The following is a 144179-nucleotide window of genomic DNA, read 5'->3' as shown; positions in this document are numbered from 1 at the left end:
CTTGAGGATTATAGGGTATTCCTGTAGTATGTGCGATGCCGAATGTAGAGCATAAGTTTTTAAAAGCTCTAGAGGTATAGGCAGGCCCATTGTCAGTTTTAAGTGCCCTTGGTATTCCTAGGTAGGAAAAGCATTGGAATAGATGTTGACTTACATCTTTAAAGGCTTCTCCTGTACGTGCAGAAGCAAGGATAACATGAGAAAAGGTATCAATACAAACATGCACATAGCAAAGTTTGCCAAAAGATGGGACATGAGTAATATCCATCTGCCATAAGTCACAGGGTCTAAGTCCTCTTGGATTAACTCCAGTAGCAGGGCTAGGAAAATGAGTAGGACAATGGCCGCAGTCACGCACAATACTTCGAGCAGCTTCTCTAGATATGCGATAATATAGACGGAGAGCAGAAGCATTTTGATGGTGAATGGCATGAGACCGCCGGGCTTCTTCTAGAGCTGTACAAACTACTGGGCGAGTTAGTAAATCCGCCTGATAATTTCCTTCACTTAAGGGTCCTGGTAGGCAGGAATGAGCTCTAATATGTCCAATATAGAAAGCCTTTTCTCGTTTGTGAATGCAAGTTTGTAGCTGAGTTAACAAAGAGAAAATGGCTGTTCTTCCTTGTGGGAGAGAGGCGGTCTCAATATGAGGAAATAATTTAACTATATATTGAGAGTCAGTGTACAAGTTAAAGGGAACCTGTTGCAATTGTTCAAAAGCATAAATGACTGCCAAAAGCTCTGTTCTCTGAGCTGACGTCTCTAGAGTTTGTTGAACATGGGTTATTGAGTCAATGATTGTTACTGCCCTACCATTAGAGGAACCATCTGTGAATACTAAGGAGGCAGGAGGTGATAATGGTTCTTTTGAACATTTAATAGGAAATATAAATGGATGTAGGGAGAGAAATTGCAATATAGGTGATCTTGGCAAATGATGTAAAATTTGTCCTGGGAAGTTACCTATAGCTATTTGCCACTCTTCTTCAAATTGTAATAGTGTGTCTAATTGTTCTCTTTTATAAGGTATTATTATCTCAGTAACTTCTCTTCCAAAGAGTTCGATACTGCGTCGTCTACCTTTGATAATGAGAGTGGCCACTAGGGAGGGATAGGGTGGTACAATCTTCCTAGGAGTGACAGGTAAATGTATCCATTCTAATGGTCCTTCCTGCCACAAGCATCCTGTAGGAGTATATTTAGTGGCTAGAATAATTAAGGCCCAAGATTTGGAATAATCTAGATACTGTAGTTGCTGTTTATTGATGGCCTGTTCTATTTTTGCTATAGCCTTTTCTCCTTCTACAGTTAATTGTCGGGGAGACTTAGGGTTAGAATCTCCCTTTAAAATGTCAAATAGAGGTTTCAAGTCAAGAGTGGTTATTTTTAGATATGGCCTGACCCAGTTGATATCACCTAATAGTTTCTGATAATCATTCAATGTGTTTAAATGATCTTTTCTTAATTGTAGAGGCTGATGGGTGATAGTAGAGGTATGTAATATTCTGCCTAAGTATGAAAAAGAAGGTTCAGTCTGAATCTTTTCTGGGGCTATTTTTAGACCATGTTCTTCTAAAGCAAGGATGGTCTGAGTAAGAATTTCCTGTAAAGTAGCCCGATCTTTATGAGCTAGTAAAATATCATCCATATAATGAATAAGATATAGATCTGAAAATTTCTTTCTAATAACTTGCAATGCCTGATCTACAAACTTTTGACATAATGTAGGACTATTTTTCATCCCTTGTGGGAGAACCTTCCATTGGTATCTCTGATAAGGCTGTTTAAAGTTTTCTGATGGTATGCTGAATGCGAATCTTTGACAATCAGCTGGGTGAAGAGGTATAGTGAAAAAACAATCCTGTAAGTCAATAACAACAACACAATACTCCTGTGGAATTGCCACAGGGGAGGGCAATCCAGGTTGTAAGGAACCCATATCTTCCATGGTGGCATTTATGGCTCTTAGATCTTGCAAAAGTCTCCACTTGCCTGATTTCTTTCTTATTACAAATATGGGTGTGTTCCAGGGACTATTTGATGGCTCTATATGTCCCTCTGCTAATTGCTGATCAATTAATTGTCGGGCTGCTGATATTTTCTCAGATGTTAAGGGCCATTGCTCAACCCATACTGGTTGTGACGATTTCCAGACTATGGGATCAGCAGTCCTAAGGGCAATGGCCCCAATTACAGATCCTGTCGAGGAGTGTGAGGTATTACTTTCCTTTCCTAATCCCTTTCCTGGATTAAATCTCGTGTCTAGCATCTGTGATGTTACTCTATCACTGGGGCTATATAATACAACTCCCATTTGAGACAAGATATCTCTTCCCCATAATGTAAAGGGGATAGTCGTAATTACATAGGGACAGAATGTCCCTGAATGTTGATCTTCATCAGCCCAAGTTAGAATCTGAGAACTCTTTTTTACATTAGATGCCTTGCCTAGTCCTACTAGGGAAGTGGAGGTGGTGTGCGTGAGCCATGAAGAGGGCCAATCCTTCTCTGCTATGCAGGAAACATCTGCTCCTGTATCCAATAGACCTTCAATTGGTTTTCCCTGAATTTGTAAAATTTTTGTAGGTCTAGTAGCATGGATTTCTTGTATCCAAAATGCTGCATCACTAGATCCAAAGCCTCCAGCCCCTCTAGCTTCCTGGGTAACAGCTGTCCCTATTTTATGTATTGGTAACAGGAGTAATTGGGCAATTCTCTGGTTGGGCTGAATCTGTATAGTTGTGGTGGGTGGGGAAAGTAAAATCTGTATTTCTCCTGTGTAGTCTGCATCAACAACTCCTGGGATGACTAAGATCCCCTGTAAGGAGGTGGAGCTCCGCCCTAATATTAAACCTACAGTTCCCTCAGGCAGCGGCCCAGACACTCCTGTAGGAATGGCTACTACTGGTGAGTCTGGGGTTAGTATTGCATGGGTGGTTGAGTGGAGGTCCAATCCTGCACTGCCTGGGGTTGCCCTGAAGAGGTCACTGACTGATTGAAATTTGCAAAGGGGTTGAAGGTTGATGCCCCTATTATTGCAGGGGCCTGGGGCTGGCCCCTTCTCAAGTTTCCCAATTGAGGTGATGGGATATAACCTCCTTGGGAGCTATTTGTAGAGTTTAAAGGCCGACCATTTTTATGGTATTTTGATCTACATTCCTTTGCCCAATGGAATCCTTTCTGACATCGGGGACAAATGGTTTTTGGAGGATTAATATTATTCCCTAACGTATTTCCAGGCTGTCGAGGAGCTTGCCATCTGGCCTGAGTATTATTATTATTTTTATTTGGGCATTCTCTGCTAAAGTGCCCAGATAAGCCACAAGAGTAGCAGTTCATATTTCTTTTATTACCTATATTATTGCTGGCTTGTCCTATAGCCTGTACATATTGAGGGTATGTCTCCCCTTTGAGAGCTGCAGCTATAGCTACACCCTGTATAAATGCTGGACTTACATCAGCACACTGTTTTATAAAATCATTTATAGTTCCTGTTCTGCGAATCGGCCTTAATAAAGCCTGACAGGTATTATTAGCATTTTCAAAAGCCAGTTGTTTGATTAGGATATCGGCTGCCTCTTTGTTATTGATTACTCTCTTGACTGCCTGCATGAGGCGAGAAAGGAAATCCTGATATGGTTCCTCGACCTTCTGTTTAACCTCTGTAAGGGTGGTTGTTTTTCCTGCTGTACACGGTAGGGATTTCCAGGCACTTACTGCACAACTGGTTACTTTGGTAAGTGCCTCTGTGGGCATATTCATTTGCTCCTCAGCCGTGTTAAAATCACCTTCTCCTAATATCATGTCTAGGGTTATTCCTTTTCTGGTTTTTCCGCTAGTGGCTACAGCTTTCTTAGCAAGATCATCATATTCAGTTTTCCATAATAAGTAATCGCCTCCTGAGAGACAGGATTTACAAACCTGTGACCAATCATAAGGAGTCATCCATTTACTGGCTAGGGTTTCTACCAAGGTTTGTGTGTAAGGAGCTAGAGGTCCATATTCAGAGCAGGCCAATTTTAATTCTTTAAGTACTTTGTAAGGTATAGGCTCCAAGGTGGGGTTTCTATTCCCACCAGACTCATTCTCATATGTAACTGGGAAGCAGAGTGAGAATTCAAGATCTCCATTAGCTTCAGCTTCTCTTATCGCCCTTTGAAATTTAGACATGGAGCTCCTAGGAGCCACAGGACCTGGTTTAGGCTTCCTTTCTAATTTGGGGAGCCTGTTTTGAATGGGAGGGCCACTCTCCTCTCTACTGACTGGAAAGGACCAATGGTCATGTTTATGATATTTATTCTCCTCCCGATCAGTAGGCATAGCTAAATTGCTTTTAGATTGAGCTGAAGACAATGATGATGTATCCTCTCTGGGTGGAGCCGAGGGACTATTTAAATTTTGAGAAAGTTCAACCGTTTTTGCCTCTGGTGCCAAGGTGTCACAGATTGATTCCCAGAGGGAAAAGAAACATGGCAGGACCTCGTCAGATTCATGGTGTTTCTTTAATTGCTTTCCTACTTCAACCCAAGTTTTTAAATTAACAGTTCCATCCTCTGGAAGCCATTGACATACTTCTTCTATAAAACTTTCTGTCTCACTGGGAGTAACCTTAACTCCAATTCTGCTAGTAAGCATATGCGTTAAAAGATTAATACAAAGTCTTTTTTCTTTAGACTCAGTATGACCCATCCTGTCAATCTAAGTTTTGTACTAACTACCCGCTTACCCTACTTATCCTCTATAGGGGGGGTCTGAAGCACCCTACGGTGCAGTCCTATCCGTCCCAAGTATGGGGGGACTTACCTAAGGGAACCCTGTTCGGGCGCCAGATGCCGGGGTCCAGCCCCAGCAGGTCCAGGGGTCCCCAAAGGTGTGGACGGAGTCGGCGAAGAAGGAATGACACGGAGACAGCGTTCAGTTGATCAGCAGCCTAGCCAGGATCTCCAGCCAAGTTCTGGTCTTGATCTCCAGAGAGGCTCTGCTGTTTATTGTCTTGTTACATCCGTATTTATACCAGTTGATTTTAATCCTGTCAATTTCTATTACAAAGGTTAGGGCGTTTCTTATCTCCATTCCAGGGAGTAAAGATTATGTAGCTTAAGCATGATTGTTTGTAGTGATTAACTACCCGCCTGGCACTTAGTTAAGGAGTTTCATCCCCTCCCTGACTTCAGGGAAAAATTCCTACCTGGGGAAACAACCTTTCTCGGAGAGGTGACCTTGGTTAAAACACACAGCGCTAAGGGGAGCAAACATATTAAGAACAGTATGCTATATACGCCAGGTCCCTTGAAACATATGCTGTGCAGATGTTTCTTTCCTGCAGCGACTGTGTCAGGCAGCAAGGATGGACCGGCTTCCGGCAGACAACTCCAAGGGCTTCTACTCTCCAGCCTTAAAACAAAAACAAACAAAAAAACAACAACCTTGATCGACAGGACAGAAAGCCAATTTAGAGATTCTGCCAGTTGCTAATTTCATCTTTTCTAACTATCCCCTCAAGATCCTGGGGCGCAGGAAGAACTCACCAGGCACATTGTGAGATGGATATAGAACAAAACATGGCCTTGTACCAAAACACCATTTTCCACTGATCTCACAGTCTCACTGGTAGACCACAGTGGCATTTGAAGAGCCAAGACCAATAATTCACTCAATGGCTGGGCATTTCCCTCCTCCAATGCACAATTGCCATGGTGAGTATCTACAGGTCCTTTAGAAAAGACAAAGAAGGAGATTTAGAGATTGTTTTGTTGTTTTATCCTCAGCTCTTTCTTCAAGGTTATGTCCTAGCCCTTCACTCAGGGAGCTCCAGATCTGTGAATCATCTTAGGCTTGAGAATTAGGTAAAAGACCTTGACCCTCTCTCATGATCATTCTAGCCAGCCTGCTGTTTGTGAGGTACAGAGTATTTTGAGCTGCACAATTTAAGGAATGCTTTAGTGGACTACCTATCCATTTTAGTTCCAGGGACATTGCGACCAATCAGTTTCCAACAAAGCTCCCTGAGGTTGAACCATTCGGATATGCCATCTGACCATTTGCCCATGGCAGAAACCATGTCAACCTTGCCCCTGGCAGATAAGTGCTGCTCTTTGGCCTTCCTCACCCCCCCAAAAAAGGTGAGAGAAGCAGGATAGAGCAGGGAGAGAAAGCTAAGCAAGGGGGTCTTGGCTGGGCACTAGTTTGAGCCCGGTCCCCAGGGATTGCTGAAGCATCAATTGAACCATAGAGTTGGCACCACCTTGAGGCAAAGGAACCTACCTTAGATTCCTTGTCAGTCAGACTTTGGCTCTGGCTGCCTAGGAGAGCAATGGAGGAGGTGTAATCTCCCAGGAACGTGGCTTCTGTTTGGTGGAAAGGGATTCTATGGAGAAGGCAGTAGCCAGCACTCAGCACTTCTGGGTGATAGTTGTTCCAGCCTCATGAAGGGGAGCTTGGTATCGCACCAACAGTATCTGCCATGCAAACATTTGCTTACTGAGGTGTTCCTCAATGCTGTGTTGAAGGAGGTATCTTCTGGACCCTTTAAGGGAACGTATGGACAAATGCACCAGTAGCACATGATAAAGTTACTCCAGTATTTCTTCCTATATCCCTAAGTCTTTGGAACCCTTCTATACATCAAGGAATTTCTGACATCTCACCTTGCTTACTGTAGACCTAGACCCTACACTAAATTCAGGGAAGGGAGGATTGTTCAAAGACTCAGACCAACAAAGAGTTCAAGGAGCCAAAGAAGTTCAGTATGGCCAGCTTGAGAGAGTGAGGGAGAAATAGCCAAAGACAAACAGAGCAGTAAGTGGAGGTCAGGCAACTTAGGGGCTGCGGCATAATAAAGGAGTTGGGCTTTACACAGCAGCAGTGGGGGCCATTCAAGGGTTCTCCTGATCATGAGAACAGCATGATCACATGACTTCTTCAGAAAATTTCACTCTGTGTGTTGACACTGGGAGTAGATTGAAGGAGAGCAAGACTAATCAAGGGGCGACCAGTGTGGAGGGTGTTTTGGCCATCCATGCAACAGATGGTGGGATACTGGTCTTAGGAGCTAACAAAAGCCATGGAGAGAAGGGATTAGGCCCAAGAGGTTGTTGGGATGGGTCTTGACTGATTAGTGGATATAAATTTAATTACCGAGTCATGACTAGAATTGTTTTAATGAAATAGAATGAAATGAAAAGCACGCAGAGGACTTTGCATTTAGGAAGGGTAAGTATTGTTTGGGTGTTTTGGTGTATGTGCATGTACATGCTTTGTGGTATGCTGAGCTGCCATGTAAAATGTATGTCCTGTGGTCAGAAGGGTCTGGAGCCAACAGTGTAGGAGTGAGACCCAAATTGATGACTGACAGGATGTGGGGACGAAGGGAGGGGCAGTAGCTGGGAGTGACCTGCAGTTTTTAGGCCACCCCAACTGGGGATCGAAGTCACTGAGGTAGAAATGGATGAGAAGATGGGATAATGGTGTTTTGTTTTTTAACCAGTTTATGTGGACTAGTACAGGTTAGACGCGGTGGGGAGGGAGGGTCCTTGGGATGCACAGTGCTCCCCCCAAAGGCGTCTTGACAGGAGCGAGGCGGCTCCTCTGCAGCACATCCTGCCTTTGGAAAAGCTATCAGCAGCTCCTGGCTCCTCTGAGCAAGGCCTCCGATGGAGAACTTGACCCTGGTCCCGGGCTGACCAGCCCACACGCCCACTAACGGTCCTGCAAGGGAGGAGTCGGTGTCAGATAGGGGCCTCATAACTCACCCTGCTGCTGGGTGATGGATGGCTCTGCGCCGCTTGGCATTGATCCGGCCCCAGCCCAAGAGTAAAACAAGGGCGGCCGCACCATTTACACCGCAGCTGACACGCGTGTCTGCGAGGAGCTGCCAAGACTCCCCCCAGCCCCCTCCCGCCCCCAGGACAGTGCCGGTAAGGCGGCATCTGCGTGGCAGCACACGGCTCAATTCCTCCTTCTCGCGCCCCTTTGTAAATTGCCTTTGTCAGCTTCTCCTAGCGGAAGCTACTCTCTTCATCAATCAGAACCAATGGGCTGTTGGAATGAAAAATTCCTCTTCCCAGCAGATGAAGAAAAGGGTTTCAGGCCTGGGTGCTCCCTCTTTGCTCTGGGCAGCCACCGACAGGCTCCCACACTGAGCGCTGGGCTGTCAGTCTTCACCCCAACCCCCCAAACACACACACACACACACACACACACACACACACACTCACACACTCACACACTCACACACTCACACCCCAGTTCTTCCTGGGGCCGGCTGGGGCCAAGCATTCATCTCCCACCTGATAGTTTTGGTGCCTGAGCGGAATTCAGACTTGGTGCTTTGACTGTAGAGGATAGAACTACCCAATTTCTAGTCCTAATGAAGACAATATTCTTAGCACTTCATGTATCCATGAAATCATTCATTTGTTCAATGAAACACAGGCTGAAATCCTGCTTTCTGGAGGCCGATGCTAAGCCAGGCTCACATAGGTTGCCTTGGAGAGGATATGCGCACAGTTAGGCCAGGTGCCTGGACTCCGCTCCGCTCTGCTGCTCCTGGCCAAGAGAGTCACTTAGTCCCTGATTTCTTCTGTCAGACAAGGACTGTATGGGCCCCTACCTCACAGGAGTGACTGAGGAATAAGTGAACCTATGGATATCATGCGCTTAGAACAGTGCCTGGAACATAAGTGCTATGTAAGTGACACCTATTATTTATTATTATCATCATTAACAACCACAGCATCATTATGTCCATTGACACTTGATTAACCCTGTGGGAGACGAAGATTAAGCATTATTATGCCCATTTTATAGATGGAGGAACTGAGCCTCAAAGGCTTAAAGATGATAAGTGACTAACTCACAGAACTGAGGTCAGCAAGCATCTCCCGACTCCAAGCCTAATGCTCTCTCCACCTCAGGTCCATGTGTCTGTAGAGTTAAGGCTCCTTTACCTGTATGATTAAAAGTAGAAGAAAGCACCCAGAGCTTACCACCCACAATATAATTTGGCCAGCCTCCTCTATGGACCATCTCCTCCTTGCAGGCAAAATAAAGCACCCCCCACCCCAAATGAAAACTGCCCCCTGGGGAGGGGGGGGGGCGAAGGAAAGGTCACTGCCCTGAGGGCCACCACTCAGACATTCCTGTTGGCCACCTGTGAACAAAGGTGCCCTGGAAGAGCTGAGTGAGAGGTTTCTTCATACAAGAAGGTTTCTCTTTCCGCACATTTGTCTCCAGCAGAGATCATTTCAGAGCAGAACTGGAGCCACAAGTCCAACACTGCAGCTTCCACATGAAACTGTGTTGAATTGTATTGTCTGACATCCGAGAATCAGAGACATTTTGCCTGAGACAGAAATTCTGCTGCTTCCCCGTGACCAGGTTTTCACAAACAACCACAGGAGCCCCTGATTTCACTCTCTCCGTGGCTCCTCCCTGGGCTATTTTTGGCCCCTTCCTGAGGAACTGAAGCAAAATTACATTTTAAAACCAACCATTAATTTATGGACGCTGGTAAGGTTTGTTAACCAAGCCAGACTTTTCCCCTTCACGACCAATGCAGATCTGGCGTGTCCTGCTAACAGACAGCCAGTTCCCTGCTTTCTGACCACATCCTTTAAAAATCCAGCTTGTTTCATTAATCGGGCAACAACTCAATGACACTCAGTTTCTTGAGGAACAGATTTAATCTGGCCTGCATTTGATCAAAATCCCTCACCAAACCAGGGCCAGATGCATTTTATCACTTGCACAGTGCAGTCAGCTTTATCACAGCTCGGCATATGACAGGGCCTAGGGTGGGGGGAATGGAAGCTACATGTCCATTCACCAGTCCTTGGACATTTCCAGACGTGTCCTAGAAACACTGAATTTCTGGTCCTCACCTCCTTGTGGTGAATTTCTAGAAGTGGAATTCCTGAGCCAAAGGGGGAGTTTCATTCTTTTTTTTAAGGCTAGGTAATTGATTTTTAGAGAGAGAGGAAGGGGGAGAGAGATAGAAACATTGATAAGAGAGAAACATCCATCTGCTGCCTCCAGCATGCCCCCTACCAGGGGTTGAGCCTGCAACCCGGGCATGTGCCCTGACCAGAATGGAACTGGTGACCTCCTGGTGCATGGGACAACACCCAACCAACTGTCCGGGGCTTCTTCTTTTTCTTGTTTTTAACGGGGAAGTTTCTAAACACATCTGATGATTTGCTGGTTGGAGAACCAAAAAACAAACAAACAAAAAACCATCAGAATATAAATATAACCAAAATACACCTATGGGAAAATACAATATTTCCTTTATAAATTGATTTAACAAAAGGTAAATTTTCTGAGGCTCACAGTGTAATACAGTAATAATCTTATAGAAACCTTAAAACAATTTTCTATGTCCTCAAGCACATAAGTTGTTAAAATTTACTTAACAAATCTCTCATATTGTGAAAAAAATTTAATTAAAATGGAACTGTAGACTGCAATTCACTCATACAGAGTAATCACCTACCCTGTCCTTGGGGATTAAATAATAATGCTAAAGGCTTTCTAATTACCAAGGGGGGAACTATCTCCTATCTATGTCATTAGTTTTCACCTCAGCCTTGCAAAAGGAGAAAATGCAATTAATTCATTTGCAATAACAAGTCTGAAATTGTAAGTAGAAGACCAAAATATCCAATATTTTATACTGTGTAAGTGATAGATGATGTAAATATAAATTACGTATAAATGGATTACATTAAGTTTGCAACAGAAGAACAATGAACGTGTCCAATGTAATGGAAATAAGAAACAAGGTAATTCAACGTAAGATGTCCCAGAAACTATGGCGAACGTCGCTGTCAGAATTTCTGCCTCAACTCCACATAGACCATCCAGGCAGCTGTGCAAAGAGCGCTCAAACCCAAAGCCCGTGCCCACACACTCCGGAGAGGAGCGTAAAGCCTGTCGTTTGGAAGTCATGTTCTCTAATCTTGTTTAAATGATTTTAGCGTTGGATTCAGATGAAAGACCTTAGCTTCCCCATCTGAAATAACAGCAATACTAGTAGTACTAGTAATAATAGAAACACACCCTTAATAAAGGGTTATTTACCCCCCAAATTAGGTGACAATTTCCTCTCTGTAAAAGTCACTACTACACGATAAAGTGGAAACCAGAGAATAAAAGTAACAGATAACAGGAATACATGGAAACAGGAACCTGTGAAATGTAAAGATTTTACCTTTCTAATCCGGTCATATTGCTCTAGGAAAACTATTCCTAAACAACGGAGATTGGTACTTGAAACACCACAGAACAGGGACAGAAGAAGCTGGTGACCTTCAGATACCAGAAACGTGCCCTATGTTAGCTGGGTTGAGCAGGACCAGCTTGTCATTTCACAGGACACCGCAGAGTACATTCTGGGATGGAACTGTCTTGAACAGAACTGCTCTAGGAGTTCCCAAGACACCCTCCCTTTCCTTCCTCCCTAGGCCTCCCACCATTGCCTTTCCTTGGCTTTCGTCTTCCCTAGGACTGAGGACTTGATGTGGATTTAGACTGTGACAGCCTCAACTTTCCATAACATTTGCAGTTTTGATTATTACAGGACTGACCTTATACTTTCTAAATAAAGACGGTGCTGAAATTTAGAATAATGGAGGATTTTTATGACACAACAGTGACCCATGAACTCATGTGGTGCCCAGCTTTTCCTCCAGGAAGGATGTGGCCCTACTAAATAAATTTAAACAGAAACCAAAAAATGGTGTTGTTTTACCTTTCTGTACAATGAGAAACTTGTATGAGGGCCATTCCCATGAGTTGTGACATTTCCATAAAGTTTAGCTCCCGCAGTGCCCTGGAATCGGATGGCGCCTTCTCCAGAGGACAGAGCACTGTTTCATCTGCTTGAGGGTTTGCAGTCTCAGGTGCTCTAGCTGCAAACTCAGGTATCTGTCTCTTTGAAGTCACTCATCATCCTGTCAGAGCCGGCATTGATTGTCCATATGAAAAGAGAAAAATACAAGCAAACAACTTTTTAAAAATGTATCCCTCTATTTCCAACACATCATTAGTCTTCGCAGTTTCTTTAGTTGTCATAATGCTCACCCATTGCTACGGTTTAACCTCTCAATTAAAAATCTTTGTGGTCCTCAACTCCGAAGTCAGCACTTCTCTCCTCTGCAGGAACTGGCCCCTCCGTGGTCCTAACAGACACTGCCCTTACTCTGCTCCATGAGGAGATAAGGAAGATGTTTTCTTATCAGCACACACACAACACACACACCCACAGTCAGAGGGAGATTTTTATGGATTTGTACTCAGCCATAAAAGACTATAAAGGAAAAATGCTACTTCCCAAAGCTGTCACCCCAAGTCAGATCTCCCCTGGCCCTCTCTAGGATGTTTGGGTCTCATCTCCCTCAAAATGTGTTTCCTTTTCTCTCTGCCTCCCTTTCTTCTTCCTCTTTCAGAAGTGGAACTCTGTTGTAAGGTCTTTTCCTTCCCTCTGTGGCAAGGACACTTTTGCCCTCCCCTGTACCAGTGCACCTCTTTCACTGGCGGAAGTTTCCCAGGATCACTTGCTGAGAAGGAAGCTCTCTCCTTCCCAATCCATGGGGAGAGATCGTTGTCGAATGTGCAAACACAGAGAGCGGGCAGAGCGACCAACGATCTCGGAGCACCCGCGTGCACCATTGTAAAAATCCTGGCGCCCTCGCCTTCATGAAAGGCGGAAAGAAAGAGAAAGCAAAACATACCCCAAATCCCACAGAAAGCAAAATAGGTTTCCATTCACTCAAACGGCAAAAGAAAGCAATTGTGTAGGGTTATGTATTTGGAAAAGCCACCTACAAATCTAACCAGCAAAACTGAATTGAGGTTTAAGTGGATAAGATGCAGCATCTCACTGAAGAGTTACAACCGCGAGAACGTGTATTCATTAGGAGATCACAGTGACAGTCCCTGCCTGCTGGGGAGAGAGCACAAAGGGGAGGGTGAGAAATGCATTGCCCAGGGCCACAGGCTATGTGTTTACTCCCAATCATCCTCTGAGAAGTCCACAAAAATTTCCCAAATTGCCTTCTTTTTGAGAAAATTGCGTTGCTGTTTACGTGGGCTACTTTCTCCTCTTGACATGTCCCTGTTGGCGATCACTGTCGCAGACGGGGACACTTTCCCCCCTCAATCCGAGTCCAGGTCAGAGCAGGAGGGAGGTAAGTGACACATCCATTCAGGACGGAAATTTCTGGCAGAGGACGGGGGCTGCTGGCAACCCGAGAGGACCTGGGACCCTAAGAAGTGACCTTCTACTCTCGGCCAGAGCACCCCATTTTCATTTGTTTTCAGTTTTCCCAGGTTTTTTCAGTCCATGACAGGAATGACCTTGAGTAGCTGGAAATCACTGCAAAGAAAACTAAACAAGCTGATCCTCACTTTGTTCACAGCCACCCTGGAATCACCTTGTACAAGACGTAAGCACGCTGTTGTGAGGACACAGGGGCTCCGGGGAAAGGGCCTGGCACCGCGGGCACCGCCGTGGGCAGTGCTGGCATCAGGACCAGGCTGCATGTCCTCTGTGCCCTCCGGGGCCAGCGCAGTCTGACCCGCAGAGGTTTCCTGGACACTCCACGGCCTCAGGAATCTCGTGGGCAGTTGGCACACCCATCACGCCCCTGGCCAGGTGGGAAAGGTCTGGAAAGGGGAGCGGAGGGGTTTTTGAGGACCCCAGGCAGTGCTCCATGATAGTCTTGAAAGTCGCCTTCCCTTCTCTTCTCTCTGATTCCCAGCGGAGGAAGGACCCGGCCCAGCAGCTGTCCTCGCACAGGCCGGGACCTGCGGCTGGCAGGCTGGCTACCATTCCTACCCTCCTCACGCCTCTTACTAAGGCAAGTGTACTGAGGTATAATTTACACACAGTGAAATCCACTCCTTTTTGGCAAGCAGACTGGCAAATGTGTGCAGATGGATCATCACCACGTACGCAGGTGGTAGGACATTTCCATCGCCCCCGCCGTGACCTCCAGCCAGTGGTCAACGCGACCCACACTCCAGCGCCGGCAAACCGAGTGGCTCTGGTCCTGTAATTTTGCCTTTTTCAGAGTGTCCCATAAATAGAATCACACAAGGTGCAGCTGTTAGTGTTTGACTTCTTTCACTTAGCAGAACACTTTCAAGAGCTGTCCTGTCAGTACAGCGCTGAAAGCTGTCTGGAGGCTAAGATGCCACTATTTTGTTTCACTGTGTGTCTCTTTCCATGTTTCATCCTCTAAAGCAGTCGCCATGCTCCTCCCGTCAATCTGAGCTTCTCATCCCCCCGTGATGCGCCTCTCCCTCATCGGAATCCCGCTGGCACAATGGGACGGATTCAGATCTCATTTTCTCTGTGAGGCCCACGCTGACCTCCCTCCATTCCCCAGCCCATCCCGTAGGCACCTGCTCACGCTCTGTGCTCTCGCTGTCCCCTGCAGTCCTTAGAGGGCCCACTGCTACCTCCGATAGTTAGCGGACTCGTGATATCTTTCACCTCTTGGGAACCTTGCAAAGTATTTTTTAAAGAAATATTTTGTCCCCCCTGTTCAATGGCAAACTCCTTAAAAGAAGGAGGTAGATGCTATTTTATTCATTACTGGAGGCCTGATGCACAAAATTCATGCAAGAGTTGGCCTTCCTTCCCCCGGCTGCCGGCATAGGCTTCCCTCTGGCACCCGGGACCCGGGCTTCCCTTTCAGCCAGGCTTCATCTAAAAGGTTGTCCAGAAGGATGTCCAGAAGGACATCCAGTCTAATTAGCATATTATACTTTTATTATTATAGATTATAACCCCCATAAAGCACCCTGCATAGAGTAAGTGCTTAATAATTAATTTCTATTTCTCCTATCTAATCAAATTCTGCATGTTTAAAGATTCTTTTTCCTTTGTGCTGTGGCATTCAGAGCTCACCTGCAGCTGTGTGTGTGTGTGTGTGTGTGTGTGTGTGGTGGAGGTGGGGGTGTGGTGGGGGTGGGGGTGGGATGGGGGATAAAAAGAAAAGGAGGAGGAGGAAGAGGAAGATCCTTAGCCTTTCCCAAGTGAGGCAGTTCCCTTGGGGTCTCCTATGGTCTAAATGTTTATGTCCTCCCTATATCCACATGTTGAAATCCTAATGCCCAGTGTCTTAGGATATGGTAGTAAGAGGTGTGTAAGTCATGAATGGGCTTAGCACTTTGTAAGAGGCCACAGAGCTCCCCAGCCCATTCTGCCCTGTGGAGACACAGCAAGCAGCTGGTGTCCGCAGCCTGGAAGAGAGCCTCACCAGGACCCCGCCATGCTGGCGCCATGATTTAGGACTCCCAGCCTCCAGAACTGTGAGAAATAAGTGTGTATAAGCCACCCCGCCTCTGGTAATCTGATTACAGCAGCCTGAATGGACTACGACAGGGTCATTGCTCTCCACTTGGGGACCTGGTTCCCAATCATCTGGGGGTCCATGATGCAGACACAGTCTTTGTCTGTACCCCCAGCATGACCTCTGCACACCAAGCTGCCTGCCGCCAATACCTGCACCTCGGCCGCGCGCTTGCTGCCCCTTGTTGCAGGAGCCTGTGCACCATGAAGCCGCCAGTGCCTGCAAGTTACTGCTCACAGAGGCAGCCCTCAGCCAACGAAAGAGGGGGTGCTGGTGGGTCAAAAATCCAGCTTCCTTGCCACCCCTTCTAAGGTGGGATGACTGTGGTGTCCTACACTGTCCCCTGTGGCCCAGAGGATCGCACCCAGTTCCCTGCAGTGGGACAGGCCTGCTGCACCTTTTCTCGCTTTCTTCCTCTCTGTTTCACTTCCCCACTCCCCACCGGGGCTTCCTAGGGTCAGCCTCCAAGTTACCTACTTGCATTTATACCCTTGTCTCTGGGTCAACTTTTGGAAGAACCTAAATCAAGACAATTTGTTTTGTATTTTTTTGGACACCTTTCCCCATCTGTCTAAAACACCAGTCAAATCCTTCTTAGAGGAAAGCCCTGGCCAAGGCCACGGGAGGAGGAGGGCTGATTTCGGTGGACAGGTATCAAGCTTTTCTGAGCGGTCCAATCAGAGCACTCTGGCTGCCTCTCACCCGGGAGCTTCCAGTAGGTTCTAGGTTCCATTGCTCATAAATTCAGAGCCACATATCGTAGCCTAAGGTAATCCCCCGGGTCTGTGCTGCACACTGTGCAAGCCAGGCAGCCTCCAAGTCTCCGACGCGAGGGGCTGTGGACAGACCACATTTTGATAAAATCATCAACGACCTTCACCAAATCGTAAACCAAAGCAATTATTTACACACACAAGATTCACCCACGTACTTTCCTAACCTGAACAGTCAGAACTATTTTATCTAACTGACGGTCGGGATGCTTTCAGAAAATTAGAAAAGAGTCTCACAGTAAGGGTCAGTCTAGTAGCAGGTCAGACCTACTCTGCAGTATCCACTTTATGAGCCCCGTCCACTTTTCATAAACATAACAAAATGTTCTTCTTCACTGGCCTATGGCATGCGAGAATCCATAAATCAGCATGACCCAGTTTTGACATTATCTGCAGGTATAAAAACATGGTGTTCTGGGAAGAATTATGAATGCTTCACTGAGCTTTAGCAGGAGAGCCTTCTCTTGAAAAATGGAAATCAATGTCGAGTGTAACATGCAGCACTCTGAGCAATAAGGCAGAGTCTATGCACGTGGCAGGGCCTCGCCTGAAACCACAGGCTGGAGTGCATTCAACCCGGCCACCGCTATTACTAACAACAGCTGCAGCAGGTTCCCGAAGAAGAGACCGGGAAGGCTGGGTCCACAGTGCAGTGAGAACCACGGACAACATACCGTGGCGTTGGTGTCAACACTTGTACTCGCCTCCTGTTATGTTAATGTCTAATGTGTTGTCACAAAGGAATTATTGAGACACTTGGTCCACTTACGGACCTGCACCTCCCCTGGTTAGTCTGGGAGACTCTTTGAATGCTGTCGAGCTCTGCTGGTGTTCATGTGGGTGTTCATGGATGCTCTTATTATCTTCTTCATTATCAGACTTGACTCTTTTGCAGAAATTTCAGCTTTGGTGTATGCAGTTCAATGTTCACTTCAGTATAGAAGCTGTACTTCATTGATAAGAGTATCCTACTGTCCATCACTGTGCCTGACAACTTGTGGCCATCGGTTACTCACAACCTGGACTGGCACTCTCTACTGCACCATGGGCCACACGGGCTGCGTGCACGCCCAGGCAGCGACCAGCACGGTCACCAGGGCAGGGTTATTGTGTATGCTTGTGTTTGGGTGGGAGGTGAGGAGCATCCAAAGCTCAGAAAATTTTTAAATTGTACTAGAATATGAATTCCAGGACTAAACATGGTCCCAATTTGGATAGGTCAGAGTGATTCTTTCCTACCTGCATTGTTCTCTTTGAAAATGAATCCATTAATATTGAGACTGCTAAACAGCAATGCTGACCTGTATATCCTTTCGGCTATCTTTGTCCATCAGAGCTCAGCCCCTCTTGCAATTACACAGAGCTCTGAGTTTGGGTCTAACTAATTTATGTCTCTGTAAATGTCGTGCATGGAGATGACGTTTGTTTTTTAAAACAATTAAAGGCAGAGCAGATGCAATAGATCTTTAGAGGGGGGAAAAATTCCCAGGATAATGAAAATCAATTGGATAATGTTAATGTGGAAATGGCTTTCAGAAATGGTTAGAGTGGTTTATCATAACATTAATCACAGGCCTCGGAGGACATTAAGAAAATGTTACACATGTATTGGAGTACAGGGAGTCTTTTCTCGATCATACAGCTTCAGATGCTGATGACCCGTCATTTGTCTTGTATTTGTTTAATGGCCCCAGCGCTCAGGATCCTACTTAATGGTGATGCTTAAGCTCCACAAATGTGCCGGGGCAGCCAGAGCCATTCCCCTGCACTTGTCTTCTGGGTCCCAGCAACAGGTCAAAGGCCACCCAGAATCATTCACCAGCTCAGATTAAAATCCCAGCCCGTTCAGGTCCCTGTGCTGTTGATCGTTCCTGCCTCCCCTGTACCATCTACCTGTTCCTCACAACTGACTCCTTTCCATTAACATTTAAACTTGATTGAGGCTCTTCTGTCTTAAAATTTCAAAGCCTCAAAGCTATCATTTAGAACTGAAGATCAGATAAAGAGCTTCCCAGTTAAGCAAAAGCTAAACGTGTTCATCACCACCAAACCAGTATTACATGAAATGTTGAAGGGTATTCTTTAATAAGAGAAAAAATAAGAAAAAAAGATAAAAATATGAATAAAATGGCAATAAATACATATCTATCAACAATTGAATCTAAAAATCAAAATAAATGGACAAGCAGAGCAGAAACAGACTCCTAGATACAGAGAACATTTTGACTATTGCCAGATGGGAGTGGGGTTGAGGGGTGAGTAAAAAAGGTTAAGGGACTTAGAAGTACAAATTAGTAGCTATAGTGTAGTCACGGGGGTATAAAATACAGCATAGGGAATATAGTCAATAATCCTATATAGTGAAAGCCCAGCGACCATAACCACAGAACGACCACTTGACCAGTCACTATGAGGTGCGCTGACCACCTCTCAGTCCCTTTCCCCAGCCAGCAGTTTCCCATTACCCGATGGTGAATGGGGACCCAGGGGTGGGTGGTGATGTGGGTGGCGCCAGGCCAAGGCCTCCGCCCCGCCGGTTGCCCCACACACGGAAGTTGACCTGTGGCAGGGGTGGAGCAGGAATGGACAACCTCTCGGTCTTTCTCCCCAGCCGGCAGGCTCCGATCGCCCAATGGTGAATGGAGAACAGGGGTGGGTGGTGGCGGGGTTGGGGGGGCGAGACTGGCAAGCAGGCAGAATGGCCAACCTCTTGGCCCCTGCCCCTGGCCTGCAGGCTCCGATCGCCTGATGGCAAACTGGGGACCTGGGTGGGTGGCAGCTGGGGGTGGGGCCAGCTGCCGGCAGCCTGGGAAGAGGGCCCTGATCGCAGGCTAGGCCTAGGGACCGTACCTGCACATGAATTCCGTGTGTTGTGCCCCTAGTATCTAACAACTGTGTATGGTGTCAGGTGGGTATGAGAGTTTTGGGGATGATCACTTACGTTTTATAATGTCTAATCACTGGGTGTACACCTGAAACAACTATAACATTGTATGTCAACTGTAATAAAAAATTAAAAAATGAATTAAAAAATTCCAAAGCCTCCCACCATGCCTTTCCACAGTCGGATGTCTTTCACTTGCTGGCTTTAATTCCTTACCTTTCATTCATCCCTCCACCAGATGCGGCCTGACCTGCCACTCCACGAGCACTGCTCTTGTCCAGTTCGCAGACGCCTCCTTGTCATGGAATCTGATGGACATCTTTCCATCCGATCTCCCTTGGCCCTCAGCACTTTGGTGCTGTCGACCTCCCGGGACTCCACTCGGATGGAGCAGAGGCCGGCAGGTGGAGGAGCAGCTCCTGGTGATGTTGAGGGGGATTCCCAGAGGTGGGATTTGCAAAGGACAAGGGTCCTAGGAGGACGTAAGGACTCAGTCACGGGACACACATCGCCCCTGCAATCTGCCCACACTTGCAAGAAATATGAGCTGGCACCCTGTTGCAACAAGGAGAAACCAAGACGACTTTTTTCTTCTTTCTCTTCCTCCTTAAAATTCACCCATTCAAGTAAGGATAAGATGATAGTTTCCAGGCAACATGCAAAAATAAGGGCAGCATTCTTTGGATTTCTGGTAAGTTTATCAAGCAGATTATGCGTTAACTGATGGCACTAGACGGATTAGCTACCATCTGTGTTTTCCCCTGCTTTTATCCCCAGTCATATGTGCTTCCTCCACATCCCCCCACTGCAGCATGAGCTTCCATAAATAACCATACTTCTTGATTTATAGGCTCCACCTTCATCCTTGCCAAAGTATGTCTCCACCCCAACACCGTAGCGGTGACTTCCATCCACGTGGCTTTCTGTGGTGCCCACAGCGGCGCGCACCCATTTGTGTTCTTTATGGTTTGCTTCTTTCACTTCCTAGACAGAGCTTCGGCATAGAGATATGTGAAGCCATAGATGCTTTCCTTTGGGATCTCCTTCTCATTTCCTCCTCATTCTCAAATTCCCCAAACTGGGAAGAGGAGCTTTGCTAAGCGGAGGACTGAGACCGTCCCGAAGCGGCCCCTTGGCGCCTGGCTGTGCGGGCGCTGTGAGGCGTGAGGGAACAACACATGCGGCTGCCCTCAAGGTGCTCGCCATCCAGGGAGAAGGCAGGCGTGTACCTGACCACACAGCTGCCGTTCACAGGCTGATACAAAGCCTTTCATCAGAGAGTGGGAGGGAGGGGGTGTTAGGGTTGGAAGGATCGGGAAAGCGTTTACAGAGGAGGTGACGGTGAGGCTGAAACAGGAGAACTGGTGGATGTTAGAGGGGACTACATGGGAAAGACATGGAGATGTCAGGAGGCAAGCATACAGTGTATTTTCTTTCCAATCAAATACATAGCACGCTTCAGGAGCAGTATGACAGCGAAGACAGTCATGTTCCAATTGGGGAGCACCCCAAAGTCCGGTCAGGCATGACCTTGATTCTGGCCGCAATGACAAGCCACTGGGTGTTTCTAGTAAGTGTTTCCCTGGGTCCGTTTAGATGCTGAGAACTGGAAACTGAGAGGAACCCATTTGGAAGGAGCTGCGCAGTCATCATTATTCCCAGGCGCAGTCACGATCGACACTGGTCATCAGGAGGCAAATGAACTATCACAGACGCCCAGGAGGTGCTCCCACTGCTCCAGGCTCCGGGTCCCCACGTGCAGGCCTCTCCAGAGCGCCCTGAGCAGGGACCGCAGGCCGAGATGAAGGTGTGCGTCAGGCCCAGGAGAAACGGCAGCCATGTATCTCAGATTTATGCTTCCCGAATAGATTTCGTGCTGCAAATCATTCCTGTCAGCTTGCCAATTTCTTTTTCTGGTTTTACATTAAGTGAAAAAACATTTTAAATACAACCTTTAAAAGGAAACATAATAGACATACCGAGTGAAAAATAAGCGGACGGGAGCTGTAAATCATATTTCTAAAAGCCGTAAGATGAAATAATCACATCCATTTGAGAACCGCGGTCACCAAGGCATCACCTCATGTCTGGTTAGAGAGTCCTCTACATGAATAAATAGAGATGCTGGCAATTTTGTTGCTCTCCGTGTATGTCATCCTGGGCCTGGCTTCTGCAGAGGTTACAGGGCACGAGGAGAAAAATTGCTTTAAAAATAATCCTCTGTCATTTTTCAATTTCTAATCAAAACTGGTTACTTGGCTCAGAAAGTACTGGACGAGAGATAAATCATTTTTAAGAAAATTGAACTGTCGTTAATTTTTTTTACTTATGTGGTAGACATTTTAAAATAACATGCACTTTACAAATGAAAGTGTACCAGGAGCATTTGTTCTACAGGATCAGATAGGAAAACATGTTTAAAGGAAGGTGCCAACCTGTTACCCTGCCTTGTGTGACATGTCATGCTCCTACATGCCTGGGCATACGTCATACATTAATAACAGGCTGTGCGACAGATGCCCCCATTTCTGCTGCTTTTTGAAGCTGTAACATATTGTATTTAGTTATTCCACAATTATCTAGTCTTGTGTGGAACTACCCCAGTAGACTTAGCCAAAGCTAAGCACCAGCCAGTTCTGTTTCTATGACCCGAGCATGCTGGCTGGGGAACAGCACCGTAAGACCACGGTTATCTTGGTCTGTTTGGGTTGCTGTAAAAGAATACCTAGACTAGTGATGGCGAACCTTTTGAGCTCGGCGTGTCAGCATTTTGAAAAACTCTAACTTAACTCTGGTGCCGTGTCACATATAGAAACTTTTTGATATTTGCAACCATAGCATAACAAAGATTTATATTTTTGATATTTATTTTATATATTTAAATGCCATTTAACAAAGAAAAACCAACCAAAAAAATGAATTCGTGTGTCACCTCTGACACGCGTGTCATAGGTTCGCCATCACTGCCCTAGACTGTGTGGCTTCCACAGAACAGAAATGTATTTCTCACAGTTCTGGGCACTGGAAGGTATGAGGCCAGGGCACTGGCAGATCTGAGTCTAGTGGAGCCGCCTCCTGTTTCATAGCCCGCTGTCTGGTCCCTGTGTCCTCACATGGCAGAAGGGGGAAGGGAGCTCTCTGGGGTCTTTTAAAAGGGCATTAATTCCATTTATGAGGGCTTTGCCCACATGACCTAATTGTCCCCCACAAGCCTTACCGCCGAATACCATCACATTGGAAATGAGGTTTCAACATACGAGTATTTTGGGGGTGGTAGTAACACAACCACTCAGTCTACAGTGAAGGTACAGCAGCCTCATCGGCCTCCTCAGACCTCTCTGCCCTCTCTTCTATAACAGGTAGTGCTGGGCTTAACAGGCATTGTGGTTTTTAACATTTCTGTATATGTTGACGTGTGCAGAAATACTTCATTCTCAGTTAAAAACAAGGCATTGTGTGTATGTGTGCACATGCATGCTCACACACAGGCACACACCAGGGTGTTGAGATTGCATGTGTCCTTAAAGCCCACAGCGCCATCCCAGTACTTGAGGTAAAATCCGATTCGAGTGCACCGTCCATCAATCCCCACATTTGTTTCAGTCACTCCACTCAGTTCCACTTGCACACATCTTTGTCTTTACCTAATACATCTTTGGGGTGTCTCTACTTGGTTAAAAAGCAATGCTAATACATTTATTTATTGTTTTAATACAGTTACCAGATAGAAGCACAGCATGTGCCTGCTGGTGACAATTTATAGACCTTGCTTGACAGCTCGGTCCCTTCACAGAGTGTAGGAGATGTTTTATAGCGTGTTGTTGAATTCAGGCTTATCGTGCAGCATGAATGCATTTATTAGCTTACATCGAGGGTCCTCTGTTTACATGCAATCATAGTTTTATTTTCTCTTTGTCTAAACACTTCTGCTGAACACACTGCAGTTAAGTGTGCCATTTCCCTGCCTCTCTTTCACCTTGTCTGACCTATGCACATTCGCTGAAGACCTCTGTGCTACAGGACGTGCATACCCCTTCCCACGGCATGATGAATCTAATCGAGTTGTGTCCTAGAGAAGGTGAACATATTGAGGCTGATGTTCAAGGGAAGCTGGAGAGGAGGAGGAGGAGCTAAGGCACATGGCAGAAGGGGGGAGGGAGCTCTCTGGAGTCTCATAAGCAGGGCCATCCTCAGGTGAGAATGTTACTAGGAATATTAACATTATTAATATTAATACGGCCTCCAGGGGACCATGCTTCAGGCACCTGAACCCTTCTGGGTGGTGTCCAGAAACTGCATGCAAAGAATGAGGAGACTGCTGAGGAGCCTCTAGCCTCCCTCACTCCAGCCACAGAAAGGAATGACTTGGGAAAAGGAGGGAGAAAACTGGTCCTATGTCATTCCCGAGAACAGAGTCAGAGTCAGAGTGGGGCGGTCCGAAGGGGTTGATTTAGCACTCTAGTAATGCGATAATACTGTGCCTGGATTTGCCCCTAGTGGAATAAACGGCCTTGAGGTCTCAGTGGCACTGATGTTTCGATGGGAACGACAGCTGTTCCTCTCTAGAGGATGAAGTTGGCCAGATCAGTGGTTCCTGGAGGTGGCCCCCCTCGAGAACCACTGGAAGAATTTCTTCAAACTGAAGATTCCTAGGCCCCACACCAGTAAACGAAATCCGGGACGCTGAACACCACCCGCCAGGAGGCTGGGGAAGGGGAAGGGGAGCATGGGCCCTGTGCCTGGTGCGCAGTGAGAGTGGGAGGACACTTACTGAGCTGGTGTTGGCGGGAAGGAATTTCAGAAGCCTGTCATCTCCTTTCACTTTCTCATTTATTTTACTGTCTTCTTCTCTGGACATGCCGGTGTTGCAAATGAAAAAAAATGTTACTGCTTTTTCCTATAGAAATTCCAACTCTTTGGCCATTTCTAAGGTCGTATTTGACAAAGAATACCCTGTCGTCATAAAATCTGTTGCAAAGTAATCAAGACGGGGGCCTGAGAGCCAGGCAGGAGGTGGTGGTTTGGGGCACGATTCCACGGGCAACCTGTCCTCCCGGGAGCTGCCACAGGCCTGGACTGTGCCAGCTCAAATTATTTTTGGATCCAACATTCTACAATTCTCACTTAAACAAGAGACAATGGAGTGACTGTTTTGACTTTTTCCCCCTAGAATTTCTTTTGCCTCCCACCATCTAAACATGACAGACACATTTTCTGGAGCGTTTTTAACACCCACAGCCTGGCATCTCAGAGGAGGAAAAAAAACTCATGCACAATATATACTTAAAATAGTTTTAGCTTCTCCCATGAAGTGACATTTTATTTTACTCTTCTTAAAAACATTTAACTGTCAGCAATGGCTCATGTCTGCTAAATTCTGAAATTCCTATGAACTTAACTAAGTTCTTCAAGACCATCAACAGCTTTATCCTAACCTGTTTGCCCAAGTCATAGCAGGCTCTGAGCAACAGGGGGTGGTTGTGAAACAATGAAGTTTGCTGAGAGGAGTGGTGGAATCTGCTCTCTAGAGCCCAAGTCCTAATCTAGAAGCTCCAGATCTACCTGACATGGTACACATGGGATGGATGAGTGCCCTGGGGGGGAAATGTCAGATCCAAACCCGGGTAAAGTAAGAAGAGTTCTTACAATGATGTGGGCAGGGTGTTGGGAACTAGTAAAGACATCCCCAGGGCTAGCAACAGAAGGGAGTCACCACCCTGGGCCTCAGATGGAAGGAATAGTTATAGAAACCCAGGAAGAGTCGCTGCAAAAAGAGAACTTCCTACCCAGACCTCGCTCTCTGCCCACCTTCCAGTCTTCTGCCAGCGAGTCCCATTAGCTGGACCTGTTGGAGCCAGATGGCAAGAGAGCCCATTGATTAGCCTCCTGGACCACAGAGCAGATGGAGAAGGGTGGACAGTGGATTCCAGGGCCAACAAAAAATATGCAGTAAATGGGCAGGTAGGGAAACAGAGGTGATCAATTGAATGCTCTTCATTTCTTTGATCATTCTGTCATTCATCAAATATGGACTTGTTAAGCACCTTCTATACTAGTAAACAAAAGCAGGTGAAGGTGATAAGTGAGCCCTTCTCTCCAGGAGCTCTGAATAGAAGAAAGGAGACATAACCACGTGGAGAGTCATAAGACAAAAGCTTGCTGCCCTGGCCAGTGTGACTCGGTTGGTTAGAGCATCATCTCATGCACCAAAGGTTGCAGGTTGGATTCCTGGCTAGGGCTCGTACACAAGTTTCAGGTTCAATCCTCGGTCAGGTCACATGCAGGGAGCAACTGATTAAGGTTTCTCTCTCACATCAATGTTTTTTCCTTCTTTCTCTCTCTCTCTCTGCCCACCCCTCACCCCCTTTCTCTAAGATCAATCTATACTAATAATAGCCTAGGTGTCACGCCCTCATGCATCATGCCCTAACATTGTCACAAGATAGCTGCATGCACAGTGGAGGCGGGCCCGGTGGCTGCTCTGTACAGTGAGGCCTGGGGGTCCTGCGACTCTGCGCAGAGTGGAGGAGGCCAGTCCTGGCATCTCTGCCACCTCTCGCGGAGGAGATGGGTCCTGGCGGAGGAGCGGGTTGCAGCAGGGGAGGGCAGTTGTGGGTGATCAGTCTGGCCGGGGAGGGCAGTTGGGGACAATTAGGCCAGCAGGGGAGGGCAGTTGTGGGTGATAAGGACAGCAGGGGAGGGCAGTTAGGGGTGATCAGTCTGGCCGGGGAGGGCAGTTGGGGACAATCAGGCCAGCAGGGGAGCAGTTAGGGGCAATCAGGCAGGTAGGCAGGCAAGTGGTTAGGAGCCAGCGGTCCTGGACATTCCCTAAGGGGTCCCAGATTGGAGAGGGTACGGGTCAGGCTGGGGGACAATGCCTCCCCACCCCCGGGCATGAATTTCATGCACCGGGCCTCTAGTTAAAAATAAAGCTTGCCGAGTGTAGTAGGCGGGTAGGGAGTGTCAGAGGAGGTGGCAGTCGGTGTGGGCCCTGAGGGAATGGGGGCTCAGGGGGAACATAAGAGGGTTTTAACAGGCCTTTAGGCAGGGGGCCCGAAGCCTTCAGTCCCTGCCCTCAGCACCTCTGTGGAGTGACGGACTCTCCTAGTAAATTCTATATGTTTTTATTGAGTACTTACAACGTGTCAGGTATTGTACATATAATATCTTACTGAAGCCTTATGAGGACATTGCTGAGATGAATATTCTTTTCTACATTTTATGGATGAGAATAAGTGAAACAATAGCTGGAGTGTCTTATCTGAGGTCAGACATCTAGTAGCAGAGGAGCTGGATTCAGAGCTAGGTGTTCTTGACATCAAATTCTAAGATACAACCTCCTTAAGTAACAAGGACAATAAAGGACTTAGAACGGTACCTGCCTTGGGTTGAAACATTTCCTCTGGTAACACCCCCACGTGATCTCAGATGATCGGAAGTGAGAACCTTTCTTTTAAGAAGCTGCTGGACTTGCAAAGTACATTGTGTTTTTCTATGAGCTGCTTGCACTTAGGTATAGCATTGGCAGCTGAGGACGTGTGTACTGGGTCTAACTTAGTATAATCCCTATTTAAAGCCCTCTAATGACTTCTCATTGTGCTTGGAATTAATTCCATGATCAGTATGGACAAGTGATCTGGCCTCTCCTACCTCTGATTCGATTCTGGTCTTCGAGTAAGTCTCACTCTTCCCACCATGGTTCTTTGCCCTAGGTGTCCCCTCCATCTAGAATCCTCTCCCCATGAATCTTCACAAACTGGCTCCTTTTGATTTTCAGCCTCAAAAGAAATGTCAGAGCCCTGGCCAGTGTTCTCAGTGGTAAGAGCGTCAGCCTGTGCACTGGAAGGTCACAGGTTCGATTCCTGGTCAAGGGCACATACCTAGGTTGCAGGTTCAATCCCTGTCCCCAGTAACCAATCAATGTCTCTCTCTCACATCGTTCTCTCTCTCTCTCTCTCTCTCTCTCTCTCTCTCTCTCTCTCTCTCTCTCCCCGCCCCCCTTCTCTCTCTCCTTGCCCCCGCCCTTCCACTCTCTCTAAAAATCAGTGGAAAAAAATATCCTCACTCCTTGGATGAGGATAAAAAATAATCAGAGAATTCTTTTCTGACCATGCCCCCCATTCAATCTCTCATACATCACCTTGTCTTCTATCTAACCCTGATCACTATGTAATATTTCTTGTTGGTGCATGCATTCTCTGTCTATGAGGCTAGAAGCTTTCAGAGCCTTGTGTCCTGCCAGAGATAAGCCCCTGCCTTGGACAGTGCCCGCTTCTTCAATGTCTGCCGCATGAAGGAATGAATTCATGGAGGTGCACCCTGGTTCAAAAAGAAAAGTAATAACAGCCTGGTGTATGCATGTGTTTGTCATTTACTAGTCCTTTGCCGTTTAGGCATTGTTCCTACTTATATTTCAGAATGAGCAAGGTGAAGTTTAGAGACGCCCAAGGACACGCAAGCAACAGAGCAGAACTGTAACGGGCACCTTTTGACTCCAAGTCTATTGAGCTTTCAAATTCACCATCGCTGCCTGTGTGAGTTATGTCTGTGATTATGTGGCCCCAAGTACAGTGACTTAAATAAGACAAACTGGTTTTCCTCTCCGGTGTTAGGACAGAGTGAACGTCTATGCCAGGCAGAAGGTGTGGCTTCCTTCCCTCTCTGGGTCCAGGCGGCTGCTGCAGGAGTTGCCATTTCCCAGCCAGGAGAAAGGGGCGGAGGGAGTGGCGGCCTTGGCCTCCCTCCCTGTGAAGACATACTCAGGCAGTTGCTCGACTCACCTTCACCAGCTACAGAGAGACTAGGAGATCTAAAGGCTACTTTGAAGAACATGTGTCCAATGAAAACGTGCTGAATTCAATTACTAAAGAGACGGCAACACTCCATGTGGGGGATAATAAGACGTTTAGGCCTTAGATTAGTATCATCTCCATTCAGAGAATCTGGGGTTAAGATCCACCATTAGTTAGTGAAAAGGCAAAACTCTCTCTCTCTCTCTCTCTCTCTCTCTCTCTCTCTCTCTCTCTCTCTCCCTCTCTCTCTCTCTCTCTCTCTCACACACACACACACACACACACACACTCACACGACTCAGTGTTCCAGGCTTGGATGGGACTTACTCCATTTTCATCCTTGGAATGTCATTCAGTCTTGACCTCATAAAGAGAATTCAACCAACAAGGACAAGGAGGGAAGTAGAGGCAATGTCCCGAGGGCTAGGACCCTGTCTGACCCTCTCACAGCAGAGCTTGCCTCCTCCAGGTGCACAGGGCTCCTGGGAAGGTCCTTTGGGGGCAGCATGTACTGACGAGTCAGGACCTGGGTCTCAGGTGGGCAGGTGGAGGGGCTGAATGTGCAGGGGAGGCTTTGTAAATAATGAGAGCAGGGTCCCGAACTCCCAAGCAACAATAACAAGGCCATTAGTAGGTACAGTGGCTCGTGTCTTCTCATACTGGGATAAGTCCTGTTTACAGTTGTCCCTGTGTGCTTATTAAAAATGCCCCAGTCTGGATGATAAACTATATAATCACCCTAACAATAACCCTACGTTACCACTGGTACTGGGCCTTAAAAATGTTGGGGCGAAGTCCTAAATGGTTTGGCTCAGTGGATAGAGCATCATCTTGTGGACTGAAGGATCCCAGGTTCAATTCCTGTCAAGGGCATGTACCTTGGTTGTGGGTTTAATACCCAAGGGGGCAAGCAGGAGGCAGCTGATGGGTATTTCTCTCTCATTGATGCTTCTAACTCTCTATTCCTCTCCTTTCCTCTCTGTAAAATTAATTTTTAAAATGCTGGGGCAAAAATGATGGGGGATGTTGAACAGCTAACTAAGGCAGGGGAGATGCCTAAATATGAGTCCCTGAATTTGCCATTGTAAAAGTCCCAATAAGAAATTGATCAATGGTTCAAATTAACAGGCATTCCATTCTGCTGGATAAACCCAAACAATCTAATTATAAAGGTTAATTTTATAATTCATTCTTAGATTACCAAACAGAATAAAAATGTCTTGAAGGGTGTTTTATGATTGAATGCATTAAAGATTAAAATGTCTGAGAACAGAAGCATGCATAGTTACAAATTATTCAAACCACATAAGGCTTTATAAAATTCTGTCTATGAGAGGCATTCAATAAATAACCCAGAATTCATCTAGTTCATGTTCATGCCCTTTGGTTTCAATGACATTCTCATTTTTCAAAACAATATTGAGTTACACTGCACACGGACTTTCAGAAAAGTTCTTCCTAGCTAATCAAAGTTTGCTCCATTTATAACACAACAATTTCGTTCCCCAGAGGTCATCACTGACACTCCATTTCTATGAACCTGACCCAAAAATCCTGGAGGGAGGTTGTCAAAATGACATTCCTCAAGGAACTTTGTGATTTGGAATAAGAAAGATGTAATTAACAATCACATAAAAGAAGTTTCTCCTTCTTCAAGTTAGAATGAAATATAGTACATATTCATTATCTAAGGATGATGGGTAAAAGGAAAAAAAGACATGTTATAATAAATGATAAAAATTGAAAATGGCTCCATAGGATTTCATGAAATTAAAAATTGCAGATTTTTGGTGTAACTTTCCAACAAAAAATTGAACTTTAATGTAGACCACATTTCTTGTGATGCTTGATTTTCAGGACATGATGAGCACAAAGAGGACCTTTTAACAGCAGTGTGTGAGGGTTTCCGGGCCTCCCCAGGGGAGTCTCTTAAACCTTTTCATACTCAAATATCCTCTTTGGGGTACTTAGCCAGTCAGCCTCTCAGGGGCCAATCTAGCTCCACCAGCGCCTCACTTGTCAAAGTCTTAGCATGTGCGATTTTGAGCAGTTCTCTGCCATCACTTCCATCAACCTCTTCAAATCCTGCATCTTTCACCACCAACAATCCCAGAGGCCGAAAAACAAAGACACGGATGGAACTGGTAAGAACCGACAATAACTGGAGCAGCATATGTGAATGGGAAATAATTTATGACGGTTGGTCCATTAGGTGATATCTTCCTTTTAAGCTCCCCCTTGCCATCTCTATACCTGCAAGGCCTTACATAACAAACTCTGGACCTCCTTGTACTTCAGGCTTGAATTCTAACTCCATCACCGTATTGCAAAGTCTTGTCAAGTCACTTTATCTCAATGACCCTCCGAGCCTAAGAAACGCAGATTCTTTTTCTGGGGCCCGCGTTCTGCATATTTGTTTTAATGTGAATGTTCTCAGGGAGTGTGCTCATAAATTTCCTCAAGTTCTCAAAAGAATCCCACCCACCAATTGTGAAGAATCTCAGATGTGCTCTAAAAGCTGCTTCTAGCACTCACATTCTCCTATGTCTGACTCTCCCTGGTTAGACTATCAGTGGGGGGTGGAAGTGGAGGACTGCATTAGGCCAGGGGGAAATACCTAATCTGCTACCTGTAATCAGGGTTGAAATATAGGTAGGTAATCCATTCAGTGTAACAATCTACCTCTCAGCAACCCCCTGACACTTGTTTTGAGAAACTAAATGAAACATTTTCAAGTTTGTTGCAGGGAAGGGAGAATGCCACATTGATGCAATGACACATGTGCAGATCTTAGAGAAATACAGGCACTCAGCTGGAGCTGTACTTAAGGATTGGAAACGTCACTAAATAACCACTGTCCTGATTTGTAGTTAATTATGACTAAAATCATTGCAAATACTGGAACTAGAAAGAAAATGATACATAGCATCTGGTGTGGGCAGAGCAAGTAGGTTTTCTGAAAACAGTAGTAGCTGGGCCTTTAATAGCGACTCCAAACCTTGACAGTGTTATGGCTGTAACTTGATTAAATACTAAATGCTATATTTACATTCTAAACTCCAGAGACCTCAATATGATAACCTTGTAACAGCGAATACAAGGAGAAGAAAGGAAAATTGCTTTGATAACAATAGTTCTACTTTGTAGGCCTCAAAGGATCTGAGTCTCATTTATTTATCTCTTCACTAGAAATGGGACTGTGGGTTGGGAAATCTGGTTTGACACTCCTGTGTTAGTGTAGGCCTGAGCTCATGAAATCCTGACTGACAATGTTCGACAGTGGAGGGAATAAGGCCCAGGAATTTAGGAAAATAGTTTATGTATTTTTATTAGGCATTCATAGGCAAATAGAGCCTATTCCTCTGACAGCATGAGGTTTGAGAACATTGCAGAAAAATTCAAAGCAGGTTATAGAGGCGGAGTTAATTCACATATAATCAGAGGAGAGGACACAGAAAGTGGTTAAAGCGACTTCCTGTTTTTTTCTCAGCCATAGAAATTTTTGGATTTTCCAAAGGGTCTGAGAAACCAGATTCGTTGGGCTTCTGATCAGCCTTCTTTATAGACATGAAAAGTCAAATGAACAAAATGATTGAACTTGTATGGAAAAACAGAGTATAGCTTATTAATTCAAGAATATGCCAGGATTTAGATACACATTGAATAGAAATGTTGAGTGACTGACAACAGACGTATTTTCTATTGCCAAACTGCCAAGAGCTTATTAAAATAACAGATTTTCCAAAATTGGTGAAAGTAAACTAATAGTTTCAGAAGAGACTTATAAGTTTTTAGGAGCATGGAGCTAGCAGTGGACATTTGTGGAACATGCCCACAACTGCCTTCCCAGCATGCATTTTCCCTCCTTTCATAGAGTTACCCCGATTTTTCACTGGGATCTGCCCCTTCCCCACTATCAGTCCACGTCTATGGGACACCATCCAAGGCTCCAGGGGCGGGCCATGTGCTCAAACATGCGATCAGGCCTGAACAATGACAGCTCCACGTCTCTTCAGGCCCAGTGACTGGAAGAGTAACTGGTACAACCAAATGGCTGCAATACCAGTGACTCTCTGGCCTGTTGGGGAAGCTAGTGAAAGAACCCTCTTTTCTAGACTCGGGCCTAGGAGGGTGCAGGGAGGTAGCTGCTGTAAGGACTTTTCCAGGCACCATCTTGAGGAGCCTGAGAATGAACCCTGTCGTCATCTAAGCCTCAGATCTCTCTCTGGTTTAGGCAAAGGTCCAGTTCTGAAGCATGCATTGCAGGTAATGATGATGTCTCTGAGGACCCCTTTAGTCTAGAATAGTTTCTCAGTTTTTCCCTTAGAAATTCTTCTAAAGGCCTCACATTGGGATTTAATTTGTTCTCATTATGGATGATGTTTGTTCACTTTGACAACATAAATAAGGTGATATCTGCCAAATGCTTCCACTGCAGTTACCGTTCTACCCTTTGCAATTTTGTGAAGTACTTAAAAATTATGTAAATGTACTTTTTTATCAAAGTTTAATTTACTTGTTTATTTATATCTAAATGAATCCAGAGTTTCCTATTTTATTTAGTGGGTTACAGTCTTTCATGATCATTAGTTGATATACAAGTTGTTCCCAACTTGGCCAGTGAAAGTCCCTTCTAGCCTTCTGCCTGTCTCCATCATTCTCTGGTCACTACCTTTTCTGGCTCAAGGTCTTACAGGCTCATCTTGTACTTTTCCTGTCCTGTCCCTGGGGAATCAGCCATTTTACTGACAAGCCCTTACTCCTCTTAGTGGAAGTTTGTTTTTGGAGACCAAGGTGTGGGTGTCAGGATTATCATTACACCTAAGCATCTCACTGGACAGAGGTAGGGGACGTTTGTATGCACACACATATCACATCTTTATTTCTCTATCAACATATACTGAAAACCATGAATTCACATGGGCATGCCCAATTCCAATCAACACTACAAGGTTCATTCTAGTTTCCTCCTTCTCTACATTTGTAACTTCCTTTGCTGACAGTGACAAATCTGGAACCCGTATCAGCAATATTTTTATTTTATCAACCTCCCTGGATGTAATTATCCGCGCCCCCCCCCCGCCCCCCGCCACTACTATCAACCTCCCTGGATGTAACTATCCCCCCCCCACCACCACCACACTATCCTGCCCTCACCTCACTGGTTCTCTAAGCTGGGTTGCCCTGCCTGGACGCCATCCTCACCCAGTGTGGCATTGATGCTCTCCAGCAGACAACCACCCACATGCCTCCATCCCCACCTTTCAGCTTGGAATGTGATTACCCCGGTGGGCTATTCTCTGTAGGGACCCTCTACACACCTGTTGGACTCCAATACCGCACCCTATGGGACATGAACATGTCATGTTATGCTGCCTCGCCATGGAGATGCCTGTAGGGCGCAGCTATAGGGTTAAGCCTTGGACTGACCTGTTGCAAAGCCACAAACAAGTCCCAGCTTAGAGGGTACAGTCCTCTTAGCATAATTAGGCTTGACCTTATAACTCCCTAGATCTTATCTGGGAAGCTAATGGGCTGAGGGAGATGCAGCAAGTGCTGCTAAAACAAGTGAAACTCACAAGAACATTGTAACTATGGTGACCACTACCTTGTTTACCTCTGGCTATAAAATAAAGGCTCAGCTTGCCTCTGATCTCTCTCTGTGGCCTCAGCCAGGCTTATTCTCTTTGTCATTTCTCCATCCTTCACCGCCCTCACTCAGGCTTTCGAACCCTTGGCAGAGCTGGCTCGGCCCAGATGCCATTCTCTTTGATCAGAAAGAAGGAGAGAGAAAGAAATGTTGAGAGTTGCCAGGTGGTTTCCTGGTCCTCTCTATGCTTTCTGTTGAGGGAAATGGGTGAAGGGATTATGAACGCCTATAAAGGAGCAGCCTGGAAGTGCTTTCCCCTTCATGGGTAAAGGAGACTCTGGCCTAGGAACCAGCACTGCTGGCCTAATCTTAGGAGTACCTAGCTCGGTTCCTCAACACCGATTGCACCCCATAGTGGACGACTGCACACATACTTCAGGGGGCTCCTGGCTCATGAGCCTGGCCTCCTTAACTGCTACCAAACATTCAAAGTATAATTAATACCACTCTTCCTCAAACTCTTCCAAAAATCAGAAGAGAACACTTTCAAACTCATTTTACAAGCCCAGCATTACCCCAATACCGAAACCAGACATGAACACCACAAAAAAAGGGAAAATTACAGGCCATTACTACTCATGAACATAGATGTAAAGATTTTCAACAAAATACTAGCTAACCAAATTCAACAATCCAAAAAGATATATGCATGCCATGTTTATTACAGCATTATTTACAATAGCCATGATATAGAAACAACTTAAATGTTGAATCATGAATGAATGAATGAAGAAATTGTGGTACATACATACCATGGAATATTATTCAGCCATAAAAAGAAGAAAATCTTGTGGTTTGCAACAACATGAATAGACTTTGAGAACATTATGCTAAATGAAATGTCAGAAAAAGACAAATACTATATGATCTCACTTATATGTGGAATCTAAACAAGCAAACAACCAAGCTCACAGATACAGAGAACAGATTGGTTGTTGCCAGAAGCAGGGGTGCAGGTGGAGGTGGACAAAATGGGTGGAAGTGGTCAAAAGGTACAAACTTCCAGTTATAGAATAAACAAGTCGAGAGGATGTAATGTACAGCATTTTGACTAACTATTGTTAATAATTCTGAGTTAGTATAGGGTGTGCAAGGCCCTGGAAAATATTTCTGTTGGGACCTGGTCTATACAAATAATTTAATTAAAAACTATATCATAGAACCCATGGGCACATGTGAGGTCTGGTGATTTATCAGTTAAGATTTAAAACAAATAATGAGCAAAGAAGACACATTTACATATTTGTTTATGGTCCCATCAGTGCCTGTGAAGATTTTTCATATTATCCAGGCACTATTTCTCCTGTCCAGGCCCAGGAACCATTATTTATGTTCTTTACTATTACATGTACTTTCTGGGCTGATTTCATATCTCCCACAGCGAGAAAATGCAGCAGTGTTATTATGCGCAATGCCATGGCCTTTCAGGGCCCGCGTGTATTTGAACAATAGAGGTCACCTTGCCTCTGCAGTCTCCTAATTCCATTTAGTTAATGCTGACCAGTCATCTGTGCATACCAACTTCCAGTGACTATCACTGATGACCACATATGCAAGTCTTACCCAGAGCATGAAGGAAAACGTGAACAAGAATTTATTGTCTAGAGCAGTGGTTCTCAACCTTGGCTGCACATTAGAATCACCTGGGAATCTTTTTAAAATCCTGATTTCTGGGCTTCATCCTCCAGAAATTCTGTTTCTTTGTTACTAATGTTGTGGCCCCACCCCATAACAAAGAAACAGAATTTCCGGAGGATGAGGCCCAGAAATCAGGATTTTAAAAAGATTCCCAGGTGATTCTAATGTGCAGCCAAGGTTGAGAACCACTGGTCTAGATACTTTAAATGTACTGCCCTAAGTCTGAGAGAATAAACAAAACAGCGTTATCTTCCAGCTATACCTTCTCTTGACTTTCTTAGGCTGTAGTCACTGCATTCCTAGAATGTGATCTCTTTCCTTGTCTTCCTCTACCATCATATCGTCAGGGAGGAGGGGCAGTAGGTGGAGGGAGAAAACCAGTTCCTTTTGCACAAGAAATGCCAGTCCTCCTCCAGCATAGTTTAAGACCAACCTGAGAGCAGGATGTCACCATGACTGGAGGCAGGGGAGGACACGGATGGGAAGGGCCGGCTGGTGTTGGGGAGCAATGGTCCCAAGTGTCCTCAGAGGAGAGGGGCACAGCCACCACGGAGACCACCCGCTGGGGGTGGGTAACTGCCCAGGTGCCAGCGGTGGGGTGGAAAGGGTGCAGGACACCTGCTGGCTTTACCTGAGTGCCACAGAGCAGGAGGCATGTCATGACATGGGTCCACACGTGCAGCTCCAGTCAAGACCTGCATGTGCTTGTTTCTGATGTGAGAGACTCCAGTAATTCTGGGAGCCTAATTTTGCCCACTCTTGTGAAAGAAAAACCCTGCCAGTCAGTGAGAGAGTTGCTGACCTAGTCACCCTCCTGGAACCACAGCCTGGCCCCGGGGCCCCAGAATAGCCCCCAGGCGAGAGTCCTGGGACCCCTTCCGGAGTCTCAGTGAGCCAACTTGCAGGATACAGGGTGAGAGAGCACCCCAAAGGCACACAGGATGGAGGGCCCACACTCATCTCCGCCCAGCCACTCCCAGGCCCAGGAGGGGGGCCTGGAACATTTGAGGCAGGAGCTCCCAGGGCAGGAGCCCGGCTTGTGGCGCAGGGCGGGCAGGCCTCAGGGGCAGTGCTGCTGTCCCTAACAGTGAACTTGGGACTCATCCTGACTGAGCCTGCGTCCAGCACAGCCAGAGCGGGTCTCACAGGAGGGCTGCCCTTGGAAAAGCAGAGGCCACTGCTCACTTGTAAAAGAGGAAAAGAAGCTGAGCCAAGCAGGCCAGTTTACTCACCCCAATCCCAACCGGGTGACGCCTCGCCAGCAAGTAAGGGTGGCAGGGGCCCCCCGTGTCTCAGCGGTGGTGTTCCCTGCAGCTGGAGGGAAACGTGGAGAATGAGGGAGAAGTGTTCCCACCTGAACCGGAGAGGATCCTCAGCACTTGTGTACTGAGAGAAATACCACCTGTATCTGTTTTATCGATGAGGCAATATGGAGGCCAAGTAAGCTGCCCTAAGACTTCACGGCTGGTACCGTGGGATTTCGGGTTTAAACTCAGGCAATCTGGCTGATGAAGAAAATGGGTGAAGGAAGGAGAGCAGGGAGAGAGGGAAGGAAGGAGGGTGAGAAAAGGCTAGTGCCTGTCACCTCTGGAGTAACTGGCAGGAATGGAACGTTTTTCCTTCCCTTATAAAGTGGAGTGTGCAAATACTGCCTTAAGCTTCCCCCTTTCCAGGCTCAAGAAAGTCTGCAGAGAACAAGCCTAAATTCATATTGCCATTTGAAAGGAAAATATTCTGCGAGGGTGCAAAGCAGCTGATCCTCACTTCTGTGGACACCTGACATTAGCAGGTCACTAGGGGAGGCTGTACTCAATTTACAAGACAAAATGTTCCCTTCCTCGTGATTTATTTATTGAGACCCAGCAGGTTTCTTACTTCAGGACCATGAAGCAATCACCGGTCCTCAGCATTATTCATCAATGTTGTCATCCTTACAAAGCTCAAAATTTCATCCTGTACTTTCATTGTAATAGAGGGCCTGCTGCAAAGGAAGCTCTCAGAAATGCAAAGGCAGGTGAGACCCAGCGAGAAGAGATGAGATGAGCCTGACCCCCGAGTGAGTGCTGCTTCCCCGAGCCTCCTGCAGACTTACAGGGTGGCCTCCCGTGGCCCACAGGTGGGAGGTCAGACTGCGGACGTTTCTGCAGGGTCCAGCAGAGAAGGGAAAAATCTAATTTTTTTAAGACATGAATTATGATGAACAGAGTGTGACTCACCTTTTACAGTGACTTGGGAGCTCGGCATTACAGCAACGTAGTCTCTTAAAGCCTGCAGGGAAGCAAGCTGATCTAGCCACTGCCTGAGCAGTTGTGACCCATCCAGACCACAGCAAACAGAGGTGTTGGGGGACCATGGAGAGAGCTGTGAGCTCTGAGCTGTGAGCAGGGACACCTTATACATTCCCAATGTCTCTCTGAGCTTGCAGTACTTCCTCCAGCCAGCTGATCTGAGCTGACAAGTTAGGCAAAGCCTATGTACATCTTGACCACAGGAGACCTACATGGGTTTAGGAGGGTCTCTGAGGAGTCAGGGAGTGAAGGTTGAAATCAAAACAGCTTTCCTAGGGAACAATGCCCTTTTTTGAGGAAAAGGAAAAGCCATATATACATAAATATACATATGTGCATTTTTTGCCAATATGGTAAAAATGTTAATAATTCTTAAATTATCAAATCCACTACAGATAGATGACAAGTAGGGGTTTGTTATGTATTCTTTTAATTTCTCATATATTTTAAAATGTTAATTAAAAATTTTAAAACATTGACATTTCTATTTTAAAATCTCTGAGTTTAACATTTGTGCTCTCCGAGTGTGCCAGGTATCTGCTGAGAAAGTTCCAGTTGCTGGAAGCTAGAGAACCACTGACATTTGCTTTTATTTTGGGTTTCATTCCAGTTCTCCTGCTCTGCCATTCTGCGTTCTCCTTCCCTCCCCACCCAAACCTTTCCTAATTAAAACTGACCCCAAAATGGAAGCAGACAAAAATAGCAAATGTCTTCATCTGCTGTCATTCTTTTCCCACTTTGTCTGCCAGCAGCTCAGGACCCAGGCACAAAGCAGGTTTGTAAGTAAACACAAACCTATTTCTGATCTAAACTTAGCGGCTTTCTGGACTCCCCGAGGATTACACCGGGTGAGAAAGCAGGAGCCTAGCTGCTGGGGAGTGGGAAAACCGCAGTTGTAGTCAGACCTGAATTCAAGTTCTGACTCCAACGTGTCTGGCTGTGCCAGCCACTGCCTGCTCCTTAAGAGAGGAGATATTTATATATATATGCAACTTAGTTAATTTTTCATTAGTTCTAAGTACAAAGCAGTCTATGAATAGACAAGCACCTTCTGCCAAGTTGCTTTGGCAGTGCTCCCCCAGCTTCCCGAGGTATCTGTTACTGAAGATGATGAGGCCGTGCGTATTCATTAACCAAAAGGATTAGCTGTCGGGGACAGAGACTAATCAGGACACAACAAGACCATGTACAGCGGATTTAGCATAACTGTGGTACTTGACGTTTACTCCTATTCAATCACAGCCTGCTTTCTACCCAAGTGATACCAGTCTGTAGAGACACAAGAGTTCCCTCTGACCCGATCACTGTTCTTGCTCATTTGGAGACGTGCATAGTGGTCACTTGCACTTTGGGTACCACAGGGACTGACCAGGAGAAAAAGGATGAGACAGACTTCTCTCTGCAGTGAACTTGAAAGTAACACAAACGTCTGCATCTGCTGAGATCATTTTTATTCCAGGTAGGAGAATAAATCAATGTTTAGGCTACTCTCCTTAGCCTCTTCGGGCTTATTCGCTAGTTATTAAGACAGGTAACTACCAATTTCTGCATAGTTTTTGATCCAAATGTTTAGTGTTTTCATCTCCACTGAGACAAAGTTATAAAAAGCTATTGAACTTGCGGGTTAGGAACTGAAATTTACTTCATTTGTACTTAACTTGAATATTAACTCACCTATGATCCCAACTCCCTTACTAGCTGGGTGCGCCTAGGCAGCTCTTTAACCTTTGGATGCCTTTTGGAGATTAGTCTAGCTCTATGAATGTTTGTTAGGATAAACTAAAATAATGCATATAAAACCACCTATTAAAGTTTCTGATGCATGTAGGATGCCCTCAGTAAATGTTAGCCACTTCCCCTCGCTGTCCTACATTTTTCTGCACGTCTTCTGTTCTTTATAACCAGAGTTTCCTTAACTAAGAGACTCACTCAAGTTCTCTGCAATAATAGCTGTGTATGTGTTATTATAAAGGATGCCCATGAACAGTGTGGGTGGCAGAGGGTATTGCACAGTAAGATGAGATGCCTTGGGAAAGGACAGCTATGGCTGCTTCTATGTTCTAGTGTTCCATCAGTAACGAGGCTCAGCTTCCTTCTCTGCACCACAGTTGGCGTCCTTTTCAATCCACTTTTAAAAATATATATGTATTTTTATTGATTACTGAGATAGAGGGAGAGGGGAGAGATAGAAACATCAATAATGAGGGAGAATCATTGGTTGGCTGCCTCCTGCATGGCCCACACTGGGGATGGAGCCTCAACCTGGGCATGTGGCCTTGACCAGAATCAAACCCAGGACCCTTCAGTGGATAGCTGATGCTATATCCATTGAGCCAAACCAGCTAGGGACAATCCACTGAAAAATTTTTTTTTGAGAGAGGGAGAGGGAGAAAAACATCGATGAGAGAAAAATCATTGATGCCTTCTGCACACCTCACACTGGATATGGAGCCTGCAACCTCAGCATGTGCCCTGACGGGGAATTGAACCATGACCTCCCAATTCATGGGTTGACACTCAACCGCTGAGCCACACCGGTTAGACTTTCAATCCTCTCTTGATTCCTTTTACTCGTGGTTTCAAGTTGCTCTTATTTTTGGCTTCCTCATGACTTGGCTACTCACAACTTTAATATCTCATGCAACCCTTTTGCTTCAGCCCCATTTCCTACTGGGAATTCCTTATTTCCCAACATATATTAGCACTAGAACCTGGCTGGCCTGTCTTATCTTTAGTGCTTGGTCACTGGCCAACCTCTGAATACATGGGCCTTGGGTCTTCCCACCACAGTCTAATCAGCTCTGGCTAGGAGTGAGTTTCTGTGCCCTGCAGTGTCCCAAAGTCTGTGGGTGTTGGGAGACAATTCATGGGTTTCCTGTGTGTCTGGAGTCTTCTGAGAAACAGGCACTGACAGCTTTGTTTTGCCTTTTCAAAGCGTTTATATAGGAAAGTTTTAGAAGGCAGGTATGTTATCCTCCCCTACCCCCAGGGCAGAGGACGGATTTGTACCCTAACCAAGATAACAGATGTCTTGCTCTGGCAAAGGCCAGGCTGGCTTGTCCAGCAGCTCGCAGACTGGGGCTTCCTAAGCTCAAATTTCAAGTAGAAGAGCCATGGCAGGCACTGTGGTGAAGCCATCTAATGCAGCTCTGCACTCCCCTTCCTCTGTCCATTCTTCTCAGCCCCATCTCTGAGAAACACTTTTCAAACTTCCCTAGTTCTGAGACATCATGACCTGCTGGGGCACTGAAGCTCCTAAGAGATCAACCAATAGATGAAGCAACATAGCTATACATCTGTGGGTCTGAGGGTAGTCACTGACGATCTCCCCTTGGGGGCTCAGCACTTACTCATTTTCCCTGCTCTGGTTGTTTCTCTCCTCAGGCTCTGTGAGCCCCTGGCCAAGGGGAAACCCTTCCCATAGAGTGAATCCAGCTGCTGGGGGGCGTGGGGCACATGACATGTAATAGTCTCTTCGCTATAATGTACACTCCAGGAGGCTAGGGAGTTTCACTATTTTGTGCCAGAGTAGGTACTTGATAAACATTTTTTAAATGGACAGAAGCTCAGGATGTGTAGTTAATTTGTTAGGTTTGATGAAAGCATCTTTCCAGCAAATTCAGGGAGGATGCCACACTGATGTCCTATTATTTTCATAAGCTAATTTGTATTTAATAATCTTTTAACATCTTTCAGGTGTTTGTATGTGGGTGTAGTCGAGGCATGAAGGGTTTTTATTTATTTATTTTTTAGAGAGAGAGGAAGGGAGAGGGATAGAAACATCGACGAGAGAGGAACATTATCGATTGGCTGCCGCCTGCATGGCCTTTACTGGGGATTGAGCCTGCAACCAAGGTACATGCCCTTGACCAGAATTGAACCTGGGACCTTTCAGTCCGCAGGCTGATGCTCTATCCATTGAGCCAAACCGGCTAGGGCGAAGGTGTGCACTTGTGATTCACCATCATCCAATCTAGGCTAGAACTTGCGTTCCAGACAAGATTGGTTTTGTAAGCTCCCAATCCCTATGTTCATCTACCCTAAATGTGAATTTAAATTAAAATTAAAAATTTGACCTTCTGTAATGGTAGCAAACACAGGGTACTGCAATGCTAGGGTTGACAGATCCTGGGTCTAGGTCAAGAGGAGGAATTCTTTGGTAAGGCCAAAGGCTAGTCAGTACAATGTTATGTAATGAAGCCCCTTACTACAGTTGCTATAACACTTGAGTCCTCTTAACAAGAAAATGGGAATAAAAGACAAATAGAATTAGAGCATAAGTTTAAATGCCTGAAAAGCACTTAAAATAGCATTTAAGGACTGAAATCAAAAGGAAACCCTGTCAAATGTCTCTTCCTACTGATAAAACAATTTGTGGGTAAAGTCTCTCCTCTTTGGAGTGACTGCAAATGCCCCTGGCTTCTGAAGGAAGAAATCCAGATACTTTAGCACCTGTCTAGGTGTCTGCACTAGTGAGGTCTCACTGGTTGGATGTCATACACCTATCAGGGCACAGAGAGTCTCTGCAGAATAATTTAAGGATCCCAAATCATCAGGCAAAAGTAGTTCTCACGAGGTCTTAGTGGTGACTAAGAAACTTCATTAACCAGGCCATTAGAAATTTGGTAAGGGGTACATTACTTAAGGCAAACATGCCTCTTTATAGCAATTTAGCAAAATAAGTAAACACTAACAAAATAGTTTTTTAAAAGAAATGTGAACAGACACTCCTTCCACTCCCCACCCCCATTTTTAAAACTCAGACTATATCTCAAAAAACTTAATTATTAACGTTGATCAGGTAGGATGCTCCTACCTAGGAAGGTGGCATGAACCAGAAAGAACCCTCAGGCTCTGCCTTAAGAACCAGGACTCAAATTTTTATTTGTAAAGTTGGGACCACCTCAGATTCATTATGAATTATTAGCTAAAACAGAGAGCCTAACACAATGTCTAATTTTTAGCACTTCATAAATGGGAACTAATCTTATAAAAATACATTTTTCAATGAATCTTATTAAGAAGAAATACTGTGTTATAATCACAGGAAAAAAAGGAGAACTTTGTGGAGAATTTCAGTTACAGTGAATGATTATGAGGTAGTATTTTTTTAAAAAGATAAAAAAGACAAAGACCTCTCCTTTCACTTTCCACTATTAAAACTATATACTGATTATAACCAAGTTGCAATAAATTGCCACATACAGGCATGTAGTCTTTTAGCAAAATTACTATTAAATTTTATTTATTATGATTTAATAAAGATCACCTGTCAGATTCTTTTAACCCCTGAGAAGGGACTATCATAGTTTTTAGGTTTTCATCTGAAATGTTTATCAAACCTAAAGGTAGTGTTAAAATCAAACAAGGATGGACGCAAACCAAAGAACATTTATTAAAAACTTTATTCATGCACCAACCAGTGGTAATTTAGATTCGTTATTTTATAGAGAAAACAGAAGCAGAGAAGATTAAGTGACCTGTCAAGGTCATATTACTTCAAATACCACATATTTGAGAGGAAAAAAGGAAACTCTAAAAATTAGAAAAACGAACTCGACAATGATCACTTATCAAATTGTAGGTCAGATTAATAAAGGGATGGCATGTGAGCAGTTGGAAAAGGAGGTGGTTTCACTAAGAATGAGGTATTTCCTGCTAACTTTATTTCCTTTCTTAATTTTAGCAGGCAAGGCTATTTCCATATACAGTGTAATCTGCCTGTCGGCCAAACATGACAAAATTTCTTAGTGTTGTTTTAGGAAAGATGAAGAAACATGAGCATAAAAGTGCCTGGTAGTTGCTTCAACAACTATATTCAAAGTACTGACTAATGGATCAAAGTCACCTGGAGGGCAGTCTATAGTGGCATTGGCATTCATCCTGTTCTGGGCAATATTTATCAATGATTTGGACAACACCACTAAATACCAAAGGCATGCTTCATCAAAATTGGACTGACAGAGGCTAAGAGGAAGAATCAAGAGGTCATAAGGACTTTATAAATTAAACTTAGTAAGGATGAATTAAGTAATTATTAGGAATGGATTTGACTTACCAGCAATGCCTGTAAAGTTCACAAGAGACAACAATGTGATATGCCTGCCAAGTAATGTACAGTAACGAAAATAATATCAACATAGACCAGTCATAGGAAAATCACTCTGAATTTGGCAGTAATGCTCCTGGACCCAGTTCTAGTCAGACCACAGAGGAACCATGTTTAGTTCTGAGATTATATATATATATATATATACATATATATATATATATATATATATATATATATATATATATATACACATACATACATATATATATATATATAATTTTTATTGATTTCAGAGAGAAAGGGGGAGAAAGAGAGAGATAAAACATCAATGAGAGCGAATCATTGATTGGCTGCCTCCTGCACGCCCCCCCATTGGGGATCGAGCCCACAACCCAGGCATGTGCCCTGACCAGGAATTGAACCTAGGACCCTTCAGTCCACAGGCCAAACTGGCTACGGCTTGAGCACCATATTGTAAGAGAGGGACTGAAAGAGCCAATGCCAGGCTGGTCTGGAATAGTTACCATGAAAGATCTGAGAAAAGTGTGAAGCCTGAAGAAAGACATGAAGAGGTGGCAATACACAAGAGACAGGACCTTTCTATGTAATTTCACATGTGTGCTATTTATAAAATCATTTGGGTGACAATTCTAACAACAAAATCCAACTCTTATAAGGAGTGCTGAGTGACTCCAACTCTGGAAGCAGTGGCTTCAAAAATATATGACAATTATAAATGGATTTTGGCACTAGAAAGACGAGTGCCATTGCTGTTTCTGTGACTGCATTTTTCTAGAAAATGTTTTATTATATTAAGGGAGAATCAAAGTGATTACACTTTTCTAATTTAATGCAGACATGATGGTTCTCAGTTTACCCTTCTGAAATGGGTGAGGTTTTTGAACCTTTTGGAAAGCATGAGGAACCCTCCTAAACAGTATTTGACAATACTGCCATACCTGATTTAGAGAAGCCACTCAATCGAGGCAGTGTCCATCCTGGAACTTTGAGGGTGTCTGCAGTCCTGAGTTAGTGTGGAAGTCAGGCTCTGCTGAACACACAGGACTGCTATGATGGTTGGGGAGGGGAGAGCAGGACTACTTCTTCAGAGCCCTTCCAGAAGCAAGTCCACCAGCCACTTCTACACAGCTGGGCCTTCTTAGATCACAGTTCAAGGACTATAAAATCATGTGCTTGGGAGCCTGCTCCAGACTTCCTTGACAGCTGTATCCTTTGCCATTAATGTTAAATCCTCCAGGGGTTACATTATAGAAGTGATACGACTGCCCGATTAAATATTAGAAATGACCACTGAGTATATCCTGTTTATTGTTTATGATTTACAGAAAATGAGAGTGGAGTTGTAGAACAATAAACCAATCATTACATTTAGACCTGGGCTTTTGAAAAACTTGCATTCCATTTGAACAGTTCATACATATTTAACAGCTTATATATAAATCCAGATCACAAATAATCTTGAGAGTTAGTTAGCTTACAGATAAACAATTAAGCAACACAAAAGAAAACCATATGGATCTATCTTTAAATATCAGCATTTATATTACAAGAAGAAAATGTAAAAGAAAAATTATTAGGTCAAGTAACTTAACATATAATAGAGAAGTAAGGGAAAAAACATTTTTATTATTTATACTTATTTCTAATTTACCTTCATGTAGTCTTAACTTTTTCAAAAGGATCCAAAATCTGATCAAACAATATTCTGGTGTCTGAACTTGTCAGCCTCAGCGTTTATCAGCTTGTTACAATGAAAATACCTAAAACCTCAATTTTCTTTAAAAAAATTTTTATAATCCAACTCTTATTTAACTTCCTTCCTTCATAACAGCTGTTTACAGGTAACAGAGAGCCAAGAATGAAGGACAGAAACAGATGGAAAGCAAAAAGTACAACAGCTATCTTAAATTCAGCTCTCAACACTGCTGGTTGAGTTTGGAACCAAAACTGCCTAACAACTGGCAGATAATAGCTAAATCTTAACAGGCAAAGAAGAAATATTTTCTTTGGGACAACTGCTATCTAGGAGAAAAAAACCAAGCTCCCTTAATACTGCCTAAATATAACGTGTGGCTTATTAAAGAGAAATCTGTAGCAGTCAGTTTAACCAGTAACTGATCAATATTACTTAAAGGGAAAAACAACAACATAAAAAACACTAGCCACAAATTTCTGGAAACCAAAAAAGAAACAAACAAAACATACTAGTCACAAATTTTCACAATATACACATGAGAATTCCTTTTAATCTGATTTGACTCCTTGACACTAACTGATCAATGAAATATGGTGTGGAAAGATCACAGAGTAGAAAACAAGCAAAGATTAGTTTATACAACAGAGACTATGTACATCAGAAGGAAAACATGCCAGCTAATGCAACATTAAGGCCTGAATGTAAGCATTTCCAAAGTCACAGAAGCCCCAAAGAACCCCTAAGTTACAAAGTCACCACATCACATACATGCAATGTTCAGTTTGTTTTACTCATAAAAGGATACACAGTATTTGCTGTAAATACCAGACACATTTACAATATATGCAAAAATTAGAATGCAAGTGTTATATTCCTATATATTTAAGCCTCAAATGTGACAACAGTGAAAATTCACTTATTTTTAAGAATGAAGAAAAGAGATGGAATATAAATACTCAGAGAAATTACACATATAAATGTAATTTTGCATTTGGGAAGCCACATAAATATTCCTTTTATATGTCCAAACTAAATTATAAATTTTCTACTCAAATGGATGTTCACTCACTATGTGCTTTACTATTTTACTTGCTCAAATGTGGTATTCTAACAGCCATCATTCTCTGGTGTTTGATATCAAATCATATCCATAAGTTAAATATTGCATCCATGTTTATACATAATTGTCTATTGGTTGAGATCACCTAAGCAGAAAGCTGTGCAGTCTTCGTTGGGGGTTATGTAATTACAAAGATGGCCTTGTAGGTCAATTTCCCATAAAAAGAATAAGGAAAGCTGACTTCCTTACTTTTGTAGAAGCTTTTGAACAGAAAACTCTTTTAGAGGGTAAATCTGAGGTCAGGATCTTCTTTTCTCCTTTAAACAAAGGAAAATAAGAAAGAAGCTGTGTTACATGTTAAGTTCTGTTCACACAGTCACTAGGCAATCATATAATCTACTTCCTTTTCAGCCACGGCTTAATTTGGCTTAATTTGAAACTACTTATTTTTATTTTAGTTCCAGGTGAATAATTTTACCAAAATAAATTAGTGTAAAGAAACAAATACTGATAATGTGATATAAACAATATTTGTTCAGGAACTTTAAAGAAATAAATTATAACATAGTAAAGTTTAGATATGTTGTAAAAAAGGTATGATCAATTTTGTCCTATACCCCATCAATTTTATGCTTTATACAAGTCAGAACAGTTAACATAGTTTTTTTAAGGATTCAGATTTTCCTTTAGGATACAATAGAATGAGTGTTAAAAACCCTTTATGCATGTTTTCAGACTTTCTAAAATATTTCAGAACCAAAATCATCTTACAATAACTATGCCTAATAGTTATTAAGCAAATGTGCCAGGGGTGTTCTGAACCTTCAAGTATCATTTTAACCAAGTAGAAAGAATTTGTATAAGGCCATCTAATTCACCAGGCGCTGAGCACACTGGATAGCTCATATGCTTTACTAACCTGACTTTAAGCACATCCAACATTAAAAAAATAATTTATCTTACTACCTAAACATTTCCAGGGGGTTACATATAAGATTTTGAAATTTTGTGATGCTCAGCCACAATTTTAGCCAGTTTGAAATTCTTTAAAAGTCCTAATTTTAAACAAAGATGGAAGACTATAGACACCTTCCTAAAAAAACCACTCAGTATTATAAACCAAGAGGTTTTGATGTAGCAAAAGCAAAGGGACCAATGAAAAAGCATGCTTTAGAATTCTTTTTATTTCCAACGAAACCAAACTTTACTACTGTTGTGATTATAGTCTTCACATTTGATGCAAATAGGAGAGCTAATTATAATCACTTAGTGGCAATATTCAGACAAAACCAGTAACGCGTGCCACACAGATAATTATTTCTTCTGGAGAGAGTCAAATGATCAGCTTAACTTTTACAATTAATATCAACACCTTCAACTAAAAAAAAAAAACTGGATGTACTGCTTCAACATTCAGCTTGAAAATGTTAGTACTTTCTGCAAAGCTATACTAGTTTAGAAAGGTCAATATTCTCTTTCTAAACTATGGCATAGACTATATATAGCATTTTAATATATTTATATATAATTATTTGCACATCAGGTTTAGAAGGAATTTTCAGATTTACTTTATAGAATGATCTCATTCAAGTGTTAAGGTTTAAGGAGCGTCTGCAGTACTGTCATTTGAAGGTGGGGCTTCGTGACCAGGCTCAGAGGAAGCAGCTGCAGATGCTTCAATAACTGCAGGTGGGAAGTGACGACGGCACACAGGGCATGTTCCTGACTGGAGGGAGAAGAACAAGTTCATAGCCAATGAGAAGGCCTTAACTACCACACAAGTATCTTAAAGACAAAACAGTATCATTATCCTGAAAACAAAACAGAAAACTTAAAAACCAAATAAACATCAAACCTACGCAGTACAGAAAGGAAAATTTTTGATGCTATTTCCTTTTATCCCAGTAAGATACTAATTCCTTTAGGGTAAACTGTGTCTCTTAATCATGTTTGTATCTTTTACATCACTCATCTTTCATTTAGTGACTATTCATTGAGAGTCCACTACACTCCCTGGTTGGCAATGGTGCTGCTGTAGGGAGTGAGCAAGGAGTCACAGGGCATGTCCTCACCTATACTGGTGATGATACTGATGATGATGTGGCGAGTTAGATGCTTTCTAAATGACAAAACAAATCAACCACAGACCTGACAGGGAGGGTGGGACAGGGACAGCAGCTATACTGGGAGTACACCATTATAGGAACAAACGATTCCAGAGATATGTCATCTGGTGTTAAGATTATTCTTTTGCAAGTCTGGTCTCTTTCCCAAAGCAACCTCCCTGATAGAAAGCGGGTTGAAGAAATCATGCTGTTAAAGGTGACCAAGATTTGTATCTTGGGAACCTTCTCCCTAGAGGAAAGGCTTCACACTAAGCTGTTTCCTGACAGGAAAGAAACTACAGAGATTATTGCCTTGAGTTATAGCCAAGTCAATGACAAGTCATGACTATACAACAATATGTTTACAATTCAAGAATTTAATCCTGCCAACATTTTGTTGGGCACCTGCCATACAGATTGGGGCCTTAACAGCAACATTTTAGAGTCAGATAGATGTGTGTGGTTTCTACACAAGCACATACTTGCTGTGTAACCTTGTACAAGTAACAATCATTGGAAAATGAGAATAAAGATACCAATGCAGAGTGGGAAAAAGTAGGGTTACAGTTGTTTGTATGGAAAATAATATAATAATTAATAAATAATAATACAAGAATAAACTGTTTCATGTGCTCACAATTATAGACCCATTTTTGCCCCATCTTGTATGTCCCAGAGTTAGTGTGAGGAATAAATGGGAAAATACACATGAATCATCTAGCACAGCGGTTCTCAACCTGTGGGTCGCGACCCCTTTGGGGGTCGAAAGACCCTTTTACAAGGGTTGCCTAAGACCATCGGAAAACACATATACAATTACATATTGTTTTTGTGATTAATCACTATGCTTTAATTATGTTCAATTTGTAACCATGAAATTGGGGGTCACCACAACATGAGGAACTGTATTAAAGGGTCGCGGCATTAGGAAGGTTGAGAACCACTGATCTAGCAGTTCCTGACACACAAAACACTAAATCCTTATTAAGGCTTTGGTACTATTGTAGATGTTTAAAGAATGGGGATATTAATAAAAGAAAAGGTGAAATTTAAGCAGGACCATCTCATCTTGCAGGTGTAGAGGAAGACCACACCAGGCTAAGCAAACATGAGCGAAGTTACAGAAGTAAATCTGCAGAGATAGGCTGGGAGCAAGATCACAGAAGGCCTTAAAAGCCAAGACAGAAACTTTAGAATTTATAAAAGAATGGTGACATTTTCTGCATTGGATATTAAAAGTGTTAAGTAGAGTTTTGACTTTTAAGGGGAGCAGCAGCAAGAAAAGAGAAGGGAGAGAGGAAGAGGAGGGGAGGAAGAAAGGAAGGGGAAAAAGAAGGGAGCAGTTACAGGAAAGAGAGAGTTATTTCCATAACTAAGCAGCTGGGAAAGTGATTTGGGAATTTCCACTAAACTGCATGTAAAAATTCTTTATGCAAAAATAGAGGTAACAGAGATTTAAGTAAAACTCTATTTTTCTTTAAGTATATAATTCAAATATACTTAAAATTTTGGGATAAATATTTTAGGGTAATATATGAAAGTTTGAATATAAGATAGTTGGTAGTTTATTAAACATTTCTCATATAAGAGACACTGATACATATTATCAGAAAATTGGTATATTGTTACATTACTCTGAGTAGTGCCAAAAGCTTCTTTGCTTGAGGTATTTCTAAAAACACCTAATTTCTGGGATATGATTAAATATGTTAAGTAGTTCAGGTTGTCTACACTGTTTTTTAGACAATGTCAGTAAAGTAAAATAGTTTGATATTATCATTAATCTGTAGTCATTAAAAGGTAACTGACTTTAATTAAAATGAATTAAACTGAACTCAAAAGTACTACAAGTACGTAGTGAAATAAATAGGATTAAAAGACATTACTGTCATCCTTAAGTTGTAGGAGAAAACTATTAAAATATTAACTTAAAGGAAGTAAATCTAAAACTTACCTTCTGCAGCCAAATTGAGACACAAGGTTTGTGAAAAAAATGGTGGCAGGGTAACTCTGTTGCTATATCATCTTTGATATACTCACTACAACAGATTGGACAGCACTGCTCCTGACCAATAGCTAAAAACAATAAGTAATTAGATATATTAATCCGATAAAGTTCAATTTTAATAAAACTGAAAATCAACCTATGAACTCATAGATGATGCCTGTGAAAGACAAATGAACCAGACTTTGATCAATAAATTGTCAAACATGTTTCTAATACATGACAATTTGAAATTTAATTAACATTGCTTTTGTAGAAAGTTGACTAGGGAACATTTGTCCCAACCTATCACTTAATAATTAAAAATATTCTTCCACTAGGTAAAAGTTTTTCAGAATCTGGTTTCATAGAAAATTTAGTAAGAGTTTATAATAGTACTTTATCTTCTAGGTGCATATAATTATATACTTAAACATGCAATGTGTCATTCAGCATTAGAGATCAACTTTGCCCTTCTTACCAGTGTGATCCTCAAGAACAAGTGTCTCTGGAAGACCATCAATGCTCTCCTTACTGGCTGGTGGATTGGCTACCTCAACATCTACTGCGAGAGACTCTAAATGTGCCAGGGCAGTCTGAAAATAAAAGTCACAGTTCTTTGTTAGGAAACACTTTAAAGCAGTAATAGAAAACTATTTTTAAGGTATCTTCCGAACTTATATCCACCATTAGTCTCTTCTGTTAGTTTACTTTGCTTCAGTCCCTTGCCCTTTTGCCTCCTTTCAAAAGGAACCATCATCACCACCATCAAACAAACATCAAAAACATACCAAAAAATAAAAGCCCTACTTTTCATAAATATATCAAAAATCTATTTTGTTTCAATAACCATCTACTTGTCCACCCTATTTATATTTTCAGAAGAGTGGCTACCTCATTCAACTTATGAGTTTCTTATGGGATCAATACTATAAAGAATGTAAACATTTTGAACAGGTTCAACTCATGAAAGATAAAATGTAGCCATGGTTAACAGATGTTCAAGGTATGCAACCAAATAATGCATTCCTGAATAGCAATATCTACTACTATCTTAGAGTCAGTACACCCACATTACTAGCTCACTAGTATTTAGTATTACTAAGTTATCTGGGTTATGAACTTTATTCAGGGGTACAGAATTTTATATAATGTTACTATTCTAACAAGGAAGTAAAGAACATTAGATATATGATCATCTAATACAAGTCGCCATCATCCTTTTGTGAACTGATTCACTTTCCTGGCTACAATTAGATTAGAACTTCAGTAGGACTTATATACACAAGTCCAAAAAGGTGGAGACAACCCCAGTATCTATGAATAGATAAACAAATGTGCTAGGTAAAGGTAAGTATATAGTCAAATTCAGAATACTCTGATACTGTAATATGATGGTGTATTAACCAATTTAGGCAAGTATAAAGGTTAAAGAACAACAGTATTAAAATAACTATTATTTAACAACAATTTGTTAAAAAATACACAACATAAAAATAGGCAAGTTGGGAATTCAAATGTGTGCAGAAAGGTATATATGGAACCCAAGTAGTGAAAGAGATGTCTGTTTTAGTTATCCATGATTGCTGCTCAGATCCAAATTCACAATTTTTGTCAGCTCTGTGAAAATGGATTTGGGCCATTTAAAAGATTTTCTCTTCTGACATCTGTTATGTTGTTAAGCTTGTTCACAGAGGACACTAAGGAGGCCCTGTAAAAGGAAAAGGACTTTGCTTCTGATCCCAGTGTGCCACTTGGCAGGCTTCTATGGCAGGTGTGGCTTTCTCTAGCACCAGACTCCTGCAATATGCACAGCTTCTCAATGTCTAGCTCTGGAAATGCATGCAGCAGAAGCACCAAGTGGCAGGTATATTCCTCAGCATTTCCTTGGATAGTTTAGTAGCAGAGTGCTTCCAGTCAGACATCTCCCTGTGAATATAGCTTTCCCTAGCACCCTACAGGGCTGATTTCAAGCCAGCAGAGCACCAGTGACTTCTCTGCCACTCATTAAGCCACAGCTATGCCATTTTCATCAAGGTCTGAATCCTAGCCCTGGAGTGGGAGTGGTGACCCTTCCTTAGGCGACCTTTGCTCTACAGGTGGTGACTGCTCCTTATACATGGTTTTTCTATATTCTTTAGAATTATCTTTATTCCTTACTAAGCAATCCCTTGTTACTCTAATCCCATTATAGTTAACTAGAGGCACGGTGCATGAAATTTGTGCAGGGGGGGGGCTCTCAGCCCAGCCTGCACCCTCTCACAATCCGGGACCCCTCAGGGGATGTCTGACTGACGGTTTAGGCCCGATCCAATAAGTCCCATTTTTTTTTTGGGGGGGGGGGGATTATTCCAGGTTAACTGTATTTTCATAACATGTTTGTCTTAATGGATTCATTATTTTTTTCTAATGATTATCTACACATTTGCAGTGCTAATAAATACATGGAATTTCATATATTTAGAAATAATTTATTGCCTTGATACTGACAAAAATTTAAGGTGATCTGGGATCACTTATAAGCAACAAGAACAAGAGAAACCATTTTATAGCCACTACTATGAAAATCTATAAAGATGTAAAAATTTACATCTGAGGGAGTACAAGATATTTTCAAAAGTTAGAAAGACAACTAAACAGCTTAAACAGCCTAACTGGAATATATCTAGGATTAAAGTAATGCATTCCTTTGTCAGCACAAAATTTAGTTTCTAAAGAATAAAACAGGATTTAGTTTTTAAAGAATGGAGATTTATATAACAAATGATTTAATGATGACCAGATATGCAAGATAAGTACCAGTTGGTTGACTACTAATTTGAATATATCCATTTACTGAGAACCTACCCACTGTACCAGGTATTTTGCTAAGTGTTTAAACACAATTTCACAATAACGCATGAAGTAAATTTTTTTTATTCTCATTTTATAGAGGCCTAGAAGCTTAAAAAAGTTAACTCTCCAAGGTCACACAGCCTTAAAGAATCTATCTCAAAAACCATGCTCTTAACCTCATGTTTAGCTTCCTAAGGCTTTCACCTCAGTATATGCGAGGTGCTCTGTTAAGTATGTAAAGACTTTTCAAGGGGCCCAAGGGAAGCAGGGTCTCAGAGACTCAATTTCAATGAACTTTCTTATGTAATTTTTCCTCAAACTGATCTGCCTAATAATGCATCTGCAGTTAAAGAAACATGCTGCCCTGTTCTTACCTTCCTCTTTCTACTAACTATCCCTCACTTTATAAATAAAAACATACTTCTTACCCATCCAAAGGAGCAATTTGAAATACTTGGGTCAAACTGAATTCTACGGACTGAATAACAAATCTCTGTAGATGGCTTCCAATCCTCTGCTTTCAAAAAAACTGAAAGAGGATCTAAACAACTTGCCAAGTCGATGTAATTTTAGCAAGACTTGAGTGAAAAGGCTATGATAAATTCCTTCCATCCCTATCAACTTACATGAACAAGGTCTCTCAAGCTTATATTCATAAAGATGAAAAAAAAAGAAATAAAATTGATGCTGAACTATGTCTCATTGTAGGAGTAAATAAAACTCACTGATAAGGTAACTAGGGAGAAAAAGCCTCCATTTCATTAAGAGACGCATTTTACCAGAAAAATTTTACTTTATGTTTAAGTAATTATTTATCAAAACTATTATATGCAATATAAAGATAACACATCATAGACTTGTACACTGGAAATCTATATAAGTTTATTAACCAATAAATTTAATTAAAAAATAAATTTTAAGTGAACATTTGCTTTTCATCACTACTCCTAACAATTTTAACTCAACTTACTTTACTTTTTACATTTAAATTCTTAAACATATTTTTACTGCAAAGAGATATCATAGGATAAACAATATTACTTAGAATTTAGGCTATAAATTTTTAGATGTCAATATAACGGCAGGGATACTTTTTCCCAAAAAATTTGGGAGCAAGTAATAAGCTTCAAACCTTAACTATTTTGCCCTATTCTCATTCAAATTTGAGACACAGCTATGAAGCAAATGTTTATTGACACTATTTTCTTAACAACCATTACCTGAAAAGAAAGATCAGTCTACTATTGAAAAATAACAGAAATAAAAACAAAGAGTTAGGGCTGCATGAGAAAAAAAACAAAAACAAATAAAAGCACAGTTTGTCTTATTATTTGTTTTAGTTTCACTTAAAGAATGTTAGCGCTAAATCTAAAAGAAAAAATCATACATTATACATTTTAGCTTCATTTTTCAAAATGATTAAATAAAAAGACAGAAGGCAAGACAAAAAACTTAGAAATCAAATATGCTATTTATTAAAATGTGTATGCATTAAGCAAAAGATATTATTTAGAATCTGTATGAACAAAAAAAGGTAAGTGATTTATAATATATTCTTAGAGATTTTCAATTTCATTTCACAAATACACCTGTGCATGTGTGTATAAAATTTTCAAATTCACAGACCCATATAATTTAATAGAGGAAAGTGTATACAGTGGGGCCCTGACTTACGAGTTTAATTCGTTCAGAGACCGAGCTCGTTAAGGAGCTCGTTAACTCAAATCACTCTATCAACTCAATGCAAAAAATCGGCCCAGAGACAGCTGGTATCTCAAAAAACTCGTTAGTCGGGACACTCGTAAGTCAAGGCCCCACTGTATTATAAATGTAAGCAAAACATTTTCCATTCTGTAGTAAAAATTTTAGGAAAATTGGCAGGATGTCAAGTGTAATTTATATACACACACTGGTAGCAATCAGTAATCAGTACTTGTTATTAAACTGATAAAGAAATTATTCACCTTTTCTTAAGAGCAGTTAAAAATATTTTACTTTTTCTTATTGTGCACCCCACCAACATACATGAGCATCAGAGTCATTAAAATACCTCCATAGCCTGAGCTAAGCGTTCTTCTAGTGCCATATAGGTGAGGAACTGAGGATCCACATAAGAAATAGCTTCAGCAACTCCTAATCCATCCGCAAAGCCATCAAACAGACTGGAAAAAAAAAATACGACCCTGATTTGGGAAATCTTTATGGTGAAGACATAATTATATTAACACTAGAGGCCCGATGCACAAAATTCGTGCAAGGGTAGGCCTTCCTTCTATAGAATGGAGCATCATAAAGGAGCTGTAAAAAATTATTTTTACAGCCCAGCCAGCGTGGCTCAATGGTTGAGTGTCAGCCTACGAACCAGGAGGTCACGGTTTGATTCCCGGGCAGGACACCTGCCTGGGTTACAGGCTCAATCCCCAGTGTGAGGCATGCAGGAGGCAGCCAATCAATGATTGTCTTTCATCATTGATGTTTCTATCTCTCTCTCCCTCTGTCTTCCTTTCTGAAATCAATAAAAAGATATGTAAAAAAATTATTTTTACAAAATTTTCAAAATGTGCAGTAGATAAAAATGAAACCAAAATTGCCTCCTGACATACACAGATGATCTAAATCAGTGGTCGCCAACCTTTCGGACCTCACAGACCACCAATGGTCCGTGGATCATCAGTTGGCAACCACTGATCTAAATAGATAATTCTGTCATCTGCTGAGTTCTTTGAGGAATGAATGACTTTGCACATGGAGAGATAAGACACCAGAATAAATGAGTTCAGTAAGAGGGCAGACAGAAGAAGATCAGCAAGGCTAGGACTAGGTGAAGTCACTGATTTTCCATAATGTTTGGGAAGCCAGAAAATGGGCTCTGGAGAAAGGGAATGTTTAAGATAGAAATACAGATTGTTTTTGTGGCTGTGATAAAATTCCACTTGTACTTCCACAAAATGGTCAATAGAAATCTGCTCTGCACATATAATTCTCCACCTCCCCACCTCCCCATGGAAGTGAGAACAGAAACGGTAAGAAGGATTTCAAGATGTTGAGTTTCGTGTATGGAGAAGCACAAAGTAGCTACACACACAGAAAGAGAAATTGAAGATGTATAAGATGCCTTAAAAAAATAAAATTTGTGGGGATATCAGGGGATAGAAATGAGTTTTTCTTATCTTTATTTTTCTAAATTTTCTGTAATGATATTTTTACTGGAAAAAACAAGACATTCTTTAAAACATTTCTGTGCAAACATGCAAACATGGGTAGTACTAAGCCATATTTTTCCTAGAAAAAATAACAAAAATGATCAGTTGGAACATCCTTTCCTCATCTCAATAATTAGCTGCTTACAAAGGGCTACTGCACACTTGAAAGATACTCTATTCTAACCATCATGAGACGTAATGCACTTAATTCATGTTACTTTTACTTGAAGCTGTTCTTTGTCAGCCTAAATCTAATACTTACAACATTTCTGGGTAAGTACAATTATAGTTTCTATTCAAAATATATAAAGATGGAAAATTATATTCTATGATTCTGATCCAATCACAGGTTTTAAAATTCTTCAAATAATGTTCAGGACCTTGTTTAAAAAAACAACAACAACACACACAGGATTATACTAAGTGCTATATTTAGCATATAAGGGTAAATTTAAAAGCTGGAAATCTCAAACCATGAGTGTATAATTCACTGGGATATAATAAGGTGAACTTCAAGCGAGCTAAATGTCAAAGATGGAAGAGGTCATTGACTGGAATAAGTAGGAAGGTGTCCCTGTAGGAAGTAAACCTCTGAAATGAGCTTTGAAGACGATGGGGAAATAAGAATACTTTTTAGCTACCAGAGATTCAGTTTTCATAATTTAAAATCATGAACAAATTCTACTCAATGAACAATTAAGCATGGTGATAACACTGCTACCTACCTCCAGTCCACATCTAAATCTTCACTCACACTGGAGTCATCCTCAAGGTTATTGTTACCATCCAACATGAAAGCCTCTGGCTGTGCAAATTCATTAGCCTGCTCATTTCCCTCATCACTGCTGCTTTCATTGACCTCATTGTACTGCAACCAAGGAATTTCTCCCTCTTCCAAGGATGTCTGTTCCCTAATAGAAACATTTTAAGAGAAAAAATATATTATTTTAAAACACATCATACAATTGTCCTTTAAAGAGTTCTATTTAGTGCAAGCAGATTCTTTATCCTTTGAGTCCTAAACTCTTGGCACTTACGATTTTTAAAAATCTGTTTTCTTTAAATGTAAAATTATTTAAAAATGAAGTAAATTTGCTATAGGGTCACATATATATAGAAATAAGCTCCTAATTACATAAGAACCTATTTATTTGATATACAAATTATCTAATCTCCTATATTTCCTCTTTTTGTAGGAGAAAAAAATTAAAAAATTCACCGTAGATCATTTAAATTCTTAAACACTACTCTTGAATAGTTTCCTCCAGTTAAAATAAAATCCAAATTCCTCCATCTGACCTACAAATCCCTACATAAAACATGCTTTCTCCTTGGTCCTCTTCTCCAACTATTACCTCTCACTACTCTTCCCTCCATTCACTACATTCCTATAATCACTCTACTCTGGGAAGAGATGGAGATCATTTCCACCCTGGGGTCAATTCTTCTTTGTGAAAAATTACAGTGGGGCCTTGACTTACGAGTGTCCCGACTAACGAGTTTTTTGAGATACCAGCTGTCTCTGGGCCGATTTTTTGCATTGAGTTGATAGAGTAATTTGAGTTAACGAGCTCCTTAACGAGCTCGGTCTCGGAACGAATTAAACTCGTAAGTCAAGGCCCCACTGTATTTCGCCAGATTTTTTAGCACAGCTACTCACTCCTTGATATTCAGGTCAGAGTAATATTATCTTCTCAAAGAGGAAACTCTCCAGTCACTGGCTACCAGGTTACTCAGCCTTTTTTAATTACAGACTTTACTCTTACTTATCATTTTCTTATTTGTCAATATTTCTCCCACTAAAAAATAAGCTCAGACAGACAAATAAATAGTACAAAGAAAATAAGGAAGAGAAGCAGTACAGAACAGCATGAAAAAGGGCTAGTCAATACATGATATTGGGACAACTGAGTATCCAACTGGAGAGAGGGAGGTTAAATCTCTTAAGTTATTATTTACTCTTAAATAAATTCCAGATATACTTTTTAAAAATGCATGTACACTCCCACCACCTCTAAAACAATAAAAGTACTAAAAGAATCATGAGGAAAATTTTTACAAAAAAAATCTGACATTCTAAGCATGATTCAAAACCTTGAAGCCACAGATGGTTAAATTTCACGACATGCACGTTAAACACTCATGGAAAAGTCAGGACACCAAAAATATGGACACGAAGATCAAATTGAGAAAAATTAATTATAATACATAAGAAACAAAAGGCATGTCACAGCTGCAATAAACTAAAATAAAGGTACTTTATGAATTTATAAATAATATCATTATACTGGTATGATTTTCTTATTCATTTTACCTAACAGAAAAATACCTTTTAGTATATCAAAAGGATCATAGTATTGCCAGGGCTGAATTTTAGTTTGGTTAAGTTTTAAGATAAGAAATAATGTCATACAAAAATTTATATATTTCAACTTTAAGAGCAGCTATAATTAGAATTCTATTCATTTTAATATGCAAATTTAACTTTGGGGGTAAAAACATCTATGAAAGGGATGTAAACAATGTCTGCTTATAAAAATCAACACATTTTAAATACATAGAAAACAGTATATCTTTATATACCTAAACTCGTAAATGTTTCTTTAATTTCAGTTCCTAAACTATACTTCAGAATAACAGGCTTGTAAGATTTAGTATCTAGTACAGCCAGTCTAGTAAAATCAGAGAAATTAGCATGACAATATACTTTCCTCAAATATATAAAGACTAGAGGCCCAGTGCACAAAACTTGTGCATGGGTAGGGTCCCTTGTGGCTGCTGGCTGCTGGCCGCTGGCCGGGGCCTTCCTTCATTCCACACTGCCCCCTGATGGTCAGTGCATGTCATAGTGAGCGATCAAATGCCTGAGGGGACACTCTGCATCTTAGGTTTTTATATATATATATAGATAGTGAATATTTTCCTTCTGTGCATAATTAGGTCTAATGAAAAATTTAACCCCAAATAGGTTTAAAATATAAAATCAAACTAAAAATTCCTAAGCAATAGATCTTTATGCACACCTTTATGGAAGCATTCATCACACTGTATTGTAACTTTTGTGGTGACTCGCTTGTCTCCTCCTAGACTGGGGGTTTTTCAAGGGCATATACAGTGTTGTTTCTCATCACTGTATCTTCACCCCCTATAACAAGTGCTTGGTACATAATAGATACTCCATCTTTGTATTGCAAATGTAATAAATCCTTAAAAAACAACCTAGTAAGCCTGGAATAAACCTTGAAATTTCTGTTATTTCTAATGTATTCCTACAAAAAATACGTTTCTTTCCTATTATACAGATACCAAAATTACCTAGCTACTCTGTACTTCAGGTATCTATATATATAAAAGGCTAATATGCAAAGTGTCCCAACGGGAGTTCGACAGGGAGTTTGATCGCTCACTATGACATGTGCTGACCACCAGCGTGTGGCGTGGAATGAAGGGAGGCCCTGGCTGGCAGCCGGAAGGTCCCAATCACCAGCCAGGCCTAGGGACCCTACCCATGCATGAATTTTGTGCACTGGGCCTCTAGTATAATTAATATAAAACTTAAATATATTGGTGAAAATTATTTAGTTTAAGAAATTTTAATGTATGGGTTTTTTAATTCAAAGAAGAAAACTAAAATAATAAGTCATCATAATGAGTCTAAATAACTTATAACATGTCATTAATACTCCTACTATATAACCAATTCCTGGCTACGTATTTTGCTTAAACATTTCATTCTGTCTTTAATAATTCATCATAGCACAGTTATAGAAATAGAAAATAAGTGGTATGGCATATGCTTTCAACATGTTATACAAAGTTTATATAAATTCCTACCATTTCACATAAATTTTCGCAGGCTTCAAGAGTGGCAATGTGCTGGATCAAAGTTATCTTGATAGTATAACAAAAGGAATTTTGCTCTTAAAAAAAAAAGAAGATTCTGAACAATGGGGTCAAAGTATCTTTCATTTTGTGTAGCTAACAACAGAAACTAATATCTCCATGGGACTATATGCATACAATGTAAGTTTTGAATGCTTCAAAAACCTTGAAAATATTTAGGACAATATCTCAATCTTCCTTCTCTCCACATATGCATTCATACATACACACACCCTAGCTAACATATTCACAAAAATTTAGAGCTTTAATGGTCTTTCTTCATTCTGGCAACTCAAAAATCAACAAAATGCCATTATAACATTATGCAGTAATATATCAGACTTTAAAAAAGACGTTATCTAATCATGTCTCCAAATGGTTCATTCTTTTGCAATTCCATATTTGGAAGATAGGAAGTCTATATCTACCACTACCACCACCAGAGTCACAGGCATTTCAACTAGGAAGGGACATTGCCAACTTGTCCTTCCCTTTTGAGGATTTTTCAGCACAGCTTAGAGAAAATGAATGCCACTACCATGCCCGAAAGCTGAAAATACCTCATCATGTATCCCCACCACCTAATCCCAGTGAAAATCTTAGAAGACCACCAGCATCGTCTATTCTCCTGATTATAGTCTACACTGTTACCCCAAATCTTCAGACAGACTGTTGCTCCTTCCCAGAAAAGGATTAAAGATCCCTACTCCTCAATAGAAACTAAAACTGATAATATTCTATGAAGAGAAATATTAAACTTATCAAAATATACCAATAAGCTAATATTGAATATTTTAAAGAAATTTTCATTACTGAATTTTAAATTTGCTATCCTATAATCATGCATCATGGAATTTTCTGAGAAATTAAAATGAAAGGCAGAAAAATCAAATTAAACTGAAAACACTAACTATTCTGATTTATAAATGTGAGTAACTTCCTTTAGCTAATAAATCAGCAGTTGTAGTATTCATTATTTGCAGCACAGAATTTCAGATGTTTGGTTTAATGCCAACACTTTAAAGGGCCAAGGCTTTCATAAAATAAAGCTATCTTATAAGAAATTTATTTTATGAAAATCCTGGAGAGCATATAACATTCCTAATTAACTAGTATTTAACTAACTGGTTTTCATTTTACAGTGGGGCCTTGACTTACGAGTGTCCCCACTAACGAGTTTTTCGAGATACAAGCCGTCTCTCGGCCGATTTTTTGCTTTGAGTTGTGAGCTAAAATTCAGATTACGAGTCAGCTTCAGATACCTCACCGCTAGTTGGCACAGTGAACGTCACAGTGAACGCCACAACATCAGCCCAGCATCACGTGTCTCACTCGTTCACTTTTTGATTTGACATACGAGTAATTTGAGTTACGAGCTCCGTCACGGAACAAATTAAACTCGTAAGTCAAGGCCCCACTGTATAACTCAAGACACATATAAGTAGCTGCCAAAGCTTTAGGTATAAGCTCACTTTTAAGAATGGTGATTGCATAGCAAATTTTTAAGATTTCAAATCCCTATCTTATAAAGGGAAGTAACTGAAATTTGAAAAAGGAGTCAAAAATCCTGAAAGGCCAAGTGCCCATCAGTAGATGAGTGAATAAAAAAGCTGTGGTACATTTATACCATGGAATACCATGCAGCAGTAAAAAACAAGAATCTCTTACCCTTTGAGACAAAATGGAGGGAACTGGAGAGTATCATGCTAAGTGAAATAAGTCAGTCAGAGAAAGACAAGTGTCACAAGTGTCATATGTGGAATCTAAGTAACAAAATAAACTGATGATCGGAGTGGATCCAGAGACATGGAAGAATGGAACAGTGTGTGGAATCCCAGAGGGAAGGAAGGGGAGGGTGAGTGGGTGGGAGGTAACCAACCAAAGACTTGTATACATATATGCATAACCCATGGACACAGACAATAGGGTGCTGAGAGCCTGGGGCAGGGGTGGAGTGGGACAGGCTGGAGGGGGTTAATGGGGAGGGGGGGAAAGGGGACATATGTAATACTTCCAACAATAAAGAATTATTTAAAAAAATTTTTTTTAAATCCTCAAAGGGGATTATAGCTTACAAAATCAAGGGTACCCTATTCTGTCATCCAGTTGCAAAGATGGAATCCCACCACTTAATTTGAAGAATTATTTCTTTACTAGAGGCCCAGTGCATGAAAATTCATGCACCCGGGGAATGAGGGGCCCTCAGCCCAGCCTGCGCCCTTTCGCAGTCTGGGAACCCTCAGGGGATGTCTGACTGACGGCTTAGGCTTAAGCTGGAAGTCAGACATCCCTCTGGCAGCCTCCAGGGAGCGAGCCTAAGCCTTTAGTCCAGCAGTTCTCAACCTGTGTGTCGCAACCCCTTTGGCGGTTGAATGACCCTTTCACAGGGGTCGCCTAAGACCATCCTGCATATCAGATATTTACATTACAATTCATAACAGTAGCAAATTACAGTTATGAAGTAGCAACGAAAATTATTTTATGGTTGGGTCACAACATGAGGAACTGTATTTAAAGGGCCAGAAGGTTGAGAACCACTGCTTTAGTCGGATATCTTTAGCGCTGCTGCAGAGGCGGGAAAGGCTTCTGCCACTGCTACTCTGCTGGCCAGCCATGAGCCAGCTTCTGGCTGAGCAGTGCTCCCCCTGTGGAAGCGCACCGAACACCAAGGGGAAGCTCCTGCATTGAGCGTCTTCCCCCTGGTGGTCAGTGTGTGTCAGAGCGACTAGTGGTTCCACCATTAGGGTCAATTTGCATATTACCCTTTTATTATAAAGGATTCTAACATAACAATTTTTGAGTAACAAAAATTTAAAGAACGTTTACATAAAGTTTGTAAAGCCACTAGAACAGCTGTAAAAGCCTAAAGGAAAACACACATGTGATTAAATTAAAAAAAACACACACCACAAATCTCAAATGGACACTCATTACTTACTGACCAGCAACTAATTATTCAGTTTACCTAAAAACTTTGTTACTCTGCTCTCTAAAAGCCTATTTCCCACCTCTTCTTTTCTTAAACTTCACAACCTTCCTGTCCTAACCAATTCTCAACATCTAGTAACAATGAGAATACTGAAATCACCTAAGAGACTCATCTTTCTTCCCACTAGTAAATCTACAGACTCACCTACACTTGTACCTACCTACTATACAGTGGGGCCTTGACTTACGAGTTTAATTTGTTCTGAGACTGAGCTCGTTAAGGAGCTCGTTAACTCAAATTATTCTATCAACTCAATGCAAAAAATCAGCCGAGAGACAGCTGGTATTTCAAAAAACTCGTTAGTCGGGACACTCCTAAGTCAAGGCCCCACTGTAGTTACAATGGAAGAGTCTCTGCTCCTAAAGGCCCTCTCCTTGAAATCTGGATCCCAACCCTTATTGTCTTCTTTAGGACTTCACTTTATCTTTCCTATAATTATCTGTTATTCTCCTCTGGAACATTCTAGAAGCAAACAATCATGCATCTTGTTTTTTGGGCAGTGGAGACAAAGCTTTGCTTTCCTAGGCTGAACATCCACCTGTGATTCCTTTCTTTTTATAAAGAACTGGGTACAGTGACTGTCTCTACTTTCTCACCTTCAATTCCTGTTATTTTTTAACTCATTTTTTTTTTTTTACCCAATGAAGAATGTATACAATCTACTTATGTTAGAAAGCACATTATATTGAACTAGAGGCCCAGTGCACTAGTTCGTGCACAGGTAGGATCCCTAGGCCTGACCGGCGATCAGGGCCAATCTGCGGGGTGACCAATGGGGCCATTGGGGGGGCCCCCACTGGCACCTGCCTTGGCTGGCCTGGGGCCTGTGAGCTTGGGGCAGCTCCTGAATTGGGCATCCCCTGGTGGTCAGTGCGTGTCATAATGACCAGTTGTTCCACCGGTCATTCAACTGTTCAGTCAATTTGCATATTAGGCTTTTATTATATAGGATATCCATTAACCCAACACCCAGACCAGGAAACTAGAATATTACCACCGACTATTACCACCTTTTACTCTACATGTTGGCCTCAACCTCCCGAGAAAAGAACTATTTTGATGCTGCTATTGTCATTTCATTGCCTTTTGAAAAAAGTTTTCATTACCTTTGTGTGCTTAAAGAAGATATTTACTTCTGCTTGTTTTAAAGCTTTATGAAATAGATTCCAGAAATGATTATTTTCACTCAGCACTGTATCTCTCTGCATTCATCCATGTTTATGTATGTAACTATGGCTCATTCATTCCCAATGCTGCATAATAATACTCCATGTATGAATATACCATCAATTTTTCTCGTATTAATTAATATTTGGGTTATATCCAGTTTTATGGCTTTCATGAAAAGTACTGCAAAGAACATTCTTATAAACAACTTCTGAGCCATATGGGGAAGTTTCTCCAAGGTTTGTATCCAAAAGTGGAATAAATGGGTAGTCTACCATGCAAATGTTACAGTTATTACATAATTTCATTGAATTTGACCTACTTTGTACCTTAACAAGCAGTGTGTAAAAATTATTCATATCTTCCAAACCCGGACATCAAATTTCCTGATTTTTGCTAATCTAATGGGATAGTAAAAAATGATACCTCCTTGTGATCTTAGCATACAATCCCCTGGGTACTAAAGATCTAAGCATCTTTTGATACGTTAGTATCAAAAGCATATTTTATTCACCACTAATATTTCCTCTTCAGTGAGTTATCTGCTCAAGGATTTGGTCATTTTGCAATTAGATTGTCAGTGTTTGTTTCTTTACTGATTTCTACGAGTTCTTTATACATTCTGAACATTAAGATTTTATGTTCTAGAAATATATTCTCACAATTTTTTTCTTTCCTTTTCACTTCCTCTTCTTTTTATAGCTTTCTACCCTTTATTTTCCCATCATGTCATGATAAGACCTCCAGCAACAATGGCTATGGAAATAGTACTAGTAAGCACCCTTGTCTGTGTCTGTTCCTATTTTAAGCGGGGATTTTTGAAGTCTACCTTACTGAAAATGATTTTATTTTTTTACTAGAGACTTTTTATCAAATCAAGGAAATTCTCTTCTAGTCCCAGTTTCTAAATTTTTATTATGATGAGGTATTAAACATTATTAAGTGATTTATTTTCTCCATCTAAAGAATCTACATATGAATTTTCTCCTGTATTTTGCTAGTGGTGAATGACATTTATACTTATGTGAAACTACCACTGCATTTCTGAAATAAATTCAGATTTATAATTGAGTTTTACCTTTTAAAACAATACATTTCCAAAGTCAAATTTCCAATAATTCTGTTTAAGATTTTAACATGTATTTTAATGAAAAAAATATATAATTTTCTTCACATACTCTTGGTATTAGGGTCTACTGACCTTATTAAAATGATTTGAAGAAATAATTTTTTTCTAGTCTTTAGAAGAGTAGAATGACATGATCCTTAAAAGTTTAGTTTAAGAGAACTGAGCTCTAAAACCATCTGGGTCAGTTGTTTTTCTCCATGGGAAGATTTTAAATCATTGATTACCAAATTGAATAGTTATAGTATTATCAGGCTTTGTATTTCTTCCTGTGTTTTGATGAATTATATTTTTCTAGAAATTTGTCAAATTCTTGTAAGTTTTCAAAATTTACTGGTACAAAGTTTACCAGTACTCTTTTTAATATTCAATCTTTATTAATTTATAGCAGTATCCACTATTTATTTCAGTCTTATGCCTTGTCCTTAATTTCTTATTTACTATCCAAATGGATTGTCTCTTTCTTAATCTTTCAAAGTTTCAACTTCTGATTTCTTTCATCTCTGCTTTTTTGTCTTTCCTAATTTTAATCTACTTTTCTTTGTTTATTCTAACATTCCTTTTCTATTTTAAGTTAAATGCACAGCTCAATTTTCAGTTATTATTCTTTTTTTAATATAAGTATTTTTAAAATTTCCCTTTACCAATTTCATTGCATCCAAAAAAATTTGATTGGTGGTATTTTCATTATCATTTACTTGTGGACATTTAAAATTTCTATTATTTCTTCTTTATCCTCCTGATTATTTAAAAGAATGGATATTTGAATTTATTTCTAAGTTAATAGCATTTTGGTCAGAAAATATTGAGGGCAGGAAAATGACGCTGAAATGTGTTAATCTGTGCTTTGTAATCTAGTACAAGTTCGGTTTTTATATGTTTGTGTATTCCAAAGGATGCAGTGCTCATTAAACCATGCTTAAATGAGTTGTTAAAATATGCTAAAGATATATGAATTTTTTTAGATCCATGAATTATCAGTAAATGAGAAACGTATTTAAACAATTCCCAATAGTAAGTTTGTCAATATTTTCTAGTTTGGTCAAATTTTGATTTATTGCAAGTCTATTTCATTAGAAGTATTCAAATTAAAATTGCTACATTTTACTGGTAAATTGGACTTATTACATAATGACTCTCATGCTCCCCAATAATGCTTTTGTGTCTTTAAGTCTACTTTGCTAATGTTAATATAACTACCATTTTCTTTTAGTTAGTATTTGCCTGAAATATCATTTTCTACCCTTTTATTTTCTTTCTATTTACTTATGCTTTTTGTAAACAGCATTTAACTTAAAGAAAACAAACTGATCTGAAGCTTTTATAAGCAGGGATTAGGCAATTTATATTTATTGCAGGACTTGTTTCTAGATTCTATGTTTTTCATCTCTATTTTCTGCTGTTTTTTGCTTTTTTCTCCCTTTCTTTCCTTTTATTCAAATTGACTTTAAGTGTTCTTTTGCACACCTTGATTCCTTTCTTTCCTCCTCTACAGGTTTCCAGTACATATACCTTATAGTGGTTAACCCTGAAATTTTACCATACAAATTTAAACTACGTCAAAAGTTAACTTTCAATCCTCTCCCAAACAATACATTTCACCTCTGATCTTCTCCGTAACAACTTAAGTATGATTGTTGTCCAGTGTTTTAGTTCTGTACTTCTCACCTCCCACTTTTATTTTTTTAAACAAATTAGTGGGTTTTATTATTATAGGATATCAATGCAAGTAGCTGATGATTTACAAATGTGTTTTTGTTTATACCCATATAATATTTATATTTAATTACAATCTGGGACATTTTCCTTAAACTTGAAAGTTAAATATCCAGTTGCCTACATTCCATTTACACTGTATGTCTGTCCAAATGGCACTTAAAACTTCCAAAGAGTTCCTACTTCCCAGTTCTCTCCCCAGACTTCTCCATCTCAGTCAGTGACATTAGCATCTATCCAATGCTCAAACCAAAACACCCAGCCATAATTGACTGATTCCTCCTTCATCTTACACCTTATTCATCCTTTAATTTATAACTCAAAAATATTCTCAAACCTCTTTTCTTTACTTAATCCTCACTTATCATCCCCTAGTCCAAAACCAAATTTACCGCTTCCCCCGTTTAACTTTAATCCCTTTCCAATTCAATCTCTATGAAACAGCTAGAGTGATCTTTTAAAAATGTGTGTCAGATCAATGACTTCTCCAGTTAAAATTTCACTGATCTCTGAATAAATTCTAGATGCTGTATGTCCTGCAGAGTCTGGTTCCTGAGTACTTCATCTCATTCACTTCAGCTATACTATCTTCATATATACAAAGCCCTTTCCTTTTCAGTGCCTCTGCTCTGACCTTTGTTTCTGCCTAGAAAGCTCTTCCTCAACTGCTAATTCTTATCTTTCAGATCCCAGCTCAGAAGTCATTTTTATGAAAGTCCTCCCTGAATGTAGGCCCCTATCAGTTACTTCCTATCAAATTAGTGTTTTATTTCCTTCAGACTAAACATCACAGTTTGTATCATGTTTGTATCTTATTATTTGTCTCTCCCACCATAATGTGAGCTTCACAAGGGAATCTTCTTTTGTCTTGTTGACTGATATATATTCCTGGGAACCAGCACAATGCTTAGCACATATTAAATGCTCAATAAATACCTGCTGAATGAATAATTACTACCACAAATTACATATGAAACAATAGTATTAGTAAATTAAGTAATAGTGATTAAAGATGACAGAACATATAATCTTGAAGAGCAAAAGACTCCACCTCAACCTACCAATGTGTCAAAACCAATTATATTTGTAAATTTCTTTCTTTACAGATTTTCTAATGTTTTACTCCCAGATTTTCTTACAGAATTCATCTCATGCTGGAAATTTATACCCTTTGAGAAATACTAATTTTAATATTAGTCTAAGCTGAAAGATTTTTCCTAAGAAAACATATTCACCAAAATCGATCCCATGAGACTAAATATTAGAACCAACTAATTATCATAGAAAAAAATTAAAATTATCACAAAGCTACTCCATCACCAGGCTAGGTTTCACAAACAAATACTAACAACATTTAAAGTAATAAACAAGCTATTTAAATAAGAAGCTATTTAAACAACTTTAAAGGAATGAATAAGTTATTTAAAGGAATAATCTACTTAAACACCAAGAATTCAAAAAGAAAAAAAGGAAACATAATCTTTTAGCAAAGTATCAAATTGTTATCAAGACAAAAAAAACTAGCAACAATTCGCACAATGGCTCTCAATATTAAAATCCTATGTAAAATATTAGCAAACAGAATCCAGCAGTTCACTATAATGAGAATAAACCATGATTATGTGATCATGTTGAGTTTATTTCATGAAACAAGCGCAATTAAATATTAAGAAATACAGTAGCCCTAACCAGTTTGGCTTAGTGGATTGAGTGCCGGCCTGCGGACTCAAGGGTCCCAACTTCAATTCCAGCCAAGGGCATGTACCTTGGTTGCGGGCACATCCCCAGTAGGGAGTGTGCAGGAGGCAGCTGATCGATGTTTCTCTCTCATCGATGTTTCTAACTCTCTATCCCTCTCCCTTCCTCTCTGTAAAAAAATCAATTAAAAATATTTAAAAAAAAATACAGTAAAAGAATTATTCTTTAAAAGTGAAAAATCTTATGATCATTTCCTCTGATGCTAAAAAGACTTTAATAAAATTAGCAAGCATTCTTGCTAGAAATCTATAAAATAACGGAGGTACTTCCTTAGTGCAATTTAAAAAAAGTGTGTGTGTGCGTGAAATCAACCTAACAGCCAGAATCACTCTTACTGTGGAAATAACTAGCGCAAGGGTTGGTAAACTGTGGCCCATAGGTTATTTCTAGCCTGTCACTCACTGGTTTATATAATTAAAATCTTGTTGCAAGACAGCTATACCCATTCATTTACTCATTGTCTATGGCTACTTTTACACTACAACGGTAGAATTGAAAATATTTGCTATTTGGCATTTCACAGTATATAGCCACTGTATAGCAATTACAGCTCTAATTCACTCATACCTAACTCCATCAAAGTGATCTTTTCAATGACCAAGTTTTCTTTAGTAAAGCGAAGTGGAAACACATACTGTATTTTAATAGAAGGTACTGAAATTGCCTGTATTTTCAATGTGACTGTTCTTTGTAACACACTAAAACCATAATGAAAAAAATCAGTAGGACCTACTGGTCCTACACAGGGCTTATAAATGCATTTAATAGCGTACTCAACATCTGAATGTGATATATAGCATTCTTAAAACAATAGATCTCAATGTTAAACATACCCTTCCTGAAGAGATAATTCTTGGTTTACTTCAGGACTACTGCTATCACTGTGTAGTCCAGGTTCATTTTCATCTTTTCCTGGTAGAGTCTCCCAACTTTCATCACTTGAGGACTGATCTTTTTCTGTACCAGAAAATCGATGAGGCAAAGAAGCAGACCATTCTCCATCACTGCACTCTGAACTGGAAATTTAGAAAAGAAAGAAAATAAATTGTCATTATATGGTATGCGCATTTATCATTTGGAGTGTTAACCAGGCATCATGGTATAGACTACTGATGTCACACATTCTTCATCAGCTGCTAATTTTTTTTTCAGCTGCTAATTTTTAAAATGAATAAATAAATATATTCAACACATATGTAATATCTTAATCAATAAAAATATATTTTAAAAAAATAAATATATTCAGCAGAATGTAACTTTTTTAAAATCCTCACCTGAGGACATGCTGAGAAGGAGGGGAGAGGAGAGGAGAGAGACCTAGAGTGAGAGCGAGAGAGAGAAACCGAAACCTAGGGTCTGTGCCCTGATGGAGAACTGAACCAGCAACCTTTTGGTGCAAGGGGCGATGTTCCAACTGGGCAGAATGTAACCTTCTCAAATGAAGGTAGCATATGGCATGGCAAGTTATGAAATTATTAATTTATTAGTTTCTTCATGGAAGTATGTAATTCCATGGTGCCAAAATATAGATTCTTCATATTTTATTTTATTTTTTTTTAATTAAATCTTTATTGTTCAGATTATTACATTTGTTCCTCTTTTTTTTTTTTTCCCCCCCATAACTCCCCTCCTCCCAGTTCCCGCCCCACCCTCCACCCTCACTCCCCACCCACTGTCCTCATCCATAGGTGCACGATTTTTGTCCAGTCTCTTCCCACATCTCCCACACCCCTTTCCCCCCCAAGAATAGTCAGTCCATTCCCTTTCTATGTCCCTGATTCTATTATAATCACCAGTTCATTCTGTTCATCAGATTATTTATTCACTTGATTCTTAGATTCACTTGTTGATAGATGCATATTTGTTGTTCATAATTTGTATCTTTACCTTTTTCTTCCTCTTCCTCTTCTTAAAGGATACCTTTCAGCATTTCATATAATCCTGGTTTGGTGGTGATGAACTCCTTTAGCTTTTCCTTATCTGTGAAGCTCTTTATCTGACCTTCAATTCTGAATGATAGCTTTGCTGGATAAAGTAATCTTGGTTGTAGGTTCTTGGTATTCATCACTTTGAATATTTCTTGCCACTCCCTTCTGGCCTGCAAAGTTTCTGTTGAGAAATCAGCTGACAGTCGTATGGGTATTCCCTTGTAGGAAACTGAGTTTCTTTCTCTTGCTGTTTTTAAGATTCTCTCTTTATCTTTTGCTCTTGGCATTTTAATTATGATGTGTCTTGGTGTGGTCCTCTTTGGATTCCTTTTGTTTGGGGTTCTCCGCGCTTCTTGGACCTGTAAGTCCATTTCTTTCACCAGGTGGGGGAAGTTTTCTGTCATTATTTCTTCAAATAGGTTTTCAATATCTTGCTCTCTCTCATCTTCTGGCACCCCTATAATTCTGATGTTGGTACGCTTGAAGCTGTCCCAGAGGCTCCTTACACTATCCTCACATTTTTGGATTCTTTTTTCATTTTGCTTTTCCGGTTGGATGTTTTTTGCTTCCTCGCATTTCAAATCATTGACTTGATTCTTGCGCTCCTCTGGTCTGCTGTCGGGTGTCTGTATAATATTCGTTATTTCAGTCCGTGTATGCTTAATTTCTAGTTGGTTCCCCAATATAAGATCGAGGGTCTTATTAGTTTTCATGTAGATCTCATTAAGTTTATCGGCAGCTTCTAAACAGTTCTTGAGAGACCTTAAAAGTGTGGTTCTGAATTCTATATCTTCCATTGACAATTTTGTCCTGTTTCTTTGTCTCCGCATTTTGTTATGCTTCCTTGGTGCACCCCCTAGTGGTCTTTGTTCGCAGTCTTATAGTTAAATCTTGATTGTTGTAGCTAATTCCAGGGAGGGTTTGACCTCCAGGCCAAGTGGCAATGAGAATCCAGATTCTCCATATTTTAGACATATTTTTAAGTAAAAATTTAAACTTAACTTGGTAATTATAAGTTACATGCTATATAAAATAAATAATGATATTTATTATTCACCTGGCCTGATTAAAACAACTTTCTAATTAAAACAACTGTCTAAACATGATGAAATGTCTTCTATGAATAAATTTCTACTATTATCATGTTTTAGAAGCTTAGCTATTTTTTCCTTCCTTTTTCACAGACTTTAAAATGAAGATACATTCAAATTCATATAAAGAAGCACTGACAAATCTTTAGTGAAGTTCTTTGGTAGGACTATGAACCCAAAATATATTTCAATTCAAGAGAATATTTAGGTAAGAAACCAAAACATATGCTAAGGGGTTAATAAAGAACCTCAGAAAATTATTTTATTGGTTATATTTAACCTTGGTTAATCTGGTTACATTTAACTACTCTTAAAAGCACCAGTCATACTACCAAAGGCAAAAATATTACTTACTGATGTTAAAAAGAAATCAAAGGGCCAAAAATTAATCCTCTTTAAAAGTATGTTCCAGAAATTAATATGCATTTGTGATATAAGTGGTAGAAAGCAATACATGAACAATTTTCTATTAGTATTTCATTCTGAACATTATGACAAATTTCAAACTTAAGGTCTATCTATACTAATAAAGAGCTCATATGCTAATGGCCGGGAAGCCATAACGTGTAACGATCGGACCATTAGCATATTAGCTGGGCTAAAGTGGGGAGGTGCCCAGAGGAGGCGGGACCATCCCATGCCAGGGAAGGCAGGGGTGAGAGCCCATAGCGCCCCCCCTCACCAGTCCTTCGCCACCCACCGCTTGCACTCAGAGCGCCCCACGGCCCACCTGCCAGGGGAAGGAACACAGCACAGCAGGCAGGAGGCTTCCATGCTCTCCTCTGGCACCATGACAGGGCAGAGCCGCTGTGTTCCTCCGGAGACGGTATAAAAGCAGGGAGGCGCCCAGAGAAGGCGGGACCATCCCAAAGTGACTCGAGAGACTGAGGGCGGGGCTTGAAGTGGCCAGAGAAGGCCAAGGGTTTGGGGGCTGGGCCAGGCGCACTGGAGCTCTGTGTGGACAGGTTTGGGTGTCAAGGCAGGGCTGCAGGTGGGTGGGCGGCGCTGTGTGATTTCATGCGCTGGGCTCCTAGTTATTAAGTTAAAAGTCCAAATTGGCTCGGATGGAGCTAGTCAGAGGAGACTGTGTAACTCTGATTACTTTTTTTTTTTTACTATAAAAAAACAAAAACAAACAGAAAACCAAAGAACCTACCACAGGCAATTTCCTTACCAAAGAAACAAAATACTATATTTATATATTTTACATCAGGTGAAAGTTCCATCTATGACAGCCTCTTTTTATCCCTGGTACTGGAATGCCACATTGCTAAACACAAGCTTTGAAGTAAGACAGATTTAGGTTAGGATCCTGGCTCAGTACTTACTAATAATATAAGCCCAGGCATTCAACTTCCCTAAACTCACTTTTCCTCATCTGTAAAATGAGAAAATTAATATTTACTTTTCAGGGCTATAGTAATGTTTAAATGAATACTATAGATAAAATGGCTAGCACAATTTTTGGAAAAGGGTAAACATTTAATAAAGGTGGCAGTTACTTTCTTCATTATATAACCTGTTTGCTTAGACCTTTCACTTGGATTTCCAACCAGCACACCACCATTTTTCTGTTTTCTATACCTAAAAAAGTCTATATCCTCTGGTTTGTCTTACTAAATGGTAATATCAGCCACGTGGTTTTCCAATTAGCTTTAATTTTAGTCTCTTTACACCAGAGGTCAGTAAATTCTGCCCTGGCCCTTGAGTCAAATCTAGCCACCTGTCCATTATTTTTATGAGCTGGAAGCTAAGAATGGTTTTTGCGTTTTGTTTTTCATGTTAAAATGGTTACAAAAGTGCCTATACAATATCCTCGCTTTATCTTTTGGTTCACAAAGCCTCCATGGGTCTGGAGGAGACATGGGTCGATGGAAGAGAAACTGTGGAGCAGGAAAGGGTGAGCAAGCTCAGTAATCTTTCTTCATGGCTCTGAGCAAGCTTAGAAATCTTTTTTGAATTGTACCTGCTTTCTACAACTTTCTGGTTCTTTTCCTTTTACTAGCACTGTAGTAAAAGAAAATGAATACGGAAAAAAGTCACCTGACTGTGGAAATAAGGTAACTGTTAACATTACAGAATAGACAAATAATACTGAGAAATAGATTTGGTGGTGTTTAAGAAGAGTGGGTAGCTGTGAGTACGGAACATTTACTCTGAAAAGTCAGCAATGAAAAAGAAAAACAAATGGGCAAGTAGTTAATAGAGGGAGCAAGATCAAGTTAAGGTTTTCCCCAGACTTAGAAAAACTGGAGAATGGGAGGTAGAGGGGAGCAACCTAGGAATAAGGATAATAGATAAGTAAGGTGTCAGATATGACTGCAAGTACAGAATGAGACAAGTTACCTCTCTTCACTAAAAAAATTGAAAATAGAAATACTGAGATATTCTAATATAAGGAAGAGGAAAACAAGAAAGTTCATGGTTAACTATTTCAGTATCTATAGGAAAGCAGGAGACAAAGTTATCTACTAAAGAGTGACAAGAGTGCATAAAACTAAAAGCAAAAAGAGAAAGAAATTAAAAATAAGTTTTCAAAGAGAATAAGCAACAGAACAAATAGGATATGAAATAATTGTGGGTTAGAGGACCATTTGTTCTTGATTATAAAAACACATGAGTTAAAAATTTAAATTCTCAAAAGAAAAACTAAATTAAGTACCAGTTTAATTTTCATATGTTCTAGTACTGTCTCCCATTAACATTTAGAGCTATATTAAAAAGCAGACCACTATAACTTATTATAATGTTACACTTTTTACACATTCAATTGTGACCCAAAAACTTTTTTCACATATGGAATGAAATTATGTGATTTCTAAACAAATAATTTATGTACAAATCATAGCTAGAAATAAGATCTAGAAGTAAAACCAATCAAAAGCAACTTCTTCTTCACAAAATCCCTCAAGGAACTGGTTAGTTTGTCTTCCTCTATACAGTGGTCGGCAAACTCATTAGTCAACAGTACAATGACTGAAATTTCTTTTGAGAGCCACATTTTTTAAACTTAAACTATATAGGTAGGTACATTGTTATTAACTTAATTAGGGTACTCCTAAGGCTTAGGAAGAGCCACACTCAAGGGGCCAAAGAGCCACAGTTTGCTGACCACAGGTCTAGGACATTTCACCACTGTTAACATTTAACTATCCTATCTAATAAAAGAGAAACATGGTAATTGGCGTACGACCGCTACCCTTCCCATTGGCTAATCAGCGAGATATGCAAATTAACTGCCAGCCAAGATGGCGGCAGGCAGCCAGGCAGCTGGAAGCGAACATGAGGCTTGCTTGCTTCAGTGACGGAGGACTCCAACATTCCCCGCCTGCCTTGCCGGCCTCTGAGCTTGCAGTTTAAGAAACATTGTAACAAACATAGAAGCTAAACAAAACCGAGGGAACCTGCTTTCAGCGAGCCCAGGATCTCAGAGCTGGAGTTGATACAGAGTTTCGATTATAGAACCGAAACAAACCAGATACCTTCTTTCAGCAGCAGAGGCTTCAGAGCTGGAGCCAGAGCTAAAGCTGGCCCAGAATAAAAAAGAAAAAGAAAAAAAGGAGCAGTTGGGAGCTTCAGTCAGCCTGAAAACAGCCCTCAGCCCCTCACCCAGACTGGCCAGGCACCCCAGTGGGGACCCCCACCCTGAAGGGTGTGTGACCAGCTGCACACAGCCATCATCCCCTCACCCAGGCTGGCAAGGCACCCCAGTGGGGACCCCCACCCTGATCCAGGACACCCTTCAGGGCAAACCAGCCAGCCCCACACATGCACCAGGCCTCTATCCTATATAGTAAAAGGGTAATATGCCTCCTAGCACCGGGATCAGCGGAGCCGCGAGGCCTCCCAGCACCGGGATCAGCAGAGCTGAGAGGCCTCCTGGTACCGGGAACAGCGTGACAGGGGGCAGCGCCCAAACCCCCTGATCGCCCTGCGGCTCTGTGTGTGACAGGGGGCGGGGCCACAACCTCCCTATCCGCCCTGCTCTGTTCGTGACAGGGGAAGGCGCCCCAACCCCCTGATCAGCCCTGCTCTGTGCCTGATAGGGGGGAGCTCCCCAACCCCCTGATCAACCCTGCTCTGTGCCTGATGGGGGGAGCTCCCCAACTCCCTGATCGCCCTGTGGCTCTGTGTGTGACAGGGTGCGGCGCCTCAACCCCCTGATTGGCCCTGCTCTGTGTGTGACAGGGTGCAGCGCCCCATCCCCTCCGCCCCCCACAGGCCCTGCTCTGTGTGTGACGGGGTAGAGCCATAACCTCCCCATCGGCCCTGCCCTGAGTGTGACAGTGGCGGCGCCCCAACCCCCTGATCCGCCCTGCCCTGAGTGTGACAGGGGGCGGTGCCCCAACTCCCCTATCGGCCCTACTCTGTGAGTGACAGGGGGGAGCTCCCCAACCCCCTGATCGGCCCTGCTCTGTGCGTGACAGGGGGTGGCGCCACAACCTCCCCATCGACCCTGCCTTGAGTGTGACAAGGGGCAGTGCCCCAACCCCCCAATCGGCCCTACCCTGAGCATGACTGAGGGTGGCATCGCAACCTCCCAATCTGCCCTGCTCTGTGCATGACAGGGGGCGGTGCCCCAACTTCCCAATCGGCCCTGCTCTGAGCCCGACCAGGGGCTGCACCTAGGGATTGGACCTGCCCTCTGCCACCCGGGAGCAGGCCTAAGCCAGCAGGGTGTTATCTCCCGAGGGGTCCCATACTGCGAGAGGGCACAGGCCTGGCTGAGGGAACCCCCCTTCCCCCCGAGTGCACAAATTTTTGTGCACCGGGCCTCTAGTATTGTAATAGAGCGATACATATAGAGTTGTTTAACTATACAAGCCTGCTTAATTTAGTAAATAAGGCCCAAAATGGTATCTTTTTGAATTGTACCTGCTTTCTACAACTTTCTGGTTCTTTCCCTTAATATCAGAATATTATAATCTGTAACGCCCTAGCATGCCTGTAAAACAGTGGTTCTCAACCTTCCTAATGCCGCGACCCTTTAATACAGTTCCTCATGTTGTGGTGACCCCCAACCATAAAATTATTTTCGTTGCTACTTCATAACTGTAATTTTGTTACTGTTATGAATTGTAATGTAAATATCTGATATGCAGGATGTATTTTCATTGTTACAAATTGAACATAATTAAAGCATAGTGATTAATCACAAAAAACAATATGTAATTATATATGTGTTTTCCGATGGTCTTAGGCGACCCCTGTGAAAGGGTCATTCGACCCCCAAAGGAGTCATGACCCACAGGTTGAGAACCGCTGCTGTAGATCAAAGCCGTTTATCCCTAATTTAATCCTAAACTTTTATGAACTGGGAAACAAGATGAAAAGGTGTGCTAAAATGTTAGAGTGTGTGTTTTAAGACCTTTGTCTTGGCTGCTCATAGATATCTTATTTGTCTCCATACAGGAAGATCAGAGATCTTTCTTCATGGCTCTGACCTAACTTATATAGAAGAGGAAAGGAGCTTAATTTAGTCTCATGATAATTACCGGTACATCTTGTCTTCTTCATTAGGATGGTGAACACCAAGGAAACAGAAATAATGATCATTTGCATTTACAGAATACCCCAGAACAAAGTCTGACACTTAGGAGGATTTCAATAAATCTTTTTTGAATATATCAAATTGAAATAAACTAAATAGCTAATACTCTTTTTATTCTCCCAATATCAACAACAAAAAAAGCTGTCACAATATTTTTGTCTGAGGTAAGTTTTTTACCTTTTAAGCAAGGTTAAATAGGGACAGAAAAAACTGTGAAAAAAACCTCAAGTGCTGTAAGAAATGGTTAGGAGAACAGTTAGGCCCAAGGTTAAAATGTACTGACATGGCTAAAAGGTCCTTTTAAACTCAAGATCTGTCCTCAACAGTTATTAAAGTTCTCAGGGTTTATTTCAAAAAAGCAGGATATTAACCTTAGCTCTTTGGTCTAATTCCAAGTCTGGTAATTATATGCTGCCTATTAAAATTCCCCTTACAGTTCTAATTTAATAAGGTGGTGCTCAGTTCCTGTCAAACAGCTCAGAGCAATGCTACCAGCTGCAGTGCTTTTCCCATAGATTGTAATGTTTCAGATGTGATAAAGTGATCATTTAAATTTTTCAGGGAAGAATAGGTTCATACATTCATTAACCCTTTTCAGTCCAACGTGGAGGCTGACTCAACGTGGAGGCTGAGGTCGACACCGCAAACAGGTTCAACATTCAATCCCATCAATTAATTTGGACCAGACTGTTTGAATTCCAAAAATAAAATTGGACCGCAAAGGGTTAAAATGCCTTTCCACTGATAAAGAATATATACACTATATGTTTCTAAAGTGGCCAAAATTTCTGTATCTACATATATCACAGTAAATTTTAGTTATACTCTTGATAAAGGAGTTCAATCTGCACCTGTTATAATACAAACATAAAATATTTTTCATCTATAAGTTTTACTAAACATTGAACACTCAAAAAAAATCATGCAGATTCAAAGCAGAAGCTATTTGTACTTTCCTTCTCAAAACACTTATTTATGGTAGAGTGATTGTGTTTCCCATTTCTCCAAACTGCTAATATCAAAACTGAGCAGGACTACCATAAAACATCAGGTAGATGAACAGTTGGCAAAATGAAACTAAACAGGAGTTACAACTATTAAATTTCAGTCTTTATCTCGCATCATATTAAAGGCATCTGGCAACTATGATCCTTTGCAGGGAGCAAGGGCAGAGGAACTGAAAACACTAAGATAGACATAGAATTCCTCATTAAAATTGTAGTGACTACTGAAATGAAGTCCTAAAACATATCTTAAGATTTATAAATGAGCCCTAACCGGTTTGGCTTGGTGGATAGAGCATTGGCCTGCAGACTGAAGGGTCCCAGGTTCGATTCCAGTCAAGGGCATGTACCTGGTTGCGGGCACATCACCAGTAGCGGGTGTGCAGGAGGCAGCTGATCGATGTTTCTCTCTCATCGATGTTTCTGGCTCTCTATCCCTCTCCCTTCCTCTCTACAAAAAAATCGATAAAATATGTTTAAAAAAAGATTTATAGATGAAAATATAAGTGGAATCCTAAATAGAACCATTACGCTTATTCTGTGGTGAATCTTTTAAAAAAATCCTGTTTCTGGCATTTCAATATGTTTTTTAAAAGTGCTCCAAAATTATTTTAACCATGTAAGCACACGCAACTACAGGTTCTATAAGTCAATGTATCACTAAAAAGTTAATTAAAAAAAGTTTCTATTAAACTATAAGTACTTTTCTCATCTGTATAATCTGTTTGTAAAATAATCTATTATTGTTCAGATTAATGACATTTCACTTAAGGAAAAAAATTATAAATACATATGCTAATACAACACCATATAACTATTAAAAAACCCAGTTATTCTAAGCAAAGAAAACACTTCCATTCACAAAAAGAATCAATTTAAAAGCCAAGAGTCAAGAAAACTACGTTTTCTCTTTAGGTTGGCAAATAGCATAAAAATTTTAACTTCATTAGATGACATTATGCCTGACTATTAAAAGCAAACAGAAGAGGTTTTTATTTTTGATTAGTGTGTCCACAGTGGAGAGGGCACAGCCAAATTAAATGACTTTCTTCAAAAAAAGCAAAAAATGTAATGGGAAAAAATGCAACACGCTTATACTTTCAAAAAGATAAATTATCTAAGACTAAGTTGTTTTATTTTTTAATAGTAACTTCAAGGTAAATGGAGTTAACAATCCAAAAGTCATAGGAATAATTATGTTTTGTGATTTAGATCCCCCTCCCACCCACCCCCATCCCCTGCCCTTGAGATTTAGAACATTACCTAACAATTCCCAGTGGGTCTAAAACAGCACCCAGTAATCAAGCACTCATAATACTGCAACAAAATTTATAAATACTTGAAAAAAAGGCCTCATTTTAGTTCAGACCCAGATCTGCTGTCAAGTAACTTAACATCAGGTCAGGTTTTGCTGCCAACATCCATTTTTAGAACTTTGTGTATTTTGGATAAAAGATTGTGGAGAAATGGAAACGTCAGACAAGTTTTTAAGTATGTTTACCCTTAACTTAAAAAACAGTAGGTTACAAAAATATAGTCTATTAAGCCTTAAAGTTTACACACTTCCATGATAGTACAGGTATTATATTTCAACTGTTCCTACAAGTTAGTTAATTCATATGTCCAAAGAAAATAACACCAAGCTAATAAAATCTTGAAATTGCTTTGTAATTGATCATAGTTAGGGTTTCAACTAGCTTAAAAGGACATTTGGACTCTGGGATAATAGACTCAGAAATTGGACAAAGAAATTCTCCATTTCTCTTTCTGTTGTCTTACATTTTGGAAAAATAGAAAAAAAGTGGGTAACAGGGATCAGAATGCTTACTATAAGAAAAGTTACGGCCCTAGCCGGTTTGGTGCAGCAGACAGTGTCAGCCTACAGACTGAAGGGTCCCAGGTTTGATTCAGGTCAAGGACACATACCTCGGTTGCAACCTCAATCTCTGGTCCCAGTCTGGGCAGCAACCAGTTGATGTGTCTCTCTCACACCCATGTTTCTCTACCTCTCTCTCTCCCTTCCACTCTCTCTAAAAATCAATGGAAAAATATCCTCGGGTGAGGATTAAAAAAAACACAATATACTTAGATTGGTTTTCCACAGAATTTTTAAAACTATGATAAATGTTCACCTTGAAATTCATTAATTGAGATACAAAGAATTAAAATAATTAGTATCTATTCTTTTGTAATAACAATCACCTGGTTATAATTTCTGTGAACTCCTGAAATACCTCAAAGACAGTTTCTGTAAAAAACTAACCACTACTTTGCATGTATGGTTAGCACTTGGTAAATAAGAATAGTTAAACCTGGCCAGTGTTGCTCAGTGGTTGAGCACTGACCTACAAACCAGATGGTCACAGTTCAATTCCTCGTCAGGGCACATGCCCAGATTGTGGGTTCAATCCCCAGTGCAGGGTCACGCAGGAGGCAGCCAATCAATGATTCTCTCTCATCACTGATGTTTCTCTCTCTCTCTCCCCCTCTCCCTTCTACTCTGAAATCAATAAAAATATACATTTTTAAAAGTATTTGATAAGTTAAAATATCTAATTCCCTGAGATGCCAGAGAATACATCCATCAAACATCATTGTACTAGAAAGAAATCACTTCGCTCACTACACGATCTGACGAAGTATTGAATAAGACCTTACCTGTCTTCATCTTTGTCATACAGTTGGTAATAATCTCCACAGCCATTCCAAAAGGTGTTATCCATAACTCCTTGCCTTCCTGCTGTGGCTCCACTTTCTGATGTTATTTGGTTATTTTCTGTTTCACTCTGTGTAACTCGTGCAAAAGGTAGATCCAAGAACATACAATCATGTTCTCCATCGTAGTCATCACATTTTATCAAGAGGTCATCTGAGCCATTTTCCTCAACTTCCAAAGCCTCCCTCCACCTCTGAACACTTCTTTGTTTAGCCTCATGCCTATTAAAACCTGATTCTTGGTTCACCTGGCTTGAACTTACCAATTTTCTAACTTTAGGCCTCACTACCTGTTCAGGAGAACTTCCCTGCTTGTTGTCCCTATCCCTGGTATTTTGTTCACTGCAAATATGCCCCAGAGCACAGGCTGTATCTTCAGTTGAATTTTCTCTCTTTCTCTCCTGGATAGTATTATTTTGTTCTTTCTTTCTAATAATCTCCTCTTCAGAAGAGGACCTCTGAAATTCCTGATTGGTTTGACTGACAATGTCACCAGTAGAACTTTTCACTAAAGGAGCTGAATCAAACTCTTCAAAATCATCTCGTTTTTCACAGCGAAAAGCAGGAACTGGTGGTAAAAGACCTGTATTTGCCTCTACCTCTCCATTTTCCAACTCAAATATTGTACTGCCCAAAGCTTCCTGATATCTACCACCTTCCACAACTTCTGAAGAAGGCTGAAGACAGTCATTATCCTCCTCTCCATGTCTGCCATCTGGATCATGAGAGTCAGTATGAACCAATGCAATTCCATTTTGGACACTTGAGGCGTTACAGGCTGCTGAAGTATATTCTCCCTCAGAGTTATTATGAAGATTTGTACTGCTTCCTAAGGTCTCCCTGCCTTCCCCACTATGTTGTACTGCAGCAAAGGATGGACTGCTCTCAATGGTCTGGTTCAATGCTGTATCACAAATGGGAATTTCTGTTTCACTTTTTTCAAATAAAGGATTGTTGGGTAAAGAAGACTGAACTTGATCCAATGGACTGGAACCTTCGTAGAGAACAAAAGAAAACATATTTGGAGAGATTAATTTAGATAAAATTTGATTTAATACTGGCTATTTAAGTAAAAATCATATCAATTATTACCTCTTTGAGATTATAAAAGAATTTCTCTGAGAGGTGCTTCTATGTACCCTTACTTTACTGGGAAGGCAGAATGGTTACCCTATGAGTTCATTTATGCCACTGTGTAGTCACTGAGTATCATCTCATATATCTTTTGCAGGTTTTCCACTAAATCCTAATATTTAAAACATTCTGTAAAGTACATTAAAAGCAGAGGCTAATGAAAGACCAAACAATAAGGCTTAAGTGAAGTCACTGCCCTCCCAGTTCTTGGGTTGTGCAATTCAAACTTAACTTTTCTATTACATGCAGGTGTAAAAAAAAAAAAATTCAAAAGTACTTAAGATAGATATAAGATCAGATTACAGATATAACAGAAAGGAGACTGCACTGTATTTGATGTCAATTCAGAAGATTATATCTCAGTAATATAGCTATAATGAGTTAACTTTAGGTATGTTACAGCTATGAATGAAAAACAATGAAAAAGTCAATGTTAATTCTCTTTGCCACAGTTTGTCAGAATCTTGATACAAGAATAAAATCATATCAAGTCTATAAATTACTTTAGCATGAGTATCTTTTATCACTACTAATGGGATAATAAAAATAAAGACATAAAATTTATTGAACAAAAATTTATAAATTATAAATAACTGAAGATCAGTCTTGTCTTATCACCAGCAGGCTTCTTTAATAGAATGACCTTACATAATAATTCAGATTTTTATATGTATGTAAACTAGAGGACCGATGCACCAAATTCATGCAAGATTAGGCCTTCCTTCCCCCGACTGCCGGCACCGGCTTCCCTCTGGCACCCAGGACCTGGGCTTCCCTTGCAGCCCCGGCTTCCTTCAGAAGGTGTTCCAGAAGATGTCAGTCTAATTAGCATATTACGCTTTTATTATTATAGATGACAGTAAAAATAATCTAGAATTATCAAGTTTGTTCAGAACAAGAGGAAGATGGCATTCTAGTCCAAAATCATGTATTTTAATACATGAATATCTGCAAAATACTTTTCAAACTACTGAATGGTTAAGAAATTTTAACTAAGAATTAGTTGACATTTATATTTTATAAATGATTTTTTTTAAAAATCAAATGAGCCAAGCTATATTGCTTCAAGAGACAATTCTAAAAAACAAAATTTAAACTTAATATGCAGGGGAAAATATACTCAGTTAACATTTTAAAAATGTATTTGATTAAAACATGATTTCCTCTGGTTGAAGGATGTGACAATGTAATCACTGATATGAAAGTGTAGTTATATTTTGATAATTGGCCATATTCTATTTTCTTCTATGTTTAAATATTAACTAGTGGCCTGGTGCACAAAAATTTGTGCACTCGGATGGGGGAGGGGGGGGGTTCCCTCAGCCTGTGCCCTCTCGCAGTCTGGGACCCCTCCGGGTATGTCCACCTGCTGGCTTAGGCCCGCTCCCCAGGGGATCGAGCCTAAGCTGGCAGTCAGACATCGCTCCGGTAGCCCGGCAGCCCTCCGGGGATGTCCACTTGCCAGCGAGGAGCAGACCTAAGCTGCAGTCAGACATCCTTAGTGCTGCTGAGGAGGCAGGAGAGGCTCCCGCCACCACCGCTGTGCTGCCAGCTGGCAGCCTGGCTTGTGGCTGAGCAGAGCCTGGCTTGTGGCTGAGCAGAGCTCCCCCTGTGGGAGCACACTGATCACCAGGGGGCAGCTCCTGCATTGAGCTTCTGTCCCCTGGTGAGCAGTGTGTGTCATAGTGACCAGTCATTCCCAGTTGTCCTGCTGTTAGGGTCAATTTGCATATTACCCTTTTATTATATAGGATATTAATTCAATAAAAATTTAAATTAATTAAAAATTTCAGAATAGAATTTCTTCATAGAAATGTACGGCAGTTTTACTCATAGACACACATAAAACCCACTCACAATTTCAAATATCACAAGATTAATTCCTTCAGTCTTATTAATAGTTTTTAATTAATTCTGTGGTACATACCTGAGGAATTTTCCTTTGGAACATCATCTAGTTCCAACACTTCATAGTCATCACCAGCTCGACCTAAGCTTCTTTCATGCCTTGTCATACAAGGTTTAAAACTGACATAGGCATGTCTTCTTCCATATCTCCTGCCTGTGATTGTCTGATATCCTCCCGCTGGTTTGGGCCAGGCAGCCTTGTTGGATTCTTGATCCATTGCTGAAAAACAGAGTTAGAAATAAGAGTCACAGCAATGACTTTCATACTGGTGACTGGTGGGGGTACTGTTTGAACATATATGCTACTTGCCAAACCATATGCTATTAAACATCAAGTGTACCTTATTTTTTTTGTAAATTAAGTTTCATTTATTTACTAGTAAGCAATTCAAGAGTGTCAACCAATTTCTAAAAATTACTTATATTGAAGTCTTAATGTTTATGTAATTATACTCTCTCAATACAGATTATTTAGAAAATAAAACACAAAGTAAAAATAAAATAATCAACACCCAATATTTTAATATGCAAGCAGTTCTTATTTTCTCAAGTGTACCTTATTAATATGTACTATGTTTTAAAAGTTATGTGGCCTCTTTACCCACAAAAATATCTTTTAAAGTTTGGTTCCTTTAAGGTATTTAAGACTTTTATAATGTAACCTACCAAAAAAGATATTCATATGCAAAACTACTATAGTGCAAAAGCTCATTAAGGATTGGAAAATGATTCTCCAAATTATCTCAGAAAAGTACCTTACCTATAAGAGCTCAATACATATCTGTTGATTTCATTACAAGCACATGATATGATGATGGTTTCAATTACATTAAGAGGAATACATTCCTGTCAAAAGTAACAGTTAACTTCTTTAAACGGTATATATAATACCAAAAAGAACCAACTGGACCCACAATAAATAAATCCAGTAAGTTAGGGCCAGATAAAATTCTCTAAAAGAAAATAATGATGAGCCAAGTCAAATACATGCTACCCCACCTTTCAAAATTACCAATGGTATACATTATGGTAAGAAAAGCCACCAACATTTGAATAACTTGAATACTAAGTTATGATGATTGAGAAATATATAGTAGTAAACAGTAGCATCTTTTATTAAATATGACATTATTTTATATGTATTAAGTATAAGTTTACTTAGTCAATTTGATTTTATGTATACAATGAGGGAACTAAACAAAATATTATCCCACAGTATATGGAATAGTCAATAAATACGATAGTTACGTATTTTTATTGCATTAAAATAAGAATAATTGCTTCCAAGCATGAAAGAAAAACAAACATGTACTTATAAAATACAATAGCAAGTATCACATTATGTTATTTAATCCCCTCAACAACCTAATGAGGTAAATACTGTAGTTTATTTTAAAGATAAAAAAATTAAGGTTAAAATTAAGTATTTAAGTAGTTTGCTCCATAATACAATAATATGACTCCAGATCCAGTGCCCTTAACAATAGCTCCAAAGAAATAGTCTCCAAAGTGGAAAGTACAATTGAAGCCAAGGGTATGTGAAAGGAAAATATAAGAATTTCTACTTGCACTTATTTTCATATAAAAAATTAGAAATGCAGCTTTATAAATATTTAACATATGGAGGAGAAACTGGCCTTAAGACCATAATCACATGTCATGTATGACACTGAGGTATCTGGAGGGAAAAATATAAAGTCCTCAATGTAGAGATACTTTGCTTACCTGCTGGCTCTTTTTCAGTAAACTGTGACATATATGGCAGTTTTTGTGTGCCCAGTTCAATGGAATTTTGGATGTGACTTAGTTTTTACTCACACAGTAAATAAGCTGCAGAAGATTCCTACAAAGAAACAATGGATTAAACAAAATAACAACACAAGCACAAAACAAAAAGGCAAAATTAATACTTCTGCTTCTAGTGAAACCTTTGTTAGCTTTATAACAACAAAAAATAAGATCAGACAAGTTAATAAAAAAAACCTCATCTATATATATTAGGCTAATATGCTAAGTGTCCCTCCGAACATCCGCTATGACGTGCACTGACCACTAGGAGTCAGATGCTCAATGCAGGAGCTGCCATAATGCGCACTGGCCATTTACAAAGAAACAGCACCGTGGACCTGGTGCTGACAAAGCAACACTCGGCTTCTCCCAAGTGGGACACAGGCCCCAACACCACCCCGGAGCCACAGCCCACCAAATCACAGCCAACGTTGCCGAGACCCCATGGCACAAAGTGCGGCCCACAGCCCAGCCCAGCCCAGCCCAGAAACAGTCGCTGTGGGCACCGAGTAATGATGCCCACACGTAGCAACGCCCAGCTTCTAGCAACTTGCCTCCAAACATTTTACACTTTAACCAAATGTCTGTGAAGCATTTTCCTGTGACTCATCTCATTTGATCCTCACAGAAGTCCTACAGTAGGTAGATAGGAGAATCAGTGGAATCCTATTTTCTTTTCATTAGCTGGAAAACGGAGATTTAGAAAGTTTAGAAATTTGACCCAACGGAAAAGAAGAAATGGTGGACCTTGAAAATGACTTCAGGTTTTCTCACTCCGTAGAATATAGTCAAACACTGCTGCAGTTACATATTTTACCCTTTGTTCTCCCTTCGTGATCTACAATAATAACCTGCTTCATATTGATATTTACCACTGTGTTGCTGACAATTATCTGAAAGAGAAGTTGGGGTGCTTCACTGGACTGGAAAAAGTGTAGCTAAATCAGAAAGCAGGTCTAAGTAAGCAAGTTTATTTTATATATATATATATATATATATATATATATATATATGCAAGGCTAAGTTGACTTGAGTATGCACGATACATATAAAGCTCTCGCTAGCGCCAATCGCACGTGTGTGTGTTTCAATCTGTCACTGTCGATTGTGAATTTGGTTGACACTTCTATTATAGAGAAAGGGTGAATAGCGGTATTAAAATATTTCTTCTGATTAATTCCCTTTCAATGTGCACTGTGCCACTAGTATAACTATAAAATGACCATTTGAAAACAGTTTTACATCTCCTCTTGAAAAATCTTGCTGTAAGTATATTTCATCCTTAAGACTGACAATAACAACAACACACACAATTAATAAGTAAATAAGCAAATTTATTTGGAGAAGTGCTGACTGGGGTATGTGATCAAATTATTTGGTACTCTAGTACACTATGTTATATCTTTGCTTCTCCATCAAGCACTATATTGTTCTTTTAGCCCTGGTTTATTAAAAAAGTTAAACCTAAGAATACAAACTTAGGCTTATGGTGATTAATGTATAATGTATACAATGTATAATGTATGATAAGTAATGTATAATGGCTTATGACAATTAAAAATTAATGTGTGTAAATAATGATATACTTACGCTTTACATTAGTCAATTGATCATTCAAGTATTTTAATCCCAAATAAGAACCTAGTCTAAATTAGAAAAATCAAAGTCTACCATGTAAGAATATTAAAAGACCCTCTGCAGTTTTGAAATTAATACACTTATTTACTATTTCAAAAGTTGCTATCTGTGCTCTTCTCAAAGTTTGATAAGGACTTAATTTTTTATTTAAATACCTGATTTAAATATTTGAGCTATTGCTAACTTCCTATCACCAACTCACATTTATTAGAAGACGATAGTTCTGTAAGTGAATTTATGTTATCTGTCTAGCTATGGATAGCTATTAACATACATAGAGTATACACATATCTATATATATAAAGGCCTAAGCAACCATTACAACCAGTTGACCAGAACGACTGATCGCTATGACATGCGCTGACCACCAGGGGACAGATGCTCAACGCAGGAGCTGACCCCTGGTGGTCAGTGTGTTCCCACAGCAGGAGTGCCACTCAGCCAGAAGCCGGGCTCATAGCTGATGAGCACAGCTGCAGCGGCAGCAGGCAGCGGCGGCTGGAGCAGCAGGGAGCATGAGTGGCAGGGCACCCGGCTGCGGCTTGGGATCCTCCCCAGCCACCTGCCACTTAGGCACTGCTACATCCCTCAGGGGATGTCGGACTGCCAGTTTCAGCCTGATCCCCACAGGCTGGCAATCCAACATCCCTTGAGGGGTCCTGGATTGCGAGAGGGTGCAGGCCAGGTTGAGGGACCCCATCCATGCATGAATCCGTGCACCAGGCCTCTAGTAAATTATAAATTTAGCAACAAATTGTAATCCTCTATCTCAGTGGTCGCCAACCTGTCGTCCGCGGACCACTGGTGGTCCATGGGATCCGAAAGGTTGGCGACTGCTGCTCTACCTGAACTGAGTCAGACTGTTAGCAATAGATATCTAAAAAATCATACTGGAAAAAATAAAAGCTCTAATTAATACTGTTTTAATAAGAAAAAAATCTTAACTAGAATCCTTATACATTTACAGTACAATAAATGGCAATCTTAAAGGGTAACTATGGATTTAAGTTCATGAGTATTTTCTTTGGAATAAGGCTTTATTCTGACATGTTCCAGGGCACTATTTGCAGTGCTGATACAACAATAAACAAAATGAACAAATATTCCTGATCCCTAAAAGCATCAACAAACCTCTATTTAGAATAATGTGGTGGTTTTAAAACATACCCATAAATTATTTAATACTTCACCCTTCAAAAAAGCAGAGCCTAATTTGCTCCCCCTGTACTTAGTAACTTGTTTCTAATAAAGATAATGTGATATAAGTGACAGTTCAGGATCTATAAAATTAGGGCACAAAAGGCATTGTGGCTTCATCCTTGTTTGCTCTCCCTTTGCTCTCTTTCTCTGAGGGAAACCAGCTGTTACATCATGAGATCACTCAAGAGTTCTATGGAAAGGTCCATGAGGAGTAACTGACAATTCTTGAGGAATTGAGGTCCTCTGGCAATAGCCATGTTACTGAACCAGCTAGGAAGTAGTTGCTTCATCCACAATCAAGTCTTCAGATGACTGTACTCTAGGCCTAAATCTTGAGTGAAACCTTATGAAAGACCTTGAGCCAAAACCACCCAGCCATGTTGCTCCTGAATTTCTGACACACCCAAACTATCTACACTAATAAAAGACAAACATGCAAATTGACCATGCCTTCACTACGCCTTAAGCCACGCCCACCAGCCAATCAGAACGACTATATGCAAATTAACCCAACCAAGATGGGGGCTGGCAGCCAGGGAGCTGGAGTGAGCAGGAGGCTTGATTGTCCCAATGATGAAGGAAGCCAAGCTTCCCAACTGCCGTGGCGGCTCTGAGCTCCACTCAAAGCAACAAAGTTTCAATTATAGAAGATAAATAAACCCCAGATACCTGCTTTCAGCTGGCCGTGGCCACGGAGCTGGGGCGAGCAGGAGGCTTGGTTGCTCCAGTGATGGAGGAAGCCAAGCTTCCCGCGGCTGGCTGTAGCCTCCGCAAAAGGCAACAATGTGTCAATTATAGAAGGTAAATAAATCCCAGAATAAAAAATAAAAAGAAAAAAAGGAGAGGCTGGGAGCTTCAGTCGCCGGGGGGCTTGGCCAGCCTGAAAACAGCCCTCAGCCCCTCACCCAGACTGGCCAGGCACCTCAGTGGGGACCCCCCACCCTAAAGGGGGGTGTGGTCAGCCTGAAAACGGCCCTCAGCCCCTCACCCAGGCTGGCCAGGCACCCCAGTGGAGACCCCCACCCTGAAGGGGGTGTGACCAGCCTGCAAACACCCATCAGCCTCTCACCCAGGCTGGCCAGGCACCCCAGTCGGGACCCCCCACCCTAAAGGGGGGTGTGGTCAGCCTGAAAACGGCCCTCAGCCCCTCACCCAGGCTGGCCAGGCACCCCAGTGGAGACCCCCACCCTGAAGGGGGTGTGACCAGCCTGCAAACACCCATCAACCCCTCACCCAGGCTGGCCAGGCACCCCAGCAGGATCCCCACCCTGATCCAGGACACCCTTCAGGGCAAACCAGCTGGCCCCCACCCGTACACCAGGCCTCTATCCTATATACTAAAAGGGTAATATGCAACTGACCCTAACAGCAGAACGACTGGGAATGACTGGTCACTATGACACACACTGACCACCAGGGGGCAGACGCTCAATGCAGGAGCTGTCCCCTGGTGGTCAGTGTGTTCCCACAGGGGGACCTCTGCTCAGCCACAAGCCAGGCTGATGGCTGCCAGCACAGCGGTGGTGGCGGGAGCCTCTCCCACCTCCTCAGCAGCGCTAAGGATGCTGGACTGCAGCTCAGGTCTGCTCCCCGCTGGTAAGTGGACATCCTCCGAGGGGTCCCAGACTGCGAGAGGGCACAGGCTGGGCTGAGGGACCCCCCTGAGTGCACAAATTTTTGTGCCCTGGGCCTCTAGTAAGATAATAAATGTTCTAAGCCGTTAAGTCTATTGCAGCTTAATGCATTATCCTACAACAGATAATACAAATAGTGAAAATTACATGTTCTTAGACACTGGATTTTATTATAATTCTACCTATTACTAAAACAAGATTTTCTAATACCATCTCATAAAAGTATATTTCTCCCTTTAAAAGCTCTACTTCTCAGCATGCAAAGTGCCATGTTGTGGTTGACAGCATCAAAAGGAATTACACCAGCCCTAGCCTGTTTGGCTCAGTGGATAGAGCACTATCCTGCGGACTGAAGGGTCCCAGGTTTGATTCTGGTCAAGGGCACATGCCCAGTTTGCAGGCTCAATCCCCAGTAGAAAGCATGCAGGAGGCTGCCAATCAATGATTCTCTCATCATTGATGTTCCTATCTCTCCCCCTCTCCCTTCCTCTCTGAAATCAACAAAAATATATTTAAAAAAGAAAAGGAATTATACTGGTCTTTTGCTTGTTGGGATTATCAGAACTGCTGCTTAACACCTATACTCCACCTATCACCTAGAAGAGACTCATCAAATAACTACTGAATCAGGGACACTTACTTGTAGAATTTAAATCTAACTGATTCAAATGAAGCTTTACACAGAGGAAGATAGAAATTAGTTAACTTCCAGAAGCGTTTCAACTGAAAGAGTGGTTCTATACTCCTGTGACCCATTTGCTGGGAGCCAGAAATAATTCTCTATTTTTTTTTTAAAAAAAAAAAGGTGAGGTATAATTGACATATAACAACATTATATTAGTTTCAGGCATTCAACATAATGATTCAATATTTGTATATATTGCAAAACAATCACAATTAAGTCTAGTTCATTCCCATCACAGTATAGTTACAAATTTTTTTTCCTGTGGTAAGAATTTTTAAGACCTATTTTCTCAGCAACTTTCAAATATGCAATAAAGTATTATTTTTTTTTTAAATATATTTTATTGACTTTTTACAGAGAGAAAGGGAGAGAGATAGAGAGTTAGAAACATCGATGAGAGAGAAACATCGATCAGCTGCCTCCTGCACATCTCCCACTGGGGATGTGCCCGCAACCCAGGTACATGCCCCTGACGGAATCGAACCTGGGACCTCTCAGTCCGCAGGCCTACGCTCTATCCACTGAGCCAAACCGGTTTCGGCAATAAAGTATTATTAACTACAGTCACCATGCTGGATATTATATACCCAGGACTTACTTTATAACTGAAAGTTAGTGCCTTTTGAACTCTTTCACCCATTTTGTGTGTATGTAAAATCACACTTTTCCCCAAGAAGATCTTATTGGGGGGCAGGGAAGGGAGGAAGGGCAGTTTAAAATAATTTATTTTCTCATAGCTCTGGAGACTAAAAATCCAAAATCAAGATGTTAGTAGGGCAGTGCTCTCCCCAAAGGCTCTAGGGAAGAATCCTTCTGTACTTCTGGTTGGATGCCAGCAACCCTTTGGGATTCCTTAACTTGATACAACATCATCTTTATCCATTCATCCATTGATGGACACGTAGGTTGTTTCCAGCAATGAACATGATGGAGTCTTTTCAAGTTAAATGTTTTCGTTTTCTCCAGATAAATACCCCAAATTGGAATTTCTGGGTCATATGGTAATTTTCTTCCTAATTTTCTGAGGAACCTCCATGTTTCCTATAGTGGATGTACCAATTTACATTTCTACCAATAATACACAAGGATTCTCTTTTCTCCACATCCTCCCCAACACTTGTTACTTCTTGTCTATTTCATAATAACCATTCTAATAGGTGTAAATTGATATCTCATTGTACTTTCATTTTAATTTCCCTGACAATTAGTAATATTGAGCATCTTTTCATGTACCTGTTGGCCATCTATATGTCTTCTTTGAAAAGATGTCTAGTCATATCCTCTGCCCACTTTTAAATCTGATTTTTTATTTTTTTTTTATTTTTTGCTATACTGGGTTGTAAAATTCTTTATACATTTTGGATATTAAACCCTTATCACATACCACTGAGTTGCAAATATTTTTCCAATTCAGTAAATTGTCTAGAAATAACTCACCTTTAAAGTGTCTTTTCTTGAATCATATGAATGCATATTTTTAAAAATTGTTATTGAATTTACTGGGATGACATTGGTTAATAAAATTATATAGGTTTCAGGTATCCAAACAAATAAAACAATTTTAACAGGGTCTTTTCTAGAAATAGATAAGTTAGTTGAGAAACAATATAATTTGATCCAACTATTTAAAAGGGAAAGTCTTGATTACTCTCATAAGCCCATTATATTCTCCAATATTTAGCTTTATATGTCTCGAAATATCTTAAAAATGTTTCTCAAAATTCCTTTTAAAACAAACATATAATTATCTAGCCTACATTTCCTTTTAGTAAAAGAATTTATCACAAAATTTTGATAATTATTACATTTGAGCTATAAATTCAGAAATACAGACTTCATGACAAAATGAGTTTATAACAATGACAAATGCTACTAGAAAACTTTTGTATATATATTGGAACCAATTATACCTCAACTTAACCTACAAACATTATTTCATCTATTTTCAGTTGCTAAGGCAAAGTAAATATTGCAAGAAATTAATAAAGCATCTATTTTGAATAACAATTTAAGCTTGTACTTAAATTATTCTCACTTTTACATACTTTTTAATCTACCTCTAGACTTATCATATCTTCTATCCACAAGCACAAGTGGTTGCTTGTACATATACACAACCGCAAAATAATCAAGTAGATGCAATTAGCAGATATACAATAACTAAGGGCTGAAGTGATAATATTAGTATTCCTATATGTAACTGCAAACAACTGGGCACATTACTAAAATTGATTACAGAAAGTCTCAATCACTAGATTTGGAAGTTATAGACTGCTACACAGAAAACTTACAGAATATGACTCCCAAATTCTTCAGTCAGACAACAGTAGAAATTATAATTACATCAGAGAGAAAAAAATTAAAGTACAAATGTTAACCTGAGATGAAATGGGTTTGCTATCTCTGGTAATACTCAGAGGTATTCTGATAAAAAGCTAACCTTGCTGTAGCCAGTTTGGCTCAGCGGATAGAGCGTCGGCCTGCGGACTCAAGGGTCCCAGGTTCGATTCCGGTCAAGGGCATATACCTTGGTTGCAGGCACATAACCAGTAGGGAGTGTAGTGTGCAGGAGGCAGCTGATCGATGTTTCTCTCTCATCGATGTTTCTAACTCTCTATCCCTATCCCTTTCTCTCTGTAAAAAATCAATAAGATTTATTTTTATAAAGAAAGCTAACCTTGCTTAAATACTATTCTTCTCTGAAAATTTTTCATAAACTATTATAAAAGAGGAACAATAAAGTCAGCATTGATATAGTGAAAATTACATTAAAAACATATGTGAAACATAAAATATATGTAATCAGGAACAGATATTTGGATAATCCCCAAAGTTTATACTTAAATACCCAAAAAATGTATTTCCAATTTGTTATGGTGAACCCTTTATCTCACCAAATGTTTTTAAGTTATGTTGTTTAAAAAATCTTATCAAACACTGCTTTAAAAAAATCTATCTACAGAGAGAAATCTGTAAAGAATTGAATGAGCATATACCCAACACACTATAACAATAAATATTTTCTATGGTTTAATGGAGGTAAAATTGGCTAAGGCAGAAAAAAAAAATTTAAAGGGAGTCAAAAATAATTGAGATAAAAAAAATAAAGTCCCAATCCATTAAAAAACACAAGATGAAGAATATTCCTCAAATTTCTCTTTCATTTAGATAAAAAAATATCTGATTCAGATGTAGCACAAATAAAAAGGACCCACCCTCCTTTGAGATACACAAGTCAAATTAGTGCAGAATAAAGCAGCAGCAGAGATTTACTTCCACATCTAAGCCAGGAAAACAAAAAACAAAGGTACAGGAAAATAGAAAATTCAATGTTGCAATTACATTTAATAGTAAAAGTAAAAAAAAAAAATGTGCTCAGAATAAATTAAATATCTAATATTGAGACACTTAAATATGTGCTAACTACCAAAAAATGGCATAAATGAGAGCGGAGGGGATTAGGTGATAAAAAAATTAAAAGAATGGCATAATGTTGAAACAAGATGATGTGTATTTGGAGTTTTTTGTACTCTAGAAATTTGTTTGGAAATTTTCATGGTAAAACTTTTAAAATATTTCCTTTTCTTTGCACTCATTTGTTGAAGAATTAGTTATTTATAATAATAAAGTACAAAACTCTTAAGCATACATTGTAGTTCAATTTTTATACACACATACGTATGAATAAATACCACCTAGTTCAAGATATTAAACACTATCATCACTTCAGAAGATTTTCATTTGCCCCTTCTAAGTAATTAACTCCTCCCAACTCAGAGGCAACCACTTTCCTGGCTTCTATTCCCCCAAATTATTTTTTTCTATTTTAAACTTCATATAAGTGGAATCATACAGTATAAATTCATTTGTGTCTACCTACTTTTGTTCAACAAAGTATTTCTGAGATTCATTGCTACAGACACATCCTTGTACATGGTTTTTATGTTTTACCTTTCTTGGGTACATAAAATCTGAACTCACAGTAGAGGGCTATGTTTCGCTATAACAGCTACTGATAGTTTTCCAAAATGGCTGAAACAATTTATATTCCCACCAGCAAAATAGAAGAGCACCAGTTGTTTCACATCCTTGGCAACACTTGTATTGTCAGTCTCTAATTTGGGCCATTCTGGGAGGGGTGTGATGGTTCTGCATTGTGACATTTCCCTAATTAAGTAATAATGTAGAGCACCTTTACCTATGCATATTGGCCTCTTAGACATCTTCCATTGTGATATCTTCCTGTAAAATATGCTCACTTTTTTGCATATTTTAAAAATTGGGTTGTTTGTGCCTTTTCCTTCTTGATTTGTAACAGTTACTTATACAAGTCCTTCACAAGATTTATTTATTATGAATAAATTCTTGCAGTATATCGCTTGCTTTTTCTCTGTCTGAATGGTGTATTGATGAATATAAATTCTTATGTACTCTAACTTATTAATTTTGTGCTCTAAGAAATTTTTGCCTACTCCAAAGTCAAGATATTCTCATAGATTTTCTTCTAGAAGCTGGATAATTTTAGCTTATACATCTAGATCTATTATCTAACTCAAATGAACTTTTAAAATATAATGTGCCTTTTTTATACAAATATCCAGTTTACCTAATAGTTTATTAAAAATAAATGCTTTCTTTTAACTTCAGTGAAGCTTTTGTCATAAACCAAGAAACTAGATATGTGAAGGTCTATAGGAAAAGGTCACTGCCCTGACTAGTCAATTATTGCATGTTTTAAAAATGAGTGTGGCACATCAGTGTGCCACTGCACACAGGTTGAAAACTGCTGTTCTAACACAAAATATCTTAATTAATATTACTTCATAACAAGTCTTGACATCTGAGACATTTACCTTTTGATATAAACTTTGGAATCCATTTAATCAATAAAAAATTCTGGGATTTCTACTGACACTATAGCTCAATTTGGGGAAAAGTATTTTAAAATGTCTCTTAGCACTGCTTTGTAATTTTCAGCATAAAAAATCCTGCCCAATTTCATTAGATTTACTTTTAGGTATCTTACATATTTTTATGCTATTCTAAATGTACTTTCCTAACTTTATTTCACATTATTTTGGTTGTGTTAAAATAAAAAATAGAAATCAGACTTGAATATTCCCTGAACAGACAAAACCAGTTTAGTCATACAAAGAAAGCTTAATCTAGCTTATTTTACCCGGCTAAATTGACCTGGGTCGTTTTTGGCTTATGATAGCCCTGATTTAAAATGCTTTGACTTACAATTTATCAACTTTATGATGTGGTGAAAGCAAAATGAATTCAGTAGAAACTTTACTTTGGATTTTGATCCATTCCCAGGCTAGCTATATGATACTCTCTTGTGATGCTGGGCAGGGGCAGAGAGTTGCAGCTCCCAGTCAGACACATGATCACCAGGGTAAACAACCAATACTTTACAATGTACTCTGTTTCATTTCTTGGGGATACTGCATTCAATAAATGACATGATATATTCAACAATAGGCTTTGTTAGACGATTTTGCCTAACTGTAGGCTAATGTAAGTGTTCTGAGCACATTTAAGATAGGCTAGGTTAAGCAATGATGTTTGGTAGGCTAGGTGTATTAAATGCATTTTCCACTTATGATATTTTCAATTTATGATTGGTTTATAAGGATGTAATCTAATCATAAGTCAAAGAGCATCTGAATTGTAAACAATAACTTTCTCTCTACATAACCTACTTTATAACAATACTAGAGGCCCGGTGCACAAAAATTTGTGCACTGGGGGGGGGGGTGTCTCGCAGTCTGGGACCCCTCGGGGGATGACCACCTGCTGGCTTGGGCCTGCTCCCTGGGGGATTGGGCCTAAAATGGCAATCAGACATCGATCTGGCAGCCCGGCAGCCCTCGGGGGTTGTCCACTTGCCAGCGGGGAGCAGACCTAGCTGCAGTCAGAAATTCTTAGCGCTGCTGAGGCAGGAGAGGCTCCCACCACCACCGCTGTACTGGCAGCCGTCAGCCTGGTTTGTGGCTGAGCAGAGCTCCTCCATGTGGGAGCGCACTGACCACCAGAGGGCAGCTCCTGCATTGAGCGTCTGCCCCCTGGTGGTCAGTGTGTGTCATAGTGACCAGTCATTCCCAGTCGTTCTGCTGTTAGGGTCAGTTTGCATATTACCTTTTTACTATATAGGATAGAGGCCTGGTGCACGGGTGGGGGCCGGCTGGTTTGCCTTGAAGGGTGTCCCAGATCAGGGTGGGGGACCCGCTTGGGTGCCTGGCCGGCCTGAGTGGGGGGCTGATGGCTGTTTGCAGCTGGTCACACCCCCTTCAGGGTGGGGGTCCCCACTGGGGTGCCTGGCCAGTCTGGGTGAGGGGCTGAGGGTCGTTTTCAGAATGGCAGGCGACTGAAGCTCCCAGACTCTTTTTTTCTTTTAATTAAATCTTTATTGTTCAGATTATTACATTTGTTCCTCTTTTTCCCCCCATAACTCCCCTCCTCCCAGTTCCCGCCCCTCCATCCGCCCTCACTCCCCACCCACTGTCCTCATCCATAGGTGCACGATTTTTGTCCAGTCTCTTCCCGCGTCCCCCACACCCCTTTCCCCACCAAGAATAGTCAGTCCATTCCCTTCTATAATTGAAACATGTTCCCGTTACTGGCGCTCCCAGCTCTGAGGCTGCGGCCGGCTGAAAAATCAGGTATCTAGGGTTTGTTTAGCTTCTATAATTGAAACATTGTTGCTTCTGGAGCTCAGAGCCAGGCCGTGGCAAACGGGGAACCCTGGCTTCCTCCATCACTGGAGCCTCATGTTTGCTTCAGCTGTGTGGCTGCCGGCCGCCATCTTTGTTGGCAGTTAATTTGCATATCGCCCTGATTAGCCAATGGGAAGCATAGCGGAGGTACGGTTAATTACCCTTTTTTTCTTTTATTAGATAGGATACCCCTGAGCCTAAATCCATGTTTTGGTTTGAGTGCTCCTGGTTTACAAATTTTTTTTGGTGTGTACTAGTATATAATAAACTTTTACTGATTACTAATACTTCAGTGATTCATTGGTTTTACTTCTGTTATTTCTGAACTTTTGACATTACATGGCATCAGAAGTGGGATCCAAAGTCCTCCAGTGACTCCAAGGTATCAGATAAGCAAACAGGTGCTGGTAACCCACAGACGCCACTGAGCTCACTGCTTTCTCACCAATACTGGAGTTTGAGACTAAGTCTCTCTTTGATCCAAGCTCCGTTCTTTTTGTGTTTTGAACTCTCTGACTTATTGTGTATACCTCTGTTTTGTTTGTTGAAGCTTCTTGGTAAGTCATCCTACTCTATGCCAAAGGGGGAAAAACACATGATACCTTGTGTTTTAGACCAGTTGGGAAACAAGGCTTTTTGTAATAAAGACATCTTTGGACATCTAAAGGCAAAGATGAGTTCTACCTGGTCGATGGACCAGAATCTTTGCCTTTTGGAAAATGGGTGAACTTTTGAAATTGTAGTGGCCACTCTGAAGAACCTTTAACTTAGATAGGTCCACCTTAAGAAGCATCCTTAAAAGAGAGGATTCCAAACCACAATGAAACAATGAAATGCATTCTTTGAATAGAAGCTTTTAATGAATCTAAAAACAGTTTTAAAAGGATCCTCACAGTATGCAAATAAAAAAATCTTCAGTAAAAGACTGGCCATCTGAGCAAGTTACCTTAATTTAGTGCATCTGCCAGAAACATAATCTGTATCCCACTACTTTTGAGTTTTATACAGGATACATGGATAAACATTTTAAACAAAAGTGTAAGATCTCTGGTTATGTCTTTCTATATGTTTATGTCTGTATGTTATAGACAATATTTTTCTATCTCTAAATGGTATTGCCAAAATGAATTTGTAAAAAGCTCTATTTGTCTTTAAAAAATTAAGTACACACACACACATACACACACACACACACACACACACACACTAGGTGTACCAGTTAATAATGCGGATTTTTTTCAATAGCTGGAGTTACACGTGTTGATATATATGTGATTTGATATGTATGCTATGTTGTTGTATTAACAGCAAGCTTCAAAACTTTGTATGTCAAATTTTCTGAAGGTGCTAACATCATAGATATTTTTACACTTAAAAATGTCAAATTTTGTGCCCCAAAAAGAGTATTTGCGGGAAGTTTTAATTCATTAGTTTATTTTGAAGAAAAGTGCTGCTGAATACAGGAAGCTTATGGTGAATGTGCTCCATCTCAAGATGCTTGTGAACGCTGGTTTATAGGCTTTAAAAGTGATGATTTTGATGTGAAACAGAAAGAACGTCCACGTCAACCGAAAAAGTTTGAAAACCAACAATTACAAGCATTATTGGATGAAGATGCGTGTCAAACTCAAAATCAACTTGCAGAAAGATTAAACATTGCTCAGCAAACAATTTCCGATCATTTACAAGCAATGGGAAAGATTTTAAAGGAAGGAAAATGGGTGCCACCTCAATTGAATGAAAGACAAATGGAAAACTGAAAACTCATCAGTAAAATATTCTTCAATGGCATAAAAGAAAGTCTTTTTTGCATTGAATTGTGACTGGCGATGAAAAGTGGATTTATTTTGAGAATCCCAAATGCACAAAATCATGGGTTGATCCAGGTCAATCATCAATATCGACTGCAAGGCCAAATCGCTTCGGAAAGAAGACAATGCCCTGCCTTTGGTGGGATCAGGAAGGTGTGGTGTATTATGAGCTTCTAAAACCAGGTGAAACCGTTAATACTAATTGCTACCAACAATAAATAATCCATTTGAACCATGCTTTGATCGTGAAACAACCAGAATGTGCCAGAAGACACGGCAAAGTAATTTTGTTTCATGATGACACACCATCACACACTTCAAAACCAGTTAAAGGCACGTTAAAAGATCTATCTTGCCTGGGAAGTATTAACCCACCAACTGTATTCACCAGGCCTTGCTCCTTCAGATTACCTCTTGTTCTAATCGATGGCACAAGCACTTTTTGAGCAGAACTTCAAAATGTAAAAAGAAGTGGAAAATTGGGTCTCTGAATGGTTTGCCTCAAAACAAGGAAGTTCTACTGCAGTGGTTCTCAACCTTCCTAATGCCGCGACCCTTTAATACAGTTCCTCATGTTGTGGTGACCCCCAACCATAAAATTATTTTTGTTGCTACTTCATAACTGTAATTTTGCTACTGTTATGAATCGTAATGTAAATATCTGATATGCAGGATGTATTTTCATTGTTACAAATTGAACATAATTAAAGCATAGTGATTAATCACAAAAACAATATGTAATTATATATGTGTTTTCCGATGGTCTTAGGCGACCCCTGTGAAAGGGTCGTTCGACCCCCCAAAGGGGTCGTGAACCACAGGTTGAGAACCGCTGTTCTACTGGGACAGTATCCACAAATTACCTGAAAGATGGGGAAATGTGTAGCTAGTGATGAACATTACTTTGATTAAAGCACTTTTGATGTTTCTCTTGAAATTATCATGTTTTCTTTGATTACAAAATCTGACATTATTAACCAGTACACCATATATATATATATATATATACACACACACACACACACATACATACACAATATATATATACACACACACACACACACTATTCTCTCAGAATTATAGAAATCCCAATTTTTTTTAAATTGATTTCAGAGAGGAAGGGAGAGAAGAGAGAGAAACATCAATGCTGAGAGAGAATCACTGATGAGCTGCCTCTTACACACCCCTACTGGAGATCGAGCCTGCAATCCAGGCATGCACCCTGACTGGGAATGAAACTGTGACCTCCTGATTCATAGGTTGGCGCTCAACCACTAAACCATATTGGCCGGGCAGCCCAAATGTTTTTAAGTTCACATGATCTAAGATACTCTTTGATTAAAATTTTAAAAAAGGTTAGTTTACATTTTTTGGCTTAATAAAAGCAGGTATATCTTCAAAATTTGTCAATAAAAAAAATAAGATGATGATTAGTTCTTTAATATCCAAACCAAGCATAATTATTAAAAGCAAGTACATTAGTTAAACAAACAAAAGTTTATACTAAGTTAAACCAGATAATGGATATTCATTTATATCTAAAGCATTTCCAAGATAAATATGAAATGCTAAACATAAGATGATCTACTTATGGTTTTTACATTTTTTTACAGAAGATATTTGGGTTTGTGAATAAACATGTCTTGTACCAATATGAAACTTTTACTATGAGGAAGAAAATACTCCTAGTATAAAATGTATTTACAAATTTTCTATCCCGTAATTGCTCACTTATTTTCCACTAGCTTAGGGGTTAAAAATTTTAATTAATAAACTAATTAATATGTAATTAAAACTACCAGAAATAATAAGGGTGAAAGAAAAATGAATGTATATGAAAAGCAGAAAAAGAAAATAAAATGTGCTTTTTTTGGGTAAGGAAAATATGGACATGTTTTGTTATGTTTTGTAAAGGAAAAAAGAAAATTTTGTCCTAAGATAAAATGGCTGTTACTTGTAGGACAATAGCTGAATGGATAAAGAAACTTCTTTGTAGAAAATGAATATTGAGAAAGGAATTTTATGTATAGTAATGTTAAAACTAGAATCTATTTATTTAAGTTTAAAGACAAGGGAGAGTTTTAAAATACAAAGTATCCTGGTGCAAAATTAGAATTTGGTTTCCCTTGGTGAAAGAAGAAGTTTTTTGTTTTGTTTTGTTTTGAAGTCTAGTAGTTTTTTGATGGAGTCTTTGGGGTTTTCTATGTACAGTATCATGTCATCTGCGAATAATGAGTTTTACTTCTTTTCCAATTTGGGTGTCTTTTATTTCTTCTTCTTGTCTGATCGCTATGGCTAGCACTTGTCAGACAGGAGTGGTGAAAGTGGGCATCCCTGTCTTATTCCTGTTCTTAGGGGAAATGGTTTTAGTTTTTGCCCACTGAGTATGATGTTGGCTGTGAGTTTGTCATATATGGCCTTTATCATGTTGAGATATGCTCCCTCTATCCCCACTTTGCTAAGAGGTTTTTATCAAAAATGAATGTTGGATTTAGTTGAATGCTTTTCCTGCATCTATTGGTATGATCATGTGTTTTTAGATTATTGGCCTGCTCTTAATGAGAAATTAAAAACAAAAACAAAGGGTTGTGATTTTATTTAACCTTTACTGTAATCTGCCTTGGAAACAAAGATTCTGTGTCTTATGAAAATATTTCCTGGCCTTCATAATATTTTTATCAAGTCTTTGATTACTGAGAAAAATCAGTCTTCTCTCTTAAAAGAAGAAAATTCTTTTACAACTCTGTAACTTTCTGTATTTGTCTTTGAAATATTTTGTCACTTTGGTTGAATGGTAACTAAGTCGACTGAATAATTTCTGAATGTGAGTGTATGTAGATGTATGTGTGAACTCTTAGAAGATCTTTAACCATGGCCATTTTCAAGTATTTTCTCATTTACAGAGTGTTACTATTTCACTTTGATGCTTTTGGAAACTTTTCCTGCAAAAGTTCTCCATCTTCAAAGAAATTCATGGAAAAGGGCCTGACAAGTTACTCAAACGTAAAGGTTTCCAATAACTAAGATCGTAACACTGAATGGAGGGTAAGAATTTTTTAATGGAAAACTGATTGATTCATAAAGCTGCTAACCCACGATGAAGCAAAACAAGAACTACATAGCACTGAATAAGACAATAAAGATGATTATAATTTTTATTATCATTTCAAACATTGCTAGTTCTTTAACGTTTTGTTTCCAGATTTAAAGGACCCCCTTTTTGCCTCTCTTTTATACCAGGTATAGAGCAATTTGATAAAGTGTACCTTTGTAACAGAAGTTGAAAAATCTACCTTTTGCTCTCTACCTGATTCCTCCAGAATTCAGAAACTCTTATTAAATATTCCTATTTTTCCTGACTATATATGTATTTGCATAAATTCAATAAAAATCTGTTCTCTTTGTAACAGGACACAATTGAACACGTCCTTAGCTTGGCTTCCTAGCCCTAAGAAGCTTTTGAAAATCCAATCTGAGATTCTTTATGAAAAGTTCCAACAAAGCAGACTTAAAAGAACCTATATGGTCAGTCACTATTCTTTCTGCACTTACTAGTACTGGTACATAAATAGCCAAGCCAAATTTATTTTCACTAGACAACATTGCACGCAAATTAATCTCACTATGGTTACCTTTTCTAGAAATGGAGATGATTATAAAGAGAAAAAAATGTATTTCAGCAGTACACCTTTGTGAATATCAGATTCTAGTGCTATTGTCTTTGAAGTTGTTTTCTACCTATAAACTGGATTCTGAATTCTTCCAGTTTCCTCCAATATTTGGCTAGAACTTTCACTCACTATGTATGATGTTAGCTGTGGATTTTTTGTTGATACTCTTTTAAAAATTAAGGATGGTTCTTTCTATTCCTATTTTGATGAGGATTTTTAACACAAACAGATGTTGAATTTTGTCAAATGATTTCTCTGTATCTACAGAGATGATCCTATGGTTCTTCTACATTATTCTGTTAAAGTAGTAGATCAGATTGATCTTAAAAATATTAAATCAACCATGCATTCCTGGGACAAATCTGTAATATATTATCCCTTTTTACATATCACTGAATTACTTCTATATATATATATATGTTCATGAAAAATATAAGTCTATAATTTCTTTTTGTGTGTGTGTGTCATATTCTTGTCAGGTTTTCCTATCAGGATTATGTTAAAATCATAAAATATTCTGGAAAACATTCTCCTTTTTATAATTCTCAAAAGAGTCTGTATAAAACTGATATTATACCTTACTAAATGTTTGGAAGATTTACCAGTGAGTCATCTGGGCCTGGGGTTTTCTCTGTGGATAAGTTTTTAATAAATTCAAATTATTTAATAGACAATGGACAACTCAGATTTTGCATTTCTTCACATATCTGTTTTGATAATTTTTTGAATGATTATGATCTTTCACTGGAGTTATTAAATGTATTAATATAAAGTTGTTCATAATTTCCCTTTGTTAACAATTTAATATCTATAGACTCTGTAGTGATGCCTCCCTTCTTATTCCTGGTATCGGTAATTTGTGTTTTCTCCCATTGTTTTGTTTATCAGTTCATTACACATTTATTATTTTTAAAAAGTTTTCTAAAACTGTTGATATTTTCTATTTCATTGGTTTCTACTTTGACATTTACTATTTCTTTCTTTCTACTTTCTTTGAGTTTGATTTCTCCTTTAAGTTGCAAGTTCATATTAACGACTTTTAACCTTTTGTCTTTACATGCATATAAAACTATAAAGTTCTCTCAAAGCACTACTTCAGTTGCATTCCACAGGTTGTTTATTTTACTGTTTTTCAATAAGAATGTTCTCTAATTTCCATTATGACTTTGTTTTTTATTCATGGACAATTTAGAAATGTCTTGCTTAATTTCTAACATTTGGAAGCTTTGTAGTTATTTTTCTGTAACTGAGTTGTAATTAATTCCACAGTGGTAAAAAAGAAAAAATGCACTGTATAATTTCAATCCTTTGAAGTCTGATACTTCTTTAAGAACCAGAATATTTTGGCAAGTGTTCCATGTGCACTTAAAAATATGCAATCTTCAGTTGTCAGATACAATGTTTTATAAATGTCAATTACACCAAGTTAATGAATCATGTCATTCAAATTTTCTATTCTCTTACTAGTTTTTTAATATAATTGTTATATCAGTTACTTTAAATATATATTTAAAATCTCTAGCTATAAATGCATATCTATATTTCCTGTTATCTTATCTTCTATATTCAGAAGTTGTATTACTAGATGAATACATGCTTTAAGGTTTTTTTTATCTGGGTAAACTGACCCACTTATTGTATTTTCCTCTTCGTCACTTATAATACTTGTTTTGCCTTAAGTCTATTTTATACAATGTTAATAGAGCTTTCTTTTGGTGAGTGTTTGCAGACAATACTTATTACATCTTTTTACTTTCATCCTATCTGAGCCTTTAAAGTATTTTTTTTCTATAAACAGAATATATATTTGGATTTCACTTATTTTTAAGCCTAAAAATATTTGTATTTTCACTGAAGCATTTATTTAAACTTAACATAACTGCCAATATAGACGAGTTTAAGTATCATCTTGCTATTATTTTCATTTTCCTTATTCATTATTTGTTCCTTTATTCTTCCTTTTTTGACTTCTTCGGTATGATTCTATTTTATTTCATCTACTAGCTTATTTGATATACCTTTTAGTGCCATTCTTTCTTCTTTTTAACATATTTTTATTGATTTCTGAGAGGAAGGGAGAGGGAGAGATAGAAACATCAATGATGAAACAGAGTCATTGATGGGCTGCCTCCAGCACGCCTCCCACTGGGGATTGAGCCCGAAAACCAAGTATGTGCTGCCCTGACCGAGCAGGAACTGACCCATGACCATAGGTCGGTGCTCAACTCCGCTAAGCCACACTGGCCGGGCTAGTGTCATTCTTTTAATAGTTCCCCTAGAAATTAAAAAATGCATCCTTCCTGAATGCTGGATGTGATTTTTCTAGAGCAGGGGTTCTCAACCTTGGCTGCACATTAGAATCACCTGGGAATCTTTTTAAAATCCTGATTTCTGGGCCTCATCCTCCGGAAATGCTGTTTCTTTGTTATGGGGTGGGGCCACAACATTAGCAACAAAGAAACAGAATTTCCAGAGGATGAGGCCCAGAAATCAGGATTTTAAAGATTCCCAGGTAATTCTAATGTGCAGCCAAGGTTGAGAACCACTTTTCTAGAGGCTCTGGATAATTTACTTCCCTCGGGTGTCTAATTTCCCTTTTATCAGGCAATTACATTGCAGGTAAAGATAAAGTGTGGGTTAAAGAGTATAGAATCTTTTTTGTAGACTTACATAGTTGGAAACGCCTCATAGAATAAATATGTTGTTTCCTTTATTCACAGAACTGTGTGTTAGATCTGTGGGAAGGAATTACAAGACAGCTGCAAAAACAAACCAAAAAAAAAAAAAAGAGTATAGAATCTCTGAGAATTACAGATATATAAAGTTGGCAGTCACTCACAGGCTCTTATCCACAGATCCCTACTCGGTGCTAAAAAGATTGGAAACAAGCTGGGAGACTAAAGAAGCTATTTTTCAGTGGTGGAAGAAAGGAACTGACTGCCAATGTGGGAAAAGAATGAAACCCTACCTAAATTCTAACTCCTATGGGGGAGAGGGGAGCATTAAACCACTGGGAGAAGGGCAGCAACCAATGTCCTCCATTTTGGCTAGAGGATAAGTAAAAGAGAAAGGGCCTTTGCTGGAGCAGGGTTAGGAAACAGATCACAGATTTCAAGAATGAAGATGAAAATTCAAGAAATAAAGAACACATAATCAGAGATGAAGAATGTATTTTATGGGCTCATAAAAAGACCAGTCAAGGAAAGTATAAATGAGCTTCAAAACACGTCATGAGAAATTACCCAAACTGAGATACAAAGTACTTTTCTAAAAGTGTGTGTGTGTGTGTGTGTGAATGTGTGTGTGTGTGTGTGTGTGTGTGAATGTGTGTGTGTGTGTGTGTGTGTGTGTGTGTGTGTGTGTGTGTGTCAAAGGAGGGGTGCTGGGGAGGAGGCAGTAGGGGGAGGACAGAAAACAAACCCTCCAAGAATTGTGGAACTGTAGCAAATGAAGTACCTACCACGTGTGTCACTGGAATCCCACAGGAAAACAGTAAATGGTACAGAAAATATATTAGAAGAAAAATGCTGAGAATTTTCTAAATATGATTCAAAGATCAAACCATAAATCTAAGCTCAGTGGTGAACCACAAAAATCAGGATAAATACAGAACACATACACACACACAAATCATATTCAATCTACTATAAAAACAAACAATAAGGGGAACATTTAATGGAGAGAGGAATTTCAACTAACTTATCAGAAACAATGCAAGCCAAAGAGTATACAGTGTCATCCTTAAAGTGATACGTATGAGAAAAACATGTGAACACGAATTCTGTACCAAACAAAATAATCTTTCTAAAGAAAAGGTAAAATAAAGCATTTTAAGTCAATCCAAGAAACTCTGCTAGCAGTAGATCTGAACTGCAAGAAGTGTGAAATAAAGTTCTTCAGACAGAAAGAACAGACACTTGATTCTACAAAGATCTGAAGACGTCTAAAAATAATTAAATTGAAGGTAAATGTAAAATATTTTTTCTTATTTTTAGTCACTTCAAAACAGAACTGTGTACAGTAGCACTGATAGAACGTTGTGAGACAGAAATATTCTATATCTTACACATAGCTACTAAGACTTGAAAAATGGCTACTACAATAAAGATAGTCACACTGGCTAGTGACTAACATACTGGACAGTGCAGGTCTAGAGCAAACATAATAGCGAGATATCATGAATTTATGGCATAAGTAAAAGTATGACAATAATAGTACAAAAGATAGGAAAGAAAAAGTGTAAATATACTGTTATAGGGTTCTGACACTATATAAAAAAGTAGTATTACAGTGCTTGAATAGAGACTGGAATTAAAGATGCATAATGTAAATCACAGAGAAAGAAGTATAACTTTTTAAAGAAGCAAAATAAATATGAGTAGTAAAGAGCAAATCAAGAAAAAATGAGCTAAAAAATAGAGACCATAAAGCAGATGGGTTAAATAGAAAATAAGATGGCAGATTTACATCAATGATTACATTAAACATAAATGGTGTAAACAACTGAACTAAAAAACCAGACTGTCAGGATGGATTTAAAAAGTGAGCTGTCTACAGGAAACCCACTTTAAATATAAAGGCATGAATTCAAAGTAAAAGGATGTATCATGCAAAACCTAATGAAAAGAAAGGTGTAGTGGGACTATTAATTTCAGATAAAGTAGACTGCAGAAGAAGAAATATTACTGAGATAAAGAGGAATATTATATAAGACAAAGGAGTAAATTCAAGAAGACATACAACCCTAGATATACATGCACCTAACAAGAGAGGTTCAAAATACATGAAGCAAAATTTGTTAGAACAAAAAGGAAAAATAAATATGCAATTATATTTGGAGACTTAAACTTTTCCTATGGTGATCAACAAGTAGGTAGACTCCCCATAAGGAAACAGACAACCTAATAAGCACCATCATTTAACTTGACATGACAATTATAGCATATTTAATATAAAATATTGAAATTAACATTTAATATGTAATAAAGAACTTATAGAATACTCTACCCAAAAGCACAATCCACAATATTTGGAAGTACACATAGAACATTTACCAAGTCTAACCATATCCTGCCATAAAAAATATTTCAAAGAGTTTAAAAGAAATTATATATTCTATATTACTTGCTTATAACAAAATTAAACATAAAAATCAATTACTGAAAGAACTAGGTAAAATCATCAAATATTTGGAATGTAAATAATATACTTCTATTCTAAATAACCCATAAGTCAAAGCAAAAGTCACATAAGAACTTAGAAAATCCTATATAATAAAAGCCTAATATGCAAATTGTCCTCTCAACCGAGAGTTCAACCGGGAGCTCAACCGCTCACTATGGCATGGGCTGACCACCAGGGGGTGGCGCAGAACATGACAGGCGTAGGCAATGTGGTGCTGGCAGCAGATGGCAGTGGAGGCACTCCCGGCCCCAATGGGCCTCGACAAGAGCATGACAGCGGTGGGATGGTAGAGCAGGTAAGCAGGCGGCACCAGGCCAAGGCAGATGCAAGCGGGGGCCCAATTGCCCCGCCGATCGCCCCATAGACGGCAACCAGTGTTAACGGCAGGGGGCGGGGCCGCCGCCCTGCTCCCAGGTGCTGAGGGAGCCAGACAGGGGGCCTGGCCCCAACTGATCACTCTGCAGACAGCGACCAGCAGCCGGCAGGCCCTGATTGCCTGATCGGGGCCGACCCCGGGCTGGGATGGGGTTCTGGGGTTGGGTGGCGGTGACCAACCTCCCACGGCACCTGGTCAGGGGGCTGTGACTTCTTGCCAGCTACCTGGGGCAGGGGTGACAGGGACAGAGGTGCAGTGAGAATGCGAGGTGTCCACCAAGCTTACTCTCACTCTCCCTACTATCCTCCCCCAGGATGCCAGGGCTCACGTTCCAGGGAAGCCCCCGTACTCAGGTGCCGGGTGCCCGCGAGGAGCCTGTCACGCACCCGCACGGCTGCTTCTGGGTGAGCCGGCTGTAGCCGCCAGGACTGCAGGGGCTCATAGGGCTCCCCGTGGGTTCGCACAGGAGCCAGTGGACAAGGCCAGCCAGGAGAGAGCGCACTACTCACCCGGCTTCTGTGCGGCACTGCTGGGCGACCCAGAGGCCCACGTTGCGCCCTGGCCTGTGGTGTCCGGCTGTACTCACTGCATCTCTACATGGGGACTCAGGCGGAGAGGGGCGCGTGGGGGTCCGGGGGCCCAGTTGCTGCCCAGGGCCCAGAGATCAGCGACCTGCCCTTCCACGGCAGATGCTCATATTTCAATAGCAGGCTAGGTCTAGGGACTGCACTGGTGCACAAATTTCATGCACCAGGCCTCTAGTATCAACATAGCAAAATTTATGAGAATATCTAAAGCAGTGCTGAGAAGGAAAAGAAGGTCAATGGCCTAAGCTTATACCTTAAGAAATTAGAATGGAGATTTAAACCCAAAGCATATAAAAAGAAATAAAGAGCAGAAATCAATTAAATAAAAATGTATTTTAAATAACAATAAAAATAAAAAAACTGGATCTTCGGAAAAACAAAACATTTTTGATAAACCAGAAAACCTACTAATAAAGACAAAAGCGAGGACACACTGTCAATATCAGTAATGTAAGAAAAGACATCACTACAGATGCTTCAGACATTAAAAGGGCAATAAAGAAATATTATGGCAATGAATAGATGAAACAGGTACATTCCTTGAAAGATACCAACTATTAAAGCTCACATAGTGAGTAAAGGTCACTCACATTGTCAAAGACTGGAAGCTTTCAAAAACAGATAACCCTAATCATCCTATACCTATTAAAGCAAATAAGTTTATCCTTTAAAACCATTAAAGAAAACTCTAGACCCAGATGGGTGGCTTGCAAACTCTAGTGAAAATATGAAACAAGTATTAAGCCTAGCCAAAATTTTTCAGAAAATACAAGAAACACTATACAAGGCCAGCATCATTTTGATACCAAAAAAATATGAAAAAGCATCTTTCATGAAGATATAAAAAAGTATTCAACAAAATATTAGCAAATTAAATCCACTAATATATGAAAATGATAAAACATCATGTCCAAGGGAGGTACACCTAGAAAATGCAAGGTTGATTCAACATTTGAAAACAAATCAATGTAATTCATCATATTAACAGACCAAAGAAGATAAACCATATGATCACCTCAATAAATACAGCAAGAAAGTTTGAGCAAACTCAATGACCACTCATAATAAAAATTCAGCAATCTAGGAACAGAATGGGAACATCCTTAACTTGATAAAAGACCTATTACACTTACTGTAACTATATATAGTTGATTGGTTAAAGGCCCTTTATACTTAAAGAACAAAAGTTTTCCTCGTAACATCAGGAACAAGACAAAAGATCTGCTCTCACCACTCGTTTAATATCATGCTGGAAATCCTAGCCAATGAAATAAGGGAGGAAAAAGAAAGTAGGTTGTACACACGAAGTGAAAACAAAGAAATAAAACTGTTCTTTATTTGCAAATGACATCATTATTTACATAGAAAAATGCCAAAGAAACAACAACAAAAAACCTTACTAGATTTAAGTGAATTTAGCAAAGTTGCCATATTCAAGGTATACAAAAAACAACTGTATGTCTATACTATCAATGAACAACTGCATACTAAATTTTAACTGGTATCAGAAGTAATGAAATACCTGGGTATAAATCTTAACAAAAATGAGATTTTTTTCAGTATACACCTGTATGCTGAAATTACAAAATGCTGATAAAAGAAATCAAACAAGGTTTAAATAAATGAAGATATCCTGTGTTCATTAATTGGAAGACTCAATATTGAGATGTCAATTCTTAATTGGTGAATATATTAAAGACAATCTAAATGAAAATCTCCTCGGCACTTTTTGTAGAAATCCTATCACTTCTAAAAAAAATTATCAAAAAGCAAAAGAACTAAATGGCCAAAATGATTTTGAAAAAGAATGAAGTTGGAGACTCATTATCTGATATCAAGACTTATTAAAAAGCAACAATAACCATAACCATGTGGTACTTAAAGATTTTTTAATTTACAAGTTGAGTCTAAAGTTCTTCTGGAGAAGAAATGCATAAAAACAGTAATGAATAACTTTGGGGGGGAAATGAAGAAATGGTTATCAAAATTTAAAGTATGCATACTCTTTAACCCAGCAATTCCATTTCTAAGAATCCATGCTCCAGAAATAATCACATACTGATGGAGGAAGTTTTCTGAAGAGTTGACTTTGAAGGTAGAACTATAGGAAGGTGTAGAACAATCTTATATTCTCCAGTACTGTTTTTAAAATTTACAAAGATTTAAAGTTTGTAATTAAAAACATCAATACATTTAAAAGTTGGCTTTAAAGAAAGCATTTTGTGATAGCAAAAAGAAACTAATTTAAATGTCTTTCAGTAAGAGATATCGTTCAATAAATTCTAGCCTATTCGAACTAATGAAATATCACTTAACCTTTAAAAAAAGTATTAGGGAGACCTATATGTAACAAGTAAAGATGTCCAAGATATATAATTAAGTAAAGAAAGCAAGTGATATATCAATGTGTTTGGTATACCATCCTCCCAAACAACTTTATGTGTATGCACATGTTTAAAAGTGCATTTAGAAAGATGAACGTAAATTGTTAACTCTGCACAGTAAAACGGGACTGAGGGATGAAACGTTCACATTTCACCTAGTCATTATTTTTCTAGATTGCTGAATTTTACGTCGTTTGCATGTCTGCCGTTAATTTTTAAAACTAAAGGTATTGCATATAAAAGGACACGAGTTTCATAAGGCAATTGAAAACTGAAAAAAAAATAGCTCAAACGTTTATTTCTTTAATCTTCATGCTTATTTACACTCTTCAAATGGTCTGTAGTCTTCAGCAGAGGTGACTGCCATTTTAAAAAATTTAACTGATCCAATAGTTCATGATAAAAAATAACAACATATTAGGCCTTTTGTGATAATCGTGAACTTCACAGAACCAGCAGATTCACAGCAGGGTCGATGAGCATGTAAATAAAAATAAAAACACGATCATGTCTGGAGAGGGGCACCTCCTACACAGGTTCTTCTTCCTCGCCGCCACAAAACTCTCTCCTCCCCTTTTCTTTAACTTGGTCTGAGAGGCTTTAAGCTCACCATTTTGAATGTGCGCAAAAGGATGTGCAGCAGCAATCTCTGAGAGGCCACAGCTGAGGCTGACTGCCAGAGCGGGCCCTGACCTGGCATCGTTAGGGGGAGAAGCACTGAGGAAATGGGGCTCCGATCGGGCCCAGCGTGACTGCGTGCCCGGGCCTCGGGTGAGCTCGGGAAAACGCGCACACAGCCGACGGACGGTTCCTCGGGAGAGCGGGCCGCAGGCCTATGGCGTAAGATGGACCAGCTCTACGAGGGGAGACTGCAAGTGGGCAGAGAAGGCGGTGGGGGTGTCAGTGCGGGGAAACTCATTCAGTCGCCAGTGTGGGGAGAACGGCAGCGGGGGGCAGCGGGGTCCTTGGCCGAGGCACCAAGGACAGCAGAAGAGGCCACAGGAAAAGCGGACGGTGGAGACCTCCGAGACCAACCGATGTCATCCGCTGGGACACCAGTGCGGTGCCGGGTCCCGGCTGGACCGGGCCCAGGAGGCGAGGAGGCCTCTAAACAGCTATCAACCCCACCCACCATGGCCGGCGCAGCGGACCCGAGATAGGCCCCGCTCCCTCTCGACAGAAATTAAGAGAGGAAGGAGGTAAAGGCAGCAATTTCCTCGCCCGACCCTCCTATAACCAACATCAGAACAAGCCAGATTTAAAAAAAAAAAAAAAATCCCCTCACCGAACTGTGCAGCGGCTCCGGAGCGAGAACAGCCCTCGATCCTCCACCCGCCACCTCCGCCTTCTTCTCCGCCTCCGACTCCTCCCCCGCCTAACGCGCAGTGGCAGGTGGCGGAGCCCGCGGTGGCGGCGGCGACGGCGGCGGAAGCAGAGGCGGCGGCGGCGAGTCCCGCCCCTCGCGCAGCAGTAGAGGCGGAGGATGGCACGGAAACCCCGCCCCAAAACAGCACCGACCAATAGACTTAAAGGACTTCGAGTGGGGCTGGAAAATGCACGTATCCAATCGGAACCTTGGGAGTGGGCTCACGTCAATGGATGGGACGTGGCAGAAAAAGGGGAAAAGGACTTCAGGCGTCTCCGCACCCGGGTCCTCCCTTCTCGGTCCAGGGGACAGCTCAGATTGGCCGGAGAGAGGAAGGACGAGGCCACACAGTTTCCCAGCCCACGCCCGCGTCTGGGCCCGCCTCCTCTCCCTGCGGCACTGCGACGTTTGGGGCGGGGCGAGGCCCCGTCCGGGGCTGGCACTGCGCTGCCTTTTGTGGTTAGGGCTGGGAGAAGAGGGTGGGGTCTCCAGGAAAGGGAAGGGGGTGTGGGGAATTAGGGCAGGACTGGCGCAGCTTGGCTTTCAGAAATTATTACAGCAACCACCAAAATGGAGGCATTAAAAGTCAATCCTAATTCGACTGGGAACCTGATTAACAAGATTAAGTCTCTTGGCATAACGTTCACTCCGTTGCAGTTCAGATAGGAGCGGTACAAGAAAAAAATAGACGGTGGAAGGGCACGTTTGCCCACGCAGAGGCCACGCCCATATACCCTGCCGTCTCACCCCTGCTCCTTCGTTTGAGTCTGTTGGATCGGGGGCGGGTTATAGGAGAGGCCTGCGTTTCCTCTGTAGGGCCTTGGCCCTCCAGTTTGCATCTTGAGGCTGATAGGTTGTCATGCTGGGAAGAAACAGCTCCCATCACATGCAACTAAAATAAACACGACAGCTGTAGTCCCTGAACACCTTGCTTAATTTAAACTCGGCCAACAGTTTAGTTAATCATGTCAATGATGCTAAATTGTTTCTTCGTTCCGCACGAGTCCTCTTTACATCCTGAACATGTCCGCTTCTCTAATTACAGTCCTGTTCTCTTCCCATCTTATTCCCAACCCCCACCACACCCTCCACACACAAGCCCGGCGTCCAGGATATATTTAGCGCACTTCCTCCACCAAGAATTAAGAGCCCTATTACTTGTGCTGTCCTGGAAACTGCACAAATCTCTTCCCAGTGAATCAAAACTATTCCTTTTTTTTTTTTTTTTTTTTGGTCTTGATGAAAACAAATTAGCCAAAATTTACTATAGAAATTTAAGTTCTGAGAATTTGCTAGATATATTGTGAAACCAAATCTAAATCTCAGTCCATCTCTGTAGTACATTTCTTACGAAGGAACCATTTCCCACTCGATATTTATCTGCTTTATATATGTTGCTCTAGAAACTGGCTCTTTATTCATCCCAATCTCTCCCTCTTGAAAAGAGAATTCACACTTTAATCACACTTCCCTAATCTCCCTTTAGGATATTGCATGTTGACCCAATTGGTTATACTAACCTGTTAGTTGGGGAAAGTTTTCCCAAATTTCAATCTTTTTTTATACCATATCTGTGTATACTACCTGCAGTATTATTTATTATTTTCTTTAAATAAATGCATTTTTCCATTTCTTTAAGAGGGAAACTTTATAAAAGTATTATAAATGGAAAACCTCCATTAATTATCCTAAATTGAAAGTAAGTATAAGTGAAAAGAAAACTATGTCTTTAAGTTCTAGCTAGAAACTATTGTCTACTGGAATCTCTGCGTCTAAGGGTAGGTTACCAAACATTAGACATATATTAAAGACCAAGCATGCAAATGGCATTTTTATCATGATGTAATCAAAAGGATAGTAAAATAGAACCAAAATAGGAATCACTTTCTCACCATGTGAGTCATTGTTTTTAAATTCTGAATGCATGTGCCAATTTAAGTCATCTAAGGCATCAGAACTAACCTCTGTTACTCTCTGGGCAATCTACATACCTCTCTAGGTTCAATTCCAATTTAAATATTGGGAAAGTAATAACATCTACCAATGAGTCACTGTATAGATTAAAGTAACCTAATCAATGTAAAGCATACCATCCTTAGCATGTAGTAAGTACTAAATACATATTAGCTTATATATTGAATTACTAGGGGCCCGGTGCACGAAATTCGTGCACTGGGTGTGTGTGTGGGGGGGAGTGTCCCTGAGCCCAGCCTGCCCCCTCTCACATACTGGGAGCCCTCAGGCGTTGACCCCAGCCCAGGCCTGACGCCTCTGTCAGAGGCGTCAGGCCTGGGCTGGGGGCAGAACCAGTGATGGGGGGAAATGAGTGTCCCCTGCTGGGCGGGAGAGCGGGTTGGGGGCGAGTCGCCCTGCTGGCCCGCGTGATCGGGTCCCAGGCGACCACCGGCACTCACGCCCCCAACCCGCTCTCCCCGGTTGAGGGCGTGAGTGCAGGCAGACGCCGCAGCCGCCCTGCCGGCTTGCGTCCCAGTTTGCCGGCCGGATCGGGTCCCGGGCGACCGCTGGCACTCACGCCCCCAACCCACTCTCGCGGGTTGGCAGCGTGAGTGCGGGCGGACGCTGCAGCCACCCCACCGGCCCCGCGTGATCGGGTCCCGGGCGACCGCTGCAGCCGCCCCGCCAGCTCGCATCCGGGTTTGCCGGCAGGATCGGGTCCTGGGTGACCACTGGCACTCACGCCCCCTACCTGCTCTCGCGGGTTGGCAGCATGAGTGCGGGCGGATGCCGCAGCCACCTTGCCGGCCCACGTCCGGGTCTACTGGCGGGATCAGGTCTCGGATGACTGCTGGCACTCACACCCCCAACCCGCTCTCTGATGGCCTGTACCATCCTGCCTGCAATATGCAAATTAGCCGCCATCTTTTTTGGCGGTTAACTGCCAATCTTAGTTGGCAGTTAATTTGCATATCTCACTGATTAGCCAATGAAAAAGGTATCGGTCGTACGCCAATTACCATTTTTCTCTTTTATTAGTATAGGATGTGTATAGAGAGATAATATGTATTATTGACATATGTATTATTCTTGATTCTGAGGTGAGAAGAACTTCCTAAGGCAATGGGTTGAAGATATCACATTATGTAATGCAGTGGTTCTTAAAGAGTGATCCCTAGACCCACAGCCTCAGCATTACCTGGAAATGTTTTAAATATGCAAATTCTCAGTTATGTTCAACCTCAGGCCTGAATTGGAAACCCTAGGTGTGGGGCCCACCAATCTGTATTTTACCAAGCCTTCCAGTTGATGCTAATGCACATATTATAATATAATGTGTGCATTATATTAGGAGGAGGCTTGGTCAAGGAGTGAGAAGGCCTGAGTTCTAACCATACCTTTAGAGTGACATCAGCAAAAATGAAGGCATAAGGACCTCTGGAAATCATTTTCTTCACAAAGCAATGAGAAAACTGGCAAAGTCATCAAAATCAACTTTTTCAGAATTCTGGAAATTAACCAAAGGCTCGCAGCAGTCTAGGAAGCATTTATGCAAGAAAACCAGCTGAATCTCAGAAAGAACAGAGAGCTTTGTGATGTTGTGACTTGCTCTAATCCAATTCCTTTGTCTCCAGTTCTGCTCTAGTATTGAAAAACAATAGCCCACAATTATGGTGAAAACCAGCAGCCTGGCAGCCACCAGATGAGGCAGAAATAAACTCTTTCAAGCCTAATTCCAGGAGAATAGTCATTATTTCACCTATCTAGGGAAAGATCTCACTGGTCAGATTGTCTTCATTTGATTTGATTCAGAGCCAACCCCAGTGCAAAAAGCATTTTCCCTAGAAGCATTTATCAAAAGTAATGAGAAGGAATTGATTAACTTTGCTGCTGCCCTAGACAATGCAAACAGTTGGGGCAATAATAGGTTAACCAGAAAGCTTGAATGAAAAAGCTGGATGATGTCTGCAGGAACTTTGAAAAGCTCCAACATATTCATGGGTATCCAGAAACCCACAAACATGACCAGGGCTGAGCTAAACTGTGCATAAACTCAGGAAAGACCAGAGAAGACCCTAAACATTTACCTTAGGCTGACCTTGAGAAGTTAAGGCTAAGAGAAGTTGGCAATTGCCTGGCTTAATGTTGAAGCCATGCCCCAACATACATACATACACACACACACCCTCAACGAACACCGGGTGACATATTGGTTCCAAGAGTTTAAGGAAATCTCTGTCTAATCATTAACTGGGCACTAAATAACCACGCAGAATCTTCCATGGCCACACATGAAGAACACAGACTTTATAGAAGTCCGAAAAGTCATTGAACAAATAAAAAAAAAAAAACAACAAGTATTATAACAAACAGCAATAACAAAACTCCCTTGACAGGAGGAAGAATCTGATTTCCAGAATTTTCACATCATATTTTTTAAATGATTGGTTTTCAACAAACCAAAAGTTGGTTCTTCAAAAAGATGAACAAAATTGACAAATCTTTAACTAAAGGTGAAAAAGAGAGAGGAGACTCAGATTCCTAAAATCAGTAATGAAAGAGAAGACATTACTACTAACCTTACAGAAATAAAAAGTTATTATATGGGAAAAATGAGAACATTTGTATCCTAATAGGTTAGAAAATTTAACAAAATGAACACATTTCTAGGAAGACACAAACCACAACAACAGACTCAAGAAGAAATAGAAAATCTAATTTTAGCCTCGATTTTTGGAGAACCAAGATGGCGGCATAGGTTAACGCTGGAGTTTGCTGCTTTGAACAACTACTTCAAAAGTGAAACTAAAAGACTGAACGGACATCACCCAGAACCACAGGAACGCTGGCTGAGTGGAAGTCCTACAAGTAGGAGGAAAGAGAAACGCATACGGACACTCAGAGGAGGCGCAGTGCTGAAGTCAAATTCTGAGGTGTGGAGTGTGCGGAGCGGGCTGGCGGCGGAGGGCGCGGTTGGCGTTTTCAATCGGGAGGGAGTCGCAGACTCTGAGCTCCAGATACAGGCGAGCCTTTAGGGACCCAGACTCAAACGGGAGAAGCGGGACTGTCTGGCTTCGGTCAGAGCGAGTGCAGCTTTCTCTCCGAGCTTTGCAGCGGGTGCTGGGACTCAGAGAGGCAGAGCCCCTGGGGACAGGACTGAGAGCCGCCATAACTGCTCTCTCCAGCCCACCCTGTTGATCCTGTGCTACCCGCCCTGCCCAAGCCCTGCACAGAGGCATTTGCCGGATAGCCTCAGGCAAAGACTAGATTAGCACCTCCCTAGAGGACAGAAGTTCTCTCACTGCTGACACAGCTGATTCTCATAGCCACTTGGCCTGGAGGTCAAACCCTCCCTGGGATTAGCTACAACAATCAAGGTTTAACTATAAGACTGCGAACAAAGACCACTAGGGGGTGCACCAAGGAAGCATAACAAAATGCGGAGACAAAGAAACAGGACAAAATTGTCAATGGAAGATATAGAGTTCAGAACCACACTTTTAAGGTCTCTCAAGAACTGTTTAGAAGCCGCCGATAAACTTAATGAGATCTACACGAAAACTAATGAGACCCTCGATGTTATATTGGGGAACCAACTAGAAATTAAGCATACACGGACTGAAATAACGAATATTATACAGACTCCTGACAGCAGACCAGAGGAGTGCAAGAATCAAGTCAATGATTTGAAATGCGAGGAAACAAAAAACATCCAACCGGAAAAGCAAAATGAAAAAAGAATCCAAAAATGCGAAGATAGTGTAAGGAGCCTCTGGGATAGCTTCAAGCGTACCAACATCAGAATTATAGGGGTGCCAGAAGATGAGAGAGAGCAAGATATTGAAAACCTATTTGAAGAAATAATGACAGAAAACTTCCCCCACCTGGTGAAAGAAATGGACTTACAGGTCCAAGAAGCGCGGAGAACCCCAAACAAAAGGAATCCAAAGAGGACCACACCAAGACACATCATAATTAAAATGCCAAGAGCAAAAGATAAAGAGAGAATCTTAAAAACAGCAAGAGAAAGAAACTCAGTTTCCTACAAGGGAATACCCATACGACTGTCAGCTGATTTCTCAACAGAAACTTTGCAGGCCAGAAGGGAGTGGCAAGAAATATTCAAAGTGATGAATACCAAGAACCTACAACCAAGATTACTTTATCCAGCAAAGCTATCATTCAGAATTGAAGGTCAGATAAAGAGCTTCACAGATAAGGAAAAGCTAAAGGAGTTCATCACCACCAAACCAGGATTATATGAAATGCTGAAAGGTATCCTTTAAGAAGAGGAAGAGGAAGAAAAAGGTAAAGATACAAATTATGAACAACAAATATGCATCTATCAACAAGTGAATCTAAGAATCAAGTGAATAAATAATCTGATGAACAGAATGAACTGTTGATTATAATAGAATCAGGGACATAGAAAGGGAATGGACTGACTATTCTTGGGGGGGAAAGGGGTGTGGGAGATGTGGGAAGAGACTGGACAAAAATAGTGCACCTATGGATGAGGACAGTGGGTGGGGAGTGAGGGTGGAGGGTGGGGCGGGAACTGGGAGGAGGGGAGTTATGGGGGGGAAAAAAGAGGAACAAATGTAATAATCTGAACAATAAAGATTTAATTTAAAAAAAAAAAGAAAATCTAATTTTAGCCTCGTCATTTATGCACTGAATGACCTTAGGTTAGTTATTTAATTTTCCAGAGCCTTAGTTTCTTGAGATAGAAATAGAGATAATAAAATTATACCTTTGTGAAAACATTTCAGTGAGATGATAAATATAAAGATAAATAGTTAAGCCACTGTAACAGATAAAACCCTCAAGTCTCAGTAGCATAATACATTATTTATTATTAAAAGCCCATTCAGCAGGATGGATGGGAAGCTCGGCTTCACCTTCAGTGGCCTGTACCTCCAATGCATGGCATTCACTATAAGACTGAGCGTCATTATCCAGCCAGTAGAATAGAGGAAGTAAAAGAATGTGAAAGATTTCTGAGGTTTTTAGTGACCTAACATGGAAAAGGCCTAGTGATTAACACTAGAAAGACTGAAATTTAGTATATACCTATATTGCCCAAAAGCAGTCAAAATGACTGCATTGTGAAAGAATAATATCGGAGCACTCTTCACTTATGTTCCTTAGCTTTTCCAATAACTCACTTCTATTCGACATTTCTTTCATGTATTTAGGGCACAAAAGAAATAAAATAAACAACTTATTAGAACAAGTATCACTGCATAAAGATTTGAATAACAAGTACTAGTTTAGCTTATTGAGCAACTGCAACTTATCAAGTATCGACAATTTATCATGTACTTGTATGTTATCATGTGATGGTAATCGAAAAAAAATGAAAACTGTTATTTCAATACAGAGCCGAACTGGTCATATAAGAAATTTACTCAATTCAATAATAAGAGTCATTTGATTATTTAAAATTTCCCCAAGCAGTCAAAATGACTGCTTTTGGGCAATATAGGTATAACACATACATATATACCAGAAATGAAGGAGGGGGAGGTAACTACAATTATTAATAAACGCATTTATATGTTGTACAAAAAGTCACAAAATTCTAAGACATTGTGTCCTTATATACATAATTGTTTTTCTAATTGAAATTAAAAAGCAGTCAAAATGACTTCCTTGGGCAATCTAGTGTTAATGATCATGATCTGCCAGCAGATCACCTTAATTTTAGGCTATGTTAGGACTAGCCTATTTCAGTTTTGTCTTTACTCTTAGGAAGTAGCTCTTATTTCTAGGGTGTGGTTCTAACTCTTAGAATGTCACCCTTCTGGGGTCTCAACTGAAAGTCAAGATATTTACCAAGGTCTCTCTCTCATATGGCAGGACTTAAATTCCTATCTTTGATATCCAGACCATATGCCTGCTGAAATCTCTACTCAGCTCTTCATAATCTCAGTTGATGTTTTCTGCTGGGTTTCTTTTTTTAAAAAAATAAATCTTTATTGTTCAGATTATTACAGTTGTTACTCTCCCCCCCCCCCCCATAGCTCCACTCCACCCGGTTCCCAGCCCCCTACCCTAACACCCCCCCCCCCACTGTCCTCGTCCATAGGTGTATGAGTTTTGGCCAGACTCTTCCCGCAACCCCCACACTCACTTCCCCCTGAGAATTGTCAGTCCACTCTCTTTCTATGCCCTTGATTCTATTCTATTCACCAGTTTATTCTGTTCATCAGATTTTTTATTCCCTTGATTTTTAGATTCACTTGTTGATAGATATGTATTTGTTGTCACTTTGTTGTTCATAATTTTTATCTTTACCTTTTTCTTCTTCTTCCTCTTCTTAAAGAATACCCTTCAGCATTTCATATAATACTGGTTTAGCAGTGATGAACTCCTTTAGCTTTTTCTTATCTGTGAAGCTTTTTATCTGACCCTCAATTCTAAATGATAGCTTTTCTGGGTAGAGTAATCTTGGTTGTAGGTTCTTGCTATTCACCACTTTGAATATTTCTTGCCACTCCCTTCTGGCCTGCATACTTTCTGTTGAGAAATCAACTAACAATCATATGGGTACTCCCTTGTAAGTAACTAACTGTTTTTCTCTTGCTGCTTTTAAGATTCTCTCTTTGTCTTTTGACCTGTTTGGCAATTCAAGAAAACCATCACTCCAGTTCCCAGATCCCAAACCATATCATCTAGACCAAAATCCATATCAACAAAATGGATGTCTCACTCCCTAACTTTGGACTGTCACAGAACTCCAGATTAGATTTTCCAACCAAGGATGCAGTTCAAATAACCAAAGCAGAGCAAGAGTAGCTTTGGCTTGTGCTGGGCCCCAGCCCAAATGGATTTGATTCAGTAAATCTGGGACACAGACTGAAAAACCTCACTTTAAAGGGAGTTAGCTGTCTTGCTGAGAGAATCATAAATATTAAAACACAAAAATCTTGCTTCAGGGTCATTCAATTTCTTTAGGGGAGTGAAAAGAGACTTCACTTTTCTGTCTTAGAGACAGACATTTGTTTTATTTTCTGTGTGGAGTTTCATATAGTTAAATAGTCCAATATAGTAGCCATTAGCTACATGTAGCTACTGAACTCTTGAAATGTAGCTAATCTGAATTAAGATGCATAGAAGTGTAAAATACACACCAGATTGTAAATTTAGTACAAAAAGAGAAGAAAATATTGCAGTAATAATTTTACATTGATTACATGTTGAAATATTAATTAAAATATATCAAAATTAATTTTACTGTTTCTTTTAACTTTGGCTGCAATAACATTTAAAATTATACATATGGTTCATGTATATTGCTCTGCACTTATATATAGTTTTCAATGACATTTTTTTCAGTTTTGTGTGTATCTTATTTCTACTTTCCATAGTACTAATACCTAGCTTTCTGAAATACCAACTATATTTTCTTTAAGATTTTTTAATTGATTTTTTGAGAGAAAAGAAGGGAGAGGGAGAGAGAGGAAAAAAACAACACATCAATATGAGAGTGAAACATGGATTGGCTGCCTCCCGCATGTTCCCCACAGGGGATTGAGCCCAAAACCTGGGCATGTGTTCTGACTGGGAATCAAACCAGCAACCTTTAGATGCATGGGACAAAGCCCAACCAATTAAGCCACACTGGCCAGGGCTGAAATAGTAGCTATCTCTGTTCTTTATGTTTGCTAATTTCCTATGTCAGCTATAATTCCTTCCAAGTATTCTTGAGTTTTTAGCTTTTTCCTTCCAGCTCCATCAGTTACATTCCTCCAGTTGGTTTCTGTTTTCTTAAAATTTGTTGAAAGCTCTCATGTGCTGATGCCCTTCCTCCTATTATCTTTATATTTTAGGGTTTATACTTTTAAATTTCTTTAATATTATTTTCAGGAAGAAGAGATAACTTGGAAGATTCAAGAAGAGGAGATAACGTTGTTTTGAGCATACTAGACTTTTCATAATAGTATAATTAACATAATAGACTATTCAAACTTAGAGGACATTCTCTGAATTGTATACTGGGGAAGTCTTCAGCACTGCCTTACACATAGCACTAAAAATAGTAGAGATTCATTTAAGTTCTAATAAATCTCATACTTATAAGATAAAAAGACTTCATAGTTAAACTGAAAGTGATGAATTCCACTTCCTTATTATGGGAAATGTATGAGTTAGGGTTGTAATTAACCAAAACCAGTTAATTAAAGAGAAAAAGGAAATTATTGAAAAGATATTGGGTGGCTCCCAGAAGTGTAGAGAAGACTGGAAAAGCAAGCTTGGAAACTGGCAGCCACAAATGGAGGCTGAGCATGCACAATCATAACCTAAGGCATGAGACATAACCAGGCTGGTGAGCACACTGCTGCCCCCAGAACACCAGATGATGCAGCCCACACCAACACAGGATGGTGCTCCTGACAACTCTGCCAATCAAAATTGGCTGCTCTTGTTGCCAATAAATTCTCCCTTGACTATGCTTCTTATCACTAACTCCTACTTCAAAGTCCCGAGAGGACTTTGATTACCAGAGCCTAAGTCATGTACCATTAGAGGGTATGAAAGAAGGTACTGGCACTTTTGCTACTAAAATGGGAACCTCTGCCTCCCCTATAGGTTTATATAGTAGGGAATTCCTCAGGAAAAAAGTTTAGATTCCAAGCAGCAAAAAGAAATGATAAATATCCACTTCAGAGCACATAACTATTTTTCAGAACCAACGTTCAGATATGTGAATGTTTAGATATCTTTTAAATATATATTCTCCTCATCATAATAATTGCAAAATATAAATAGGTTGTGTGATCCACAATAATATATCAGATGATTAATAAAAATATTTTTTAAAAAAGAAGATTTAGAAGAAAGAATTGATATCAATAGGCCTAGCTCCTTACTCAGTGTAGAAATCTTACCTCAAGATTCATTTCAACATTTACAGTATTTGGGGAGCTCATTGAAATAGGGTTTCATTCCAACTCTGAATTGTTAGAAGTGGACGATTAGAAATTTCCTTTTTATATAAGATGAAATTTTCCTTCTTATAAAATCTGCCTAAAAGTCCCAAATCTAATGGCTTTGGGTATTCAAGAATAGAGCCCAGTACAGTAGTCCCCTTTATCTGTGGTTTTGCATTTTGGGTTTTCAGTTACCCATGGTCAACTGCAGTTAGGAAATATTAAATGGACAATTCAAGAATATGACACGCACTGACCATCAAGGGGCAGATGCTCAATGCAGGAGCTGCCCTTGGTGGTCAGTGCACTACCACAATGGGAGTGCTGCTCTGCTGACTGGGATGAGCGTCTGCTCCTGCTGTGAACCCCGGGCAGACGGGTCTGGAACCCAGCTGTGACCATTGCCTCCTTGCCCCAGGTTCCTCCTCCTCACTCCCTGCCACCTCCTCTGGATGCCTGCAGGCCATGCAGCACTGCCACCAGGCTTGCAGAGCTGACCCCTAAGGCTGGGAGGCAGGTTCATGGCTGCTGCCTCTCAGTGCTATTGCCCCTGGGCCCGGCCCCAACCCAGTCCCCTGGAGAGGCGAGTGCTCCAGCTCCACAGGAGATGCTGGACCAGGGAGCAGCCACTCAGAGGGCGGGTCCACAGCCGCTCAGTTGACCGGGATGAGCAGCACTCCCATAGCAGGCCAATCCCCACAGGCCACACACCCCACTATTGCACAAATCCCATGCACTGGACCTCTAGTTTATGTGTGTTGTTCTAAACAGCATAATGAAATCACACACCATCCAACTTGTCCTGCCTGGTACGTAAGTCATTCCTTTGTCCATCACATCCACACTGTATTTGCTCCTGCACTTTAGTCACTTAGTAGCTATCTTGGTTATGAGATTGATTTTCATGGTATTGCAGAGCTTGTGTTAAAATAACCCTTATTTTACTTAATAATGGCCCCAAAGTTCAAGAGTAGTGATGCCGACAACTCAGATATGTCAAAGAGAAGCCATAAAGTGGAAAGGCACGTATGCATAGGAAAAAAACATAGGAAAAAAGGGTTTGGTACTCTCTGTGGTTTCAGGAATACACTGGAGGTCTTGGAATGTATTCTCCACAAATAAGGGGTGACTACTGTAGCTAAATGTTTTTTAACTAGCGGAGTCAGACCAACATTTAATTTCTCGCTTTGTTTCTTACTGGCTGGGTTACTTGTCTAATTCTGGTTTTCTATAACTAGAAAATGAGGATTATACCCTAAAGCAGTGATGGCGAACCTTTTGAGCTCGGTGTGTCAGCATTTTGAAAAACCCTAACTTAACTCTGGTGCCGTGTCACATGTAGAAATTTTTTGATATTTGCAACCATAGTAAAACAAAGACTTATATTTTTGATATTTGTTTTATATATTTAAATGCCATTTAAAAAAGAAAAATCAACCAAAAATATGAGTTTGCGTGTCACCTCTGACACGCGTGTCATAGGTTCACCATCACTGCCCTGAAGAGTTATTGTGATGCGCAAGGAGATAATTAAGTGCTTATGTCAGAAACTAGCACATAATAAGCATTCAATAAATATCAGTGATGATGATGATTGATGATGATGATGATGGCAGCATTTCTGAAATTTAAGGTCAGCTGCCATGGAAATGCAGAATGATAATAGAGAAAGAACACTGAACTGATGTGAGATTTCCATTATAATCTTGATTCTACTTAACTAATTCTATAATCTAAAAGAAGTTACCATATTATCCTTTTTGCACAATTAAATATTTGGACTAAATGATCTGAATAAGATCTCTTGAAGCTCTAAATTTCTGAGATTCTATATATACATCTTGTCAATGGTTTTTCATACCGACCATTACCAGTTCCCTCAACTATTCCTAATACAACTTGATTAACAGATGCATCATAGCCTCTGTCACCTTTCATCAGCAATGCTTGTCAATACTCGGGCTATTTTATTAGTAATCTTGTTTCTTCAGGTAACTGAAATTCTCATCCATATTTTAAAAATGAAAAAACATAAAGTCATGTGTACAAAATACAATATGCATTAACTCTATGAAAAGGAAGTACTCTAATCTTACACAAGCAAAAATTGATGATCTGTTTTAAAATGTCTTAAATACAGGTCTCATATTCCTTGAAATATATTCTACATATAATCTATATGTTTGGTCTGTAAACTAGGAGGAAGATATATGCCTATTTTTTACCACTGTATCCTGGTGTTAGTAAAGTACACTTTCACACACACACACACACACACACACACACACACACCCCGACTGTGAAGTGAAAACCTACAACATCTGGACAACCTTAAACCTACCTCAAGCAAAGGCTGGCATTACCTCTTTAAGTGCTCATCTTGGAGTTGTGTTATTTAGAATTTTGATTGGCACTTCAAAAACTATATGGTGCTATATATTTTGCTAAATCAATTTAATTCAGCCTTTTCAGCCATTACCAAATCTTTGAAAATTCAGTGTTACCTGAAGTTTGCCAAAAGTTTGGAAATGTTGGCTTAGAGGTGGGAATAAGTACCAAGAAATTGCTTTTGTAGTATACCCCCTAATTTTGTTTTGGAAAGAGCCTAAGACAGTGAGAAGGAGAGATATTTTGGACTGCAGAGGCATCATTATATAGATGTTAAGCAAGCAAACATCAGCTTTATTCAGCCATACATCTCCTTTTCCTCTAGCCCAGATGGTAAAATGACTCATATGTTCCACTGGCCAGAAAAACAAGGGAGGCAGAAGAGGAGCTGTTATAATCCAGATAAAAATGGATGATGTTTCAGAAGCAAGAGGAAAATATTTCTAGGCAGTGATGATGATACATTGATAGTACCTGTTATTACTTTACATTTCTTTTCAGATTCACAGCTTGAGCTTCACATTCTAGAATTTGAGGAGTAGTTCTGACCAGGAATTCCTTTTATCTTTATCATGTAAGTAGCAAACATTTTTGACCTTCAATTAACCTAACTTAGTAATTTCTCTTTGTGAATCTTAAACATCAACATTCAAAAGTGTGATTTATAAAACATTACTTTCCTTGAAAGTCACTTAGCAATTTTATGTGATGCATATTCTAAGTTAAATGATGTAGCTAAGATGAATGTATAATTCCTTCACCAAGTAACTGGGGAAAAATAGCTATGGGACAGAAAGAACAATGAGATAGATAATTAAAGGGTCTGATAGACAAAATTGAAGAGAGTAGGATAAAGAAGGCATTGTGTACACTTGCTTCTGTGGTTGTCATTGTGGGAGGTTCTGCTGAGTCTCTGTGTGGGTGGTTTTAGTTCTGTCATCAGAAAAAACAACAACAACAACAACAAAAACCCTTGAATCTTGTCTCCTTCCCCAAGGATCTGGAGAGCTCATCGCTTTCTAGGAAACCAGACTAGTCTTTCACTAACTAGAAGTTCAGTTTCCTATACAGGAGTGTGAGGAAAAAAACTAGGTAAGATTTGTTCATAGCTACTAGTGGCATACTGTGTCTCTGGATCTAACTTCCTATTCCATTTCCTACCAAAGCCAATAACCTGAGCTTCCTTAACTACAGTTCCAATCAGATTAGTCTTCATTCCTCAAAATGTGATAGCTGCCTCTTTCTTGTAACATTGGTAAGATCTTCCACTTGTGCACCCAGGGACAGATATATACTCCAGAGCCTCCTTTCCTGTTGCTACTTGTGAAGTCTATTTAATGCTACATGCTAGCCAAACTTAACATTCATAAAATATGCGGTTTATTATGATTCCACTACAACCTAGCAGACTCTGTTGTTATTACCCCAAATGACTCTCCCTACTACAGTGGGCCTTGTTTTGCTTGCCTAACATACATTCTCCTGCTTCTGGTAATAATATCTAGATTTTTCATTGGGAAAGAACCTCTTCTCATTGCACATAACCTTGATAGGTCCCTCAATCAAGGTGTTCATCCCAGCTCTGGCTAAGGAGTAGAGACATTCCTCAAGGCAAGCCAGTCAGATTCTATCTCTCCCTGGAATTTAAATCTTGAGCAGCATAAGAATAAAACAAAGTTGGAGCTGATTCATCAAGATAGTGATTATTAAAAAGGTTATCAATTATCTATTTTCTATATATCCAGAACTGCTGTTTTACATCATTTTTTAATGCAAAATTATCCAGCTTTTCTGTGATTCTATGAGCTAAACCTATATCCACCTAATAAATTCTCTATCTGCTTACATTAGAGACAATTTCAATTGCTTGTAAACAAAGAATACCAATGGACCCAGTGGTAGGTAGTATAATGGCTTCCCAAAGATATCCATATCCTAATCCCCTATTAATATTATTATGCTATATGGCAAGAGGGAATTAAGGTTGCAAATGAAATTAAAATTGCTAATCAGCTGACTTTAAGATAATGAGATTATCCCAAGTGGGCCCCCTGTAATCACACAGTATGTAAATGGGTGAAAGGGAAGCAGAAGAGTCAGAAAGAGAAGACATGACCCACCATTGCTGGCTTTAAAGATGGATAGGGACCATGAGCCAATTAATGTTGGCAGCCTCTAGAAGCGGGCAAAGGTAAGAAAACAGATTCTCCACTAGAGCCTCCAGAAAATCACAGCCCCGCTGACATCTTCATATTACTCCGGTGAGACCTATTGTAGACTTCTGACCTTGAATATTGTAAAATAACCTGCATTATTTCAAACCACTAACTTTGTGGTAATTTGTTACAGCAACAGTAGGAAACTAATACAAACTGATAAACTATGACTATGTAAATCCTGTATGTCCTTCAAGGCAAATATCACTTTCTCCATGAAAGCTGTTGTATTTAATTAATTTTTAGTTGGAAAATATTTCAAATATTTATAAAAATTTAGATAAGCTTATGATAAATATACATGTTTACCATCAGTTTTAAAAATAATTTTATTATTTATATCAATAATATGTAATTTTCTTATATATCTTTTCATAAACCTATATAAATCTTTCAGCAACTCACTTCTTTTCACTGAAAATTGTATATTTGACTTTTATCCATGACAAAATATAAACCTAATCAACTTCTTATAATTTTGGTATCTGGTAAGATATAAGCCAGTGATGACGAACCTATGACACGTGTGTCAGAGGTGACACGCGAACTCATTTTTTTTAAAAAATATATTTTTATTGATTTTTTACAGAGAGGAAGGGAGAGAGATAGAGAGTCAGAAACATTGATGAGAGAGAAACATCGATCAGCCGCCTCCTGCACATCCCCCACCGGGGATGTGCCCGCAACCCAGGTACATGCCCTTGACCGGAATCGAACCTGGGACCTTTCAGTCCGCAGGCTGACGCTCTATCCACTGAGCCAAACCGGTTTCGGCGCGAACTCATTTTTTTTGGTTGATTTTTCTTTGTTAAATGGCATTTAAATGTATAAAACAAATATAAAAAATATAAGCCTTTTTTTTTACTATGGTTGCAAATATCAAAAAATTTCTATATGTGACATGGCACCAGAGTTAAGTTAGGGTTTTTCAAAATGCTGACACACCGAGCTCAAAAAATACCCCCTCAAAATGTGGAAAAAAGGGAACCCTCTCACACTGCTGGTGGGAATATAAATTGGTGCAGCCACTATGAGAAATAGTATGAAGGTTCCTCAAAAAATTAAGAATAGAGCTACCACATGACCTAGCAATCCTTCTTCTGGGGATCTACTAGAAAAATTTGAAAACACGTATTTGGAAAGATATATGTACCCTGATGTTCATTGCATCATTATTCACAGTAGCCAAGACATGAAACAACCTAAGTGTCCTTTAACAAATGATTGGATACAGAAGATATGACTCATACACACGTGCACACACACTGAATACTACTCAACTATAAAAAGATGAAATATTGCCATTTGTGACAACATGGATGGATCATGCTAAGTGATATAAGTCAGATGGAAAAGGACAAGTACCATATGGTTTCACTCATAGGTGGGATATAAAACAAAAAAGCAATAAATAAATAAATAAACAAACAAACAAAAAATAAATGAACTCATAGTTATAGACAACAGAATGGTCGTTACCAAAGGAAAAGTGTTTGGGGGAGGATAAAAAAGGATAAAGGGGGTCAAATATATGATAAGGGAAGGAGGCTAGAGTTTGGGTGGTGAGCACACAATGGAGTATACAGGTGTTGTATTATAAAGCTGTCTACCTAAAATTTATGTAATGTTATTAACCAATGTTATTCCAAGAAATTTAATTTAAAAATTAAAAACCCTTAAAATAGAGCAGCTTAAAACTACATAAAGGTGTATTTCTTTTTCACATAATAGTCCAGAGGTGGGTGGTACAAGGCTGTTCTGTCATCCTCAACATGTGGTTTCCATCTATGGGATAAAGCTGGTCCTGATGAGCTCTTCCCACTTCTCAGTAAAATAGACCTAGTAGAAAGAAAGTCAGCAAGAACAGAGAATACCTGAATCCTATCAACTAATTAAATATAGTTGACATTTATAAAACATTCCACACAATAGAATACATATTGTTTTGAAGTGTATACTTATCAAGTGAGATCATACTCTGAGTCATTAAACTTTAACAACTATAAAAGAATTGCAGTCATACAAAATATATTCTCTGACAATAATGAAGTCAAACTAGAAATCAATAAAAGATGAGTGAGAGGAAGATCTTTAAATACCTGGAATTTTAAATACATTTCTAAAACTATCGGTCAAGAAATAATTCTAAAGGGGAATAAAAAAATGTTAGACTAAATAAAAATGAAAATACAACTTAGCAAAATTTGTTAGATGCTGCTAGAGCAGTGCTTTGGGAGAAATTTATAGTATCAAATAATTACACAAGAACAGAAGTTTCAAATAAATAATCAAAACTTATACCTCAAGAAACTGGAAAAAGAAAAACAAAATAACCCAAAGTAAGTATGAGGAAATAAATGATAATGTTCAACCATAAATTACTGGGACTGGAAGCATAATAACAACAGAGAAAAAAATTAATTACAATAAAAGCTGTTTTTTAAAAAAAAAAGATTAATGAAGTTGACAAATCTCTAGCAAGACTGACAAAAACAGAGAAGATGCCAGTTACCAATATCAGAAATTCAGGAGGATATATTTACGGATTCTGCAGAAATTAAGAGAATAATAAAATATCACCACCAAAAAGCCTCTACACACATAAATTTAATAATTTGGACAAAATGGACAAATTCCATAAACCAAAAGATGAAATATATAATGAATAGTCATATAACTACCAAAGAAATTGATTAGCTATTTAAGACCTTCCAAAAAAGAAATCTCCATGCCCAGATGGTTTCAATGGCCAAAGCTGGAACAATTTGAGCAACAAAATAAAATAGTATTGGATTATAGCCCAGAGTATAAAGTAACGATCCATGAGTCCATACTGATATAAATAACTGATTAAATAAAGTAATAAATTAGAGAGAAGAGATCAGTCTGTGCAAAAGAATTCCAAATAATTATTTGGGTACTCTACCCTTCTCTGAGCATAACTCCCCACTCCTCAGGTGCAGACTGTGCACAGTGACTTCCATCTAAACAGTATACTGTATGAAAAGGGGGGGGGGGGAGGAGTACCTTTATAATGGAGAAACCTGACAATCACCACCTCAGCCAGATAATCAAGGTCAACATCAATATTCATAAATCATTTGCAGATAGTATGTACCCTTGATATGATGTGATGAAAATCACAATTTACTTTTTGTGGTCTTCCTCCCCCAACCCATAACCCCAGTCTTATTATGAATAAAATGTAAGACAAGTTCTAATAGTGAGGCATCCTACAAAATACTGGCCAGCACTCTTCAAACTTATTAAGGACATCCAAGACAAGTAAAGTCTGAGAAACTGTACAACCCAAAAGAACCTAAGGAGAAAGATAACTAAATGCTGTATTCTACCTTAGATGTGATCCTAGAACAGAAAAAGGACATTAGGTAAAAACTAAGGAAAACTGAATAAGTTATGGGCTTTATGTTGCCATAAAGAGAAATATGTGTAACCAACTGATGGGTAATAGCCTTAGAAATTTATCTTTATATTAAGGAAATGCAATAGACAGGGGCAAAAATGTTAAGTTGCCAAGTTAAATTAATTATAAAAGATATGTCCATAAAATAACCAAAGCAGAAATTTGTTCTTGGCCTAGATGGCATGCAGTACTTTTGGATCATCCATCATGTTTTCTGTCACTTCATTGGTTTTCAATATTTGATGCACTTTTATCTTAATAACTGTATGGTAGTGATGAGCATCAGATGAGGATAAATTTGTATCTGAAGCAAGTGAATAATGTCCTAAAACCTTTTTGTGAAGATTATAGCCCATATTTGAATGAAAGATCCAAACATGTTAACTGTTAGGTTAGGTGGCTTAGGAGGCGGCACAAGAAATAGAGTCCAGTGAATCAGAAAAGAAAGGAAAGGAAAAGGTTTATTCTGCGTCCCCGGGAGACCCACGTACCCCCAGGACAGGGCACGTGGATTCACGCCAACAGGGATGGGGGCACTTTTTTTATACTGCAGTTAGGTGAGGGGCGGGGACATGAGCTGAGGAATTCTCTGCCGCAGGGGATGGGCGGGGGTATTCAGAAGAAGTCCCTATCTGTGTGGGGGTATGTGGATTCAGGGAGAAGAAGCTGGTATCTGTGTCTGGCACGTTGATCTGTGAGAAATCCCAGGGGAAGTCCATTGTCTCATCACATGTCTGCATGTATCTGATCCTGGGCTCTCTCCGACCTAACATTAACAATACCAAAGGAATTACAGTATCAACTAAAAACTGTTCAGATGCTGCTGTCTGCACATTATTTTTCTTTTCTTAAACTTTCCATGTAACAGGTAGTGATACATCTCAATTGTTTTTAATTAGGCAAAGCTTAAAATTATGAAATGTCATTAATTCATTTGTAATTTTATATATTAACTATTTGCCAAGTTAATTTCATTTTTCACATGACTCTTATTTCAGAGCTTTTTTTTTAAAAGCTCACAATATGTTAGTTGTAGGAGATAGCTTGTCTGCTAGAAGGAGTCTTGAAAGGGAGACATCCTTTTATTTTGTTTTTGGATCATATAGACAAGTATTCTGAATCTAGAAGCTGGAGTAACACTATCCTCTTGGGTCGAATAGGGCAGTAACTCCTGGGCAGTCATTGGGGTTGGGAAGGAGTGATTTAATTGATTCAACTAAATACCTAAAACTTTTATGTAGCAATCCAATCCAGTGAGGAAACAGGCCATGTGACCTAGATGCCTTCAGCAATCACTGGGTCATGTGAAACTTTGGGAAATCACCAACTCAAAGAAGTAAGGTCTGGGGTCCTATTTGGCTAGTGAGGATATTACCCTTTTATTATATAGGATTGTAACCATGAGGTTAGAATCCACTGATTGGCCAATCTCAGAAAACATACTATCCTTGGAGATTAGCCAGCCCAGTTGAGAACAGCTACATGAAATGTGGAAGAGAGATGGTTGCTCAAATGTTTAAATTCAAGATCGATTCTGAAGAACTGATAGGTAGCCTTATTCAAATGCATAAGGGCATTCATAAGAGAAACTTACATACATGGGCAATGCAGCTGCTCCCAGTGGTAGCCAGCAGGGGAAAAATCCATACCCCTCCAGGACAGATTCTCTTTTTATAGGGTGTTAATAATAAAACCATATAGTTAGTAGTCAGTAGACCAGAATGAACAATGCATTCCCAAGTTAGCAGATAACATCAGGCAGTTATCACACTCTATACATTCATTAGCCTCCTTCCTGGGTGCACACTATTTATCTTCGGCATTCCCATTTTCTGGGTAGTCAGCCAAGCCTGAGGCTACAGAGAGTTAAGAGTCTGACATTGCCCAAATACCTTTGCTGCTGGAGCCACATTGCATCTCAGTGAGTTCCCCTACAGATACTAAGATGTATAGCTTTTGGGGGTGGCAATGGTTGCATGGTTGAGTTTCGGGACCTGGACTGGCCTTGGTACCAGCAGCCTTTGAGCTCTTGGCACCAGTGCAAACATAGCACCCAATATTGGTGGTGGCAATAGCAGCACTCGTGGTAGTTCTTTAGATCATGCCTGTCAGAAGCTTGGCTACAAGAATGGTTCTCCAGCCTTTACAACAGTTCTGTAGCCTACAAGGTAGTCTTTTAATAAACACCCATTCTATTTAATCCTCAGAGTCTGTGGTTATAAGTGAAATTCTGACTTTAATGTAAAAATGTTAGATATAAAGCTGGAAATTCCATGGGCCCTGACATGAAGGTAGCTTGTTTGAAAATTCAATCAGCATAGAAAAAAAGATGGTTGAGAGATCAAGAATTAGAGACAGAGATTTGATGAGTACCTGGATCTAGCCTTGACAGAAACTAATAAAAAAAAAAATAACTTATTTATTGGCTTACATATCTAATATGTGTTACGTAAAAAAAAAACATTGAAACCTGTAAAGAATTTTTGTGAGTTTATTTGAGCCAAACTGTCGACATATGCCGGGAAGCAGAACCTCAACGAATTGAGATAGTGCTCCGGAGATTGGCAGGGTTATATCCCTATTTATACATGAAATTCATTGGTGACAGATTTAAGGAGGTGGGATTAAGCGAAGTGGGGAAACCTCTGTGATAGGATAAAAAGTAAAATGATGGACACATACTTAGGTGGGTGCAGGATCAATTAACATGATAATGAAGGAACTTGTAGTATCTGTCCTGGCGCCCAGAACATTTGGTTGTGCCCCAGGGGCTCCAGAAAAAGGGAAGTTACAAGTTACCCAGACATTTCAAGGGAATGCTATCTTAGAGGCAAAAAGGCAAATGGGCTCAGTAAGGATCAAAGTTGATCTTGTCAGTGAAGATACTGGCTTAGAACATAACTGCCCACCATAACTGCTTTTAGTTAAAGTTTAATTTCAGACCATCCTTTGTGGTTATTTTAGGTCTCTGAGTCTGCTAGGCTGCCACGCAGGCCTTCCCTGAGCTTGTCAGGTCAGCGTGTGGCCCCTTTCGTCCACATATGTAAGATATGTAAGCCAATAAGAGTTTTTTCTTCCCCACAAATCATTTTGGGTTGGATTATCTGTCATTGCAATTGAAGACATACTGATTAGTATAGACTCTTGATTAATATCTATTTATATCTATATTTATAGCAGAACAGTCAAAGAATTTGTGGGTGTTTTAAAACCAGCACAGTCACACAGTTGGTCAGTGACAGAGTGGGGATTCAAACCCAGCAAGTCTGAATCTTACCTACTATGCTAAAAGGAATTTGTAAATCAGAATATTAAATATTATATGTATATGTATATATGCTGAAAATTAAAGACATTAAAAATGATACACAGATGAATAAAACTTTTAAACAGATGAATAAAAAAAAGTAAAGCATATTGTTTAAAAAGATCTTACTGATGAAGGTGGGATATAGGCTGGATGGGAAGAGATAGAATTATGTCCACTCAGCCACACTCCACACCCTGAAAACCCTTCAGGCATTCCTGAGGAAGCTATAGGTCTCATCAGAGTGCTGGTTTGAAACTGTCTGTACATGAAATCCCAGGGATATGTGAAGGTGTTCAATATATTGTATGGTAATGGTGACAAAAGCAAATCAAAAGGCAGTATATGCATTGTGGTCCTATGTTTTGTTAAAAACACACCCGCACATATATCAGAAAAATAATATAAGGAAACACACAAAAATATTAATGGACCGATGGGCTTTAAAGATAACTTTAATTTTTAAATTTGTATAGAGAAAATAAAGGCTTTTTTTGCTAAGTTCAACCTTTCTGTGAGATGTCTTCCCCTATACTGAAACCCCAGTCTCACTATCTTAAAATAATATGTTGACAAGTCTGTGCTGAATAAATTAATTTTTTGAAATTCTGAGTAAACTGAGAGACATGTCAATGATGTCTGGGAAGTTATGCATTTAGTGTAGATGTAGCAGTATGCTGACACTTGGGTGTATTTTAATCCTGCACTAAACTTAAAACTTTTGGTTCTTGCCTCTTAATCCATTGAATAGAAACCCCCAAATTGCTTCATAGCTTTTAAACTAGCCAAGCAATATTTGCCCCTTTCAAAAACATGGTGTTTGAATAGACGTCATGGCTTTTAGATGCAAATAGATAATTTATTTGATACAGAGACTTCATCTCCTCTCTCATCAAAGCCCTTTGCAATCTCCCTGAGATAGATGTTCAAGCATAGTCATTTAATCTGTTCTGGTTCAGTGGTGGACAAAATTAGCCTATATGCAGATAGCATTCTTCCGCATTTACATGAAGAAGAGAAAATCGTTATCGGGCCTTCAATAGCACCACTAAAGATTTTGCCTTTCTGATTAAAAACTGTAGTGTTGTGTGTGTTTTTTAAGTCACTGAAACAGGCTGAAGAATTCAAACTCTATTTTATTCTCCCCTCCAGGAAATTACATCAGGATTTGTATATTTAAAGACTGCTGTAATGAGAAAAGTCACGGTGTGTGGAATTTTAAAGGACCTTAGAGATCATATGGACCTGTTTTGCTGGTAAAGAACAGACATTGCAAAGTCTGTGACTTGTCTGGGGTCCACAGTACACAGTGAGATAACCACACTAGAGTACAGCTTGCCTCACTCTGGGGCAGCTTTTGTCTAATCATGCCACACTACTTGTTATAAGAGAGCTTCCTGAAACTTCCAAATGGGCTTGAGATCTCTGGCATTTCCATGTAGTGATTTTTTTTCTTATGGGAATATGAAATTATTAGGTCACGATTATTGTTCTTTAGCCAAATATGCCATCTTTTCTGAAAAAGATGTTGTATGTCTGTAGTGAGGGTACCTGAGTAATACCTGTGTACCTCCTGCAATAACGATACAATTGAATTTCTTGTTGAGGTTATAGTAGCTATTGATTGAGAATTTATAGGGAATGAAGGGAGTATGAAATGCTCTATCTGTTGGTATCCTAATAATTCTTTCTTATTGCAATAAAAATAAATTTAAACAAACAGGAGGTAATTCCAAGTTTAGGAGATCCCTACAATTGTATGACAGCATTCTAGGATTTAAAGAGCAACTTTATTTTATATAATTCTCTTATTGGTTCTTTGATGTTAGCACAGATGAGGACAATGAGGTCCAGAGAAATGAAGGGACAGGGCCACATCACAGTCCTGGCTCTGCATGAGGAGCTGCTCCTTGGCTTAGTCTGTTGTTGATGCAGCTCTAGGACTTCTACAGACATGGAGACTATCAGTTCAGAAGAATATAAAGATTAAACAGCAGAAAGCATTGGGTTAAGAGCGAAAAATTCTGTGACCTAGATAGTCAAAACAGGGTCAACTACATCCACTGTCCTCACAGGGTTAGCTTCTTCTCGTTCTGGCTTTTGGACATGAGTTTGTAACTTTGGGAGACTATTCTTTCTCTCAGCTGGCATAAAAAAATGAAAATGTTTATTTTTAAAATTGTATTCAAAAAGGGAACAAATGCTTTTCATACCATTTAATGTCATTGGGGCATTACATTAGAAAGCAACTGGCTTTTGACATGCCTTTCTTATGGTTGATAGACATAAAAAGCAGTACCACTGGAAATGAAGGTCTTCCACCAGGTGGAGAAGTGAACTTTAAAGTTCTGCTGCAGAATACTTTCTGCATCTGGAGAAAGGTTTACAGATTGTCAACCTGCAAAGCTGTCCTGATGACCTTCCCATACATCAAGGTGGCCTAAAGCAGAATGCTACATTGGCAATAACCAGCAGATTGGACACGAGGTTACCAGTGAGGGCATCTGATAGTTTTCACTTCTGTTTTTATTTCAAATTACTCATAGGCCCAGTTCTTTTAGGTTTAGTTTAATCTCTTTCATTTTCTATAATTCCCATGGCTGATTTAGCAAAATTATGTTTTTCTGGTAAAAATTTCCTTTGATATTATTCATTTTTTAAAATTAAATCTTTATTGTTCAGATTATTACATTTGTTCCTTTTTTTTTCACCCCATAACTCCCCTCCTCCCAGTTCCCGCCCCACCCTCCGCCCTCACTCCCCACCCACTGTCCTCATCCATAGGTGCACGATTTTTGTCCAGTCTCTTCCCACATCTCCCACATCCCTTTCCCCCCCAAGAATAGTCATTCCATTCCCTTTCTATGTCCCTGATTCTATTATAATCAACAGTTCATTCTGTTCATCAGATTATTTATTCACTTGATTCTTAGATTCACTTGTTGATAGATGCATATTTGTTGTTCATAATTTGTATCTTTACCTTTTTCTTCCTCTTCCTCTTCTTAAAGGATACCTTTCAGCATTTCATATAATCCTGGTTTGGTGGTGATGAACTCCTTTAGCTTTTCCTTATCTGTGAAGCTCTTTATCTGACCTTCAATTCTGAATGATAGCTTTGCTGGATAAAGTAATCTTGGTTGTAGGTTCTTGGTATTCATCACTTTGAATATTTCTTGCCACTCCCTTCTGGCCTGCAAAGTTTCTGTTGAGAAATCAGCTGACAGTCATATGGGTATTCCCTTGTAGGTAACTGAGTTTCTTTCTCTTGCTGTTTTTAAGATTCTCTCTTTATCTTTTGCTCTTGGCATTTTAATTATGATGTGTCTTGGTGTGGTCCTCTTTGGATTCCTTTTGTTTGGGGTTCTCCGAGCTTCTTGGACCTGTAAGTCCATTTCTTTCACCAGGTGGGGGAAGTTTTCTGTCATTATTTCTTCAAATAGGTTTTCAATATCTTGCTCTCTCTCATCTTCTGGCACCCCTATAATTCTGATGTTGGTATGCTTGAAGCTGTCCCAGAGGCTCCTTACACTATCCTCGCATTTTTGGATTCTTTTTTCATTTTGCTTTTCCGGTTGGGTGTTTTTTGCTTCCTCGCATTTCAAATCATTGACTTGATTCTTGCGCTCCTCTGGTCTGCTGTCGGGCGTCTGTATAATATTCGTTATTTCAGTCTGTGTGTGCTTAATTTCTAGTTGGTTCCCCAATATAAGATCGAGGGTCTTATTAGTTTTCGTGTAGATCTCATTAAGTTTATCGGCAGCTTCTAAACAGTTCTTGAGAGACCTTAAAGTGTGGTTCTGAACTCTATTTCTTCCATTGACAATTTTGTCCTGTTTCTTTGTCTCCGCATTTTGTTATGCTTCCTTGGTGCACCCCCTAGTGGTCTTTGTTCGCAGTCTTATAGATAAATCTTGATTGTTGTAGCTAATTCCAGGGAGGGTTTGACCTCCAGGCCAAGTGGCTATGAGAATCAGCTGGGTCAGCAGTGAGAGAACTTCTGTCCTCTAGGGAGGTGCTAATCTAGCCTTTGCCTGAGGCTATCCGGCAAATGCCTTTGCCTGAGGCTATCCGGCAAATGCCTCTGTGCAGGGCTTGGGCGGGGCGGGTCGCACAGGATCAACAGGGTGGGCCGGAGAGAGCAGTTATGGCGGCTCTCAGTCCTGTCCCAAGGGGCTCTGCCTCTCTGAGTCCCAGCACCCGCTGCAAAGCTTGGAGAGAAAGCTGCACTCGCTCTGACCGAAGCCAGACAGTCCCGCTTCTCCCGTTTGAGTCTGGGTCCCTAAAGACTCGCCCGGATCTGGTGCTCAGAGTCTGCGACTCCCTCCCGATTGAAAACAACAACCGCACCCTCCGCCGCCAGCCCGCTCCGCGCACTCCGCACCTCAGAATTTGACTTCAGCACTGCGCCTCCTCTGAGTGTCCTTATGCGTTTCTCTTTCCTCCTAGTTGTAGGACTTCCACTCAGCCAGCGTTCCTGTGGTTCTGGGTGATGTCCCTTCCGTTTTTTGGTTTCACTTTTGAAGTAGTTGTTCAAAGCAGCAAACTCCGGAGTTAACCTATGCCGCCATCTTGGTTCTCTCCTCGATATTATTCATTTTTTATTCAATATTCACAAGTGATTTTTAAGTTAGACATTGAGCTGATCATCAGTGTGCAACTCTTGTCCCTCCTTTATCTAGGAGTATCTTTCTATAAATACACTCTTTTTCCATCTAGAAATCTTACCCTCTTTCTTTTCTACATAACTGCCCCTTATCCTGCAAACTCACCTCTTCTGAAAAGGCTTTCTTAGCCCACAAATTACATCAGTGCCAATATCTTAATTTATGCCCCAATGATAATAGATGAGCTCACTCAGGATGAGCACCACATGAGAAAACAGAGTAATTGGTTTGTAAGGAACACACAGAGTAAGCAATGCCTGCTGGGGAGATAGAGAAGGAGTGGCTAGAGAGGTAGGAGAAAAACTAGGGGAGAAGCCCAGGTATGGCCAATTCTAGGTGTTGAGCATAGTAAATTCTATTTACTGCTTCAGGGGAGACTAATGAGCCAAGAACTGAAAACCATCATTGGTATATATTTGTATCAGCCTGTATAAACAGAGAGTAACACCAAATGATTCATAAAAATCTAAGAACAATGTTTATCCACAGAGGAGAGTAGGCCTTGGGCAGATGAGAAATATGGATAGAAGATTGCCTTTATATTTTGCATACCTTCTAAAGTTTCTGCATTTTGAATTATGTGAATGTCATATTTTTAATAAGTTGAATTAATGTTAATTAGTCTAGTTGTAACTCTTATTAATGTTCACATCAAATTAGGAAAATAAAAACTTCCAACATTTTATATATAAATAAAAATTGAATTTAATGGGTCAAATGATTTAATCAACACATAAATGAAATTTGTGTAATAAATCTTTGATAAAAATCATTATTGCATTTGTTAATTATAATGAATTGGAAAACAGAAGATGTTTTCCAATCCATTTTAACTGGGAACCAAAATATCCTGAAATTACATAAAGCATTTCTTTGAATCCTTTCAGTTTATTTTTAAGTAGGTAAAGTAACCAAAAAAATCAAGATTTACATGTACCTAATCAGGGACCAAATCTTTATGTTTTTATCATGGAGTTTATCTAAGAATTAAGAATGTTAAAAAAGACATCTTTCCATTTGGGGAATGAAGTATTAAAGAAAATGATAGATTTATTCAGTTTTCCAAGGAATACTTATCATGTTAGTGTTAAAAGATCACATAGATAGGCTAAAGAGTTTTTCCTTGTTTTATATGTCATACTAGAGGCCTGGTGCATAAAATTCGTGCGGTGTGTGTGGGGGGGGGTGTTCCCCTTGGCTCAGCCTGCACCCTCTCCAATCCGAGACTCCTGGGGGGACATCCCTCTCACAATCCTGGACCGCTGGCTCCTAACTGCTCGCCTGCCTGCCAGCCTGATCACCCCTAACCACCTCTGCCTGCCGGCCTGATCACCCCTCACTGCACCCCTGCCAGCCTGATTATCTCCAACTGCCACCCCTGCCGGCCTGGTTGCCCCACACAGCCTGCTGTTTGGTTGTTTGGTTATCCCTCACTATTCCCTCTCCCCCCCCCCCCGCCCCCCCCGCTGGCTTGGTCTCCCCATGCAGCCTGCTGCTTGGTCATTTGGTCGTCCCTCACTAATCCCCCTGCCGGACTGGTCGCCCTACGCAGCCTGTCTAGTCGTCCATTTGGTTGCGATGGTTGCTTAGGCTTTTATATAGATAGATATTTTAGCATTAAGGTTCTTAGTGCTGCCTGTAGAAATACGTTTTTTTAAATGTACTGGTCACATATGGTAATTTCTGTGTATTAAAGCTTTCAAAATGTTCTTATACCCTTTTTTGGTAATTTTTATTTCTTTCCATATCAAAACTCCCTTGTGGGGTCTTGGGATGACACCCAACCTGTCAGATTCTCCTTTCCTGGATTATCTGTAGCTAAATAAGAGATTGTTTTTCACTGATTTTAGCTCAGCAGACCTAAATGAATTCTAATTTATTTTTATATTTTTGTAAAAATCCAGAGTTAGGAAATCCCCTGAAGTTCAGAAAAAGTAATAGTAACTATTATTTTCAAGAAGTATATAAAATATCATTTTTTACATACCAACATTTCTATTTTTTCCTCTAAAACTTCCAAACGGATTTTCTAAGGGCTTAACAGTTTTTAATGTTTTAAGAATAACACTTTTTTCCAATGGTTAAATTTCACACTTTTACCTAAGAGAAATCTTTAAAATATGATAATGGATGTGTATTACATTTTAATTTAGTAATTCAAAATAGTGATAAAGAGACATACTCCATCTTTAGACCAGTTTTGTGAAGTTTAGTAGGCATATATGAACCCTTAGGGAAAAAAGTGTCAAAAGCCCAACACTCGATTCATCCCCTATTGTAAGCATAACCATATTATAATCTATACTTTATTAACAATAAGAGAAAATAAACTGATTTTTATAATTTAGTTTTTCTTTATAAGATAAAATCCCAAGCAAGTCATGTTTGCCACTATTTATATTGAAAATTGTTTGCCCAATTGAGTTAGGACAGGCTAGGTTACCCTACAGTAACAAAGTAATCCTGAAATTTCTATGAGTTAACACAACAAAGGTGTATTTCTTGTTCACAAAAGTTCTAATCCAAGAATGACATTGTCAGCTATGTAGTGACTCAGGGATTCAGGCAACTTCCATCTTGTGGTTCTTTCATCTCAACAGGTAGCCTTGAATGCTGTGGCAGAGGCAACTTTAACTTCACTTATAAACCATTGGCCAGAATTAGTTGTATGCCCACAACCTGCTATTTTTTCTTGTGTTTAGGAAGAGAAAATAAAGTAGAACTAGGTAAACACAAAGCAGTGCGTTTGCCATGGTTTTAAGTGCAAGCCCTTTGTACTTTTTCCAGTATTGAATATCCTTGGAAAATGGGGCCCTCTCTGATTGAAACCAAATTAGAAGCTGTTATTCATCTCTGATTCCTTCTGGTCATTATGGAAAATGTTTCAACAAGCCACGTGCAATCAGGGAGTATATGAACACTGCTGGCTTATTATTGCCTTCAAAATTAATCATAATTTGTTTTGTTTTGATTGGATATTGCATATGAGGAGGGACTGGAGATGCAACAATGTATCAATTTATAGTCTTGCCAAGCAGAGAGTCTCCTACCATGACTTTGGTTTAGCTTTTAAAAATATTGCCATAAAAAATGGTTTGCATGCCTCTAATAATAAATATGGTCTTAAAACTTTTACTGCATTAAGTATTTAATGGAGTTGAGAACCTACATCAACAAAAATGAAATTATATCTAATAAAAATAGTCTATAAATGTCATAGAAATAAATGAGGTATTTTCATAACTTAAAAATCTCTCTCTTCTGTGAGTGTTTTAAACCTAAAATAAGAACCAAAAATGTCCCCAAATTTTATCATTTCAGTCTATTTTGAACTCTACTATAATGGTATTTTTTTAAACCAAAGTTTTCCTTCTAAACTGTGAAGTGTCGTGAGAGAAGGTGGAAATATTTTGCTGTTGGTTTGTTTTATTAATGTGAAGACATCCTGGGAAGAGAAGAGAATCATTGGCTATGTATCTAACATACCTAGACATTTTCTTGGCACACAGGGTACTTGGAACAAACCATATAGCTGTCATTTGAGGTCTGTGGGTTAACCTACTGGGTACAACATAAGAGTTATATATGGTAGCTGGCCTGGCAGGTCTGAACATTGGTACAATATTTATGCATTCCAGCTTGGTTCCTGGACTCTTTACAGTCTCAAATAAGTAACAGGTGAAATCCAGAAAACAGTAACTTTACTGTTGGAAGTGATGCAAAGTCTTGCTTTAGCCAAAATAATAAGTAAATGAACCAACAGACAAAGAAGCAAGAAAGTATTTTTTAAAAATTCCAGATTTATCTCACATTATTATTAACAACATTAATGGCAAAAAGTAATAAAGAATGAATGAAAAACATAGTGCAAAACACATTTTGATCTCCTAGTGCCCTTTGACTCAGAAACAGTGAACTGAAAAGATCAAG

The 144179-nt window shown here is 39.9% G+C and overlaps 1 protein-coding gene and 1 non-coding gene across 4 annotated transcripts; one reads left to right on the top strand and one right to left on the bottom strand.

Annotated features, from left to right (window-relative positions):
* Nucleotides 1-44745: 44745 nt before the first annotated feature.
* PJA2 (praja ring finger ubiquitin ligase 2) lies at nt 44746-113431 on the bottom strand. 3 transcript variants are annotated; one of them, XM_059693940.1, is made up of 11 exons: nt 113275-113431; nt 86035-86152; nt 84329-84529; nt 81211-82261; nt 69812-69994; nt 57066-57251; nt 55188-55299; nt 50784-50898; nt 50273-50394; nt 47782-47939; nt 44746-46530 (listed from the first exon to the last, which is right to left on the bottom strand). In XM_059693940.1, the coding sequence occupies exons 2-10, from the start codon at nt 86063-86065 to the stop codon at nt 47814-47816; spliced, it is 2127 nt and encodes a 708-aa protein (XP_059549923.1). In that variant the 5' UTR covers nt 86066-86152; nt 113275-113431; the 3' UTR covers nt 44746-46530; nt 47782-47813. The 3 variants fall into 3 exon arrangements, with proteins under 3 accessions (XP_059549923.1, XP_059549922.1, XP_059549920.1); XM_059693939.1 differs by adding an exon at nt 112600-112858 and having other exon boundaries at nt 44746-47939; nt 113275-113416; XM_059693937.1 differs by having other exon boundaries at nt 44746-47939.
* Nucleotides 106090-106219, top strand: LOC132233980 (small nucleolar RNA SNORA18). Its single transcript, XR_009452817.1, has one exon. It is a non-coding gene; the product is annotated as a small nucleolar RNA SNORA18 (small nucleolar RNA).
* Nucleotides 113432-144179: the final 30748 nt, after the last annotated feature.

The sequence above is a fragment of the Myotis daubentonii genome, chromosome 4 (genome assembly GCF_963259705.1).
Source record: "Myotis daubentonii chromosome 4, mMyoDau2.1, whole genome shotgun sequence".
Lineage (NCBI taxonomy): Eukaryota > Metazoa > Chordata > Mammalia > Chiroptera > Vespertilionidae > Myotis > Myotis daubentonii.
The sequence above is the reverse complement of the archived record's forward strand: the minus strand, read 5'-3'. Positions and strand labels throughout refer to the sequence as shown.

Excerpts from the sequence above, each read along its gene's own strand:
- PJA2 (XM_059693937.1), bottom strand. The coding sequence starts at position 86,065 with ATGTCACAGTTTACTGAAAAAGAGCCAGCAG. Across the intron at positions 69,995-81,210 it reads TATGACAAAGATGAAGACAG|TTCAGAGTGCAGTGATGGAG; the intron begins GTAAGGTCTTAT and ends CTAAATTTCCAG. Across the intron at positions 47,940-50,272 it reads TCTCAATTTGGCTGCAGAAG|TCAGGAACATGCCCTGTGTG; the intron begins GTAAGTTTTAGA and ends TTCTCCCTCCAG.